We start from the raw sequence: 144,179 nt of genomic DNA on the forward strand, positions 1-144,179 counted from the left end.
ATGTGCTACTGATCAATTTTTAAGCTAGAAATGCTGGTCCAAGCCCTGTCCCATGCATCCATGCTGCACAATTATACTATTTGTACTTTAAGTCAGTTGGGCAATTGGAGAGTTGTGATGTGGGTGGAAGCAAGAGTAATTTGGGTGCCACCTTTCAGGACTGTACTGTGTGTAATATTAATGTGAAGAAAGAGGAGGGGGGCACATGATAGAGCATTTGCTATCTACTCAAGCACATGCTCTTTCTGGTTTCATCTACAAGGTGTACCACTGTGTAGCTGCCAAAGAAATGAAAACAGGACCACCAAGGGCCAAATATATAATAAGGTGCCAAAAAGACTAGTCCCCATATGGATATCTAAAAGTAGATACACCTAATCGGACACTCCCAATAAATGCTGCAAACCAAATAGAACAAATAGGAGTGACAGCGCCCAATAGAGTAGAAAAAAGGTAAATTTTATTATTTATAAACACAATAGGACGGACTGGGATCAGGTAGTGAAGGCTACCAATGTCCAGACAATCAGATATGGGCAAAATGGGCAAATACATAAAGTGCTTAGTGCATATTATATCAAGGGGAACCAAACAGTACTGGGCAAAAACAGTGTAACACCACAGCAGCAGTGGTAAAAATGCGCGCACAGTAAATAAAGCCCCCGTTCCCCCATCTTTAACCTTGCTTACCCATAGTGTAACACTGAGTCTGGACACGCGCCACGCCAACACCGACGCACGTTTCGCTCAGCTTTCTCAAGGCGCACCTTGAGAAATCTGAGCGAAACGGGCGTCGGTGTTGGCGTGGCGCGTGTGCAGACTCAGTTACACTATGGGTAAGCAAGGTTAAAGATGGGGGAACGAGGGCTTTATTTACTGTGCGCGCATTTTTACCACTGCTGCTGTGGTGTTACACTGTTTTTGCCCAGTACTGTTTGGTTCCCCTTGATATAATATGCACTAAGCACTTTATGTATTTGCCCATTTGTGTATCTGATTGTCTGGACATTGGTAGCCTTCACTACCTGATCCCAGTCCGTCCTATTGTGTTTATAAATAATAAAATTTACCATTTTTCTACTCTATTGGGCGCTGTTACTCCTATTTGTTCTATTTGGTTTGCAGCTGCCAAAGAAAGCATATGGTGCAAATCATGCTTCCAGAGTGAGCACAGATGAAGGACCTCTGCACCCTTCTGCACAGTTTAGAAATGGCTGCTAAGATTGTTAGCACTGACGATGCCGTCATCAGCATCACTATTCCGGTCATCTACATGCTGGATCACACTTTGAATAGTCTGTCGGAGTAGGTGTTGGTCCCACAGGATGAAGTGGAAGCAGAGGAGGATGCAGCAGGGAAAAAAATATCTAGAATATTTATCAAATCTCATAGGACAAGATTTCACATAGCTGTACACCATGAGTATACTGTAGATATAAGATAGAGAGAAAAAAGGGGAATGTGTAATTAAAATCTAACTTATATTTCATACTAGCTCAAGAGCCTGGCGTTGCCTGGGCATAGTAAATATCTGTGGTTAGTTATATCACCTCACTTCTCTTATTTTCCCATCACGCCTCTCATTTTCCCCCTCACATCTCTCATTTTCTCCCTTACACCTCTCATTTTCCCCCTCACTCCTCTTATTTTCCCCCTCACTCCTCTCATTCCCCCCTAACACTTTTCATTTCGACCTCACATCTGTCATTTTCCCTCACTCCTCTCATTTTGCACTCACACCTTTTCATTTTCACCTCACACCCCTCATTTTCACCTCACACCTCTCATTTTCCCCTCAGTATATACATGTTTGTCATCTCCCTTATATGTAGTATACACCTGTATGTCATCTCCTGTATAAAGTATATACAGTTAGGGCCAGAAATATTTGGACAGTGACACAATTTTCACGAGTTGGGCTCTGCATGCCACCACATTGGATTTGAAATGAAACCTCTACAACAGAATTCAAGTGCAGATTGTAACGTTTAATTTGAAGGGTTGAACAAAAATATCTGATAGAAAATGTAGGAATTGTACACATTTCTTTACAAACACTCCACATTTTAGGAGGTCAAAAGTAATTGGACAAATAAACATAACCCAAACAAAATATTTTTATTTTCAATATTTTGTTGCAAATCCTTTGGAGGCAATCACTGCCTTAAGTCTGGAACCCATGGACATCACCAAACGCTGGGTTTCCTCCTTCTTAATGCTTTGCCAGGCCTTTACAGCCGCAGCCTTCAGGTCTTGCTTGTTTGTGGGTCTTTCCGTCTTAAGTCTGGATTTGAGCAAGTGAAATGCATGCTCAATTGGGTTTAGATCTGGAGATTGACTTGGCCATTGCAGAATGTTCCACTTTTTGGCACTCATGAACTCCTGGGTAGCTTTGGATGTATGCTTGGGGTCATTGTCCATTTGTACTATGAAGCGCCGTCCAATCAACTTTGCAGCATTTGGCTGAATCTGGGCTGAAAGTATATCCCGGTACACTTCAGAATTCATCCGGCTACTCTTGTCTGCTCTTATGTCATCAATAAACACAAGTGACCCAGTGCCATTGAAAGCCATGCATGCCCATGCCATCACGTTGCCTCCACCATGTTTTACAGAGGATGTGGTGTGCCTTGGATCATGTGCCGTTCCCTTTCTTCTCCAAACTTTTTTCTTCCCATCATTCTGGTACAGGTTGATCTTTGTCTCATCTGTCCATAGAATACTTTTCCAGAACTGAGCTGGCTTCTTGAGGTGTTTTTCTGCAAATTTAACTCTGGCCTGTCTATTTTTGGTATTGATGAATGGTTTGCATCTAGATGTGAACCCTTTGTATTTACTGTCATGGAGTCTTCTCTTTACTGTTGACTTAGAGACAGATACACCTACTTCACTGAGAGTGTTCTGGACTTCAGTTGATGTTGTGAACGGGTTCTTCTTCACCAAATTAAGTATGCGGCGATCATCCACCACTGTTGTCATCCGTGGACGCCCAGGCCTTTTTGAGTTCCCAAGCTCACCAGTCAATTCCTTTTTTCTCAGAATGTACCCAACTGTTGATTTTGCTACTCCAAGCATGTCTGCTATCTCTCTGATGGATGTTTTCTTTTTTTTCAGCCTCAGGATGTTCTGCTTCACCTCAATTGAGAGTTCCTTTGACCGCATGTTGTCTGCTCACAGCAACAGCTTCCAAATGCAAAACCACACACCTGGAATCCACCCCTGACCTTTTAACTACTTCATTGATTACAGGTTAACGAGGGAGACGCCTTCAGAGTTAATTGCAGCCCTTAGAGTCCATTGTCCAATTACTTTTGGTCCCTTGAAAAAGAGGACGCTATGCATTACAGAGCTATGATTCCTAAACCCTTTCTCCGATTTGGATGTGGAAACTATCATATTGCAGCTGGGAGTGTGCACTTTCAGCCCATATTATATATATAATTGTATTTCTGAACATGTTTTTGTAAACAGCTAAAATAACAAAACTTGTGTCACTGTCCAAATATTTCTGGCCCTAACTGAACCTGTATGTCATCTCCCCTGTAAATAGTATATACATGCTGTGTAATCTCCTCCTGTATATTGTATATATACCTATGTGTCATCTCCTGTATATATATATACCTGTATGTCATCTCTTCTGTATATAGTATATACCTGTATGTAATCTCCTCCTATATATAGTATATACCTGTATGTCATCTGCTGTATATAGTATATACCTGTATGTCATCTCCCCTGTATATAGTATATACCTGCTGTATATCATCTCCTCCTCTATATTCCTGTATGTCATCTCCTCCTGTATATAGTATATACGTGTGTCATCTCCTCCTGTATATAGTATATACCTGTGTGTCATCTGCTCCTGTATATAGTATATACCAGTGTGTCATCTCCTCCTGTATATAGTATGTACCTTTATGTCATCTCCTCCTGTATATAGTATATACCTGTGTGTCATCTCCTCCTGTATATAGTATATACATGTGTGTCATTTGCTCCTGTATGTAGTATATATCTGTGTGTCATCTCCTCCTGTATATAGTATATACGTGTGTCATCTCCCCTGTATGTAGTATACAGTATACTTGTGTGTCATCTCCTCCTGTATATAAGAAAACCAAAAAAGATGGACACAGGAGCTAAAAATAAACAATTTTATTGAAGACAAAATTCTAAAAAAGTATATAAATACATTAATACAAACAACAATAAAAACGATGCAAAAGATAGAAGAAAGGCAACACTAGTGCCACGCACAAGAAGACTAAGCAGGTGAGCCGAGGAAGCAACGTGTGCGAAACGCGCGTCGGGGCCTTCCTTTTCCACGCACGAGCAGCAGGTTGGTTCACTGCCTTTACTTTTACTCCTAATTTTCATCCTTATTCTCTACTACCCTGTAAGAAAAAATTCAGGCCTTACTTACTATACACTTATATATGGGACTTCCCGAAAAATATCGGTAGATATACGGTTGTATATAAGGTATACAGGGTTCCTCATGGTATTCGTAGCGCAGTATACTTTGCATATGTACGCTTAGGCTTTGAACCTCCTTATGAATATATGATGCCTTGGAGCCGTACATTGGTGGTGTGGCTATTTCTATGCTCTATTAACTATTGATATTATCATCTGATTGTATATAGTGTTATCAGGTCACCAACTTGGATTTCCTATTTAGCATTTATCAACATATTTATTTATATATATACAGGTATATGTTGTTCGGCTCACCTGCTTAGTCTTCTTGTGCTTGGCACTAGTGCTGCCTTTCTTCTATTTTTTGTATCGTTTTTATTGTTGTTTGTATTAATGTATTTATATACTTTTTAGAATTTTGTCTTCAATAAAATTGTTTATTTTTAGCTCCTGTGTCCATCTTTTTTGGTTTTCTTATATATACATTATGGCGGAGTATTTATATTTACTGCCCCACTTGTAGGTTTATATATCCTCCTGTATATAGTATGTACCTGTATGTCATCTCCTCCTGTATATAGTATATACCTTTGTGTCATCTCCTCCTGTATATAGTATATACCTGTGTGTCATCTCCCCTGTATATAGTAAGTGTGTGTCATCTCCTCCTGTATATAGTATATAACTGTATGTCATCTCCTCCTTTATATAGTATATACCAGAGTGTCATCTCCTCCTGTATATAGTAAATACCTGTATGTCATCTCTTCATGTATATAGTATATACCTGTGTGTCATCTCCTCCTGTATATAGTATATACCTGTGTGTCATCTCCCCTGTATGTAGTATATACCTGTGTGTCATCTCCCCTGTATATAGTATATACCTGTGTGTCATCTCCCCTGTATAAAGTATGTACCTGTATGTCATCTCCCCTGTATATAGTATATACCAGTGTGTCATCTCCTCCTGTATATAGTATATACCTGTATGTCATCTCCTCCTGTATATAGTATATACCTGTGGGTCATCTCCTCCTGTATATAGTATATACCTGTGTGTCATCTCCTCCTGTATATAGTATATACCTGTGTGTCATCTCTCCTGTATATAGTATATATCTGTGTGTCATCTCCCCTGTATATAGTATATATCTGTATGTCATCTCCTCCTGTATTAGACCGCGTTCACATGTTATTTGGTCAGTATTTTTACCTCAGTATTTGTAAGCTAAATTGGCAGCCTGATAAATCTCCAGCCAACAGGAAGCCCTCCCCCCTGGCAGTATATATTAGCTCACACATACACATAACAGACATGTCATGTGACTGACAGCTGCCATATTTCCTATATGGTACATTTGTTGCTCTTGTAGTTTGTCTGCTTATTAATCAGATTTTTATTTTTGAAGGATAATACTAGACTTGTGTGTGTTTTAGGGCGAGTTTCATGTGTCAAGTTGTATGTGTTGAGTTGCATGTGGCGACATGCATGTAGCGACTTTTGTGAGATGAGTTTTGTGTGGCAACATACGTGTAGAAACTTTTTGTGTGTCGAGTTTCATGTGACAGGTTAGTGTAGCAAGTTGTGTGCAGCAAGTTTTGTGCATGGCGAGTTTTGCGCCTGGCGAGTTTTATGTGTGGTGCGTTTTGAGTATGTGCAAGTTTTGTGTGGGGCAACTTTTGCATGTGTTGCAACTTTTGTGCATGTGGCAATTTTTCCGCGTGTGCAAGTTTTGCGTGTGGCGAGTTTTCCATGAGGTGAGTTTTGCACGTGTGGCGAGTATTGCGTGAGCCTAGTTTTGCATGTGGTTTTGCGCCTGGCGAGTTTTGAGCGGCGACTTTTGAGTTTCGACTTTTATGTGGTGAGGTTGGTGTATGTGTGGTGAAATGTGTGCTGAGGGTGGTATATGTGTTCAAGCACGTGGTAGTGTGTGGCGCATTTTGGGTGTGTGTTCATATCCCCGTGTGTGGTGAGTATCCCATGTCGGGGCCCCACCTTAGCAACTGTATGGTATATACTCTTTGGCGCCATCACTCTCATTCTTTAAGTCCCCCTTGTTCACATCTGGCAGCTGTCAATTTGCCTCCAACACTTTTCCTTTCACTTTTTCCCCATTATGTAGATAGGGGCAAAATTGTTTGGTGAATTGGAGCGCGCGGGGTTAAAATTTCACCTCACAACCTAGCCTATGACACTCTCGGGGTCCAGACGTGTGACTGTGCAAAATTTTGTGGCTGTAGCTGCGACGGTGCAGGTGCCAATCACGGACATACACACATACACACATACACACACACATTCAGCTTTATATATTAGGTAAACTTAAAATAATTTTAAATTATTTTCATGCATCCATTACGGATGAACAGTTGGTACAGAAAGTATTCATACCCCTTTAAATTTTTCACTCTGTTTCATTGCAGCCATTTGGTAAATACAAAAAAGATCATTTTTTTCACATTAATGTATACTTTGCACCCCATATTAACTGAAAAAAAAACAGAAATGTAGAAATATTTGCAAATTTAATAAAAAAGAAATACTGAAATATCAGATGTTCATAAGTATTCAGACTCTTTGCTCAGACACTCATATTTAAGTCACATGCTGTCCATTTCCCTGTGATCCTCCTTGAGATGGTTCTACTCCTTCATTGAAGTCCAGCTGTGTTTAATTAAATTGATAGAACTTGATTTGGAAAGGCACACACTTGTCTATATAAGACCTCTCAGCTCACAGTGCATGTCAGACCAGAGACAGAATTGTGGCAAGGCACATATCTGGCCAAGGTTACAACAGAATTTCTGGAGTATTCAAGGTTCCTAAGAGCACAGTGGCCTCCATAATCCTTAAAAGTAAGAAGTTTGGGACCACCAGAAGTCTTCCTACACCTGGCCGTCCAGCCAAACTGAGCAATCATGGGAAAAGAACCTTGGCGAGAGAGGTAAAGAAGAACACCAAGATATCTATGGCTAAGCTCCAGAGATGTAGTAAAGAGATGGGAGAAAGTTCCACAAAGTCAACTGTCACTGCAGCCCTCCACCAGTTGGGCCTTTATGGCAGAGTGGCAAATGATATATTTTTTTTAATGTCAGAACTCTGTTTAAAAAAAGTCCCAGATGGAGGAACACATCACTCTTTGATGAAGAAATTCACAAGTGCCTTTGATCTGGGGAACAGTTGCCCGCCTTCTCCCTGTGGTCACTCCACTTCCTCTTTCTGCCTGTTTCAGTGCTGCTGATCCCTCCCCCTGAGCCTTGCTTTGCATACCAGTTTCAAATGTTAGGTCGGTGACTTTGTCATCCACCATCTCGTCTTTCACCGCTGCACACTGGTCCCCTTGGCTTGGTGACTGAACAACAACTTGACTTCTTGGCAACTGTCTCATCTTCATCTTCCTCCTTTGACAAAATTTGCTGTTCCCCACCATTATCTTCTTGTGGCCTTGGCTGTTTTAAGTTTTGTGCATCAATTAACAGCATGTCCTCCTGTCCTTCATGGTGCATGCAGGTTGAGAGGCCACATTCAAGAAATTATGTTGTAAAGAGCTCCTCAGAGTGTCCTAGTGTAGGATCACTAGTCTTCTGGGACTCAATATGATGGGAGGAAGTAGGATCAGGTTGAGGATTGTAATGTATAATGATTAGATCTGTCTCTTTAAGAAAATGAGAGCGGGAGTTTAGGTTCAGTTTCAGTTTCATTTCTAGCCTGAGGAGAAAATGTTATGCTAATGTTATGCTGTGTGCTGGAGGAAAAGATTAGGATAAACTTCATTTAAAGCTTACTCTCTTAAATTCCTTGCACCATGTAGATGTTACAACTGGCGACGAGGATGGGATTCAATCACCTGCTGCTGTGAGTACTGACCCCTGCTTTAACGCTTCACACGCCAGCGCCACTGAGAGACTCCATCATGGCTGAATACTTGCACACGTGCACACGTTCCCCCAGTTTGATATGACTGATGTTACTAATCTCTCTCATAACTGGAGAAAATGGCTAAACCGATTTGAGAACTTCCTGGAAGCAATGGACATAAAAGAGGAGAAAAGAAAGAGAGCCGTATTCCTGCATTGCGCGGGCACAGGAGTCTATGACATATACAGCACATTGCCGGCAGCAGACAGACACGTAGCGCAACTGCTCCAAAGCTCTCACTGACTACTTCAACCCTAAACAAAACATCAGATATGAAAGATACAAGTTCAGGATTGCTAAGCAGCTTCCAGAAGAATCCATAGACACCTATGCCACCTGGCTAAAAGAGCTAGCACATGGGTGTGCATATACTGACGTAGATGATGAAATCCTAACTCAAGTAATTGTCACCTGCTCGTCTGATAACTTAAGGCGTAAAGCTCTGCAGCAGGTTCTCGCTCTGCAGGATTTACTCAAGATGGCCCGTGCTATAGAGATAGCAGATCATCAGGCAACTGCAATGGAGAATGGGGATAATTTACATGTGCATAATGTCAAACATAAAGTGCAGAAGGCAAGCAAGCCCCGAAACAGAAGAAATGTTATAGATGTGGACAAGGTTTCCCTCACCACATGAACAAATGTCCAGTTATAGGACAAACTTGCAGTAAATGTGGAAAAGGGAACCATTTTGAAGTTGTCTGCAAATCAGCACCCAACAAGTCTCTTCTGCCAATGACAAAGCCTGCAAATATAAAAATGGTAAATCAAGATATAGAAGAAATGTCAGTGGCTGAGAACTATGTGTTCACGACTTCTGTCACTGGCTCAGTGCAGTCTCCATGTATTACACTCACCATCTGCAACACGGATATCACCTTTACAATAGATACAGGAACGTCGGTGGATATCATAGACAGCAATGCTTATGAACAATTGAAAACAAAGCCAGTCTTACAGCAAGTGCATACTAAAATCTTTCCATATAGATCTAAAACACCTCTAGTTAAAATGGGACAATTTGATGCTGAACTTAGCTATAAAGAAAATAGGCAGAGAACCACTTTTCACACATTACAAGGATCAGGAGGCCGTCTTCTCAGATATCACACTGCCTTGAAGCTAGGACTCATCCAGATTATTCATACCATAACCGACCCTGCGAACCTGGATGTACAGGCCATGGTGAACAGATTTCCCTCCCTATTTGGTGGATTGGGAAAATTAAAGGACTCTCAAGTGCATCTTCATGTGGATGACAGTGTTCGTCCAGTAGCCCAGGCTCACAGGTGTATTCTATTTCACCTGAGAAAGAAGGTTGAAAAGGAACTCCAATTACTCATGGATGATGATGTCATTGAAACTGTTTCTGGTCCCACTCCATGGGTCTCTCCACTTGTGGTAGTTCCAAAACCAAAGACTCCAGAGCAGGTGAGACTGTGTGTTGACATGCGCCTGCCCAACACTGCTATTCAGAGGGAAAGACATATCTCACCCACAATTGATGACATTATTCATTTATTAAATGGAGCAACCGTTTTTTCAAAGCTCGACCTCAATAAGGGCTATCATCAATTAGAATTGAGCCCAGAATCCAGATACCTAACAACATTTTCCATCCATGTGGGTCTCAGAAGATACAAAAGGTTGACTTTTGGGGTCTCCTCAGCAGCGGAAATTTTTCAAGATACGATAAGGAGCCTCATTCAACACATTCCAAATGCCTTTAATTGCAGTGATGACATACTGGTTTTTGGGAAAACTCAAGCTGAACATAATCGTGCTCTATATACTATCTTTGAATGTCTGTTCTCTGCTGGACTCACTCTAAACAAAGAAAAATGCGAATTTGATAAAAATTCATTGGAGTTCTATGGTCACATTTTCTCGGCGGAAGGAGTATGACCTGATCCCAAGAAGGTGGAATCCATCAGAGCAGCTTCAATTCCACAGGATGCCAGTGAAGTGCGCTCTTTTCTTGGAATGGCAAGCTACTGTGCTAGATACATTCCAAATTTTTTGACAATCAGCACGAAACAAAATTGAGTTTTTCAATGGTCTCAAGACTGTCAGGCCTCTTTTGAAACAATTAAAAACGAACTCTGCTCAACAACCACCATGGCCTATTTTGATCCAGCTCTTCGGACCAAACTGCTTGTGTACACCAGTCCCGTGGGACTGGATGCTATTTTAGCACAATACAAGGATGACAATCTAAGTCCCCACATCATTTCTTATGCAAGTAAAAGCTTAAAATGCACTGAAAGAAAGTATTCGCAACCTGAAAAAGAAAGCTTGGCAGTCGTCTGGGGATGTGAACACTTTCACTTACTGTATTTCTCTATGGAGCCCCCTTCACTATTGTCACAGATCATCAAGCCCTCCTTACAATTTTTGGAAATCCCAGAGCTAAAATGCCAGAATGGATTGAATGATGGGGTTTACGTCTACAGGACTATAATTACAAAATTGTTCACAAACCTGGAAAATACAGCAATCCGGCTGATTACCTCTCAAGACATCCTATGAATGATGATTTACCTGTGCATTCCTCCATTAAAGAATACATACACTTTGTTGCAGCTCATGCCGTGCCAAAAGCACTTTCTGTTGATCAGTTTGAGAATACAACAACAAGTGACAAGACACTCTGTGCCTTAATACAAATTATCCAAAATAGAATGTGGCATGAAATTCAAAAGAAAAAACTTCCTGATGATGGGATTGATTTGAAGGAGTTAAAACTGTTTTCAAATGTGCGTGAGGAATTATCAGTCACTCAAGACCAACTCATCCTTTGTGGTACCAAACTGGTTGTACCTAAGGCCTTGCGCAACCTAGCTATACAGATAGCATACAAAGGTCATCCAGGAATTGTTGGCACAAAAAAGTTACTCAGAGTAAAAGTGTGGTTCCCAAATATGGCTAAATTGGTGGAAGAGAAGATTAGACATTGCTCCACTTGTCAATTAATTACTCCATCATCAACTCTAGAGCCATTACAAATGTCTCCGTTACCCACTGCTGTATGGGAGGAAGTGGCAGTCGACATATATGGACCATTACCAAATGGCCAATACATTCTAGTAACAATTGATGAATATTCTAGATACCGTGTCATTTCATTCCTCTCTTCAACGTCTGCTAATAGTGTCATACCAGAACTGGATGACACATTCTCTGCATATGGCATTCCAAGAGTGGTCAAAACAGATAATGGACCTCCATTCAATGGACATGTGTTTGCAGAGTCTTATGAATACTTGGGGTTCAGCCACAGAAAAATCACACCTTGCTGGCCGCAAGCTAATGGAATCGTAGAACGTTTCATGCGCACCATGGGGAAACAAATCAAGGCAGCTAGTCTGAAGCACACCCCACTGAAACAGTCACTATACAAATTCATGCGCAATTACCGCAATATGCCACATTCTACCACTAATGTTACTCCATCTCATCTAATGTTCAGCAGAACTCCTCGTGTACGGATCCCTGATGTGACCAGTCATCCCTTTATATATATATATATATATATATATATATATATATATATATATATATCTATATATATATATATACTGACAACCTAAAACAAATATTGATAATGCATCAACACAAAAATGTCCAAGAGAAACCATATGTCTGTATTGTCTTATTCCTTTTTTTATTATTATATCTCTTCAATAAGTCTCGATGGAGTCCTTCTTTCCCATGTAGGGTAATGTCTGGGTTCATTGGGGGTGCCCATTGCTGTCGGATCAGCCACCTCCTGTTGGTCTTCTCCACCGTCGGGTATCAAATCTTCCACTGGTGGGAGTTCATTACCATCGTTCCTCCGGTATGATTTTAAAATGTGAGAAATTTCGAGTGATGGAGTGTCCGTCTCACTCAGCCGTGATCATATTGCCTTTTCTCTCAGTAACATTATATTTTGCAGGGTTATATACAGCTGAGGTTTTGTTGGTTGATTTTTGATGCACAACAACGATATCACCTCTTTTGATGGCACATGGCTGTGCCCCTCGCCTTCTGTCTGCATAATGTTTCATGGCTTGCTTGTTAAAGAAATCCGTTGGTCGCACTGAGGAGTCATTTGGTAAGTAGGCTGGGGAGACTGGACCATGTGGAAGACTCGGTGGTGCTGCCAAGCATGCTGGAAGCATTATCTGCTATCCAACTGACCACCTGTTTGCACTGCTATGACTTCAGAAGTGTAGTACCATGCCTCCCTGCATTTTCTAGTTGCTAAGTCTCTAGAAACCAAGTTTATTTTTAATACAAAATAAAATTGGTCACCTGCAGCAGTCAAAGCTGTTTTTGGAGTTTAATACCACCGTAATGTAACACAAAGCACACAAAAGTGTATGGATGAAAAAGTAAATCCAGAAACATTTTTCAACACTTTTTTGGAGTGTTACATAACACCATAATCTTCTACAAAGCACGTAAAACTTTTTTAGTGAGTAGTTTAATCCAAAAAAAGTTTCAATACTTTTTTGGACTGTTATATGCCACCGAAATGTACCACAGAGCGCGTAATAGTATATGGATGAGTTATTGAATGCAGAAAAATGTTTCAACACTTTTTGAGAGTGTTATATAACACCACAATTTACCACAGAACAAGTAATAGTATATTAATGAGTAATTGAATACAGAAAAATGTTTAAACGCTTTTTTTGACTGTTATATAACACAGAAATGTACCACAGAGCACATAATAGTGAATGAACGAATAACTGAATGCAGAAAAATAAAATATTTCAGCTCTTTTTTAGAGTGTTATATAACACAGAAATGTAACACAAAGTACGTAATATGGATAACAATATTGTCAATGCCCCCCCAAAAAATGTGGTCAACTGCTGCAGTTATATATTCAGCAACAAACTGCAAAGTCTTAATCCCTGCTTGGAGATTGAATTCAGCCATTCTCCCTACTCCTGCAACTCTCTCATCCATCCTCCGTAGACTAAATGCAGAATGTATCTGAACAAACAGCAAAGCACAAAATGATCACTTACATTACAAAGACAATTAGTATGATGGTTCAGCTTCAGCACCAGTATCAACACTACAGGACTTGGATTCGTTAAACTGTGCTCACCCACACCCACAGTAAGAACTGTCTCAAAGCTGTGCAATGGCGTCAGTGAGCCAAGCGCAGCGGCACCGTTTTTTTTATAACCCCTGATGATTTCATACAGCCAGCGAATCACAGTAACACCATTACCACGCTGGCTGCAGCATTACAGTGACTCACAGACAATCCCTGCATGCTTATTGGCTGTATAATTTGAGTTTGAAATCAAGCACCGTCTAATGCTCATCGACTGCCATCCGAACTCCCAGATAGTTGAAAGACATACAAGTATCACCGAGCACCTTCGCTTATCCCTAACACCTACACATTACAACCACAAGTGGTTTTATGACCCCTCCCTCATTTATAATAGGCATTGATATTGAGCTGGTTCTTCCTCCTTGCAGATATAACATCTTACAATCTTCTGGGAATAATTTCTTCAAGATTGTAAAGGGGTGTCTGTGGGAATTTTTTCCCATTCATCCAGAAGAACATTCGTGAGGTCAGACACTGATTTTGTAGGAGAGGGCTGAGCTCACAATCTCTAATCTAGTTTATCTTAAAGGTATTTAATGAAGTTGAAGTCAGGGTTCTTTCTGGGCTAGTCAAGTTCCACCACACCAAACTCACCCAACCATGTCTTTATTTACCTTGTGCACTGGGGCACTATCATGCTGGAAGAGAAAAAGGCATTCCTTGAAGCATAAAATTGTCAAAAATGTGCTCACTAGAGCTAATGGGTCAAGGCCCACATCTTAAAAACATAGCATTATCCCTTTTTCTCCAAATTTTAAATTAGTTAAGGTTCTCATGGCATTAACCAAATCTAGATTTGCTGATTAGAATGCTAGACAGAAAGGCGTGATTTATCACTCGACAGAGAAGTTTTGACTGCAACAGAGTGAAGTTGTGACCTGTTTTTCACCACTCCATCTAATGTTTGGCATTGTGCTTAGTAGAGTTCAGGAAATTTGATCAGGTCCCTGCTTATTCGGCAAGCTTAGTTACTGAATGAGCTGCAGAGGGAACCCGGATACATAGAGTGCGCCACGTGATTGGCTGTCCGACGCCGCAGCTGCATGTGTCGCAGCTGTGATATTGTCCCAGCACATGCATGGAGAGCCCAACACACAGGCTTTCCATGCATGTGCTCTGACAGTGACACAGCCGCAACACATGCAGCTGCGGCATCGGACAGCTGATCAGCAGGCGCGCTCCATGTATCCGGACCTGATCAAATTTGCTCAACTCTTGTGCTTAGTTGCATGTGCGGCTCAGACATGGAAACCAATTCCATGAATCTTTTGTGCTGAGGTTAATGCCAGAGGAGCTTTTGACTTAGCAGTTATGGAATAAGCACATGGTGACTTTTACGCACTTGGTGACCCCACTCTATTTTTACGTGATCTTTTACTTCGTGACTGAGTTGCTGTGGTGCCTAAACGCTTCCATTAATAAATTCAGAACATAACAGCAAACACAATTATATAATATTTTGGCTGTGCTATAATATTAGGTTTTGACAAAAGCAATTAAAATGATATTAGTCTTTTTATTACTCGTATTATTATTTTATTAATAATAACTATTATTAGCTGCTTCATTTGTACTTTTTCCTTACTTAAAGTTATTATGGGTTCAATAGCGGAAAAAAATAAAAAAGAGAGTGAAAGAAACAGAAGCTCACACATCAAAAGACCACTACGCCCCCTCTATTTGATAATCGAAGGTACGGCTATGAGTTTCTCCACAGCTGCCATCTGCACAGGAGGGAATGAAGTGGAATTATTTCAAGGCAAGTGACACTGATTGATCCCTTCCTAACACAGGAAAATATGATTGCAGGGTAAAACATATTAGTTTTTAAGAGACTAATTTCCTACCCCTGCCAGCCAATCCTAGTGTATTATTGTGGTGTTCTAGAGCAGTCAACAGTCGTGCCGGCAAGAGAATGACATGCGTTGTGTGAGCGCCCACAGCCCAATTGACCTTGAGCAACAATAGCAATATTCTTTTGTAAACCAGAGGATTACAACAGTTCTAGGAAGAGTCTAAACTCAATTAATATTGTTGGCATTATTACGGGAAGATAATGGGAAGATAGTTGTCAGTCTCTAGTGGTTCTTTAAAGCTATAATGATCAGGTTTATTAGAATGTTTTCAGCGCATTGTAATTTCTCTGGGTGAGGAATTATGCTCTTGGCCATGATTTACTTAAAGGAGAACATCAGGCATTAGCAGACTTACATAAATTTGTCAATACTTGATTATTTGGCTGCTGTGTCTTTTTTGTTTTGCAGTTGGAATAGCTATTGATGTCTTTTCATTTCATACTGACAACCCAGGCGGCTGCTGTTGTGGTTCGCTCTCCGCAGCTGGTTGGTCTATGATAATTAGCGATAAACAAATCTCATGTGGTTCACTTGATGGGGTAACTTCAGAGCACTCATTTATAACTTTAGAACTCTCTTTGACAGGGCTACAGATCTTCCTTCTGAGCATCAAAGGAGGTTGTTAATGTGGATTTCAACTGATGTTCAAAACATCTAATTTAAGAGCACATATTCATAAACATCCTGCTGTACCCATAATATATTATCTCTATGGAAGGCCTTTATGTGCAACTTTGTTAGGATGACTTGAAAATATGTCTGATATGACTTTCGTTCCAGCAGTAATGGTGGCTGCCAGCATTCCAAAGCTAACCACCATTATTAGGTTCTTTTCAGCACATTTGGTTTGTTCAGTGCAAAAATATTATGAGTGGCTTACCTTAGTTTTAAGCACCACTCCAGCATTTTTTTTATTGCAGTGCTAGAGTAGTGTCACTAATCTAAGTTCCTGGCCCCTAGTCTTTTATTTACCAGCAGGCCACTATATATTTTATCAGCGCTGCTCTGGTTGTCTGCAGGTGTGGCCCACTGGATCATATCAGTGTTTACTGGGACGATCCAGAAGTTACAACTCAATGTAAGTGTATGAGAGCCAGAACAAGGCCAGAATAAGGGTCTCATAGACTTACACTGAGAGCTTCTGACTCTTACCTCTAACTTCCGGTTAGTCAGGAGTTGCGGTTACATGATGTTGGCGCTTGACCGAAGAGGCGCTGGGAAGAGCTGAAGATGACAGCTGGAAAGTTTAAGACTTGGGTCAGGGAACTCAGATTAGTAGCTGCACTCCAGTGCTGAAATAAAATAAAATTCTAGAGTAGTGCTTTAATATTGTTTTTTGTCTCTCAACCCACCTAAAACAACCCAATTCCTGCAAGACTGATTTTCCCATGCAATACCTCAGTCTCTTAGACTTTGTAGATGCTTCCATTTGTTATCTCTCCATAGAATGAGACCCACAGATGCTCCTAGGTTAGAATGGGTTTCTTGACTGCCTTTAAAGCCACTAAGATCCTGGGATTAATTAACCTTTTACCTATTAGTTAAAACATTCCTGAACTACCATCATCTTTAATCATTCCACATGGCAATGCCTATTTTAACTGAAGAATACATCTTACGGTGCACTGAAATGACCCATGTGAGATGTACAAAACTAAAGCAAATAAGTAATTAAATGGTTATCATCAAATAGGGGATAATTTTCTGATCACTGGAGGTTTGACCACTAGAACAATGAGAATGTGGCTTTGCAACCCTAAGCTAAACAACAGAGGTGCACATGTTCGGTCTCTGCTTCTTTCTTTGTCTATTGAACTGCCAGAGAAAGCTTTGTACAATACTTAGCTATTTCCAGCATTCCCATAGTAAATGAATGTAGAGGATGATGAGGATGTGCTCTTTCTCTCAATTCAAAACTTCTCACTTTAGCCCCCAAAAACCCATAACCTAAAACGAATTCCAACAAAAGGTATGTGAACGTTTTCTTTTAATCTCTACCAAGTGAAGTGATCATCAGAAAAAATGTCTACCAAGATCTACCAGCCAGAAGTTGGTTATTCTCAAGATGGCATTTGAAAATCGTTGAATTTGGTAAATTTCTCTAACAATCCTATTTTTAAGCATCTTCTACTTTCTTATTGTTTTTAACTTTCTTATTCTGTCCGACCAAGCATTTTATGGTGTTTTCTGTATGTTTTCTTTTGTTCCAGGTTTGAAAAAATGAGTACTAATCTTAGTGAGAAGTGTCCCATCTTCAAAGAAAGTTTGCCAGACTGCACCATAATCTAAGTTCTTGAGTAGGGTGCTGATGCATAAATGCAGCAAGTATTCTGTGTTGTTGTCACTGCTGGTTGTATAGTGCATGTGCAATGTCAAAAATGTTTTGTGAATAAAAAAGACATTCATTCAATGAAGCGTGAGTCCAGTAAACCCAAACTGAGGAAAAGTGAAAACCTACCAGCAGAGCCTTTCATGAGTAGGCATGAATGTCCTTTTTGTGGGACACTTGTTTACCTTGGAGATTCTGACTACAGCTATGTAAAGATGTGGTGCCCCTGAAGGTCCAGTAGCCACAGAGGTACTGCATCTCAACCAGAGGTGTGGTATCTCTGGTAAGGAGGGAACATTGTACAGAACTCTAAGGCTATGTGCACACGTTGCAGATTATTTGCGTTTTTTTAGCGTTTTTGCGCTATAAAAACGCTATAAAACCGCAAATAATCTGCATACATTAAGCATCCCGTCATTTATAATGGAATCCGCAATTTCTGTGCACATGATGTGCGTTTTTCCGCATGAAAAACGCATTGCGGAAAAATAATGAACCTGTTCATTAATTTTTCGTTTTTTTCGCGGATTTCCCACTGTCTAATGCATTGGGAAATGTCCGGGAAAAAACGCGCAAAAAACGCCCCAAAAAAAGCATGCGGATTTCATGCGGAAATCTGGCAGAAATGTCCGGATTTCCACTGGAATTTTCTGCATGAATTCCTGTACGTGTGCACATAGCCTTACACTCGCACCCAACAGACACAAGTTTAGACGGGGCATCTGGGTGTACCCCTGGGGAGGATGGCCTCATCCCAGTCTGGATAGGAAAGGGTGTTGGGGAGTGGGTGGAGAAGGTAGGAAAGAAGGGGGAGCTAGATACACAGAGTGAGACAGTGAGAGTAGGCAGACAGAGAGTCTACGGGGAGCAGGAGAACAGGGCAGACATGGAGCTGGGAACTGGTGCTGGTAGAAGCTCGTCCCAGCAAGAAAGTGAAAAGGAAGGAAAGAAGCTCCTAGGAAGAGGGGGTTCCAGGGGCACAGGAAGTGCGAAAGCCACCCGTGGGACCCGTATACAGGCAGACCTGCATCAGTGGAGGAACCAGGCCGCAGTAGGGGAACCGGCCCCTGAACTAGTGGGAAAACTTCAGGCTCCAGCTAGCAATCTGGAGGCTGCTGTGACTGTAGGTGCAGCAGCCACATTTGCACCTACTCGCCAAAAAAGTGAACACAGGGGGTCCAGGAGACAGAGAGTACATCACCAGACAAGACCCACGTTCACCGGCTTGGGACACTGGGTGGCTAGCACAGGGCAGGAAAGGAGAAAGATGCAGAAAGATGGCCAGGAGAGGCATATAAAAGAAGACTTCACACCTGGAGGACACAGCACCATGGCTGGGGAGCCTGAACTGTGAGTAAACCTGTGAGAACTGCAACAGACTGTGTCATTCCATTTCTTTCCGGCATCATCTACTCTGCTCCTCTACCTGTCCCTAGTAACATTGCCTCCCACACCACCAACTGCCATGGGGACCAATTTCTACCTGTGCAGAGCTATAACAACTCAGCTGCATTATCATCTGCCCCCAGAGGACTGTACAGCAGCGTCGGCTAACACCTTTATCGCCAAATACCACAACCATTTTCCCCTTTTTCCCCATAAAATTTATTCGCATTTTCTCATCCCTTTAATTGGATGCCCAGGGCCACAGACCGGGTCCCTGCTTCCTTGACCTTCCCCTTTAAGAACTGTGTCCGGTCCAATACCGAGTATCCCACGGCCCAGTGGGGCTCTCCAAACTCAGATACATGTGCCAGGACCATCAGGAACTGCTGTTCAAGTCGTTCAGATGATTGGTCATTGAAAGTAAAAGGGAGAATTGAGTACTATTTTGGAGATCTTCATGCAGCTGACTGCATCGTGTATGTAGTGTACATTTTCAAACCGGATATTATCTGCCACACCAATTGAGATTCTTCATCTGGCTCTGCTGAAAAGTGTAGGAAATAAGACCATCCTAAATATTCTGCACAAGAACTTGCTTTTTAAAAATGTGTGCTTTTCTTGAAGAAAATAATGTAGAACAGTTAACCATTTCAGACCTTCAAGAAAAAATTTATGAGTTCTTGAAAACTGATAATTTATCTTCTTATGGCAGAATATATCTTAAGAAGAAGCTCGTAAAACATTACAGAGATACAATCTTCATCTCTGAAGGTTAAGGATTAAACAACATTGTCACATTTAAATGAAAGACCTCAGATACATTTCGTTCATTCTACTGAGATTCACAAGTACAATGTAATAAAGAAGCACAAAAGAAAGCCATAATTGATACAGCAGCAAGTCTGATCATGAGCAAAATTAAAGAGAATGTTGTGTCTGCTATTAATTTCTACCCAGAGGTTCAGGACCTGATGCTCCACTCTGCACTCGAATTCATTAAAGAAACATTACAAAACATGTTGAACAAAATTTCCAATGGAAAGGTTCCAGTATAGGGCAAGCAATCGTACAAGCAGCAAGATCAAGAGCTGTAGTTGCACCATTACAGATTGGTTTAGCAATACAGATGCACCACCACTATTAATCTAAGTTCCTCTTGGATATACTTAGTAAAATGTGGTATAGCTCATCGTATAGAGAACTCTTCCAATTTGAAAAGAATATCGCTACCTGGCGCGCACCAGACTAATTTTTCCAAGGAAATTAGCTATTTGACTCTTCTTTGTTGTTTGCTGGTTATAATGTAGATCACAATGCTATGACACTAGATGGCAAAGGAACATTTCTTGGGATGAGCATGATTGCTACATTGACACCAGGAATAAAGTGGACATACGAGGGGCGTTCATTAAAGATCTCCCTTGACCCACTTCTATTTATCACAGGAGGCTGAAACAAAATTTGTATGGCATGGCTGAAAAGTGGTCCAATGAGTTGACCAGCTATGCCCTGTAGCCACGCCCAGGACCTTTCTTGGGGGTTTGAGACGGGTTCCTCAATATTGCACTAAGGACAGTGAGGAGCATATCCGGATAGGGACTTCTCTGTAATTTATTGAAATTGATTGAGAAAGTTTTATTGAGAGTAATGCTCTGTTTTATGTTTTTGTTATTTACATACAATGTTCAAGTGCAAAGTATCTCCCATAAAGAGAAGAAGGAATTACATGTTTAACTGTTTGATTTATTGAAATGCATTTCAGAAAAATTATTTGCATATTTTTAACATCAATTTTACTCTGTGCCAGCCTGTGGACGTGCTGTGTTTAATGGGGGGGGGGGGGGGGGGGTAGATTGGGGCACCACTGAGGGTCCAGTTGCCACAGAGGTACTGCACCTCAGCCAGAGGTGTGGCACGCCGCTCTCGGGTAAGGAAGGGGTACTACCCGAGACCCACACTAGCATCCAACACCACACCACTCCAGGCCAGGGAATCTGGGCGGACCCTATTGAGGGAGGGCCCCATCTCAGGCTAGAGGGGGAACTAGGTAGAGGGTGTGGGTGGAGAGAGTGTCAGTTGTGACGAGTTGTCATGGAAACAAGAGGGATGAGTTAGTGAGTCAGTTAGTGAGTTTATGAGGAGAAGTTGATGAGAATAGACGTGAAGGAAGGAGCTCCTGAAAGAAGGCGTCCTATTGGTCAGGAAAGTGAGGAATCTACCCGTGGTGCCAGAATCCATGCTGACCGCAGTTGGGTGGAAGGACCAGGTTGCAGTGGGGGACCGGCCCCCAGATTAGGGGAGAACTGCAAGACTCAGCTAGCAAACTGGAGGCTGTGGTATCTGTAAGTGCCACAGCCACATCCACACATATTCACTGAAAAGGCATCCACATAGGGTCAAGGGGTCAAAGAGTATTTTGCCGACAGGACCCGAGGCTGCTGACTTGGGACACTGTGTGTGAGACACAGGGCAGGAGGTTGAAGCCAGCGCAGAGAGACTGCCAGGGAGGGTACACAAGAAAAGGACTCACGGAAAAGTACACCCAAATTACCTGAGAGCTGGCTGGGCCACAGACTCAGAGGACACAGCACCTGGCTAGAGACTGTAACCATCTAACTGTGAGTAAAGTGAGAAAACTGCACCCTGCTGTGTCCTCAGAATTATTACTGCTTCACCTGCCCTGCACTACAACAGTCCATCATTGACTTTAACACTTTAACTGTCCTGGGGCCTAGCTCTATCCGTGAAGAGCTGTAACATTTCTGCTGCGTCACCAACTTCCCTGACCTGAAACCGCAGCATCGGCCATTCCCTTATTGCCGAACAACACGGATGGCATCATGAACTAATCCCCTATAAACTTTATTCCACTTCATTTCAATTTTATTGGATGCCCAGGGCCACAGACCGGGTCACTTCTGCCGTGACAAACCCCAGAGACAAACCATCGGACTCGGCCCGAGTACCCCACGGCCTTGGAGGGCACTCCATTATCATGATTGTAACATTACAGCTGATATACATATTTAATGGTAACTTTCATTCTCTTTCAAGGAACCTGTAACAAATTGGTAGGGAATGATGCATGTAATTCACAAGGGAAATACTTATGCTGGCCAGTCCTCCATCCTCTTTGGCCGTGATCAATATGTCACCTGGTAACAAAACGTGCAGTCTATTAACATTAGAATTCATTAGTAACTTAGCCAGCAAACATCATGTTCCTCCTATAATAACTTTTGGTCAACTCCTGTACTGGAAAGCTAGTGAAATCATCAAAGCTGCCCCACCGGATTACCATTTCAAAAAATCGTACTCATAATTGGTTGTTTCCATGCTTTTTCCTTGGAGCCATAGGTAAACTAATGGATTAGACAAATCTGAAAAGCATTTTAGAAGTTTTGTATGTTGAAAATGTCGTAGTGCATATGCTTAGTGGTAAAACAGTTGCAAAGGCCATCTTCTACTGGATAAATGTCTTCATCAACCACTTATGCAATCTACTCTAAATGACAATCCTGAACTCACTTCACTAATAGTTGAAACTGAGAATATGTATTCATGTCTATTAAAGGGAGAAATGACTATTGAAGCTGTTGTCATGTCTACTGCAGTAGCTAACATCATTGAAGTACTTCACAAAAAGAAAATTGAGGTTAATAAAAAATATAAAACTAGTAAGTTGTTTCTAGCATGACAAAGGGGTATCCATGACTCATGTGAGCTCTTAATGAGACCCCATTTACCAACCATTTATCACTTCAGAATTACAGACCCCATTCCCCCCTTCTTATCCCAAGATAATCCCACCTTAATAAAACACGTCAGTCATAGATTGGATTAATTGGCCACAGCAGCCATTTATTAACATTTTAATAAACAACATATTGAAGCAATAAACCCCGGAAGTGGATGGTCTTCGAAGCCCAAAGCATATACCAAAAAATTATCCAGAAAAAACGTCCCACTTTTTTGGCCTTGGGTTAGTCTAACCCCCAGCTGCAAGCACCAGCTCGGAGGGAGATAACAACCAACCTGGCCAAACCACAAGCCTGTTAGTGGGTCCCTTAATAATCCCTTTCTGGGGATTATATATACCTTGACCATTTTGATTCACCCAGGGGAGTCCAGGACCTGTTTAGATCCCCCCCACCAATATGCCATTTTCCAATTCCACCAACTTAGAGGACCTCCACCCCATGCCACACTGCCATGACAATTGTTCTTCAATACTAAAACAGGATTACGATTAAAGTAACAAACCACATTCCCAAACCACAACCATTGACATAATCAAGTTCATAAACCCTAACCCTCAATACAGGGAGGGTGGGTGGGAGTTTCAAGATTTGGCTGGTGAGTACCCAAAATGGTTGCCCCACTAACATGGCCACCCCCATTTATAAGGTCCTCTTAACCCCACCTCTGACCCCACCTACTCCCCCCAGATTCAAACTCCGCTCCTCCTATAACCATAACATTAACCCTAAAGCCCACACCAGATCTATGAGCTCCCTATATTTGCACGTCACCTCGTCATGTCGGCCTGCCCTGATGGCCAGGGGCCCAGTACGGCCTCACTTGACAGCAAATGATAAGCACTGCTCAAGCGCTGACAAAAGTAGATTGTACTGGGTCTTAGATCAATCATTTGCATGCGATTTACAATGCATCCCCAATATATTCAGCAGCTATGTGAAGTCATCATATCTGTACCTTCAAGAAATGAGCGAATTGCAAAACAGTAGCCCTGAGGTCTACAGGATGTTTCAAAATGGGTTGCATGTGTAGTGATGAGCGACTATACTCATTGCTCATGTTTTTCTCAGAGCACGCTCGGGTGATCTCCGAGTATTTGTTAGTAGGGTTGAGCGAAATGGGTCGTTCATTTTCAAAAGTCGCCGACTTTTGGCAAAGTCGGGTTTCATGAAACCCGATCCGACCCCTGTGCGGGGTCGGCCATGCGGTACGCGACTTTCGCGCCAAAGTCGCGTTTCAATGACGCGAAAAGCGCCATTTCTCAGCCAATGAAGGTAAACGCAGAGTGTGGGCAGCGTGATGACATAGGTCCTGGTCCCCACCATCTTAGAGAAGGGCATTGCAGTGATTGGCTTGCTGTCTGCGGCGTCACAGGGGCTATAAAGGGGCGTTCCCGCCGACCGCCATGTTACTGCTGCTGATCTGAGCTTAGGGAGAGGTTGCTGCCGCTTCGTCAGAAGCAGGAATAGCGTTAGGCAGGGTCCATTAACCACCAAACCGGTTGTGCTGTAGCGATTTCCACTGTCCAACACCACCTTCGGTGTGCAGGGACAGTGGAAGCTACATTTTTTTTTCCTCAGCGCTGTAGCTCATTGGGCTGTCTTAGAAGGCTCCCTGATAGCTGCATTGCTGTGTGTACGCCGCTGTGCAAACCAACTGCTTTTTTCAAAGCACAAATCCTCTTGTTCCTTCCTTTCTGCACAGCTATCTTTTTTGTTTGTCCACACTTTTTATTTAATTTGTGCATCAGTCCACTCCTTATTGCTGCCTGCCATACCTGGCTGAGATTACTGCAGGGAGATAGTAATTGAAGGACAGTTCCTTTTTTTTTTTTTTTTTTTTTGTGGGAGATTAAGATTGGCATTTCTGCTAGAGTGCCATCCCTGTCTGTGCCATCTCTCACTCAGTGGGCCATAGAAAGCCTATTTATTTTTTTGCTTGATTTGGGTTCCAAAATCTACCTGAAAAAATCACTACATCAATCATTGGGAGAACAATATTGGCCTCTGGGCTTGTGTGCCACTCCTGACTCCTGTGTGCGTCATCTCTCACTCAATGGGCCATAGAAAGCCTATTTTTTGTTTTATTTGTTTTCTAAATTCTCCCTGAAAAAATAATTTTATTTTATTTGGTTTCTAAATTCTTCCTGAAAAAATCATTTTTTTAATTATTTTTTTTTTCTAAAGTCTCCCTGAAAAAAAACAAAAAAAAAAACAAATCAGTGGGAGATTAATATTGCCCTTTCTGCTTGTGTGCCAGTCTTGACTCCTGGGCGTGCCATCTCTCTCTCTCTCTCCAATTGTGGGCCATAGAAAGCCTATTATTTTTTTTGCTTGATTTGGGTTCCAAAATCTACCTGAAAAAATCACTACATCAATCATTGGGAGAACAATATTGGCCTCTGGGCTTGTGTGCCACTCCTGACTCCTGTGTGCGTCATCTCACTCAGTGGGCCATAGAAAGCCTATTTTTTGTTTTATTTGTTTTCTAAACTCTCCCTGAAGAAATCATTTTATTTTATTTGGTTTCTAAATTCTTCCTTAAAAAATCATTTTATTCTATTATTTTTTTTTCTAAAGTCTCCCTGAAAAAAAAAAAAAAAAAAAAAAATCAGTGGGAGATTAATATTTACATTTTTGCTTCAGTGACAGTCCTGCATGTGTGGCATCTCTCTCATTTGTTGCCACCAAAAACAGAGTGTGTAACATTGTGCCTGATTTTCCTTGCGGTCTCACCCACCTGTAAAGGGGTAGCTAAATCATACTGAAGTTATAGCTCACCGTGTAAGTTGTGTGACAGCAACAAATACCGTTAGTTTGGTTACGTTTTTAAAACAATGAGGAAGTCTGGTGGAAGAGGTCGTGGCCGGGGGCGTTCATTGTCAGCTGGTAATGAGGGTAGTGGTAGTGGTGGAGCATCAGGTGGTCGTGGGAAAAAAAATATTGCACCTAAGTCTGGAGCTTGGGAGCCAGGTTCGTCGTCTGGCTACACAAGGCCTCGAACGCTCCCTTTTCTGGGAGTAGGAAAACCGCTTTTAAAGCCGGAGCAGCAAGAGCAAGTTTTGGCTTATCTTGCTGACTCAGCCTCTAGCTCTTTTGCCTCCTCTCGTGAAACTGGTAAATGTCAAAGCAGCGCGTCGTTAGTGGATGTTCACGGTCAGGGACAAGTCGCTTCCTTGTCCTCTTCAGCAAAAACAACAACAGAGAAGAATGCAGCAGGCGACACAATGGGTTACTCCATGGAGCTCTTTACACATACCTTCCCTGGCTTAGAAAGTGAAGCAGTTAACAGTCCATGCCCATTACAAGTTGAATCTGACATGGAGTGCACTGATGCACAGCCACAGCCAGACTACTATGCTGGTCCTTTGACTCAGACCACAACATTGCCCTCGCAGGGTAATGATCAAGAATCAGACCCTGATGAGACTATGTTGCCCCATCACGAACGCTATACCACCGACCGACACGGTGACACAGACGAAGTTGCACACGAGCTACAAGAAGAGGTAATAGATGACCCAGTTCTTGACCCCGATTGGCAGGCATTGGGGGAACAGGGTGCAGGCGGCAGCAGTTCTGAAGCGGAGGACGAGGGGCCGCAGCAGGCATCAACATCGCAACAGGTTCCATCTGCCGGGCCCATATCTTGCCCAAAACGCGTGGCAAAGCCAAAACCTGTTGGAGGACAGCGTGGCCATCCGGTAAAAGCTCAGTCTGCAATGCCTGAAATGGTATCCGATGCTAGAAAGAGTGCAGTCTGGCATTTTTTTAAACAACATCCAATTGATCAGCGCAAAGTCATCTGTCAAAAATGTTCAACTGCCTTAAGCAGAGGGCAGAATCTGAAAAGTCTCAATACAAGTTGCATGCATAGACATTTAACCACCATGCACTTGCAAGCTTGGACTAACTACCAAACGTCCCTTAAGGTTGTAGCACCCTCGGCCAATGATGCTAGTCATCAACGCAACATCCCTTCCGGCAGTGTAGGGCCACCATTTTCCGCACCACCTGCAGTATCTGTGCAGGTTTCTTTGCCAGGCCAAAGCAGTCAGGGTCAGGGAATCACCAGTTTTGTAGTAGGAAACACTGCATCTAGGGCACCGGCGGCAACAATACCATCTCTCACCATCTCTCAGTCTGCCATGTCCACCGGCACCCCCGCTAGTTCCACGATCTCCAGCTCTCCAGTCCAGCTCACCCTACATGAGACTATGGTTAGAAAAAGGAAGTACTTAGCCTCGCATCCGCGTACACAGGGTTTGAACGCCCACATAGCTAGACTAATCTCGTTAGAGATGATGCCCTACCGGTTAGTTGAAAGCAAAGCTTTCAAAGCCCTGATGGACTACGCTGTACCACGCTACGAGCTACCCAGTCGACACTTTTTTTCCAGAAAAGCCATCCCAGCCCTCCACCAGCATGTTAAAGAGTGCATCGTCCATGCACTCAGGCAATCTGTGAGCACAAAGGTGCACCTGACAACAGATGCATGGACCAGTAGGCATGGCCAGGGACGTTACGTGTCCATCACGGCACACTGGGTGAATGTTGTGGATGCAGGGTCCACAGGGGACAGCAATTTTGGGACAGTTCTGCCTAGCCCACGGTCTAGGAAACAGTTGGCTGTAGCCGTTCGCACCCCCTCCTCCTCCTCCTCGTCCTCCTGCAGAAGCGAGAGCTCGTCCACAGACCGCAGTCGCACAACCACTCCATCCGCAGCTGCCACTGTTGCACACCATTATGGGGCAGCTACTGGCAAACGTCAGCAGGCTGTATTGGCTATGAAGTGTTTGGGCGACAACAGACACACCGCGGAAGTTCTGTCCGAGTTCTTGCAGAAAGAAACGCAGTCGTGGCTGGGCACTGTAGATCTTGAGGCAGGCAAGGTAGTGAGTGATAACGGAAGGAATTTCATGGCTGCCATCTCCCTTTCCCAACTGAAACACATTCCTTGCCTGACTCACACCTTAAACCTGGTGGTGCAGTGCTTCCTGAAAAGTTATCCGGGGTTATCCGACCTGCTCCTCAAAGTGCGTGGACTTTGCTCACATATCCGCCGTTCGCCCGTACACTCCAGCCGTATGCAGACCTATCAGCGTTCTTTGAACCTTCCCCAGCATCGCCTAATCATAGACGTTGCAACAAGGTGGAACTCAACACTGCACATGCTTCAGAGACTGTGCGAACAGAGGCGGGCTGTTATGTTTTTGTGGGAGGATACACATACACGGGCAGGCAGTAGGATGGCAGACATGGAGTTGTCAGGTGTGCAGTGGTCGAAGATTCAAGACATGTGTCAAGTCCTTCAGTGTTTTGAGGAATGCACACGGCTGGTTAGTGCAGACAACGCCATAATAAGCATGAGCATCCCCCTAATGCGTCTGCTGATGCAAAGTTTGACGCACATAAAGGATCAGGCGTCTGCAGCTGAGGAAGAGGAAAGCCTTGATGACAGTCAGCCATTGTCTGGCCAGGGCACTGTACAGGACGAGGTAGCGGGCGAAGAGGAGGAGGAGGACGAGGAGGATGATGGGGATGATTATATTTTTAATGAGGAAGCTTTTCCGGGGCCACTGGAAATTGTTGGCGCGGCAAGGCCGGGTTCTGGTTTTTGGAGGGACACAAGTGACGTGGATTTGCCTGAAACTGCCCCTCAACCAAGCACAACCGCAGATTTGAGAACTGAAACTTTGGCCCACATGGCGGATTATGCCTTACGTATCCTCAAAAGGGACACACGCATTACTAAAATGATGAACGATGACGATTACTGGTTGGCCTGCCTCCTTGATCCTCGCTATAAAGGCAAATTGCAAAATATAATGCCACATGAGAACTTGGAAATAATATTAGCAACCAAACAATCAACTCTTGTTGACCGTTTGCTTCTGGCATTCCCTGCACACAGCGCCCGTGATCGTTCTCACACGAGGTGCAGGGGCCAGCAGACCAGAGGTGTTAGAGGGGCAGAAATCCGAAGTGGCGTTGGCCAGAGGGGTTTTCTGACCAGGTTGTGGAGTGATTTTGCTATGACCGCAGACAGGACAGGTACTGCAGCATCAATTCAAAGTGACAGGAGACAACATTTGTCCAGTATGGTTACAAACTATTTTTCATCCTTTATCGACGTTCTCCCTCAACCGTCATTCCCATTTGATTACTGGGCATCCAAATTAGACACCTGGCCAGAATTGGCAGAATATGCATTGCAGGAGCTTGCTTGCCCGGCAGCTAGTGTCCTATCAGAAAGAGTATTCAGTGCTGCAGGTTCAATACTAACAGAAAAAAGGACTCGTCTGGCTACCCAAAATGTAGATGATCTAACCTTCATTAAAATGAACCACAACTGGATTTCGAAATCTTTTGCCCCACCTTGCCCGGCTGACACCTAGCTTTCCTATGAAAAGGTCTTGCCTGTGGACTATTATGAATGACTTTTCCAATATCGTAATTTGCTGCACCTGATTGTCCAGCATACGACATGTTTGCACCTCCCTAAATGGCCAAACTCCCCACACGGGGCCGTGGTATCGCCACTTGGCGCCAGCACCCGTGAGAGTGCTGTTTTTTTTCTGAAGAGGTGGGTGTGCCCGCTTTTGGTCGACGGCACTGCCACTGGGTCCCTCATAGTACAATAAAGTGTCTCTGGCGGTGGTGGTGCGCACCCAACGTCAGACACACCGTTGTAATATGAGGGGCCCTGTGCCTGTACCGCCGGCCACAAGACAGTTCCACCCCCCCAGCTCAAACAGTGCTCTAACACTTGCAAAATTATCTCTCACAGCTCCACCAATGTTTAGTCTATGCGCTGACATCCTTCAATGCCTGGCACTGACAATACCATTGTATTGACATTTTTGTTATGTTAGGCCTTCGAAGCCTGTCTGCGGTCCCTCCTTCCACTAGGCCTCCACTGACCATTGTACTGCTGCCCGTGTACCCCTGGAACCAATTTAAAATTGCCAACAGCCCAATTTTGTTATGTTAGGCCTTCGAAGCCTGTCTGCAGTCCCTTCTTTCTACTACTACTACACTGACCAGACCACTGCTGCCCGTGTACCCACGGAACCAATTTTAAATTGCCAACAGCCCTATTTTTTTATGTTAGGCCTTCGAAGCCTGTCTGCGCTCCCTCCTTCCACTAGGCCTCCACTGACCACACCACTGCTGCCCGTGTACCCACGGAACCAATCTAAAATTGCCTACAGCCATGTGTTATTATGTTAGGCCTTCGATGCCTGTCTGCGGTCACTCCTTCCACTAGGCCTCCACTGAACATTGTACTGCTGCCCTTGTACCACTGGAACCAATTTTAAATTGCCAACAGCCCTATTTTTTATGTTAGGCCTTCGAAGCCTGTCTGCTGTCCCTCCTTCCACTAGGCCTCCACTGACCACACCACTGCTGCCCGTGTACCCACGGAACCAATTTAAAATTGCCTACAGCCATGTGTTATTATGTTAGGCCTTCGATGCCTTTCTGCGGTCACTCCTTCCACTAGGCCTCCACTGACCACACCACTGCTGCCCGTGTACCCCTGGAACCAATTTAAAATTGCCTACAGCCAGCCCAATTTTTTTATTTTAGGCCTTCGATGCCTGTCTGCGGTCCGTTCTTTCTACTACTACTACACTGACCAGGCCACTGCTGCCCGTGTTCCCCTGGAACCAATTTAAAATTGCCAACAGCAATGTGTTATTATGTTAGGCCTTCGATGCCTGTCTGCGGTCCCTCCTTCTACTAGGCCTCCACTGACCACACCACTGCTGCCCGTGTACCCACGGAACCAATTTAAAATTGCCTACAGCCATGTGTTATTATGTTAGGCCTTCGATGCCTGTCTGCGGTCCCTCCTTCCACTAGGCCTCCACTGACCATTGTACTGCTGCCCTTGTACCACTGGAACCAATTTTAAATTGCCAACAGCCCTATTTTTTTATGTTAGGCCTTCGAAGCCTGTCTGCGGTCCCTCCTTCCACTAGGCCTCCACTGACCACACCACTGCTGCCCGTGTACCCCTGGAACCAATTTAAAATTGCCTACAGCCAGCCCAATTTTTTTATTTTAGGCCTTCGATGCCTGTCTGCGGTCCGTTCTTTCTACTACTACTACACTGACCAGGCCACTGCTGCCCGTGTTCCCCTGGAACCAATTTAAAATTGCCAACAGCAATGTGTTATTATGTTAGGCCTTCGATGCCTGTCTGCGGTCACTCCTTCCACTAGGCCTCCACTGACCACACCACTGCTGCCTGTGTACCCCTGGAACCAATTTAAAATTGCCTACAGCCAGCCCAATTTTTTTTTTTAGGCCTTCGATGCATGTCTGCGGTCCGTTCTTTCTACTACTACTACACTGACCAGGCCACTGCTGCCCGTGTTCCCCTGGAACCAATTTAAAATTGCCAACAGCAATGTGTTATTATGTTAGGCCTTCGATGCCTGTTTGCGGTCACTCCTTCCACTAGGCCTCCACTGACCACACCACTGCTGCCGGTGTACCCACGGAACCAATTTTAAATTGCCTACAGCCATGTGTTATTATGTTAGGCCTTCGATGCCTGTCTGCGGTCACTCCTTCCACTAGGCCTCCACTGACCACACCACTGCTGCCCGTGTACCCACGGAACCAATTTAAAATTGCCTACAGCCATCTGTTATTATGTTAGGCCTTCGAAGCGTGTCTGCGGTCCTTCCTTCCAATAGTTCTCCACTGACCAGACCAATGCTGGCCGTGTACCCCTGGAACCCAGCTGAAAGTGCATGTAGCCTCCTTTTTTTCTTTGTTTTATATTTAGAAAGCCCAGATGAACTACGCTGTGCAACGGTTCAAGCTACCCAGTCGACATTTCTTTTGCGAGAAAAGCCATCCCAGCCCTCCACCGGCATGAAAAAGTCTGTATTGTCATAGCACTCAGGCAATCAAACAGTAGAAAGGTGCACCTGACAAGAGACGCATGGACCAGTAGGCATGTCCACAAAAAGTTACGTGTCCATTACGGCGCACTGGGTTAATGTGTTGGATGCATGGTCCACAGGGGACAGCCTACAAAGTCTGTCTGCAGTCCCTAATTCAAATTTTCCTCCGCTGACCACACCACTGCTGCCCGTGTACCCCTGGAACCATTTTTAAAGTGCCTACAGCCTAATTTTGTTATGTTAGGCCTACTACGCCTGTCTGCGGTCCCTCCTTCCAATACTCGTCCACTGTCCACACCACTGCTGCCCGTGTACCCCTGGAACCAATTTTACAGTGTCTACAGCCTAATTTTGTTATGTTAGGCCTACTACGCCTGCCTGCGGTCCATCCTTCCAATACTCGTCCACTGACCACACCACTGCTGCCCGTGGACCCCTGGAACCTATTTTTAATTGCATAGAGCATCCTTTTTTTAATAGTAGGCGTACAAAGTCTGTCTGCGGTCCACTATTGAAATTGTCCTCCACTGCCCAGAGCACTGCTGCTTGTGTACCCCTGTAACTTCTTTGAGCTGCAGTGAGCCACATTTTTGGGTTAAGTCCTACTACCTGTGTCTGTCTGCGCCACTCAATTCAGCTGTGTTCCTTTGAAAAAACCTGAGCGTCAATAGTCTTGTTTTTAGCCTCTAGGAATTTTAAAACTGCATTGGGTTGGGGGTACAACTTTGGTAGGGCCTACTAACGGTGTCTGCCTCCCCAAGGTGTGCCCCAGGTTTCCTCGGCATTGCTTCGATCTTAATGCTCTCGTTTAGTAGTTGTTGGAAACTACACTGCATTAGGTCTACAAATTGGGTATGGGGTGTAGAGAGATGGTGTGTTCCACTCCAAGGTGTTCCCCAGGTTTCCTCTCCATTGCTTCGATCTTCTGGCTCTCGTTTAGTAGTTACATAGTAACATAGTAACATAGTTAGTAAGGCCGAAAAAAGACATTTGTCCATCCAGTTCAGCCTATATTCCATCATAATAAATCCCCAGATCTACGTCCTTCTACAGAACCTAATAATTGTATGATACAATATTGTTCTGCTCCAGGAAGACATCCAGGCCTCTCTTGAACCCCTCGACTGAGTTCGCCATCACCACCTCCTCAGGCAAGCAATTCCAGATTCTCACTGCCCTAACAGTAAAGAATCCTCTTCTATGTTGGTGGAAAAACCTTCTCTCCTCCAGACGCAAAGAATGCCCCCTTGTGCCCGTCACCTTCCTTGGTATAAACAGATCCTCAGCGAGATATTTGTATTGTCCCCTTATATACTTATACATGGTTATTAGATCGCCCCTCAGTCGTCTTTTTTCTAGACTAAATAATCCTAATTTCGCTAATCTATCTGGGTATTGTAGTTCTCCCATCCCCTTTATTAATTTTGTTGCCCTCCTTTGTACTCTCTCTAGTTCCATTATATCCTTCATGAGCACCGGTGCCCAAAACTGGACACAGTACTCCATGTGCGGTCTAACTAGGGATTTGTACAGAGGCAGTATAATGCTCTCATCATGTGTATCCAGACCTCTTTTAATGCACCCCATGATCCTGTTTGCCTTGGCAGCTGCTGCCTGGCACTGGCTGCTCCAGGTAAGTTTATCATTAACTAGGATCCCCAAGTCCTTCTCCCTGTCAGATTTACCCAGTGGTTTCCCGTTCAGTGTGTAATGGTGATATTGATTCCTTCTTCCCATGTGTATAACCTTACATTTATCATTGTTAAACCTCATCTGCCACCTTTCAGCCCAGGTTTCCAACTTATCCAGATCCATCTGTAGCAGAATACTATCTTCTCTTGTATTAACTGCTTTACATAGTTTTGTATCATCTGCATCATAGTTGTTGGAAACTACGCTGCATTAGACCTACAAATTGGGTATGGGGTGTAGAGAGATGGTGTGTTCCACTCCAAGGTGTTCTCCAGGTTGCCTTTCCTGAGCTTCGATCTTCCGGCTCTCGTTTAGTAGTTCTTGGAAACTACACTGCATTAGGCCTACAAATTGGGTATGGGGTGTAGAGAGATGGTGTGTTCCACTCCAAGGTGTTCCCCAGGTTTCCTCTTCATTGCTTCAATCTTCATGCTCTCGTTTAGTAGTTGTTGGAAACTACACTGCATTAGGCCTACAAATTGGGTATGGGGTGTAGAGAGATGGTGTGTTCCACTTCAAGGTGTTCTCCAGGTTGCCTTTCCTGAGCTTCGATCTTCCGGCTCTCGTTTAGTAGTTCTTGGAAACTACACTGCATTAGGCCTACAAATTGGGTATGGGGTGTAGAGAGATGGTGTGTTCCACTCCAAGGTGTTCTCCAGGTTGCCTTTCCTGAGCTTCGATCTTCCGGCTCTTGTTTAGTAGTTGTTGGAAACTACACTGCATTAGGCCTACAAATTGGGTATGGGGTGTAGAGAGATGGTGTGTTCCACTCCAAGGTGTTCTCCAGGTTGCCTTTCCTGAGCTTCGATCTTCCGGCTCTCGTTTAGTAGTTGTTGGAAACTACGCTGCATTAGGCCTACAAATTGGGTATGGGGTGTAGAGAGATGGTGTGTTACACTCCAAGGTGTTCTCCAGGTTGCCTTTCCTGAACTTCTATCTTCAGGCTCTCATTAAATTGTGGTTAAATGGAACAACTGCATTTGGCGTACTAGTTGGTTTGGGGCCTACTATCGGTGTCTGCCACTCCTTGCTGTTCTCCTGGTTTCCTGTCCTGAAATTCCATTTTCAGGCTCTCGTTAAGTAGTTGTTAATGTTAGACTGCATTTGGCCTACTAGTTGGGTTGGGGCCTACTATCGGTGTCTGCCACTCCTTGCTGTTCTCCTCCACTGAACAAAGCTGTGCCGCCTGTTTACTACGGTTGCCAATTTTGACTTGCATTTCGACTACTTACTGATTTGGGCCTACTCTCTGTGTCAGCCTCTCATTCCAGTTGTCCTCCACTGCAATGCCCCCTGGTTAGTCCTGTGTTACCAATTTTGAACTGCATTTAGCCAACTTTATTCTTTGGGCCTATATCTGTGTTTCCTCCTCATCCTGCCCATTGCCCAGCCAGTGATAGATGAGTCTGCTGGTACATTGACCCATAACGCAAAATTCCCCGTGCACGCTACACAGCAAGATTGTGACCCTGCTGAAAGTCAGGTTCCTCCTCCCGCATACTATACCACCTTACACGGGGACAAAGAGGAAGGTGCAGATGAAAGTGCAGGTTCCTTCATCAGGTGGGGGGAGGAATACTAGTTGGCGACGTCACTGGCACAGGGCCTCTCATAGTACGCAAAAGTGTTGCTGCCGGTGGGAGGCGCCCCCGCCGTGCAAACACACCGCTGTACTTTGAGGGGCCCTGTGCCAGTGCCGATGCCAACGAGTGGGCCCCCCCTGCTTGCTCAGGATCACAGCACTTGCAAAGTTGAAATACTTACCTCTCCCTGCTCCACTGCCGTGATGTGGTCCAGATTTACTGGGCCCACTAATTACTTGAACCAGCCCTACCCCCCACAACTTTAGCCAAATGACCCCCAATTTAAAAGGCCTTCCAATTATTATAAGCTAAATTACGATTGACAAGCTTCTGTAACAAGAATGGATGTTTTTGCCATTAAAATGGGCAGTGTAGCTGTTTTCCTGGCCTCCACTCACTGCCGACTATGCTCCCCCATTGACTTGCATTGGGTTTCGTGTTTCGGGCGATACCCGACTTTTCGCCATAATCGGCCGATTCCACTCGACTCGACTTCTAAGATAGTCGGGTTTCGCGAAACACGACTCGACTCTAAAAAGGTGAAGGTCGCTCAACCCTATTTGTTAGTGTTTGGAGATTTAGTTTTCATCGCTGCAGCTGAAGGATTTACAGCTACTACCCAGCCTGAGTACATGTGGGGGTTGCCTGGTTGCTAGGGAATCCTCACATGTAATCAAGCTCCCTAGTAGCTGTAAATTATTTCAGCTGCCACGATGAAAACTTAATCTCCAAGCAGTTACAAATACTCATAGACCACCGGAGCGTGCTCGGGAAAACCCAAGCAACGAGTACACTCGCTCATCACTAGTTGCAGACGTGTTAAATTGTAGTACTCTGACGTATGGACTATATCAGCCATTCAGATCACACTGGCGTTATAATGCTGGGGATTCTGTTGGGATATTTTTGATGTTATGAATAAGACGTTCTACAGTCCCTGTTTTCTCAGACAATAGATTAATGTGGGTATATGCCCACAAATGGTTCAGCTAAAGAGGCATGGAATCCATGGAGGTAATGTGAGTTGCACCCTCTATACGGTACTTCTCCATGGTATAGAATGTATGTTTCTGATTCTTGTATAACATCAATTATTTCTGAATGGCAATCTACACAGTCATCACCGCTCGTAAATGCAACTGCCTCTTTTTCATCAAATAGCAAGTACAGATCAGTAAACACACAAGTATCATTGAAATCTTGAAATTGGCAGATCATACATGTTAGTTTTCCTGAATCTGATTAATTTGAGTATTATCAGATGGTAAATCACTAAGTGGGGTTGAGAAACATTATACATACACTATAGTGACATAAGTCTGTAATCTACTTCTTACAGAATAATAAGTGGTTTCTCGGAGGCAGACCGTCCCTTGATCTCGATATCTGTCATGTGACTCCTTTGGCATTAGACAACAGATCTAATGGCAACATTACCGATATAATTGGACTTTTATTTATTGGCTAGCTTGAATATGTTTACTGCACAGGTTTTTATCTGCTGGAATACCATGGTAAACTCCTACAAATATACGACATACACAAGAAAATGTAAAATAAAAACCTTAATATAATGCACAGAAAAACATTTTATTAAAAGCAATAGAATATGGAGGACACATTCACATAGAAACATGAGCTCCAAACTAATAGATACGTATTAGTGCACAGTGAATGAATGGCTATTCTGCACCTCTGACACTTGCATACACACTATACAAGGGAAACGTGCAGTAAAGCCCAGCAAGAAGCAGAGAGTGTTAGGGTATGTGCACAAAACTACTTTTCTAGGCGGACGAACCTGACAAACTTTGAAGCGGAATATACTTCAAGAAATGCCTGCATTTTTCTCTTAGGTTACTTTCACACATCAGGTTTTCAGTGTCAGGCTAAATCCGGCAAATGTTGGAAAAACTGGATCCGGCAAAGATTGTGAAAAACTGATGCGACGGATGCGTTTTTTTTACGGATCCAGCTAGCCTATCTAGATTATTGGGTAACAAATTTTTTGGGAGCATGCTCAGTTTAAAAAACCGGATCAGGCCGCCGGATCCGCCTTTTTCCGGATCCGGCACCCATAGGCTTCCATTCTAGCAAACATCTGGAAGCGCCGGAGACAAAAAACGTTGCTATGGACGTTTTTTCAAGAAACCGGAAGCAGCAGATTTGCCGGATCCAACGAAAACCGGACGAAACACAATGTCATCCGGTGCAATGTGGCACTAATACAAGTCTATGGGGAAAAAACCTGATCTGGCGGCAACATTCGCTTGATCCGTTTTTTTTGAAAATTACCCGGATTTTGCCTGACAATGAATACCTGATGTGAGAAAGTAGCCTTAGACTATCTTTTTTAGTTGCTCCCTGAGGACATTTTTGACATTTTTGGCCACCACTGGTTTTTGAGAGCATTTTTCCAATGTTTTTGCAGTGTCTCGAGAAGGAGGTGAATAGGAAATAGTACAGTAGGCTATTAATATGTGCATAATAGAAAAACCAACTCACAAACGTTGTCAGCATGGCAAAGTGTTATAACATACCACAATGGGAAGAAATGAAAGGAACAAATCCTAACCTGCTGCAATCAAATGGACCTAATGAACTTGACAAGTCGTAAATAGTGAATTAACAAAAAGAAGTGGCCAAAGGCCAGAACAAATGACCAAAAGAGTCCGTATATAAATATATACCAAAATTACTTTATTAGAAAATAATACATTGGACAATATAGACACAGGATATAAAAATAGCGCAAGGGAACGACAACCATTGCCAAAGGGTACGACAAAGAGGCTAGTGTGGACGGGCACGTGGAACCCTGAGGAAGGAGAGTATCCGAAACGATCGTTGGGGTGTGTGGACGGCCCCGTTGCACCCTCACATCACAGTGCTGTGGTATGTAATATTTGTGCAAATGTTTGTGCTTACTGGGATTGTTGGGGAATTTTCCTTTCACTTGGAGCTTCACTTAAGGATGACAGGAGTTCCTCAATATTTAGTAATCAGTGTCTGGCCTTCGGTGCTTGACCTGTGAAGTTTGGTCTTCAGTACTTGACCTGAAAAGTCTAGTCTTCGGTGCTTGACCTGCGAAGCCTGGTCTTCGGTACTTCACCTAAGAAGTCTGGCCTTCGGGGCTTGACCTACAAATTCTTATCTGCTCTGGGATCATTTCACTTACAGGTACTTCTACTGCAGTGGCAGTCATGCCGCTGTTGATGCATTCTTTTCCTTTCACATCTTGGTGCCAACTGTATCCCTGCTTCACCATCCTGCCTTTTTACATTTAGCAACTCACCTGATAGGGAGTCCCCTTCTAACTCTTCCTTCCAGGCAACATACGCTACCCCTACCAGCAGATGACAAAATTTACTTCCAAGTGCTGCGGGATGTTGACTAGGTGCATCTTCTGTTCACCTCCCTCTTATACGTATGGTTTCAGTAATTGTAGGTGGTTAGCATAACATATATGTTGCAGACTATACAGTCTATACTGTATATATATATATATATATATATATAAATAGGTTGATGCTATCATGTGACATCTCATTTACTGTACAAATTTGATCTCAATAACAGGGTCATGTCTATGGGATGTGCCAAGGTACTGTAGCAGTCTCATCCGATCTAGTGTTAGAAAAGGCACAATAAAACCAAAATCATATACTGTATTTATTATTGTTGAGGGAGGATCTAAATTGATCCTTCACGGTTGACTCAGTGATTTCCAAATTAATCTACAGGGCGTTGCCGGCAACTGAAAATGACCAGACGGAGACTCATGTCTCTGTATGGGGGATCGAGCAGATCTCTGGGCCCCTGTTTATTGTCTGACTTTTCATAGTCATAGGAATTATACTTCAAAGAATCAGCATAAGAACATGTTCACAGTTCTTAACCTATAAGAATGCAGGAACAGCAGGACGTCAAAGTCTCGTAGAACAATGCACCCTCAGTCTCATGTCCTGGCAGATTGCAACAATTAAGGTCTCATCAAGGTCTCATAACAGCTGTAAACTTTAGACTACTAACAAAATTTATATCAAAACAACAAAATGGAGTCGAAAAGCACAAAATGGGGAATCTTTCTTAATATGTTCCTTCACATTCCCCCCTAGATAAATTTTGTTAACCCCTTCATGACCCAGCCTATTTTGACCTTAAAGACCTTGCCGTTTTATGCAATTCTGACCAGTGTCCCTTTATGAGGTAATAACTCAGGAACGCTTCAACGGATCCTAGCGGTTCTGAGATTGTTTTTTCGTGACATATTGGGCTTCATGTTAGTGGTAAATTTAGGTCAATAAATTCTGCGTTTATTTGTGATAAAAACGGAAATTTGGCGAAAATTTTGAAAATTTCGCAATTTTCACATTTTGAATTTTTATTCTGTTAAACCAGAGAGATATGTGACACAAAATAGTTAATAAATAACATTTCCCACATGTTTACTTTACATCAGCACAATTTTGGAAACAAAATTTTTTTTTGTTAGGAAGTTATAAGGGTTAAAATTTGACCAGCGATTTGTCATTTTTACAACGAAATTTACAAAACCATTTTTTTTAGGGACCACCTCACATTTGAAGTCAGTTTGAGGGGTCTATATGGCTGAAAATACCCAAAAGTGACACCATTCTAAAAACTGCACCCCTCAAGGTACTCAAAACCACATTCAAGAAGTTTATTAACCCTTCAGGTGCTCCACAGCAGCAGAAGCAACATGGAAGGAAAAAATGAACATTTAACTTTTTAGTCACAAAAATTATCTTTTAGCAACAATTTTTTTATTTTCCCAATGGTAAAAGGAGAAACTGAACCACGAAAGTTGTTGTCCAATTAGTCCTGAGTACGCTGATACCTTATATGTGGGGGTAAACCACTGTTTGGGCGCACGGCAGGGCTTGGAAGGGAAGGAGCGCCATTTGACTTTTTGAATCAAAAATTGGCTCCACTCTTTAGCGGACACCATGTCACGTTTGGAGAGCCCCCGTGTGCCTAAAAATTGGAGCTCCCCCACAAGTGACCCCATTTTGGAAACTAGACGCCCCAAGGAACCTATCTAGATGCATAGTGAGCCCTTTAAACCCCCAGGTGCTTCACAAATTGATCCGTAAAAATGAAAAAGTACTTTTTTTTCACAAAAAAATTCTTTTAGCCTCAATTTTTTCATTTTAACATGGGCAACAGGATAAAATGGATCCTAAAATGTGTTGGGCAATTTCTCCTGAGTACACCAATACCTCACATGTGGGGGTAAACCACTGTTTGGGCACATGGTAAGGCTCGGAAGGGAAGGAGCGCCATTTGACTTTTTGAATGAAAAATTATTTCCATCGTTAGCAGACACCATGTCGCGTTTGGATAGCTCCTGTGTTCCTAAAAATTGGCGCTCCCCCACATGTGACCCCATTTTGGAAACTAGACCCCCCAAGGAACTTATTTAGATGCCTAGTGAGCACTTTAAACCCTCAGGTGCTTCACAAATTGATCTGTAAAAATGAAAAAGTACTTTTTTTTCACAAAAAAATTCTTTTCGCCTCAATTTTTTCATTTTCACATGGGCAGTAGGATAAAATGGATCATAAAATTTGTTGGGCAATTTCTCCCGAGTACGTCGATACCTCATATGTGGGGGTAAACCACTGTTTGGGCACTCGGCAGGGCTCAGAAGGGAAGGCGCGCCATTTGACTTTTTGAATGGAAAATTAGCTCCAATTATTAGCGGACACCATGTCGCGTTTGGAGAGCCCCTGTGTGCCTAAACATTGGAGCTCCCCCACAAGTGACCCCATTTTGGAAACTAGACCCCCCAAGGAACTTATCTAGATGCATATTGAGCACTTTAAACCCCCAGGTGCTTCACGGAAGTTTATAACGCAGAGCCATGAAAATAAAAAATAATTTTTCTTTCCTCAAAAATGATTTTTTAGCCTGGAATTTCCTATTTTGCCAAGGATAATAGGAGAAATTGGACCCCAAATATTGTTGTCCAGTTTGTCCTGAGTACGCTGATACCCCATATGTGGGGGTAAACCACTGTTTGGGCGCACGGCAGGGCTCGGAAGGGATGGCACGCTATTTTGCTTTTTAAATGGAAAATTAGCTCCAATCATTAGCGGACACCATGTCACGTTTGGAGAGCCCCTGTGTGCCTAAACATTGGAGATCCCCCAGAAATGACACCATTTTGGAAACTAGACCCCCAAAGGAACTAATCTAGATGTGTGGTGAGGACTTTGAACCCCCAAGTGCTTCACAGAAGTTTATAACGCAGAGCCATGAAAAAAAAAAAATTATTTTCTCAAAAATGATCTTTTAGCCTGCAATTTTTTATTTTCCCAAGGGTAACAGGAGAAATTTGACCCCAATATTTGTTGTCCAGTTTCTCCTGAGTACGGTGATACCCCATATGTGGGGGTAAACTACTGTTTGGGCACATGCCGGGGCTTGGAATTGAAGTAGTGACGTTTTGAAATGCAGACTTTGATGGAATGCTCTGCGGGCGTCACGTTGCGTTTGCAGAGCCCCTGATGTGCCTAAACAGTAGAAACCCCCCACAAGTGACCCCATTTTGGAAACTAGACCCCGAAAGGAACTTATCTAGATGTGTGGTGAGCACTTTGAACCCCCAAGTGCTTCATAGAAGTTTATAATGCAGAGCCGTGAAAATAATAAATACGTTTTCTTTCCTCAAAAATAATTATTTAGCCCAGAATTTTTTATTTTCCCAAGGGTTACAGGAGAAATTGGACCCCAAAAGTTGTTGTCCAGTTTCTCCTGAGTACGCTGATACCCCATGAGTGGGGGTAAACCACTGTTTGGGCACACGTCGGGGCTCAGAAGGGAAGTAGTGACTTTTGAAATGCAGACTTTGATGGAATGGTCTGCGGGTGTCACGTTGCGTTTGCAGAGCCCCTGGGGTGCCTAAACAGTAGAAACCCCCACAAGTGACCCCATTTTAGAAACTAGACCCCCCAAGGAACTTATCTAGATATGTGGTGAGCACTTTGAACCCCCAAGTGCTTCACAGACATTTACAACGCAGAGCCGTGAAAATAAAAAATCATTTTTCTTTCCTCAAAAATTATGTTTTAGCAAGCATTTTTTTAGATTCACAAGGGTAACAGGAGAAATTGGACCCCAGTAATTGTTGCGCAGTTTGTCCTGAGTATGCTGGTACCCCATATGTGGGGGTAAACCACTGTTTGGGCACACGTCAGGGCTCGGAAGTGAGGGAGCACCATTTGACTTTTTGAATACGAGATTGGCTGGAATCAATGGTGGCGCCATGTTGCGTTTGGAGACCCCTGATGTGCCTAAACAGTGGTAACCCCTCAATTCTAACTCCAACACTACCCCCCCCACACCCCTAACCCTAATCCCAACTGTAGCCATAACCCTAATCACAACCCTAACCCCAACACACCCCTAACCCTAATCCCAACTGTAGCCATAACCCTAATCACAACCCTAATTCCAACCCTAACCCTAAGGCTATGTGCCCACGTTGCGCATTCGTGTGAGATATTTCCGCACCATTTTTGAAAAATCCGCGGGTAAAAGGCACTGCGTTTTACCTGCGTATTTTCCGCGGATTTCCAGTGTTTTTTGTGCGGATTTCACCTGCGGATTCCTATTGAGGAACAGGTGTAAAACGCTGCGGAATCCGCACAAAGAATTGACATGCTGCGGAAAATACAACGCAGCGTTTCCGCGCGGTATTTTCCGCACCATGGGCACAGCGGATTTGGTTTTTCACATGTTTACATGGTACTGTAAACCTGATGGAACACTGCTGCGAATCCGCAGCGGCCAATCCGCAGCCAAATCCGCACAGTGTGCACATAGCCTAATTCTAAAGGTATGTGCACACGCTGCGGAAAACGCTGCGGATCCGCAGCAGTTTCCCATGAGTTTACAGTTCAATGTAAACCTACGGGAAACAAAAATCGCTGTACACATGCACGGAAATGCAGCGGTTTACATTCCGCAGCATGTCACTTCTTTGTGCGGATTCCGCAGCGGTTTTACAACTGCTCCAATAGAAAATCGCAGTTGTAAAACCGCAGTGAAATGCGCAGAAAAAAACGCGGTAAATCCGCCATAAATCCGCAGCGGTTTAGCACTGCGGATTTATTAAATCCGCAGCGGAAAAATCCGCAGAGGACCAGAATACGTGTGCACATACCGAAACCCTAACCCTAGCCCTAACCCTACCCCTAACCCTACCCCTAGCCCTAACCCTAGCCCTAACCCTACCCCTAACCCTAACCCTACCCCTAACCCTAACCCTACCCCTACCCCTAACCCTACCCCTAACCCTAACCCTAACCCTAACCCTACCCTTACCCCTAACCCTACCCCTAACCCTAACCCTAACCCTATTCTAACGTTAGTGGAAAAAAAAAATTTCTTTATTTTTTTATTGTCCCTACCTATGGGGGTGACAAAGGGGGGGGTCATTTATTATTTTTTTTATTTTGATCACTGAGATCTAATCTATCTCAGTGATCAAAATGCACTTTGGAACGAATCTGCCGGCCGGCAGATTCGGCGGGCGCACTGCGCATGCGCCCGCCATTTTGGAAGATGGTGGCGCCCAGGGAGAAGACGGACGGGACCCCGGCTGGATCGGTAAGTATGATGGGGTGGGGGGGGGACCACGGGGGGGGGGATCGGAGCACAGGGGGGGGGGAATCGGAGCGCGGGAGGGGTGGAACGGAGCACGGGGGGCGTGGAACGGAGCACGGGGGGCTGGAATGGAGCACGGGGGGTGGAATGGAGCACTGGGGGGGTGGATCGGAGTGCAGGGGGGGTGATTGGAGCACGGGGGGGGGGTGATTGGAGCACGGGGGGAGCGGACAAGAGCACGGGGGGGAGCGGAGCACTGGACGGAGGGGAGCCGGAGCAGTGTACCGGCCAGATCGGGGGGCTGGGGGGGCGATCGGTGGGGTGGGGTGGGGGCACATTAGTATTTCCAGCCATGGCCGATGATATTTCAGCATCGGCCATGGCTGGATTGTAACATTTCACCAGTTATAATAGGTGAAATATTACAAATCGCTCTGATTGGCAGTTTCACTTTCAACAGCCAATCAGAGCGATCGTAGCCACGAGGGGGTGAAGCCACCCCCCCTGGGCTAAACTACCACTCCCCCTGTCCCTGCAGATCGGGTGAAATGGGAGTTAACCCTTTCACCCGATCTGCAGGGACGCGATCTTTCCATGACGCCACATAGGCGTCATGGGTCGGATTGGCACCGACTTTCATGACACCTACGTGGCGTCATGGGTCGGGAAGGGGTTAACTAATGTCCAGCATCAGAGGTACTATCCCAAGCTATAAGCTCGAGGGGTACTGGTCTTCACATGACTGGTGCCATGTTACCAGCCATGGCTGTTGCGGCGTACCCGTCCCCCCTGTATACTAGAATTTACGAATAACAATTATTGATTACAGTGGTGGGGATCTTTTGAAGATAGCCATGCGCTTGGCTTCAACATCTTCATCAGGTAACTTTGTGAAATCGGTGTAGAGAAGAGCAGGGGGGGGCAACGCTTTTGGTTTCATCATTAGTTGTCTTAGTGCAGAATTTACAAATACATACAGAAATACACCAAAGAACAAGTTTAAGTATTACATACATGACAAGGATAAAGGCAGCGATATGTAACAAACTTTGCAAGATTCCAGCTATCCAGCCCCCAAGTTTCTCAAACCAATTGGCTAGATTAAAAAGGAGAAGGTGTCTGCCCACCAACTGTCCCTATTACGGTCATTGTCTTTATCATATTGATCTCTGAGTCTTTGAATATCTTCTAACTTTAACTTTAGAGTACTATTGGGTTCTATATAATAACAGCATGTGGGTCCAATAACCTGACACATACCACCCTGTGCTGCTGTTAAGTAGTCCAGCACTACAGTGTGTTGATTAGTGACTATGATAAGTTGGTTTTGGACAGCAACAGTAGTATTAAGTATAGTATATCCAATATATCCCAAATTTGATCTTCTAGATATCTGTGGCCCTAACCAATTTATCCAACATTTGTGTAATCATAGTGTAAATGAAAATAGAACTGACAGTTTTATTGGCTATACCCATCTGTACTACTAATCTTTCATGATATGGCACAAACTTATTATTCAAGGATGTTGGAGAATTTAGGCTGTCCCATGCGGTTACCAATATTATTAAATGGAAATACGAAAAACTAAAACATTATGTTCCCTTATTTGCTACTAGTCTGTTTGACCAGCTTGTAGTGCAATACGTGGATCTACGTCGGCCTTCCTTCCAGCTTTACTGACATAGGATTAATGAGGAGGACTTGGTAGGGACTGTCATACAAGGGTTCTAGTCCATGTTTTCTGATATAGCTTTTCACGACCATAAAACCACAAGGCTTCAAATTGTGACAAGTGTCGGTTTCTGCTGAATCTGGAAGGGAAGAAAAAACTAAAACATGGGTGTTAGCAACATTTTTACTAAGCTGAATAACATATTGAACAGCACGGTCAGTTTCTTCAGACAACTACTGAGACTGGAAATTTGCAACTGAGGGCCTAGCACCAAACAATATCTCATATGGAGACAGGCCATGTTTTGCAATAGGGGTAGTACAAATGTGGTACAGTACAATGGGTAGGAGCTCTGGCCATGGAGCCGTAGTCTCCTGCATCATTTTGGTCAATTGTCCCTTCAGTGTGCCATTCAGCCTCTTAACTTTCCCACTAGATTGTGGATGGTACGGAGTATGGAGGGCTACAGTGGATCCAAGCATTGTCAGAACCTCCTGATACACATGAGAAGAGAAAGCCAGACCTTGGTCACTTTCAACAACTTCTGGAACCCCATATCTGCATATAACTTCCATCACCAGTTTCTTTGCTGTGGTCTTTGCAGTCATGTTGGTAACGGGGAATGCTTCTGGCCAACTGGAGAACATGTTGACAACCACCAGACAATATTCATACCTTTAAGACTTAGGCAACGTGATGTGGTCCACTTGGTGCCTTTGGAAAGGATAGTCAGGCTTAGCAAGGTGCTTCGGGGGTACACGTTGAAGTTGACCGGGATTGCAGGTCTGACAGATGTTACATGCACGGTTGAGTGCTGTCAGGACTGTAGAAACACCTGGAGTCCAGTAGAATTTTTGTACCAGGGCTAGGGCCTGTTTTTTCCTCGATGTGTGGGCCCATGTGCCAACGTGGCAATAGCAGGGTACATCCGCTTAGGGAAACACACAAGTTGGTCCTTTTTCCAGAGACCATGTCCATACGTGCTCCATCAGCCATCCACCGCTTCACTTCTTCCTTTGGGGACATTCTCTGCATCGTCATTAAATGGTCTCGCGGGGTCCGACAGAAAACCTCAGTCTGGCGTGGATCATCAGGTTCCTGTAGAGTCAGTGTTTCTTGTAACTGTTTACGCTGAGAGCGTGTGGTCACCATATCTGGTATGGTCTGTTCAATGGGTAGGAGAGCAGCAGCTTTTGCTTGCATGTCCGTGAAGGCGTTACGAACAGTCTGTGGACTGTTCCTAGGACCGTGCTCCTTAACTTTGATAATGGCCACCTGGGTAGGTAATTTGATTGAGTCCATGAGGGTTTTAACAGCTTCAACATTCTTCACTGGAGTCCCGGCGGTAGTAATAAACCCTCGATTGGCCCATAGGGCTCTGAAATCATGAGCAATACCAAATGCATACTGTGAGTCCGTGTATATATTAGCCCGCCTGTCTTTGGCCAAAGTACATGCAGTAGACAGAGCCTGAAGTTCTACTCCTTGTGCTGACAGGGAGGGCGGGAGCGCAGCTCCGGGCACTACATTATCTTCCATAGTAACAGCGTATCCGGTGTGGAATCTGCCAAACTCAGCATATCTTGAACCGTCTTTCAGGGCATTGTAGAGAGGTTGCATTATGCGGGATGCGTCCGGTATCCACTGACAAAAATAAGTACATAGTCCAAAAAAAAACGCTGGAGTTCAGTCTCATCTTTTGGGAAAGGAAGGGAGCTGACGGCTATTTTTTTTCTTCTGTGAGGTGTCTGGCACCCTGAAGGAGACAGTGACCCAAAAATATCACTTGACCAAGGCAGAACCGAAGTTTCGAGGCCGAAACCCGACAGTTCAGATCTGCCAGATACTTGAGAAGGCTAACAGTGGCAACAATGGCTTCCTGCTCTGTCTGTGCACACAAGAAAAGATCAGCCACATACTGAAGCAGCGTGACATAGGGATATTCTAACTGCCAGGGTAAAAGACACTCGCTCATATTTTTTACAAACTGATTGGGACTGTTTTGGGCCCCTTGTGGCATAACTGTCCACATCAATTGTCGTCCCTGATAAGTGAATGCAAACAGAAACTGGCAATCTGGGTGTAAAGGAATGCTGAAGAAGGCATTAGCGAGGTCAATGACTGTGAACCAATCAGCATCCTGAAATATCTGGGACAAGAGAGTATATGGATTAGGCACCGGAGTTTCCAGAACAGTAGCTGCATTAACTGCCCGTAGATCTTGTACCAGCTGGTACACAGGGGGTTGGCCCGGTGGGGTCTTTTTCTTAACGGGAAACAAAGGCGTGTTACATGGGGAAACACAGTACCATTATCGAGTAACGTTTGTATTTGACCCTTGAGGCCCTGCTCCTGATCATGTTTCAAAGGGTACTGATGGACTTTGGGAAAAGGGGCACCAGATTTGAAAAACACTTTTACTGGTTCTACAGGCATTATTGGGGGTGGATCTGCGCCTATCAGGTCCATCATAACCGTGTGAAGGGCGTGTAAGATACACATCTCATTATGTTCATTTGCATAGGGGTTATATAACGTAAGTACCATCTGACCATCATCTTGGAATTATATTCTGGAGCAGAACTGTGAATATAAATCTGCCCCCAGTAAATTTACCGGACATGAGGGAGAGATTACGAACTGAGCAGTAACTTCAGGGAAAGGTCCCACATGGATGGGTTTTGTGAGAATATATTTATTGGGTCTGCCATCTACTCTAATTAAAACAAGCTATTGGTCTGAGAATTAACATGGCGAGGGAGATTCCCAGACATAGGGTTAAAAAGGGATATTGGAGTATGGGACTGGATTTGTGTAAGGGAGGAGGGCTGGAGCTGAAGACTGGGCCACTGATAAGGAACCAGCTGCGTCCTTGTAACTGTGGATGGGGGGAGGCTGAGATTGGAGCAGAAATCGCTGTGGCTACTGGTTTAACCCTTGCTTTCCCTGTTGATGCAGAGCGGGTTAAGTTCTGAAAACTTTTTTTTTTTTACTACTTTTAATGCATCATCCGGAGTGAAAGTCTCAATATCGGATCTGACTGACATTATTGCCTCTTTCAATTCAGATTTAAGGCCGGACATCAAAGCTACTACAAAAAGGTGTGTATGGGCTTTATTTGACAATGAGAATCCCAGATCTTTAAATACTACCAAAAGACGCCCATAGAACTTCTCGGCAGTCCAGGATATATTGTAGCCTTGGGGTTAAGGGGCATAGGGCTTACAGTCGGGAGTAGAAGCTTAATTTCCTGGGTAGGGATCATATTATCTAGCAGGGAGCCCCCCTGTCCCAAATTTTTAATTGTTTGCTTTCCCAACACATTAATCTCAGTCACTTTCTCAGTTCCTTCATGCACCACAAACATCCAGTTTTTTGTCATAGTAATAGACAACTTTCCTTTTTCAACGTAACAAAAACAAATCCGAATTCACGTCCTCTGTTAATCCTTAATTTGCTATATATCAACCGCTGAACTTGAAGCAGGTGAATCTTTTACCAATCTTTCAATGACACTGATAACCAAACTATCACTTACAAGTTTCCTTCTAAAACAAGACACCATATTTTACTTTAAACTTACAATATTTCTTTCTAATTCAATACAATATTGTTGTTTTAAACAAAACACGGATCTCCCAGCGCATTCTGCACCATTGACATAAAATTCAGAGAGAATTCAGCGACGTGCCCCCTCCATACCAGAGACACAGAGATAAGAATTTACAGCATTCCTCAACACAGAAAGAAGAAAGGCACAGCGCACCTGTTTGACCTACCCCTCCCATCGGATATCTTGGAAATCTACACACAGAAACAGAATACAGCAGTTCTCAGACTTAATTAATTTCTACAAAACCTTCATCACACAATTCACATGCCAGAACACCTTAGAAAAACCAATGATTCAGAATATTTTCCTGCATTCCTGACAGATTTCTTTTCTTTGGGCTAACAATATCAGAGTCATCACACAACTTCAAAGTCTTCTTTTTCTACCACAGAAACTGATTCTACTTTAGAGCTAAATATCCTTACTTTGTCGTGCACAATACAAGAGCGGCCGTATTAGTTTGCTTCACTGGGTTTACCTGTCCCCCTCTGGGATAATCCAAAAATGCGGTACTCAGCGAAAGGAGGAGGGCGTCTCAAACTAACCCTCCGGATACCTCTAGAAATACACATATATATCTATATATTCCTGAGTTACGCATCCTACCCATCTTCGATCACCTCACCGCGCCTGATTCTAACAGTGATGAGGAATTCAGGATATTTTGACTATAAAGAGAATTACATCACTGGTCAATCCAGGGTGTCCGTCCCTTATGAGGTACGGTTCGAGCACTGGGCTCCCAACGGAACTACACCTCTATATGATTCCACCCAAGAATCACCCCACCATCGGGGACAAACCTCAGATCCTCTTTGCAGCAACAAACACTGGAAAACCACCCCAAATGGTCAGTCTGAACAGTATAACTGCCAACTTACCGTGGTTGTTGTGGGGGATGATCAGTCCCAATTTTCCAGTGCCTGTGTCCGTTCCGAGGGTCCTTTGCCTTGTTGTCCTCCGGGGGGCAGAGGCGGTCCTGATTGGGGCCCCACGTTTCGGGCGCCAACTGTTGAGGGAGGATCTAAATTGATCCTTCACGGTTGACTCAGTGATTTCCAATTTAATCTACAGGGCATTGCCGGCAACTGAAAATGACCAGACGGAGACTCATGTCTCTGTATGGGGGATCGAGCAGATCTCTGGGCCCCCGTTTATTGTCTGACTTTTCATAGTCATAGGAATTATACTTCAACCAATCAGCATAAGAACACGTTCACAGTTCTTAACCTATAAGAATGCAGGAACAGCAGGACGTCAAAGTCTCGTAGAACAATGCACCCTCAGTCTCATGTCCTGGCAGATTGCAACAATCAAGGTCTCATCAAGGTCTCATAACAGCTGTAAACTTTAGCCTACTAACAAAATTTATATCAAAACAACAAAATGGAGTCGAAAAGCACAAAATAGAGAATCTTTCTTAATATGTTCCTTCACATTATTATTATTATTTATTGTTATAGCGCCATTTATTATATGGCGCTTTACATGTAAGGAGGGGTTTTACATAATAAAAACAAGTACAATAATCTTAAACAATACAAGTCATAACTAGTACAGGAGGAGAGAGGACCCTGAGTGCGAAGGCTCACAATCTACAAGGGATGGGTGAGGATACAGTAGGCAAGGGTAGACCTCATCATGCAGCGGTTTGGTCGATCGGTGGTTACTGCAGGTTATAGGCTTGTCGGAAGAGGTGGGTCTTCAGGCTCTTTTTGAAGGTTTCGATGGTAGGCGAGAGTCTGATGTGTTGTGGTAGAGGGTTCCAGAGTAGGGGTGACACGCGAGAGAAATCTTGTATACGATTGTGGAAAGAAGAGATAAGAGGGGAGTAGAGAAGGAGGTCTTGTGAGGATCGGAGGTTGCGTGTAGATAAGCACTGGCAGACGAGGTCACAGATGTATGGAAGAGACAGGTTGTGGATGGCTTTGTACGTCATGGTTATGGTTTTGTACTGGAGTCTCTGGGCAATGGGGAGCCAGTGAAGGGATTGAAAGAGGGGAGAAGCTGGGAAATAGCGAGGGGACAGTTGGATTAGTCGGGCAGCAGAGTTTAGAATAGATTGGAGGGGTGCGAGAGTGTTCCAGGGGAGGCCACAGAGCAGGAGGTTGCAGTAGTCAAGGCGAAAATTCATGAAATATTTTTGAGTTGAAGTTGGCAGGAAGTGGAAAGGGCTTGGATATGTGGTTTGAAGGAGAGATCAGCGTCAAGGATTACCCCAAGGCAGCGAGCTTGTGGGACTGGGGAGAGTGGGCAAACATTAACTGTAAAGGATAGGTTCGTTGGGGGGGTCACGAGAGATGGGGGAAAGATGATGAATTCTGTTTTGTCCATAATAGGTTTCAGAAATCTAGCGGAGTAGAAGGATGAAATAGTGGACAGACATTGAGGGATTCTGGTTAGTAGGGAGGTGATATCTGGTCCAGAGATGTAGATCTGTGTGTCATCAGCATAGAGATAATACTGAAAGCCATGAGATTCTATGAGCTGTCCCAGACCAAGGGTGTAAATGGAGAAGAGCAGGGGCCCTAGGACTGAACCTTGTGGGACTCCAATAGAAAGGGGGCAAGGTGAGGAGGTGGTGTGTGAGTGGGAGATGCTGAATGTTCGGTCTGTTAGGTACGATGAGATCCAGGATAGGGCCAAGTCTGTGATGCCAAAGGATGAGAGGGTCTGTAATAATAGGGAATGGTCCACTGTGTCAAAGGCAGCCGACAGGTCCAGGAGGAGGAGGACAGAGTAGTGTCGCTTGCTCTTGGTGGTTAAGAGATCATGGGTGACCTTAGTTAGGGCAGTTTCAGTGGAGTGGTGTGACCGGAAGCCAGATTGTAAGCGGTCAAAGAGGGAGCAAGAAGAGAGATGAGAGGACAGTTCAAGGTAGACGTGTTGTTCCAGTAGCTTGGAGGCATAGGGGAGAAGTGATATAGGGCGATAGCTAGATACAGAGGATGGGTCAAGAGAGGGCTTTTTGAGGATAGGTGTGATGGAGGCATATTTAAAGCTTGAGGGGAAAACACCAGTTGTTAGTGATAGGTGGAGGAGATGGGTTAGGGTTGGGATGAAGACTGTGGTGAGGTTTGGGATAAAGTGGGATGGGATCGGGTCAAGTGCATAGGTGGTGAGATGCGATCTTAAGAGTAGAGTGGAGAGTCGATCTTCTGTAATGGTGGAGAAGTTGGTTTTGGAGGTGGAGGGCTGGGAAGTCGGGAAGAAGGGCTCTGGGGTTTGTTGACCAAAACTGTCTCTGATTTTATCAATCTTCTGCTTGAAAAATTATGCAAAGTCTTCAGCTGAGATGAGTGGGGAGGCAGGAGGTGCTGGGGGATGGAGGAGAGAATTGAAGGTGTTGAATAACTGTTTAGGGTTGTGAGACAGGGAGGATATGAGAGATGAGAAGTAGGTTTGTTTAGCTGTGGCCAGTGTGGTCTTGAAAGTAGTGAGGGACTGTTTGAATGCGATGAAGTGCTCGTTGGAGTGGGATCTTTTCCATCTGCGCTCAGCAGCCATGGAAGCTCGCCTCAGTTCTTTGGTCAGGCTGGTGTGCCAGGGCTGTCTGTTGATTTTGTGAGCTTTGGTATGTGTAAGTGGGGCGGCAGATTCCAAAGCTACAGCTATTGTGGTGTTATATAGAGCGGCAGTGTCATCCGCATTGTGTAAGGAACTTATATCTGTGAGAGGGAGGAGGGATTCAGAGAATGAGTGTAGGTCAAGGTGTTTAAGATTTCTGCGAGGGTGTGAAAGTTTGTGGGGTGAGGATTGTAGACATAGAGTGGAGAGGGAAGAGAATGTGAGAAGGTTGTGGTCAGAGAGAGAGGAAGAGGTGAGTTAGAGAGGTTAGATAGGGAGCAGAGGCAGGTGAAGATGAGGTCCAGTGTATGGTCATCTTTGGGGGAGGCTGAAGAAGATAATTGAGTGAGGCTGAAGGAGGAAGTGAGAGATAGAAGTTTAGTGGCAGCTGAGAGGGAAGTGTCAATGGGGATGTTGAAGTCGCTATGATGATAGTAGGGATGTCCGTGGAAAGGAAATGAAGTAGCCAGGTGGTGAAGTGGTGAAAGAAGGTGGTGGCTGGCCCTGGGGAGCGGTAGATGATAGCCAGTTGGAGGTTGGAGAGGGAGTAGATGCGCATGGAGTGCACCTCAAAGGAAGGGAGGGTAACAGAGGGTGGCAGTGGGATTGGGGTGAAGGAGCAGGTATCTGACAGGAGAAAATCAACTCCTCCGCCATGTTTGCTGCTGGGGCAGGGGGTGTGAGAAAGGTGGAAGCCACCATAGGAAAGTGGAGCAGGAGAGGCTGTCTCAGAAGGGGTGAGCCAGGTTTCAGTGATGGCGAGGAAGGAAAGTTTGGTAGTAACAAAAAGATCATGGATATAGGAAAGCTTGTTGCAGACAGAGCGAGCGTTCCACAGAGCTCCTGTTAGTGGGACTGGGGAAGTGGGGGCTGGGTGAATGGGTATAAGGTTAGAGAGGTTACGAAATGTTGTCATAGAGTGTGGATGGGAGGTAGAAATGACTGTGGGGATGTGGTGAGGAGGACCAGGATTCGGAGAGATATCACCAGCAGTGAGAAGGAGCAGAGAAAGTGTTAGCAGGTGGGAGCAGGAGAGGGCATGAGGGGGCTGTCTGTGTTTGGAGACAGAGGATTGTATGTTAATGAATAGTTTTGAGGAGGAGGTGAGGTGGATGGGGAGGATTGAAGAAGAGATGAACAGTTCCTTACTTGGTGTAGGGATCAGGGGAGCTAGCAGAAAGTGAAGGATTATAGGAGTGAAAGTGAAAACAAACAGAAACATTGTTTACAGTGACTGGCCAATTACCTTCAGTTCCCTTCTGGTTCAATTCTGGTCTTAATTCTACATAATCTTTACACTTCTAGGACACACTTATAGGAATCACACTGCAGACTTGTGCTATGCAATATATGTACAACTAAGTGCATTCAGGTGTGAAGCAGAGAGGAGTGGTCTCTGTTCATCTTGGTCAGAGAATTAAGAGTGGACCAGATGCATACAATCAAGCATTGAGTAAACAAGGTCATAAATAACACTGGGGTAGGCTGGGGTTAGCTGAAAGGCATACCATGTGAATGCTAGGTGCAGAGGCAAGCCTATGTGCAAAGCTGGGTGATGTACTATGTGCACTTCATAGACAGACAGCAGGAGAGCTGGGTGGATGAACATACCATGTGAATGCTAGGTGCAGAGGCAAGTCTATGTACTTATACAGTATATGTATTTAGAAATGTACTGGCATGGTTCCCTTCAGTGGTGTAGGGTTTTAGGTCAGGAAGAGGGCAAAACTTCTGAGTGGGCCCCTAACCAAGTAACTTTGCTTACAACTTGGTGACACACCCTAGTGGAGGAGAACCTCAGCAGATGATTGAGCTAATGCTAAAAATTATCTCTGTATAAAGACCAACATTGATATTACCACCATATGGTCAGTGGTAGATACTAGGGTTGAGCGAAACGGGTCGTTCATTTTCAAAAGTCGCCGACTTTTGGCAAAGTCGGGTTTCATGAAACCCGATCCGACCCCTGTGCGGGGTCGGCCATGCGGTACGCGACTTTCGCGCCAAAGTCTCGTTTCAATGACGCGAAAAGCGCCATTTCTCAGCCAATGAAGGTAAACGCAGAGTGTGGGCAGCGTGATGACATAGGTCCTGGTCCCCACCATCTTAGAGAAGGGCATTGCAGTGATTGGCTTGCTGTCCGCGGCGTCACAGGGGCTATAAAGGGGCGTTCCCGCCGACCGCCATGTTACTGCTGCTGATCTGAGCTTAGGGAGAGGTTGCTGCCGCTTCGTCAGAAGCAGGGATAGCGTTAGGCAGGGTCCATTAACCACCAAACCGGTTGTGCTGTAGCGATTTCCACAGCCCAACACCACCTTCGGTGTGCAGGGACAGTGGAAGCTACATTTTTTTTTCCCTCAGCGCTGTAGCTCATTGGGCTGCCCTAGAAGGCTCCCTGATAGCTGCATTGCTGTGTGTACGCCGCTGTGCAAACCAACTGCTTTTTTCAAAGCACAAATCCTCTTGTTCCTTCCTTTCTGCACAGCTATCTTGTTTGTTTGTCCACACTTTTTATTTAATTTGTGCATCAGTCCACTCCTTATTGCTGCCTGCCATACCTGGCTGAGATTACTGCAGGGAGATAGTAATTGAAGGACAGTTCCTTTTTTTTTTTTTTTTTGTGGGAGATTAAGATTGGCATTTCTGCTAGAGTGCCATCCCTGTCTGTGTCATCTCTCACTCAGTGGGCCATAGAAAGCCTATTTATTTTTTTGCTTGATTTGGGTTCTAAAATCTACCTGAAAAAATCACTACATCAATCAGTGGGAGAAAAATATTGGCCTCAGGGCTTGTGTGCCACTCTATACTCCTGTGCGTGCCATCTCTCACTCAGTGGGCCATAGAAAGCCTATTTATTTTTTTGCTTGATTTGGGTTCCAAAATCTACCTGAAAAAATCACAACATCAATCAGTGGGAGAAAAATATTGGCCTCAGGGCTTGTGTGCCACTCCTGACTCCTGTGTGTGCCATCTCTCACTCAGTGGGCCATAGAAAGCCTATTAATTTTTTTGCTTGATTTGGGTTCTAAATTCTACCTGAAAAAATCAATAAATCAATCAGTGGGAGATTAATATTGGCCTTTGGGCTTGTGTGCCAGTCCTAAGCGTGCCATCTCTCTCTCTCACATAGTGGGCCATAGAAAGCCTATTTATTATTTTTTTTATTGGGTTTATAAATTTTCCCTGGAAAAAAAAAAAAAAGTGGGAGATTAATATTGGCCTCTGGGCTTGTGTGCCAGTCCTGAGCGTGCCATCTCTCTCACAAATAGTGGGCCATAGAAAGCCTATTTATTTTTTTGGTTGATTTGGGTTCTAAATTCTACCTGAAAAAATCAATAAATCAATCAGTGGGAGATAAATATTGGCCTCTCGGCTTGTGTGCCACTCCTAACTCCTGTGTGCGTCCTCTCTCACTCAGTGGGCCCTACAAAGCCTATTTTTTTTTTATTTGTTTTCTAAATTCTCCCTGAAACAATCATTTTATTTTATTTGGTTTCTAAATTATTCCTGAAAAAAATCATTTTTTTTGTATTTTTTTTTTCTAAAGTCTCCCTGAAAAAAAAAAAAAAATCAAATCAGTGGGAGATTAATATTGCCCTTTCTGCTTGTGTGCCAGTCTTGACTCCTGGGTGTGCCATCTCTCTCTCTCCAATTGTGGGCCATAGAAAGCCTATTAATTTTTTTGCTTGATTTGGGTTCCAAAATCTACCTGAAAAAATCACCAAATCAATCAGTGGGAGATAAATATTGGCCTCTGGGCTTGTGTGCCACTCCTGACTCCTGTGTGCGTCCTCTCTCACTCAGTGGGCCCTACAAAGCCTATTTTTTTTTAATTTGTTTTCTAAATTCTCCCTGAAACAATCATTTTATTTTATTTTGTTTCTAAATTCTTCCTGAAAAATTCATTTTTTTGTATTTTTTTTTTCTAAAGTCTCCCTGAAAAAAAAAAAAAAAATCAAATCAGTGGGAGATTAATATTGCCCTTTCTGCTTGTGTGCCAGTCTTGACTCCTGGGTGTGCCATCTCTCTCTCTCTCTCCAATTGTGGGCCATAGAAAGCCTATTTATTTTTTTGCTTGATTTGGGTTCCAAAATCTACCTGAAAAATCACTAAATCAATCAGTGGGAGATAAATATTGGCTTCTGGGCTTGTGTGCCACTCCTGAGTCCTGTGTGCGTCATCTCTCACTCAGTGGGCCCTAGAAAGCCTATTTTTTGTTTTATTTTTTTTCTAAATTCTCCCTGAAAAAATCATTTTATTTTATTTGGTTTCTAAATTATTCCTGAAAAAATCATTTTTTTTGTATTTTTTTTTTCTAAAGTATCCCTGAAAAAAAAAAAAAATCAAATCAGTGGGATATTAATATTGCCCTTTCTGCTTGTGTGCCAGTCTTGACTCCTGGGTGTGCCATCTCTCTCTCTCCAATTGTGGGCCATAGAAAGCCTATTAATTTTTTTGCTTGATTTGGGTTCCAAAATCTACCTGAAAAAATCACTAAATCGATCAGTGGGAGATAAATATTGGCCTCTGGGCTTGTGTGCCACTCCTGACTCCTGTGTGCGTCCTCTCTCACTCAGTGGGCCATAGAAAGCCTATTTTTTGTTTTATTTTTTTTCTAAATTCTCCCTGAAAAAATCATTTTATTTTATTTGGTTTCTAAATTATTCCTGAAAAAATCATTTTTTTTGTATTTTTTTTTTCTAAAGTATCCCTGAAAAAAAAAAAAAATCAAATCAGTGGGATATTAATATTGCCCTTTCTGCTTGTGTGCCAGTCTTGACTCCTGGGTGTGCCATCTCTCTCTCTCCAATTGTGGGCCATAGAAAGCCTATTAATTTTTTTGCTTGATTTGGGTTCCAAAATCTACCTGAAAAAATCACTAAATCGATCAGTGGGAGATAAATATTGGCCTCTGGGCTTGTGTGCCACTCCTGACTCCTGTGTGCGTCCTCTCTCACTCAGTGGGCCATAGAAAGCCTATTTTTTTTATTTGTTTTCTAAATTCTCCCTGAAACAATCATTTCATTTTATTTGGTTTCTAAATTCTTCCTGAAAAATTCATTTTTTTGTATTTTTTTTTCTAAAGTCTCCCTGAAAAAAAAAAATCAAATCAGTGGGAGATTAATATTGCCCTTTCTGCTTGTGTGCCAGTCTTGACTCCTGGGTGTGCCATCTCTCTCTCTCTCTCCAATTGTGGGCCATAGAAAGCCTATTTATTTTTTTGCTTTATTTGGGTTCCAAAATCTACCTGAAAAAATCACTAAATCAATCAGTGGGAGATAAATATTGGCCTCTGGGCTTGTGTGCCACTCCTGACTCCTGTGTGCGTCATCTCTCACTCAGTGGGCCCTAGAAAGCCTATTTTTTGTTTTATTTGTTTTCTAAATTCTCCCTGAAAAAATCATTTTATTTTATTTGGTTTCTAAATTATTCCTGAAAAAATCATTTTTTTTTGTATTTTTTTTTTCTAAAGTCTCCCTGAAAAAAAAAAAAAAAATCAAATCAGTGGGAGATTAATATTGCCCTTTTTGCTTGTGTGCCAGTCTTGACTCCTGGGTGAGCCATCTCTCTCTCTCCAATTGTGGGCCATAGAAAGCCTATTAATTTTTTTGCTTGATTTGGGTTCCAAAATCTACCTGAAAAAATCACTAAATCAATCAGTGGGAGATAAATATTGGCCTCTGGGCTTGTGTGCCACTCCTGACTCCTGTGTGCGTCCTCTCTCACTCAGTGGGCCATAGAAAGCCTATTTTTTTTTAATTTGTTTTCTAAATTCTCCCTGAAACAATCATTTCATTTTATTTGGTTTCTAAATTCTTCCTGAAAAATTCATTTTTTTGTATTTTTTTTTACTAAAGTCTCCCTGAAAAAAAAAAAAAATCAAATCAGTGGGAGATTAATATTGCCCTTTCTGCTTGTGTGCCAGTCTTGACTCCTGGGTGTGCCATCTCTCTCTCTCCAATTGTGGGCCATAGAAAGCCTATTAATTTTTTTGCTTGATTTGGGTTCCAAAATCTACCTGAAAAAATCACTAAGTCAATCAGTGGGAGATAAATATTGGCCTCTGGGCTTGTGTGCCACTCCTGACTCCTGTGTGCGTCCTCTCTCACTCAGTGGGCCATAGAAAGCCTATTTTTTTTTATCTGTTTTCTAAATTCTCCCTGAAACAATCATTTCATTTTATTTGGTTTCTAAATTCTTCCTGAAAAATTCATTTTTTTGTATTTTTTTTTTCTAAAGTCTCCCTGAAAAAAAAAAAAATCAAATCAGTGGGAGATTAATATTGCCCTTTTTGCTTGTGTGCCAGTCTTGACTCCTGGGTGAGCCATCTCTCTCTCTCCAATTGTGGGCCATAGAAAGCCTATTAATTTTTTTGCTTGATTTGGGTTCCAAAATCTACCTGAAAAAATCACTAAATCAATCAGTGGGAGATAAATATTGGCCTCTGGGCTTGTGTGCCACTCCTGACTCCTGTGTGCGTCCTCTCTCACTCAGTGGGCCATAGAAAGCCTATTTTTTTTTAATTTGTTTTCTAAATTCTCCCTGAAACAATCATTTCATTTTATTTCGTTTCTAAATTCTTCCTGAAAAATTCATTTTTTTGTATTTTTTTTTTCTAAAGTCTCCCTGAAAAAAAAAAAAAAAAATCAAATCAGTGGGAGATTAATATTGCCCTTTCTGCTTGTGTGCCAGTCTTGACTCCTGGGTGTGCCATCTCTCTCTCTCTCTCTCCAATTGTGGGCCATAGAAAGCCTATTTATTTTTTTGCTTTATTTGGGTTCCAAAATCTACCTGAAAAAATCACTAAATCAATCAGTGGGAGATAAATATTGGCCTCTGGGCTTGTGTGCCACTCCTGACTCCTGTGTGCGTCATCTCTCACTCAGTGGGCCCTAGAAAGCCTATTTTTTGTTTTATTTGTTTTCTAAATTCTCCCTGAAAAAATCATTTTATTTTATTTGGTTTCTAAATTATTCCTGAAAAAATCATTTTTTTTTGTATTTTTTTTTTCTAAAGTCTCCCTGAAAAAAAAAAAAAAAATCAAATCAGTGGGAGATTAATATTGCCCTTTTTGCTTGTGTGCCAGTCTTGACTCCTGGGTGAGCCATCTCTCTCTCTCCAATTGTGGGCCATAGAAAGCCTATTAATTTTTTTGCTTGATTTGGGTTCCAAAATCTACCTGAAAAAATCACTAAATCAATCAGTGGGAGATAAATATTGGCCTCTGGGCTTGTGTGCCACTCCTGACTCCTGTGTGCGTCCTCTCTCACTCAGTGGGCCATAGAAAGCCTATTTTTTTTTTATTTGTTTTCTAAATTCTCCCTGAAACAATCATTTCATTTTATTTGGTTTCTAAATTCTTCCTGAAAAATTCATTTTTTTGTATTTTTTTTTCTAAAGTCTCCCTGAAAAAAAAAAAAAATCAAATCAGTGGGAGATTAATATTGCCCTTTCTGCTTGTGTGCCAGTCTTGACTCCTGGGTGTGCCATCTCTCTTTCTCCAATTGTGGGCCATAGAAAGCCTATTAATTTTTTTGCTTGATTTGGGTTCCAAAATCTACCTGAAAAAATCACTAAGTCAATCAGTGGGAGATAAATATTGGCCTCTGGGCTTGTGTGCCACTCCTGACTCCTGTGTGCGTCCTCTCTCACTCAGTGGGCCATAGAAAGCCTATTTTTTTTTTATCTGTTTTCTAAATTCTCCCTGAAACAATCATTTCATTTTATTTGGTTTCTAAATTCTTCCTGAAAAATTCATTTTTTTGTATTTTTTTTTTCTAAAGTCTCCCTGAAAAAAAAAAAAATCAAATCAGTGGGAGATTAATATTGCCCTTTCTGCTTGTGTGCCAGTCTTGACTCCTGGGTGTGCCATCTCTCTCTCTCCAATTGTGGGCCATAGAAAGCCTATTAATTTTTTTGCTTGATTTGGGTTCCAAAATCTACCTGAAAAAATCACTAAGTCAATCAGTGGGAGATAAATATTGGCCTCTGGGCTTGTGTGCCACTCCTGACTCCTGTGTGCGTCCTCTCTCACTCAGTGGGCCATAGAAAGCCTATTTTTTTTTTATCTGTTTTCTAAATTCTCCCTGAAACAATCATTTCATTTTATTTGGTTTCTAAATTCTTCCTGAAAAATTCATTTTTTTGTATTTTTTTTTTCTAAAGTCTCCCTGAAAAAAAAAAAAAAATCAAATCAGTGGGAGATTAATATTGCCCTTTCTGCTTGTGTGCCACTCCTGACTCCTGTGTGCGTCATCTCTCACTCAGTGGGCCCTAGAAAGCCTATTTTTTGTTTTATTTGTTTTCTAAATTCTCCCTGAAAAAATCATTTTATTTTATTTGGTTTCTAAATTATTCCTGAAAAAATCATTTTTTTTTGTATTTTTTTTTTCTAAAGTCTCCCTGAAAAAAAAAAAAAAAAATCAAATCAGTGGGAGATTAATATTGCCCTAATTTGCTTGTGTGCCAGTCTTGACTCCTGGGTGAGCCATCTCTCTCTCTCCAATTGTGGGCCATAGAAAGCCTATTAATTTTTTTGCTTGATTTGGGTTCCAAAATCTACCTGAAAAAATCACTAAATCAATCAGTGGGAGATAAATATTGGCCTCTGGGCTTGTGTGCCACTCCTGACTCCTGTGTGCGTCCTCTCTCACTCAGTGGGCCATAGAAAGCCTATTTTGTTTAATTTGTTTTCTAAATTCTCCCTGAAACAATCATTTCATTTTATTTGGTTTCTAAATTCTTCCTGAAAAATTCATTTTTTTGTATTTTTTTTTCTAAAGTCTCCCTGAAAAAAAAAAAAAATCAAATCAGTGGGAGATTAATATTGCCCTTTCTGCTTGTGTGCCAGTCTTGACTCCTGGGTGTGCCATCTCTCTCTCTCCAATTGTGGGCGATAGAAAGCCTATTAATTTTTTTGCTTGATTTGGGTTCCAAAATCTACCTGAAAAAATCACTAAGTCAATCAGTGGGAGATAAATATTGGCCTCTGGGCTTGTGTGCCACTCCTGACTCCTGTGTGCGTCCTCTCTCACTCAGTGGGCCATAGAAAGCCTATTTTTTTTTATCTGTTTTCTAAATTCTCCCTGAAACAATCATTTCATTTTATTTGGTTTCTAAATTCTTCCTGAAAAATTCATTTTTTTGTATTTTTTTTTTCTAAAGTCTCCCTGAAAAAAAAAAAAATCAAATCAGTGGGAGATTAATATTGCCCTTTCTGCTTGTGTGCCAGTCTTGACTCCTGGGTGTGCCATCTCTCTCTCTCCAATTGTGGGCCATAGAAAGCCTATTAATTTTTTTGCTTGATTTGGGTTCCAAAATCTACCTGAAAAAATCACTAAGTCAATCAGTGGGAGATAAATATTGGCCTCTGGGCTTGTGTGCCACTCCTGACTCCTGTGTGCGTCCTCTCTCACTCAGTGGGCCATAGAAAGCCTATTTTTTTTTTATCTGTTTTCTAAATTCTCCCTGAAACAATCATTTCATTTTATTTGGTTTCTAAATTCTTCCTGAAAAATTCATTTTTTTGTATATTTTTTTTCTAAAGTCTCCCTGAAAAAAAAAAAAAAAATCAAATCAGTGGGAGATTAATATTGCCCTTTCTGCTTGTGTGCCACTCCTGACTCCTGTGTGCATCATCTTTCACTCAGTGGGCCCTAGAAAGCCTATTTTTTGTTTTATTTGTTTTCTAAATTCTCCCTGAAAAAATCATTTTATTTTATTTGGTTTCTAAATTATTCCTGAAAAAATCATTTTTTTTTGTATTTTTTTTTCTAAAGTCTCCCTGAAAAAAAAAAAAAAAATCAAATCAGTGGGAGATTAATATTGCCCTTTTTGCTTGTGTGCCAGTCTTGACTCCTGGGTGAGCCATCTCTCTCTCTCCAATTGTGGGCCATAGAAAGCCTATTAATTTTTTTGCTTGATTTGGGTTCCAAAATCTACCTGAAAAAATCACTAAATCAATCAGTGGGAGATAAATATTGGCCTCTGGGCTTGTGTGCCACTCCTGACTCCTGTGTGCGTCCTCTCTCACTCAGTGGGCCATAGAAAGCCTATTTTGTTTAATTTGTTTTCTAAATTCTCCCTGAAACAATCATTTCATTTTATTTGGTTTCTAAATTCTTCCTGAAAAATTCATTTTTTGGTATTTTTTTTTCTAAAGTCTCCCTGAAAAAAAAAAAAAAATCAAATCAGTGGGAGATTAATATTGCCCTTTCTGCTTGTGTGCCAGTCTTGACTCCTGGGTGTGCCATCTCTCTCTCTCTCTCCAATTGTGGGCCATAGAAAGCCTATTTTTTTTTTGTTTGTTTTCTAAATTCTCCCTGAAACAATCATTTCATTTTATTTGGTTTATAAATTCTTCCTTAAAAAATCATTTTTTTTTTATTATTTTTTTTTTCTAAAGTCTCCCTTTAAAAAAAAAAAAAAAAAATCAGTGGGAGATTAATATTTACATTTGCGCTTCAGTGACAGTCCTGCGTGTGTGGCATCTCTCTCATTTGTTGCCACCAACAACAGAGTGTGTAACATTGTGCCTGATTTTCGTTGTGGTCTCACCCACCTGTAAAGGGGTAGCTAAATCATACTGAAGTTATAGCTCACCGTGTAAGTTGTGTGACAGCAACAAATACCGTTAGTTTGGTAATGTTTTTAAAACAATGAGGAAGTCTGGTGGAAGAGGTCTTGGCCGGGGGCGTTCATTGTCAGCTGGTAATGAGGGTAGTGGTAGTGGTGGAGCATCAGGTGGTCGTGGGAAAAAAAATATTGCACCTAAGTCTGGAGCTGTGGAGCCAGGTTCGTCGTCTGGCTACACAAGGCCTCGAACGCTCCCTTTTCTGGGAGTAGGAAAACCGCTTTTAAAGCCGGAGCAGCAAGAGCAAGTTTTGGCTTATCTTGCTGACTCAGCCTCTAGCTCTTTTGCCTTCTCTTGTGAAACTGGTAAAAGTAAAAGCAGCGCGTCGTTAGTGGATGTTCACGGTCAGGGACAAGTCGCTTCCTTATCCTCTTCAGCAAAAACAACAACAGAGAAGAATGCAGCAGGCGACACAACGGGTTACTCCATGGAGCTCTTTACACATACCGTCCCTGGCTTAGAAAGTGAAGCAGTTAACAGTCCATGCCCATTACAAGTTGAATCTGACATGGAGTGCACTGATGCACAGCCACAGCCAGACTACTATGCTGGTCCTTTGACTCAGACCACAGCATTGCCCTCGCAGGGTGCTGATCAAGAATCAGACCCTGATGAGACCATGTTGCCGCATCACGAACGCTATACCACCGACCGACACGGTGACACAGACGAAGTTGCACACGAGCTACAAGAAGAGGTAATAGATGACCCAGTTCTTGACCCCGATTGGCAGCCATTGGGGGAACAGGGTGCAGGCGGCAGCAGTTCTGAAGCGGAGGAGGAGGGGCCGCAGCAGGCATCAACATCGCAACAGGTTCCATCTGCCGGGCCCGTATCTTGCCCAAAACGCGTGGCAAAGTCAAAACCTGTTGGAGGACAGCGTGGCCATCCGGTTAAAGCTCAGTCTGCAATGCCTGAAAAGGTATCCGATGCTAGAAAGAGTGCAGTCTGGCATTTTTTTTTAAACAACATCCAATTGATCAGCGCAAAGTCATCTGTCAAAAATGTTCAACTACCTTAAGCAGAGGGCAGAATCTGAAAAGTCTCAATACAAGTTGCATGCATAGACATTTAACCACCATGCATTTGCAAGCTTGGACTAACTACCAAACATCCCTTAAGGTTGTAGCACCCTCGGCCAATGAAGCTAGTCATCAACGCAACATCCCTTCCGGCAGTGTAGGGCCACCATTTTCTGCACCACCTGCAGTATCTGTGCAGGTTTCTTTGCCAGGCCAAAGCAGTCAGGGTCAGGGAATCACCAGTTTCGTAGTAGGAAACACTGCATCTAGGGCACCAGCGGCAACAATACCATCTCCCACCGTCTCTCAGTCTGCCATGTCCACCGGCACCCCCGCTAGTTCCACGATCTCCAGCTCTCCAGTCCAGCTCACCCTACATGAGACTATGGTTAGAAAAAGGAAGTACTTAGCCTCGCATCCGCGTACACAGGGTTTGAACGCCCACATAGCTAGACTAATCTCGTTAGAGATGATGCCCTACCGGTTAGTTGAAAGCGAAGCTTTCAAAGCCCTGATGGACTACGCTCTACCACGCTACGAGCTACCCAGTCGACACTTTTTTTCCAGAAAAGCCATCCCAGCCCTCCACCAGCATGTTAAAGAGCGCATCGTCCATGCACTCAGGCAATCTGTGAGCACAAAGGTGCACCTGACAACAGATGCATGGACCAGTAGGCATGGCCAGGGACGTTACGTGTCCATCACGGCACACTGGGTAAATGTGGTGGATGCAGGGTCCACAGGGGACAGCAAGTTTGGGACAGTTCTGCCTAGCCCACGGTCTAGGAAACAGTTGGCTGTAGCCGTTCGCACCCCCTCCTCCTCCTCCTCGTCCTCCTGCAGAAGCGAGACCTCGTCCACAGACCGCAGTCGCACAACCACTCCATCCGCAGCTGCCAATGTTGCACGCCAGGTCTCCCATTATGGGGCAGCTACTGGCAAACGTCAGCAGGCTGTATTGGCTATGAAGTGTTTGGGCGACAACAGACACACCGCTGAAGTTCTGTCCGAGTTCTTGCAGAAAGAAACGCAGTCGTGGCTGGGCACTGTAGATCTTGAGGCAGGCAAGGTAGTGAGTGATAACGGAAGGAATTTCATGGCTGCCATCTCCCTTTCCCAACTGAAACACATTCCTTGCCTGGCTCACACCTTAAACCTGGTGGTGCAGTGTTTCCTGAAAAGTTATCCGGGGTTATCCGACCTGCTCCTCAAAGTGCGTGGACTTTGCTCACATATCCGCCGTTCGCCCGTACACTCCAGCCGTATGCAGACCTATCAGCGTTTTTTGAACCTTCCCCAGCATCGCCTAATCATAGACGTTGCAACAAGGTGGAACTCAACACTGCACATGCTTCAGAGACTGTGTGAACAGAGGCGGGCTGTTATGTTTTTGTGGGAGGATACACATACACGGGCAGGCAGTAGGATGGCAGACATGGAGTTGTCAGGTGTGCAGTGGTCGAAGATTCAAGACATGTGTCAAGTCCTTCAGTGTTTTGAGGAATGCACACGGCTGGTTAGTGCAGACAACGCCATAATAAGCATGAGCATCCCCCTAATGCGTCTGCTGATGCAAAGTTTGACGCACATAAAGGATCAGGCGTCTGCAGCTGAGGAAGAGGAAAGCCTTGATGACAGTCAGCCATTGTCTGGCCAGGGCAGTGTACAGGACGAGGTAGCGGGCGAACAGGAGGAGGAGGATGAGGAGGATGATGGGGATGATTATATTTTTAATGAGGAAGCTTTTCCAGGGCCAGTGGAAATTGTTGGCGCGGCAAGGCCGGGTTCTGGTTTTTGGAGGGACACAAGTGACGTGGATTTGCCTGAAACTGCCCCTCAACCAAGCACAACCACAGATTTGAGAACTGGAACTTTGGGCCACATGGCGGATTATGCCTTACGTATCCTCAAAAGGGACACACGCATAACAAAAATGATGAACGATGATGATTACTGGTTGGCCTGCCTCCTTGATCCTCGCTATAAAGGCAAATTGCAAAATATAATGCCACATGAGAACTTGGAACTAATATTAGCAACCAAACAATCAACTCTTGTTGACCGTTTGCTTCTGGCATTCCCTGCACACAGCGCCCGTGATCGTTCTAACACGAGCTGCAGGGGCCAGCAGACCAGAGGTGTTAGAGGGGCAGAAATCAGAAGTGGCGTTGACCAGAGGGGTTTTCTGACCAGGTTGTGGAGTGATTTTGCTATGACCGCAGACAGGACAGGTACTGCAGCATCAATTCAAAGTGACAGGAGGCAACATTTGTCCAGTATGGTTACTAACTATTTTTCATCCATTAACGACGTTCTCCCTCAACCGTCATTCCCATTTGATTACTGGGCATCAAAATTAGACACCTGGCCAGAATTGGCAGAATATGCATTGCAGGAGCTTGCTTGCCCGGCAGCTAGTGTCCTATCAGAAAGAGTATTCAGTGCTGCAGGTTCAATACTAACAGAAAAAAGGACTCGTCTGGCTACCCAAAATGTAGATGATCTAACCTTCATTAAAATGAACCACAACTGGATTTCGAAATCTTTTGCCCCACCTTGCCTGGCTGACACCTAGCTTTCCTATGTAAAGGTCTTGCCTGTGGACTATTCTGAACGACTTTTCCAATCTCGTAATTTGCAGCAGCTGATTGTCCAGCATCCGACATGTTAACACCTCCCTAAATGGCCAAAGTCCCCACACGGGGCCGTGGTATCGCCACTTGGCGCCAGCACCCGTGAGAGTACTGTTTGTCTGAGGAGGTGGGTGTGCCCGCTTTTGGTCGATGGCACTGCCACTAGGTCCCTCATAGTACAATAAAGTGTCTGGCGGTGGTGGTGCGCACCCAACGTCAGACACACCGTTGTAATATGAGGGGCCCTGGGCCTGTACCGCCGGCCACAAGACAGTCCCCCCCCCAGCTCAAACAGTGCTCTACCACTTGCAAAATTTTCTCTCACAGCTCCACCAATGTTTAGTCTATGCGCTGACATCCTTCAATGCCTGGCACTGTCAATACCATTGTATTGACATTTTTCTTATGTTAGGCCTTCGAAGCCTGACTGCGGTCACTCCTTCCACTAGGCCTCCACTGACCTGTCTACTGCTGCCCGTGTTCCCCTGGAACCAATTTTAAATTGCCTACAGCCCAATTTTTGTTATGTTAGGCCTTCGAAGCCTGTCTGCGGCCCGTTCTTTCCACTACTACTACACAGACCAGGCCACTGCTGCCCGTGTTCCCCTGGAACCAATTTTAAATTGCCTACAGCCAGCCCAATTTATTATGTTAGGCCTTCGAAGCCTGTCTGCGGTCCCTCCTTCCACTAGGCCTCCACTGACCTGTCTACTGCTGCCCGTGTACCCCTTGAACCAACATCAGAAAATATAAAAATAAGTATTTTGCTTATAAAAAAGAAAATACTGGAGAGATATCAAATGCAGACATTTTAACATTAAAAACAAACACATACAACAAAAATCTGGTACAGTACTAAAAATGGCCACCAGCTACAATAATTTTCTCCTGCAAGTAGTTAACTGAAAGTTTTTTTCAATTTAAAACACAGATATGGCATCCACCGAGTGTTGTCCTGTCGCGTCTTCTTTATATTATTGCCAAGAAGATGCAAAACAATGAAAATAATAAAATCATTATTTACCAAAAAAATAGAGTAAGTCAAAACCACATTGCAAATAAACATTCATTACAAATAAAGAAGCAGGGCGCGTCCGAGGGTGAGTATATACCTAATAAGAATATAATCACCCTCGGACGCGCCCTGCTTCTTTCCGACAGCCTTCCATCCTAAGAATCAGCCCTTCCGTGGTGTAGAGAGAGGGTGTGTTACACTCCAAGGTGTTCCCCAGGTTGCCTTTCCTGAGCTTCGATCTTCATGCTCTCGTTTAGTAGTTGTCAGAAAGTAGGCTGCATTAGGCCTACAAATTGGGTATGGGGTGGAGAGAGATGGTGTGTTACACTCCAAGGTGTTCCCCAGGTTTCCTTGCCATTGCTTCGGTCTTCCGACTCTCGTTTAGTAGTTGTACAAAACTACACTGCATTAGGCCTACAAAATGGGTATCGGGTGGAGAGAGATGGTGTGTTACACTCCAAGGTGTTCCCCAGGTTTCCTTGCCATTGCTTCGGTCATCCGACTCTCGTTTAGTAGTTGTAGAAAACTACACTGCATTAGGCCTACAAAATGGGTATCGGGTGGAGAGAGATGGTGTGTTACACTCCAAGGTGTTCCCCAGGTTTCCTTGCCATTGCTTCGGTCTTCCGACTCTCGTTTAGTAGTTGTAGAAAACTACACTGCATTAGACCTACAAAATGGGTATCGGGTGGAGAGAGATGGTGTGTTACACTCCATGGTGTTCCCCAGGTTTCCTTGCCATTGCTTCGGTCTTCCGACTCTCGTTTAGTAGTTGTAGAAAACTACACTTCATTAGGCCTACAAAATGGGTATCGGGTGGAGAGAGATGGTGTGTTACACTCCAAGGTGTTCCCCAGGTTTCCTTGCCATTGCTTCGGTCTTCCGACTCTCGTTCAGTAGTTGTAGAAAACTACACTGCATTAGGCCTACAAAATGGGTATCGGGTGGAGAGAGATGGTGTGTTACACTCCAAGGTGTTCTCCAGGTTGCCTTTCCAGAGCTTCGATCTTAATGCTCTCGTTTAGTAGTTGTTGGAAACTACACTGCATTAGGCCTACAAAATGGGTATCGGGTGGAGAGAGATGGTGTGTTACACTCCAAGGTGTTCCCCAGGTTTCCTTGCCATTGCTTCGGTCTTCCGACTCTCGTTTAGTAGTTGTAGAAAACTACACTGCATTAGGCCTACAAAATAGGTATGGGGTGGAGAGAGATGGTGTGTTCCACTCCAAGGTGTTCTCCAGGTTGCCTTTCCTGAGCTTCTATCTTCAGGCTCTCGTTAAATTGTGGTTAAATGGAACAACTGCATTTGGCGTACTAGTTGGTTTGGGGCCTACTAACAGTGTCTGCCGCTCCTTGCTGTTCTCCTGGTTTCCTGTCCTGAAATTCCGTTTTCAGGCGCTCGTTAAGTAGTTGTTAATGTTAGACTGCATTTGGCCTACTAGTTGGGTTGGGGCCTACTATCGGTGTCTGCCATTCCTTGCTGTTCTCCTCCACTGAACAAAGCTGTGCCGCCTGTTTACTACGGTTGCCAATTTTGAACTGCATTTCGACTACTTACTGATTTGGGCCTACTCTCTGTGTCAGCCTCTCATTCCAGTTGTCCTCCACTGCAATGCCCCCTGGTTATTCCTGTGTTACCAATTTTGAACTGCATTTAGCCAACTTTATTCTTTGGGCCTATATCTGTGTTTCCTCCTCATCCTGCCCATTGCCCAGCCAGTGATAGATGAGTCTGCTGGTACATTGACCCATAACGCAACATTCCCCGTGCACGCTACACAACAACATTGTGACCCTGCTGAAAGTCAGGTTGCTCTTCCCGCATACCATACCACCTTACACGGGGACAAAGAGGAAGGTGCAGATGAAAGTGCAGGTTCCTTCATCAGGTGGGGGGAGGAATACTAGTTGGCTACGTCACTGGCACAGGGCCTCTCATAGTACGCAAAAGTGTTGCTGCCGGTGGGAGGCGCCCCCGCCATGCAAACACACCGCTGTACTTTGAGGGGCCCTGTGCCAGTGCCAATGCCAACGAGTGGGCCCCCCCTGCTTGCTCAGGTTCACAGCACTTGCAAAGTTGAAATACTTACCTCTCCCTGCTCCACTGCCGTGACGTGGTCCAGATTTCCTGGGCCCACTAATTACTTGAACCAGCCCTACCCACCACAACTTTAGCCAAATGACCCCCAATTTCAAATGCCTTCCAATTATTATAAGGTAAATTACGCTTGACAAGCTTCATTAAGAAGAATGGATGGTTTTGACATTAAAATGGGCACTCTAGGTGTTTTCCTGGCCCCCACTCACTGCCGACTATGCTGCCCCATTGACTTGCATTGGGTTTCGTGTTTCGGTCGATCCCGACTTTACGTCATAATCGGCCGATTTCACTCGACCCGACTTTTGAGATAGTCGGGTTTCGCGAAACCCGGCTCGACTCTAAAAAGGTCAAGGTCGCTCAACTCTAGTAGATACCAGCCCTACAGAACATATAAGAGATCACAGCACAGTTACAGATAATGACATAGGCTGGTTTCACATTTGCGGTTGTGTCTGCAGCGTTCCGGATGCATACATCCACATGCGTCTCGATTTCCTATATTTAACATTGTAGACAAAGGTGCATGCGTTTGGCTGCATTAGCCTGTGTTTGCTTACGCATGCATATTTTGGCGGTATGCGGCTGGGCGCGGCTGACCCATCATGTTAGAATTTTTCTGGCAGCAAATTTCCACCGCTATACGCATGTTGACACCTGCGGAAGGAATGCGGCAAATTAACGCACTACAGTCTATGGGAACGCGTACGTGCGCAAGTACTTGTTTGAAGCCACCCTCCAAGCAAAGGTTATAAAAGTAGGTGTGGGCAGTGGAACTCCATTACTCTCAAAACTCTGCAAGTGACACAAGCCTCAACTGTGGAAGACTCCTACAAAATGTAAGTATATAAGCTATATGTCTGCCTGTCTGTTTTAGTCCCTGCAGTCTGTAATCATTTCTATTTTTCTTGCAGTTTTCCTCATCATGTCCTCTGAAGATCAGAACTCTCACAGTGGACAGGAGACTAAAGTGAGTACATTTGCTGCTGATTGGTAAGTATTCACTGTCACTATTATATACATGTGGCAAAATATTTATTTTTATTTTTACAGAACCATTCCAGTGCAGAAGAGCAGGAGCAGCAGGAGCAGCAGACTCTGGCTTAAGCTCCATTGGCAAGACGGCGTGTAAGTATGCATGACTGTTTTTATTTATTCTTGACTGTTGTTGGTACTCTTGCCTTTTTTAATTTATTCTTGGCTGTTTTTGGGACGCTTGACTTTTTTTTGACTGTTTTTGTTTTAAGGGCAGACATTCACTGCCGTATTCCTCCTGTGATAATCGCATCGCACTGCATGGACTGGCCGGCACCTCTCCTGCCCCTAACATGACAGCATGATGGATTACTATTCAGCTGTCAAATTCAAGCCAGGAGAGCCAACAGCCAGTACGAGTTTTACAATGCGCTTCTCGCATGAGAAATTCGGCAGTGTGTCTCTGCCCTAGTATTTTATCTTTCTAACATTTTTTTTTCATTTCTAGGTTCCACAACGTGAAGAGGACATTATTGACAATGACCTCTGTTGTGAATTCTGTTGTCGGGCTCCCTCCTGTGGTCATGAATGGTACTTCAGCTGGTTCTGTCCATGGACCTCCTCTGGTGGGTGTTTCTGAGTTTCACAGGTGACGAGGTTAATTCGTTAGCTGCTGCTCTATTTAACTCCACTTAGATCTTTGCTCCATGCCACCTGTCAATGTTCCAGTATTGGTCTAGTTCACTCCTGGATCGTTCTGGTGACCTGTCTTCCCATCAGAAGCTAAGTTCCAGCTTGTATTTCTTGGGTTTGCTATTTTTCTGTCCAGCTTGCTTTTTAATTTGTTGTCTTGCTTGCTGGAAGCTCTGGGACGCAGAGGGAGCGCCTCCGCACCGTGAGTCGGTGCGGAGGGTCTTTTTGCGCCATCTGCGTGGTCTTTTTGTAGGTTTTTGTGCTGACCACAAAGTAACCTTTCCTATCCTCGGTCTGTTCAGTAAGTCGGGCCTCACTTTGCTAAATCTATTTAATCTCTGTGTTTGTATTTTCATCTTTACTCACAGTCATTATATGTGGGGGGCTGCCTTTTCCTTTGGGGAATTTCTCTGAGGCAAGGTAGGCTTTATTTTTCTATCTTCAGGGCTAGCTAGTTTCTTAGGCTGTGCCGAGTTGCATAGGGAGCGTTAGGCGCAATCCACGGCTATTTCTAGTGTGTTTGATAGGTTTAGGGATTGCGGTCAGCAGAGTTCCCACATCCCAGAGCTCGTCCTTATTATCAGTAACTATCAGGTCATTCCGTGTGCTCTTAACCACCAGGTCCATTATTGTCCTGACCACCAGGTCATAACAGTACAGGTGGCCCAAAGTACTAATGCATCTCAATAGAGGGATAAGAGAAGTTCTGAGACCATTTTTTTTTTCTTTGCAGTGTGTTTTGTCTCTATTTTCCCCTTTACCTCTGGGTGGTTCAGGACACTGGTGTAAACATGGACATTCCAGGTCTGTCCTCTTGGATGGATAATCTCACTACAAGGATACAAAACATTCAAGATTTTGTGGTTCAGAATCCCATGTCAGAGCCTAGGATTCCAATTCCTGATTTGTTTTTTGGTGATAGATCTAAGTTCTTGAATTTCAAAAATAATTGTAAATTGTTTCTTGCCTTGAAACCTCGCTACTCAGGTGACCCTGTTCAACAAGTAAAGATCATTATTTCTTTGTTACGTGGTGACCCTCAAGACTGGGCATTTTCCCTTGCGCCAGGAGATCCGGCATTGCGTGATGTTGATGCGTTTTTCCTGGCGCTTGGATTGCTTTATGACGAACCTAATTCAGTGGATCAGGCAGAGAAAATCTTGCTGGCTCTGTGTCAGGGTCAGGATGAAGCGGAGATATATTGTCAGAAGTTTAGAAAGTGGTCTGTGCTCACTCAGTGGAATGAATGTGCCCTGGCAGCAATCTTCAGAAAAGGTCTCTCTGAAGCCCTTAAGGATGCCATGGTGGGGTTTCCCATGCCTGCTCGTCTGAATGAGTCTATGTCCTTGGCCATTCAGATCGTTCGACGCTTGCGTGAGCGTAAAGCTGTGCACCATTTGGCGGTACTATCTGAGCATGGGCCTGAGCCTATGCAATGTGATAGGACTTTGACCAGAGCTGAACGGCAAGAACACAGACGTCGGAATGGGCTATGTTTTTACTGTGGTGATTCCACTCATGCTATCTCCGATTGTCCTAAGCGCACTAAGCGGTTCGCTAGGTCTGCCACCATTGGTACGGTACAGTCTAAATTTCTATTGTCTGTTACTCTGATTTGCTCTGTGTCATCCTATTCTGTTATGGCATTTGTGGATTCAGGCGCTGCCCTGAATTTGATGGACTTGGAGTATGCTAGGCGCTGTGGTTTTTTCTTGGAGCCCTTGGAGTATCCTATTCCATTGAGAGGAATTGATGCTACGCCTTTGGCCAAGAATAAGCCTCAGTATTGGACCCAATTGACCATGTGCATGGCTCCTGCACATCAGGAGGATATCCGCTTTCTGGTGTTGCATAATCTGCATGATGTGGTCGTTTTGGGGTTGCCATGGCTGCAGGTTCATAATCCAGTATTGGACTGGAAATCTATGTCTGTGTCCAGCTGGGGTTGCCAGGGGGTACATGGTGATGTTCCATTTTTGTCTATTTCGTCTTCCACTCCTTCTGAAGTTCCAGAGTTTTTGTCGGATTATCGGGATGTATTTGATGAGCCCAAAGCCAGTGCCCTACCTCCTCATAGGGATTGCGATTGTGCAATTAATTTGATTCCTGGTAGTAAGTTTCCTAAGGGCCGATTGTTCAATTTATCTGTGCCAGAACACGCCGCTATGCGGAGTTATATAAAGGAATCCTTGGAGAAAGGCCATATTCGCCCGTCGTCATCACTGTTAGGAGCAGGGTTCTTTTTTGTGGCCAAGAAGGATGGTTCTTTGAGACCGTGTATTGATTACCGCCTTCTTAATAAAATTACAGTCAAATTTCAGTATCCTTTGCCGTTGCTGTCTGATTTGTTTGCTCGTATTAAAGGGGCTAGTTGGTTCACCAAGATAGATCTTCGAGGGGCGTATAATCTTCTGCGTATTAAACAAGGCGATGAATGGAAAACAGCATTTAATACGCCCGAGGGCCATTTTGAGTACCTGGCTATGCCATTCGGGCTTTCCAATGCTCCATCAGTATTTCAGTCCTTTATGCATGACATCTTCCGAGAGTACCTGGATACATTCCTGATTGTGTATTTGGATGATATTTTGGTCTTTTCGGATGATTGGGAGTCTCATGTGCAGCAGGTCAGAATGGTGTTCCAGGTCCTTCGTGCGAATTCCTTGTTTGTGAAGGGGTCAAAGTGTCTCTTTGGAGTTCAGAAGGTTTCATTTTTGGGGTTCATTTTTTCCCCTTCTACTATCGAGATGGACCCTGTTAAAGTCCAGGCCATTTACGATTGGACTCAGCCGACATCTGTGAAGAGCCTGCAAAAGTTCCTGGGCTTTGCTATTTTTTATCGGCGCTTCATCGCTAATTTTTCTACTGTTGCTAAACCGTTGACTGATTTGACCAAGAAGGGTGCTGATGTGGTCAATTGGTCTTCTGCGGCAGTAGAGGCTTTTCAGGAGTTGAAGCGTCGTTTTTCTTCTGCCCCTGTGTTGTGCCAGCCAGATGTTTCGCTTCCGTTTCAGGTTGAGGTTGATGCTTCTGAGATTGGAGCAGGGGCTGTTTTGTCGCAGAGAAGTTCTGATGGCTCGGTGATGAAGCCATGTGCTTTCTTTTCTAGAAAGTTTTCGCCTGCTGAGCGTAACTATGATGTTGGTAATCGTGAATTGTTGGCCATGAAGTGGGCATTCGAGGAGTGGCGTCATTGGCTGGAAGGAGCCAAGCATCGCGTGGTGGTCTTGACAGATCACAAGAATTTGACTTATCTTGAGTCTGCCAAACGGTTGAATCCGAGACAGGCTCGATGGTCATTATTTTTCTCCCGTTTTGATTTTGTTTTTTCGTACCTTCCGGGCTCTAAGAATGTGAAGGCTGATGCCCTGTCAAGGAGTTTTGTGCCTGACTCTCCGGGTGTTCCTGAGCCGGCCGATATTCTCAAAGAGGGGGTAATTTTGTCTGCCATCTCCCCTGATTTGCGGCGGGTGCTGCAAAAATTTCAGGCTGATAGACCTGACCGTTGCCCAGCGGAGAAACTGTTTGTCCTTGTTAATGGACTAGTAGAGTTATCTCTGAGATTCATTGTTCAGTGTTGGCTGGGCATCCTGGAATCTTTGGTACCAGAGATTTGGTGGCTAGATCCTTCTGGTGGCCGTCTTTGTCGCGGGATGTGCATTCTTTTGTGCAGTCCTGTGGGACTTGTGCTCGGGCTAAGCCCTGCTGTTCTCATGCCAGTGGCTTGCTTTTGCCCTTGCCGGTCCCGAAGAGGCCCTGGACGCATATTTCTATGGATTTTATTTTGGATTTCCCCGTCTCTCAAAAGATGTCGGTCATTTGGGTGGTTTGTGATCGCTTTTCTAAGATGGTCCATTTGGTACCTTTGTCTAAATTGCCTTCCTCCTCTGATTTGGTGCCATTTTTTTTTCATCATGTGGTTCATTTACATGGTATCCCGGAGAACATCGTTTCTGACAGAGGTTCCCAGTTTGTTTCAAGGTTTTGGCGATCCTTTTGTGCTAGGATGGGCATTGATTTGTCTTTTTCCTCGGCTTTCCATCCTCAGACAAATGGCCAAACCGAACGAACTAATCAAACTTTGGAAACATATCTGAGATGCTTTGTTTCTGCTGATCAGGATGATTGGGTGTCCTTTTTGCCGTTGGCTGAGTTCGCCCTTAATAATCGGGCCAGCTCGGTCACTTTGGTTTCGCCGTTTTTCTGCAATTCTGGTTTCCATCTCGTTTCTCTTCAGGGCAGGTTGAGTCTTCAGACTGTCCTGGTGTAGATACTGTGGTGGATAGGTTGCAGCAGATTTGGACTCATGTGGTGGACAATTTGACATTGTCCCAGGAGAAGGCTCAACGTTTCGCTAACTGCCGGCGCTGTCTGGGTCCCCGACTTCGTGTTGGGGATTTGGTTTGGTTGTCGTCTCGTTATGTTCCTATGAAGGTTTCCTCTCCTAAGTTTAAGCCTCGTTTCATTGGTCCGTATAAGATTTCTGAGGTTATCAATCCTGTGTCATTTCGTTTGGCCCTTCCTGCTTCTTTTGCCATCCATAATGTGTTCCATAGGTCGTTATTGCGGAGATACGTGGCGCCTGTGGTTCCATCCGTTGATCCTCCTGCCCCGGTGTTAGTTGAGGGGGAGTTGGAGTATGTGGTGGAGAAGATTTTGGATTCTCGTGTTTCGAGACGGAAACTCCAGTACCTGGTCAAGTGGAAGGGTTATGGTCAGGAAGATAATTCCTGGGTTTTTGCCTCTGATGTTCATGCTGCCGATCTGGTTCGTGCCTTTCATTTGGCTCATCCTGGTCGGCCTGGGGGCTCTGGTGAGGGTTCGGTGACCCCTCCTCAAGGGGGGGGTACTGTTGTGAATTCTGTTGTCGGGCTCCCTCCTGTGGTCATGAATGGTACTTCAGCTGGTTCTGTCCATGGACTTCCTCTGGTGGATGTTCCTGAGTTTCAGAGGTGACGAGGTTAATTCGTTAGCTGCTGCTCTATTTAACTCCACTTAGATCTTTGCTCCATGCCACCTGTCAATGTTCCAGTATTGGTCTAGTTCACTCCTGGATCGTTCTGGTGACCTGTCTTCCCATCAGAAGCTAAGTTCCAGCTTGTATTTTTTGGGTTTGCTATTTTTCTGTCCAGCTTGCTATTTAATTTGTTGTCTTGCTTGCTGGAAGCTCTGGGACGCAGAGGGAGCGCCTCCGCACCGTGAGTCGGTGCGGAGGGTCTTTTTGCACCATCTGTGTGGTCTTTTTGTAGGTTTTTGTGCTGACCGCAAAGTAACCTTTCCTATCCTCGGTCTATTCAGTAAGTCGGGCCTCACTTTGCTAAATCTATTTCATCTCTGTGTTTGTATTTTCATCTTTACTCACAGTCATTACATGTGGGGAGCTGCCTTTTCCTTTGGGGAATTTCTCTGAGGCAAGGTAGGCTTTATTTTTCTATCTTCAGGGCTAGCTAGTTTCTTAGGCTGTGCCGAGTTGCATAGGGAGCGTTAGGCGCAATCCACGGCTATTTCTAGTGTGTTTGATAGGTTTAGGGATTGCGGTCAGCAGAGTTCCCACGTCCCAGAGCTCGTCCTTATTATCAGTAACTATCAGGTCATTCCGTGTGCTCTTAACCACCAGGTCCATTATTGCCCTGACCACCAGGTCATAACAGACCTCCTCATCACATTGGTGCAGGTGCGAATTGCGTTGTGGGACACCTGGAGCAGCAACACTCAGACGCTGTGGTGATTCGGCGGCTGTGGAATGAGGTGGCCCAAGAGCTGATGGATGACTGGGACAATGCCATGTCACGAATCAGAAAGGCTTTTTGTAAGTATTGCAGTGTGGTCTGATGCAGCAGTTTTCCTGACGGATGGAATCCCACAACTGTGTGTGATGCGATAAACTTCTGCAAGTTTGTCGCATCACACACGGTTGTGTCATCCCGGCCTAAAGTGCATTGTTTAACAATTTTTTTCCCCATATTCACAGTGATCAAACTCAAAACCCCTTGGTGTTCAATGAAGGATCACTTTAACAAGGACCTGAGACAGGAGATCCAAATTCGCTGTGGTGCTGCAGCAAGGCTCGGGAAATATAAATACCACTGGGTGCTGTCTTCCCTGAGGCCTGTCCTTGCTCAGAGAACGTAAGTATTTTTCTGTTGTATTCCACTGTGCTGTGTTCCTTAATCAGAATTTTTCTATTCCCTTGGAGTTGGCGCTTTTACAATCGTTATTTTTTGGTAGTAATGTTTTTCTTTTGTTTTCACAGAACCTGTAGCAGCAACCTCGAACCTGGATCTTCCTCTGGAGCGGTCCCTCATTGAACTGCCACAGACCAGTGCCAGCCATCCACCAGTGAAGCAGCAAGTGGGTCGGCATCACAGGCTGGAGAACAGGCAGCTGGTCCTTCAGGCTTTCCCCTGTCCCAGTCCTCTGCCTCTTTTTTTGGGGCTCTTCCCACCAGCGGCAGAAGGCCTCGGACATGTCATTCATGCCCGAGTTTATTCACTTGAGCTCAATGTTCCAGAATGGCCTTAAGGCACTGGAAAGTGGTTTGACCCATATTAACACACTTTTCCAGGATGTCAACCAACCCCTTAACGTCTGGAAGCCGACCTCCAGAGACCAGCACACCATTTTTTAATCAGATAGAGCGGGGCATGTTGGAACACCTTACGCCTGATCTTCAGCTGAATATGATGCAGGCCTGCAATGCTGCTTACGTTCAGGCTATGCAGCAGACACAGGTGTCATTTCCGCCTGTGCCACCACTAACCCGCTTCAGTTTGCCGAGTTCTGCTGCATCTCACTGTACAGCCACCACCATGCCCAGCCATGCCTCACACCACTACACCGCCAACACCATGCCAGGTGCTGCTGCAAGCCACTCCACCTCCACCACCATGCTGAGTCCTGCTCCTACACGGCAGAACACTGCCACCATGATTAGGCAGAGAATCCTACATGGCTGTCAACTGCCACCACCACTAGGCCACCAGAAGAACCTGCACAGATGTCCACCACCACCAGCAGGCCGGGTAGAGGAGATACATGCCCCGCTGACCTCACCACTCCCACCCTCCCAAAGAAAAACAAAAAAGGAGGATGTCACAGAAAAGTGGACATAAATTAAAAAGGACTGGCAGAAGTGTCATGCTACCTCCACCCTCACCTCCCAATGTGTCTGTGTTGTCAATTTTTTCTCTCCCTTCCAATGTGTCTCTCCCGTCCCATACTTCCACTCCTAATGTGTCTACTTCCATCCTTGACCTCCCAGACCCCACAAGTTTAGTTACCCCTTCCCCTAGAACCCCTTCATCGTCCACCCGTAGTCGATCCTCCCAGCTCCACACCCCCCAGGTCGATAATATTTGCCCCTCAGTTCATAAAAGTTAATTTTTTTTTCAAATAAATTTTTGTTATATTTTTTTATTTTTTTTAATAAAATTATGTTTTTTTTCTTCAATCACTGCTTGATCTTTGTCTCTATCATCACCGGCAACACACACTATTCGCCATCAACACACGTCGCCGTATACACGCACTGTGTTTTGCCACCTCATATCTTCCTGACACACAATGTACAGCTCCTCTTTTTCATTTGCTTTACACAGCAGCATTGCTTATTGTATGTGTAATGGAGCTATGAGGAAGCAAAAACACAAAGAGGAATGAAAATCCTCAAAAAAAATATATTAATACGGCAAAAAAGGTCAGGGGTCAATAATGCTCACCTGCCCAGGTGTCAGCGCTAGTGCACTCAGGATGCAGTGTTTTCTGCATCCTGAGTGCAATAGTTCTGACACACGGGCAGGTGAGTAAAGATATTGAGGTGGATTAGCTCCATCATCTCTTTAATCTGCAATAATATATAAAAATAGAGCAAAGCAGACTGAAGAGATGATGGAGCTAATCCAATGTCACCTCTCATAGCATTAACCTCAGAGAGAAATGGTGTAGTGTAAAGCATGGGTTACATAACCCAATTTGGTTATAATCCAATCCCTGTCTCATGTAATCTGCATGATACAGCGAGTGAACTATATAAAACTGTAGTTGTGAACCAGTGATCACCTTATTAACCCCTAAAAATTATTATTCTAATATAGAGTACGCTTAGAACTTAACTTAAAACTTAACTTTAACTATAATTGTTTTATTGTCAGCAAACATTAAAAGAAAATTAAGAATTACAGGTATATAACATTGCACTACATTGCAAGAACACTAAACCTTGTCATCTTGCCAGGACAGACGTCTGCTCTCAGAAACAAAGTAGGATGCAAATGTATCCCTCATTTGGGCAACTTCAACTGTTGTCCTGAAAGGGGGATGATGGTAATCTGGCAATGGGTTGCAAACAAGTTCATCAAGTTCAATGTTGGGTTGCTCTTTAGCCATTATGCAGTTGGGCAGCACCACACACGCCTTGACCACCTCATAGACTGTCTCAATTTTGAGATTAATGGCTATCCCTAAAATGCGTCATTTTGAGACAAGGATACCAAAGGCACACTCAACAGTTCTTCTTGCCCTGTTCAGTCTGTAATTAAAAATCCGTTTTGTGTGGTTAAAGTCCTGACTAGTGTTGAGCATTCCGATACCGCATGTATCGGGTATTGGCCGATTCTTGCGGTATCGGAATTCCGATACCGAATTCCGATACTTCCCGCGTATCGGATACCGGAATCGGAAGTTCCCAGAATTCAAACTGAACGCAGCAGCCAATGAGGAATGAATGGAAGTGTGGGCACATCCTGTTTAGCATGGTGGGCATGTAAGTACTGGCAAGGCTGTGATTGGCTGCTGAAATGATGTCACTCTGCACTATAAAAAGCGCTGCCGCCATTTTGCGCTCACTCTGCTGTGATTTCAGTTAGGGACAGGACGCTGTGTTCTAACTGAGGGCCAGTTGAGATAGCTAATTGCTTTATTTTGCTTTTCCAAGGCTAATTTAGCAAACGCTGTGTTCACTGTTCAGTTCACCTTGCTCTTGCCTTGCAGCGCTGTTTTAACAGCGTTCTGCAAGGTCTCAGTGTGTGTGTGTGTGTGTGCAGCTCACTCTGTAGTCTGTGTGCAGCCATATACCAGGTTGTATTCAGCTCAGGGGGGGTTCACACTGCCTCACACAGTTCTATCCATTGTCCTTTTTTGCTCATAGTGCAGCCTGCTGCACATTTTTTCTAAAATTTCCTATTAGTGTCTTTCCACCCGTCTCCAGCCAAATAGTGGAAAAACACTAGATAGGATAACCTAGAGGGGGTTTTTTGGGCCTTGCAGCGCCGTTTACGGCTGTCTGCACGGTCTCAGTGTGAGCGCAGCTCGCCCTGTAGTCTGTGTGCAGCCACAGCCGGTTGTATTCAGCTCAGGGTTTTGTCACTGCCTCATACTGTAAAATAACTTGTCCTTTTTTCAAATAGCGCAGCCTGTTGAAAAATTTTTTAAAAATTTCCTATTAGTGTCTTTCCACCCGTCTCCAGCTAAATAGTGGAAAAACACTAGATAGGATAACCTAGAGGAGGGTTTTTGGGCCTTGCAGCGCCGTTTACGGCTGTCTGCACGGTCTCCGTGTGAGCGCAGCTCGCCCTGTAGTCTGTGTGCAGCGACAGCCCGTTGTATTCAGCTCAGGGTTTGTCACTGCCTCATACCGTTCAATAACTTTTCATTTTTTTCAACTAGTGCAGCCTGTTTAAAAATTATTTAAAAAATTCCTATTAGTGTCTTTCCACCCGTCTCCAGCTAAATAGTGGAAAAACACTAGATAGGATAACCTAGAGGAGGGTTTTTGGGCCTTGCAGCGCCGTTTACAGCTGTCTGCACGGTCTCCGTGTGAGCGCAGCTCGCCCTGTAGTCTGTGTGCAGCCACAGCCCGTTGTATTCAGCTCAGGGTTTGTCACTGCCTCATACCATTAAATAACTTTTCATTTTTTTTCAACTAGTGCAGCCTGTTGAAAATTTTGTAAACAATTTCCTATTAGTGTCTTTCCACCCGTCTCCAGCTAAATAGTGGAAAAACACTAGATAGGATAACCTAGAGGAGGGTTTTTGGGCCTTGCAGCGCCGTTTACGGCTGTCTGCACGGTCTCCGTGTGAGTTAAACTCGCTCTGCAGCCCGATCTTCCCCCCCAAAAAAAGTAAAGTTCACCAAACACCACTTAACACTTGTGTAGGCCACATTTTATCAATAATAAAGTCTAGTCCACACTTTACAACATTAGTGTTTCTTACACCTGTTAGGAGGAGCATTTCAGGAATAAGCACACTAAGGCCTTAGTACTTTTCTGCTTATCTTTATCTGTCAACCAAGATGAAGAGGGCAGGGAGTAAGGGTCGTGGGCGTGGGCGTGGAGCAGGGAGAGGAGCAGGGAGAGGACGTGGTGATTCTGTGCCTGCTGCGGGCACCGGTGACTGACCATCACCCAGTTTCAGCAGGGAACAGTCCTTCATGCGCAGCTTTGCCGTAGAGCGCTGTGCACCGCTGCTGCGTGAACATCAAATTGAAGCCGATGTCGGATGGATGGCAGCTAACGCATCGACTTCAATTAGTGCCACATCCTCTCAGGCACAGACCACTGGAGAGCAGCCATCTGTCTCTTCACCACCTGCCAAATTGGCCAGGCAGTCAGAGAGCCCAGGACAGGAGCCGTCTCTACTTCTGTTCTCTGAATCTCTTGGCTTGGAAACAGGGGGCCAGCCAAGCAGTATTGGAGAAATGGAAGAAGAGGCAGTGTGCAGTGATGCCCAACAGCTTTGTCTCTCAGACTCTGAAGAGGCGGGTGGGTCAGTGCCTGTGGTGACCACAGCGCAGTATGCATCTGATGATAAAACTCAGGTGCCGCTTTCTGGTGCGTACTGTGCTGCCGAGAGTACCCAGGAGGAGCAGTTGGTGGCAGAGGGTAGTGGAGATGATGAGGTCCTTGACCCATCGTGGCGTGAGGAACAGGAAGGTGGTGGGAGCAGCTCAGAGGAAGAAAATCCCCTAACGGGCCAAAGAGGGAGAGGGAGGGGGAAGACTGCGGAGCCTGTAGCCTCCACTTTGGCACCAGTTAGGAGCCTGTCTCTTTCCAAAGCCAAAAAGGGCGCTCCCAAGACTTGCAGTGCCTGGTCCTTTTTTGACACAGTTGCAGATGACATTTGTTTTGTCAAATGCAAGCTGTGTCATCAGAAAGTAAAAAGAGGTAAAAGTGTCAGCAACCTCAATACCACAAATATGTGGAAACATGTGCGGACCAGGCACGCGGTGGAGTTCCAAAAACACACTGAAGAGCTAGGCCAACCAACAGCGGCAGCTACCACCTCTTCAGCTCGTGTTGCTTCTTCCTCCAGCTCACGCACAGCTGGTTCGGCTTCCTCCTTGGATCGCCATGGAAGAACCTCTGGCACTGTTGTCCAGAGACCTAGTGTAATTCCACCCACAGCACCACATTCCCAGTCATCCTCACACTCCCAGCCTAGTCTACAGCCATCGGTAGTACAGGCATGGGAGAAAAGGCGGGCATTCTCGGCAAACCACCCCCGAGCACAGGCTCTGAATGCAGGCATTGCCAAACTTCTGTCGCTGGAAATGCTCTCATTCAGGCTGGTGGAGACTGACAGCTTCTGTGACTTGATGGCATTGGCAGTCCCACAGTACAAGGTGCCCAGCCGCTTTTACTTCAGCAGGCAAGCTGTCCCTGCCCTGCACAAGCATGTGGAGGGACAAATAAAACACGCGCTACTGAACGCCGTCAGTAGCAAGGTCCACCTCACCACCGATGCGTGGACCAGTCAACATGGACAGGGGCGATACCTTTCCGTCACTGCCCATTGAGTTAATGTTGTTGAGCCGGGTACAGACCGTGCGAGTGGCACAGGACGTGTCCTGCCCACTCCAAGGATAGCAGGAATCCAGTCTGTACGCATTGACTCCTCCTGTTACACCAGTTCCTCAGATTCATCGCTGCAGGATCCGTCACAGTCCACCTCCACATGGACCCGTGAACGTTTACCTATGACCGACATGAGTACAGCCATGGCCAAACGTCAGCAGGCCGTCTTGAAACTAGTTTCTTTGGGGAATCGAAGCCACACAGCGCAGGAGCTCTGGAATGCCCTAAAGCAGGAGAGCGATGTGTGGTTTGTGCCAGCAAATCTCCAGCCAGGCATGGTAGTGTGTGACAATGGCCGAAATCTGGTGGCAGCTTTAGGCCTTGGCAACCTCACTCACATCCAAGTCTGGCACATGTGCTCAATTTGGTTGTGTAGAGTTTTCTGAGGGACTATCCGGATCTTGATGCACTTCTGCACAAGGCCCGCCTAGAGTGTGCTCACTTGCGGCGTTCCAGCTTGGCAAGATCCCGCATTGCTGCTCTGCAGCGTCGGTTACGTCTTCCTGAACATCGCATCATATGTGACCTACCTACCAGGTGGAATTCCACGTTACATATGTTGGAGCGGTTGTGTGAGCAGCAGCAAGCAGTAATGGAGTACAACAGCTGCAAAAAAGTCGCAGTCAGCGCCGCTCAGACTTCACAACCACAGAGTGGGCCACTATGAAGGACGTCTGCCAGGTTTTGCGTCCTTTTGATTATTCCACGCGGATGGCAAGTGCAGATGATGCACTAGTCAGCATGACTGTCCCCCTTATCTGCTTGCTTCAAGAAACCCTGCAAGGGATAAGGGATGATGTGGAAGAGGTGGAGGATGAGGAGTCACCTTTTCCATCAGGTTCTGGACAGTCAGCGCCACGTGGTTCCTCACAAAGGGGTCGGCAGGGGACCCTTTCTGAGGAGGATGAGGAGGAGTCAATGGACGAGGAAGAGCTACGTCCAGAGGAGGGAGTTGCACCATTGTCCAGTGGTCAGTGTGTACAGCAAGGGTGGGGTGATGAAGAGCGGGCAGAGATCATGTCTCAAGCAGGGGACAGCGTTTCTGGGCCAGTTGGCAGTCTGCAGCACATGGTTGAGTTCATGTTGCAGTGCCTGAGAGACGACCGCCGCATCGACCACATTCTCAACGTCCCTGATTATTGGGTGTACGCCCTCCTCGATCCTCGCTACCGTGACAATGTCCAAAACCTCATCCCGGCGTTGACACGGGAGCGTAAAATGCGGGAGTACCACGACACACTGGTGAATTCCATCATCTTCTCCAGTCCAACTGAGAGGAGTGCTGCTAGTGCTTTACAAAGCAGCTCAGTGCGTCGAGGCAGTGGAGGATGAGGCTCTGCACAAAGAGGGAGCAGAAGCAGTGCCTCTGCCCAAGGCAAGCCAAGTATGGCACAACTGTGGCAAACTTTTGTGTACCCGCCCCAAATGTCTACACCATCACCGGCGGCTCCAGTCAGCAGGAGGCAACGGTTCCGTCAGATGGTGACAGACTACATGGCTTGCCCTCTTACTGTACTCCCAGACGGCTCTTCCCCGTTCAAGTTTTGGGTCTCTAAGCTGGATACATGGCCAGAGCTAAGCCAGTATGCATTGGAGGTGCTGGCTTGCCCTGCGGCTAGTGTCTTATCGGAACGTGTCTTTAGTGCCACAGGTGGTGTACTAACAGACCGTCGCATGCGACTATCCTCCGATAACGTTGACCGGCTTACTTTCCTGAAAATGAACCAGGCCTGGATCTCGCAGGAATTTGCCACTCCTCTGCCTGATTAAGTAATTGGGTGTCATCCAGGTCTCCTGATGTGTTCATCTTTCTACCACCTGAACTGCTATTCCTGGGCTCCAACACCGCCAGATGCGGCTCAGAAGTGCAGGCTGCACAGTCTAAACATACGACCCAGTGTTATTGGGTTTCAGTAACGTCAGCTGATCCCCAGCTGTGTAGCCGGCAATGTGTCCTGCGACCGCCACGCTGGCACAACAACCTAAATGTAAGGGAACCTGTCCCCCCCCCTCGGCGTTTGTTACTGAAAGAGCCATCTTGTGCAGCAGTAATGTTGCACAAGGAAAAGGTAGCTCTTTTATTTTAGCTCCTTGCACACGCAGAACTTAACACTTATAAAATGTGTTCACTGATACTGTTACACCGTCCCGGAGCTGGGACTTTCCTTCATAATGTGACGCAGCACAGCCGTTATTCCTACCCCCTTGGTGCCATGCGCTGCCTCCTCAGCGTTGTTTTAAGCTGTCACGGAGCCTGCACTGTTCTGTTATCCCTTGGCCATGGCCAGTTTGCGCTGCCTGTCTTCTGACATAATTTGGTGTCAGGATGGCTGCGCCTGTGCGCCCGCGCTGCACGAGAACCCGCCTCGCAGTGTCTTCTGATTGAATCACACTGCGAGCCTGGGATCCATGGGCATGCGCAGTGCATATCTTCACCTCGGGCTCTCGCCCATCTCCCTCCGCCTTCTTTAGACTGTGCGCCGTCAGCTGATCCCTAACAGCATGCCACGGCCGTGACGCCGCACAGTCTGAAGAAGAGGGAAGGAGGGGAGTGAGAGTCGAGGATATGCACTGTGCCTGTCCATGGATCCAAGGCCCGCAGTGGGATTACAATAGACGACACTGCGAGGTGAAATCTGGAGCAGCGTGGACGCACAGGCACTGACAGCCTGACACCAAATTATGTCAGAAGACAGGCAGCGCAAATTGGGCATGGCCAAGGGATAATAGAACAGCGCAGGCTCCGTGACAGCTTAAAACAATGCTGAGGAGGCAGCGCACGGCACCAAGGGGATAGGAATGACAGCTGTGCTGCGTCCCATTACGAAGGAAATGCGTCCCATTACGAAGGGGACACATTTTTAGTGTTTACTTCTGTGTTTGCAAGGAGCATAATTAAAAGAGCAACCTTTTCCTTTTGCATCCTTAGTGCTGCACAAGATGGCTCTTTCAGCTACAAACGTCTTGGGGGGGGTTAAAGGTTCCCTTTCAACTTGCTCCAATCAGGCTTCGGCCTACACTCTGTTCCTCTGCTCCTCCTGCTGTCCCTGGGCTCTAACACCACCAGTTGGTGCCTGGAAGTGCTGTCTGCACAGTCAACAGTCGCTCCTCTGTTATTGGGGTTCAGTAACGTCAGCTGATCCCCAGCTGTGTGTGCGGCATTACCTCCAATCTGTTCCTCCTGCTGTCCCTGGGCTCTAACACTGCCAGTTGGTGCCTGGAAGTGCTGTCTGCACAGTCAACAGTCGCTCCTCTGTTATTGGGGTTCAGTAACGTCAGCTGATCCCCAGCTGTGTGTGCGGCAATACCTCCAATCTGCTCCTCCTGCTGTCCCTGGGCTCTAACACCGCCAGTTGGTGCCTGGAAGTGCTGTCTGCACAGTCAACAGTCGCTCCTCTGTTATTGGGGTTCAGTAACGTCAGCTGATCGCCAGCTGTGTATCCGGCAACGTGTCATGCGACCGCCACGCTGGCACAACTAAAATGTAAGGGGACCTGTCCCCCCCCCTAGGCGTTTGTTACTGAAAGAGCCACCTTGTGCAGCACTAATACTGCACAAGGAAAAGGTTGCTCTTGAAATTATGCTCCTTGCAAACGCTGAACTACACACTCATGTAATTTGTCCCCTCACACCGTCCAACCATCCCGGAGGTGGGACTTTCCTTTGTAATGTGATGCAGCACAGCCGTCATTGCTACCCCCTTGGCACTGTGCGCTGCCTCCTTAGCGTTGTTTGATTCCGTCATGGACCCTGCGCTGTTATGTTATCCCTTGGCCATGCACAGTTTGCGCTGCCCGTCCTCTGACATCATTTGTTGTCGTCCTGGCTGCGCCTGTGCGTCCACGCTGCCCGAAATCCCACCTCGCAGTGTCGTCTAATGTGATCCCACAGTGGGCCTGGTATCCATGGCCATGCGCAGTGCATATACTAGCCTCTCACTCCCCTTCTTCACGCTTCTTCAGACTAGGCGGCGTCAGCTGATCCCTAATAGCATGCCACGGCCGTGACGCCGCACAGTCTGAAGAAGCAGGAAGGAGGTGAGTGAGAGGCGATGATATGCACTGCGCATGCCCATGGATCCCTGGCCCGCAGTGGGATTACATTAGATGACACTGCGAGGTTGGATCTCGGGCAGCTTGGACGCACAGGCACTGCCAGCCTGACACCTAAATGATGTCAGAAGACGGGCACCGCTAACTGTGCATGGCCAAGGGATAACATTACAGCGCGGGCTCCGTGACAGAACCAAACAACGTTGAGGAGGTGGCGCACGGCACCAAGGGGGTTGGAATGACGGCTGTGCTGTATCACATTACAAAGGAAAGTCCCACTTCCAGGACGGTTTGACGGTGTGAGGGGACACATTATATGAGTGTGTACTTCAGCGTTTGCAAGGAGCATAATTTTAGGAGCCACCATTTTCCATGTGCAGTATTACTGCTGTACAAGATGGCTCTTTCAGCAACAAATGCCTGGGGGGGGGGATTAAAGGTTCCCTTTCAACTTGCTCCACTGCAGGCTTCGGCCTACACTCTGCTCCTCTTTGATTCCCTGGGTTTCAACACTGTCAGTTGCCACCTGGAAGTGTTGTCTACACAGAAAAAACACTAGCTGATGTGTCAGTGGGGTTCAGCACCGCCAGCTGTTCCCCTGCTGTGTAGTCGGCAACGTTTTTCCAGCACAAGCCACGCTGGCACAACAGAACAAAAGCTGCCACCAGTGCAGGCTTCGGCCTACACTCTGCTCCTCTCCTCCTCCTGCTGCCCCTGGGCTCAAACACCGCTAGTTTTTGCCCGGAAGTGCTAGCTGCACAGAAACAAACACCAGCCAATGTGTTAGTGGGGTTCAGCACCGCCAGCTGTTCCCCTGCTGTGTAGCCGGCAACGTGACCTGCAAACGCCACGCAAGCACATGAACTGAAATTAAAGGGACCCTGCCACCCACCCCAAGGTGTTTCTATGTATAACAGCTACCTTGTACAGCAGTAATGCTGCATTTGTACAAGGTGGCTGACTTTTTCTCCTTGCCAACGTGGAACTCAACACGTACAAAATTTGTCTCATTGAGACCATTCCACTGTCCCTGAGGTGTGACTTTCCTTTCTAATGGTATGCAGCACCACCCTTGGTAGCGCTGCCCGTCTTCTGACATCATTGGTTGGCTGCCTGTGCCTGTGCGACCGCCCTGCCCGACACAACCCCCCTCGTTGTCTCATATATTTTGGCTGCGAGGGTGTGACTGATGGGCATGTGCAGTCCATATGTTCGCCTGTCTTAACTCATCTCCTTCCGCCTTCTTCAGACTGTGCGGCCTCATGGCCGTGGTAGGCGATAAGGTATCAGCTGAGGCCGCCCAGTCTGAAGCAGGTGTAAGGACATGTGTGAGCGGCAAACATATTTACTGCACAAGGCCATGAATCCCAGCCACGCAGTGTGATTTTTTGAAAACACACTGCGGGCCTGGGATTCATGGCCATTGCTAACCGCACCGGCCAACATGAAATGAGGTGAGAAGACACGCAGCGCTCACAGCGCATGGCCAAGGGATCACAATAGCGCAGACTCTTGTACAGCAAATAACAACGCTCAGGAATCTGCGCCCAGCACCTAGGTGTAAATTTTGACACCTGTGCTGCGTCTCCTTAAAAAGACAAGTCACGCCTCCACTACTGTTTGACAGTATAATGGGCTAAATAGTGTACGTGTTTTATTCAGCGTGTGCAAGGAGCAAAATTAATAGAGCAACCTTTTACTTGTGCAGCATTAATGCTGCACAAGGTGTGGCTCTTGTACCTTGCAACACCTGAGGGGGGGTTAAAGGTAACTTTTGAAATTGGTTCAACTAGGCTTCGGCCTACACTCTGCTCCTCTCCTCCTCCTGCTGACCCTGGGCTCTAACACCGCTAGTTTTTGCCCGAAAGTGCTAGCTGCACAGAGAAAAACACCAGCCAATGTGTTAGTGGGGTTCAGCACCGCCAGCTGTTCCCCTGCTGTGTAGCCGGCATCGTGTCCAGCACAAGCCACGCTGGCACAACTGACCTAAAGCTGCCACCAGTGCAGGCTTCGGCCTACACTCTGCTCCTCTCCTCCTCCTGCTGACCCTGGGCTCAAACACCGCCAGTTTTTGCCCGGACATGCTAGCTGCACAGAGAAGAACACCAGCCAATGTGTTAGTGGGGTTCAGCACCGCCAGCTGTTCCCCTGCTATGTAGCCGTCATCGTGTCCAGCACAAGCCACGCTGGCACAACTGACCAAAAGCTGCCACCAGTGCAGGCTTCGGCCTACACTCTGCTCCTCTCCTCCTCCTGCTGACCCTGGGCTCTAACACCGCTAGTTTTTGCCCGGAAGTGCTAGCTGCACAGAGAAAAACACCAGCCAATGTGTTAGTGGGGTTCAGCACCGCCAGCTGTTCCCCTGCTGTGTAGCCGGCATCGTGTCCAGCACAAGCCACGCTGGCACAACAGACCTAAAGCTGCCACCAGTGCAGGCTTCGGCCTACACTCTGCTCCTCTCCTCCTCCTGCTGACCCTGGGCTCAAACACCGCCAGTTTTTGCCCGGACATGCTAGCTGCACAGAGAAGAACACCAGCCAATGTGTTAGTGGGGTTCAGCACCGCCAGCTGTTCCCCTGCTGTGTAGCCGGCATCGTGTCCAGCACAAGCCACGCTGGCACAACTGACCAAAAGCTGCCACCAGTGCAGGCTTCGGCCTACACTCTGCTCCTCTCCTCCTCCTGCTGACCCTGGGCTCAAACACCGCTAGTTTTTGCCCGGAAGTGCTAGCTGCACAGAAACAAACACCAGCCAATGTGTTAGTGGGGTTCAGCACCGCCAGCTGTTCCCCTGCTGTGTAGCCGGCAACGTGACCTGCAAATGCCACGCAGGCACATGAACTGAAATTGAAGGGAGCCTGCCCCCCACCCCCAGGTGTTTCTATGTATAACAGCCACCTTGTACAGCAGTAATGCTGCATTTGTACAAGGTGGCTGGCTATTTCTACTTGCCCACGTGGAACTCAACACGTACAAAATGTGTCTCATTGAGACCATTCCACTGTCCCTGAGGTGTGACTTTACTTTCTAATGATACGCAGCACCCCCCTTGGTAGCGCTTCCCGTCTTCTGACATCATTGGTTGGCTGGCTGCGCCTGTGCGTACGCCCTGCCTGAAACAATGCTCCTCGTTGTCTTACTTATTTTGACTGCGAGGGTGTGATTGATGGGCACGAGTAGTTCATATCTTCGCCTGTCTTAACTCATCTCCTTCCGCCTTCTTCAGACTGTGCGGCCTCATGGCCGCGGCATGCGAGAAAGGATCAGCTGAGGCCGCCCAGTCTGATGCAGGTGTAAGGACATGAGTGACAGGTGAAAAAATTTACTGCGCAAGGTCACGAATCCCAGCCCCGTAGTGTGACTTAAAGAAAAGACACTGCGGGTCTGGGTTTCATGGCCATCGCTAACCGCACCGGCCAACATGAAATGAGGTCAGAAGACAGGCAGCGCTCACAGTGCATGGCCAAGGGATAACGAGCGCAGACTCCTGTACAGCAAATAACAACGCTCAGGAAGCTGCGCCCATGCACCAAGGTGTTATTTTGGACACCTGTGCTGCGTCTCCTTAAAAAGACAAGTCACGCCTCCACTACTGTTTGACAGTATAATGGGCTAAATAGTGTACGTGTTTTATTCAGCGTGTGCAAGGAGCAAAATTAAGAGAGCAACCTTTGACTTGTGCAGCATTAATGCTGCACAAGGTGTGGCTCTTGTACCTTGCAACACCTGAGGGGGGGTTAAAGGTTACCTTTGAAATTGGTTCAACTAGGCTTCGGCCTACACTCTGCTCCTCTCCTCCACCTGCTGCCCCTGGGCTCAAACACCGCTAGTTTTTGCCCGGAAGTGCGAGCTGCACAGAGAAAAACACCAGCCAATGTGTTAGTGGGGTTCAGCACTGCCAGCTGTTCCCCTGCTGTGTAGCCGGCATCGTGTCCAGCACAAGCCACGGTGGCACAACCGACCAAAAGCTGCCACCAGTGCAGGCTTCGGCCTACACTCTGCTCCTCTCCTCCTCCTGCTGACCCTGGGCTCAAACACCGCTAGTTTTTGCCCGGAAGTGCTAGCTGCACAGAAAAAAACACCAGCCAATGTGTTAGTGGGGTTGAGCACCGCCAGCTGTTCCCCTGCTGTGTAGCCTGTCAACGTGACCTGCAAACGCCACGCAGGCACATGAACTGAAATTGAAGGAAGCCTGCCCCCCACCCCCAGGTGTTTCTATGTATAACAGCCACCTTGTACAGCAGTACTGCTGCATTTGTACAAGGTGGCTGACTTTTTATACTTGCCCACGTTGAACTCAACACGTACAAAATGTGTCTCATTGAGACCATTCCACTGTCCCTGAGGTGTGACTTTCCTTTCTAATGATACGCAGCACCACCCTTGGTAGCGCTTCATGTCTTTTGACATCATTGGATAGCTGACTGCACCTGTGCGTCCGCCCTGCTCGAAACAACGCCCCTCAGTTTGTTATTTATTTTGTCAGCGAGGGTGTGGTTTATGGGCACGAGCAGTGCATATGTTCGTCTGTCGTCACTCATCTCCTTCCGCCTTTTTCAGACTGTGCAGACTCATGGCCGCGGCATGCGAGAAGGGATCAGCAGAGGCCGCCCAGTCTGAAGCAGGTGAAAGGACGTGTGTGAGCGGCGAAAATATTTACTGCTCAAGGCCACGAATCCCAGCACCGCAGTGTGACTTTATGAAAAGGCACTGTGGGTCTGGGATTTATGGCCATCATTAACCGCACCGGCCAACATGAAATTAGGTCATAAGACGGGCAGCGCTAACAGGGCATTGCCAAGGGATAACACAAGAGCGCAGACTCCTGTACAGCAAATAACAACGCTCAGGAAGCTGCGCCAAGCACCAAGGCGTTATTCGGGACACCTGTGCTGCGTCTTCTTAAAAAGAAAAGTCACGCCTCCACTACAGTTTGACTGTAGAATGGGCTAAATTGTGTACGTCTTTCATTCAGTGTGTGCAAGTAGACAAATTAATAGAGCAACCTTTGACTTGTGCAGCATTAACACTGCACAAGGTGTGTCTCTTGTACTTTGTAACACCTGAGGGGGGGTTAAAGGTTTCCTTTGAAATTGCTTCAACTAGGCTTCGGCCTACACTCTGCTCCTCTCCTCCTCTGCTGCCCCTGGGCTCTAACACCGCTAGTTTTTGCCCAGAAGTGCTAGATGCACAGAGAAAAACACCCGCCATTGTGTCAGTGGGGTTCAGCAACGCCAGCTGTTCCCCCACTGTGTAGCCGGCAAAGTGTCCTGCAAACGCAACGCAGACACAAAGCTGCCTCCATTGCAGGCTTCGGCCTACACTCTCCTCCCCCTGCTTACCCTTTGCTCCAACACCGCTAGTTGGGGATCTAGGAAGACAATCTTTAATAGGCAACGCATCCAGGTTCCAGCACCGCCATCTGGTTCTCGGCAGTGTTTTTGTCACGGGTACTCCCTCGTGCCCAGCCCGTTTCTAGCACCGTCAGCTGTTTCCGGGTTGTGTCAAGCTCACTGAGACGCCTATGCTTGCCCCGTCGCGTTGCGGTCGGGTTAGCCAACTCCACGGTGCCTCCAGTTTAGGAGCTTCCTATGTGGGCTGCGTGAATTGGTAGTCAAGGCTGGTTCTGTAGTGCCAGTAGGCCAAGCTCCCCCTGTAGGACAGTTGGGGTTCGGTAACTGCGGCTGCCTCGCGGCCTAGCTGTTCTCTCCTCTCCTGTGGACCTTCGGGTCCACCACCTGGTTCCAGCACCGTCAGCTGGTTCCGGGCCGAGCCTTTGGATTTGGTGCCTCCTCCTGGGTATCCGAGTTCCGCCAATGCCAGGCGGTCCTTGGTAGTGCTTTTAAGCGCAGGCACCTACAGCTTAGTAACCGGGTTCCAGCACCGTCAGCTGGTCCTCGGTCGTGCAATTGGCTCTTGCACACTGGGGCAACGCATCCGGGTTCCAGCACCGCCAGCTGGTTCTCGGCAGTGTTTTTGTCACAGGTACTCCCTCGTGCCAAGCCTGGTTTCAGCACCGTCAGCTGTTTCCGGGTTGTGTCAAGCTCACTGAGACGCCTATGCTTGCCCCGTCGCGTTGCGGTCGGGTTAGCCAACTCCAGGGTGCCTCCAGTTTAGGAGCTTCCTATGTGGGCTGCGTGAATTGGTAGTCAAGGCTGGTTCTGTAGTGCCAGTAGGCCAAGCTCCCCCTGTAGGACTGTTGGGGTTCGGTAACTGCGGCTGCCTCGCGGCCTAGCTGTTCTCTCCTCTCCTGTGGACCTTCGGGTCCACCACCTGGTTCCAGCACCGTCAGCTGGTTCCGGGCCGAGCCTTTGGATTAGGTGCCTCCTCCTGGGTATCCGAGTTCCGCCAACGCCAGGCGGTCCTTGGTAGTGCTTTTAAGCGCAGGCACCTACAGCTTAGTAACCGGGTTCCAGTAACATCAGCTGGTCCTCGGTAGTTCCATTGGCTCTTGGACCTTCGGGTAGCCATCCGAGTTCCAGTTCCATCAGCTGGTTCTCGGCAGTGTCTTTTGCTCTTGTACCTTCTGCTCCCCATCCTGGTTACAGTAACGTCAGCTGGTTCCGGGCAGAGCCTTTGACTTAGGTGCCTCCTTCTGGGTATCCGAGCTCCCCCAACATCAGGCGGTCCTTGGTAGTGCTTTTTAGCACGGGTACCTCCTGCTTAGTAACCGGGTTCCAGTAACGTCAGCTGGTCCTCGGTAGTTCCATAGGCTCTTGAACCTTCGGGTAGCCATCCGAGTTCCAGTTCCATCAGCTGGTTCTTGGCATTTTCTCAGCCTTCTTGTACCTTCTGCTACATTTCCAAGTTGAAGACCCTAAAGTCGACGACCCGGAAGACTACACCGATGACGACGACGACGGCGGAGACGACGACGGCGTAGACGATGACGGCGTAGACGACGACCCTGGAGACGACGACCCTGGAGACGACGACATGGAAGACCGAGAAGCAGAAGAACAAGAGGCTGCAGAACAAACAGCAGAAGAACATTAAGCATAACACTTAATATCAGAGCAAAAGATATTATCTAAATTATATGCAGAAGAAGACTAAGCAGTGTATGGGGGTGAGTCCGTTCCTCCTCGTGGTGCCCCTGGATAAAGCCTGATGCTGCAGGCCAAACTGAACGCGGACAAATGTAACTTTTGTGACTGGCAGAACAGAAGGTGTAATCTTCAAACTTTTATAGATAACAACTACGGGAATGCCTGTCACAAATGAGAATATGATGAAGAAGTAGAATAGGAAGAATAATAATAGTTGAATAAAATGAAGAAGTAGAATAGGAAGAATAATAATAGTTGAATAAAATGAATATGAAGAATGTAATAAAAAAAAAAATAGCCGGTTTAGTAATCCTGATATATTTTCCGTCCACTACTTCCTAACAGTTGGGGAAATCACAAATTTCCCAAAATTGGTCTGCAATTTGCTGACACATTTCCGTGGTGGGTAGGGTGATAAATTCCCCATGTAGACTGGGGGGTTAGAAAGAAAGAAAGAAAGAAAGAAAGAAAGAAAGAAAGAAAGAAAGAAAGAAAGAAAGAAAGAAAGAAAGAAAGAAAAGGGAAGAACATGGCTTTTAGAACAATAATATTTAGGACCGCTAAACAAGAAAAGGGGAAAATATTAAGTACATTGCAGAACAATAATAATTATGCGAGCCGTTGATGTTTAAATATTACATACCTTAGTGTCACCAGCAGACGTTTCTCAGCTAGAATTGCTCTACGGAGCTGGGAGTCCTACCTCCTGATGGCTCCTTGTACACGGTCCAGCAATTCCATAAAGCTGTCTTGAGACATCCTCGTGTACTTAAAATATTTTTGTGGGTTTTTACAGAGCTCACTGAATAAGGAGTGGTAGGCTCCATGGCTCTGTCGTAGTTCAAGAATCGGGTGCTGCCAAAAGCGCCGACGCCGTCTTTTCTGCTGTTCTCTTTTGCGTTCCTGCTCACAAGCAAATGCAAAGGAAAGAAACAAGTTGACATCCAAATCCAGATTCCGATAGAAACTCTCCATGCGAAGATCCATCTTGACACAGGATATAGGAGCAAAATATGAGGATTTCATCCGTATGGCATTGCTTGTTTCAAGGAAATTCTTCTTGAAACAATGTTTCCTTTCAAACGCATGTGCATAAAAAACGCGAACGCATGCAAAAACGCATGTAAACGCATGCAAACGTTGCGCTTTTTATCCGTAATGCTAAGTTATTGCGGAAAAAAATGCAGCGTTTGTATGTGTTTTGTATTGAGTTTGCAGTTGCGTCCGAAACGTGGACACAACTGCAAATGTGAACCTAGCCTTACAGCTGACGTCCTTTCTGATGGAATCGTTCACTTTTCCCATCTGGCCCAGGCCGACATGACAACTTCTTCCAGTCAGGACTCGGCTGCCCAATGCTGAGCCGCTGCTGCCATATGTGTCCCTATTACTGCACCTACTGCGTGTTAATGTGTGCCTCTAAATGGTAAAAGAAACCTCTAGAATATAGAAATGCCATGTGCAAGTGCCCTAGAAAACTTCCCACATTTTGCCCGCTAGAAAGTAATAATGCCCTCTGTGTGCCCCTTTGACTGTCACAGTAACCTGAGCTCCCCGATAATAATAAGTGCCCACTTTACATTTAATAATGTCCTGGGTCTCCCCCCTGTACATCTATACACAGTATGGTGCTCTCTTACACACAGTATAATGCCCCTTCATTGTATAGTACCACCCACACAGTATACTGACCCCTTAGTAGCCCCCAAACTGTTTGATGGCTCCAACACTGTAAGATGACCCCCTCACTGTAACCTCCACACCGTATGATGGCCCCCTAGATAGCCTCCATATATGTCTAATACACTGTGTATCGAAGTCCCTCTGTCCACACAGGCTTTGTGAGTTTCAGAGTCCCTCCTTGATAAATACAACATGATGTTTCTGACCATGTCACGCACACCACATGCCCAAATATGGTAGTGAAATGTTAAAATTACATTTAGGGTATGTGCACACCTTCAGGATTTTCACGTTTTTTCGTGTTATTTCACGTTTTTTCACGATAAAAACGCTTTACAAACTGCAGACATATGCATCCTATCACTTAGAATGCATTCTGCAATTTTTGTGCACATGATGCGTTTTTTTCCGCAAAAAAAACGCATTGCGGTAAAAAAAGCAGCATGTTCATTAATTTTGTGGATTTTTCGCGTTTTTCCCGCTATTCTATGCATTGGGAAAAAACGCAAAAAAAGAACAAAAAAAGCACAAAAAAAGCATCAAAAACGTGTCAAAAATGCCAAAAAAACGCATGCGGATTTCTGGCAGAAATATCTGGTATTTGGAAATTGGAAATTTCTGCTAGAAAATCCTGACGTGTGCACATACCCTTACTGGTGACTTCCAGTGGGTGTAGATTTATTTCCAAAGCAAAGAAAAAATGAACGGCGCTGGGGAACTAAATCACCACCTCTCAGACACGGATCCGCATCAATCTGAACTACACAGCAAAATAACCGCTGGTAATGGTGCTTACACGAATTCAGGACAGCTCTGAATGAACAATATAGGGTGGACCCATAGAAGCGAGTAATCGCCAAACGGCTATCGTCCCCTTCTTCCCTCGCATGTCTCACATGTCCTGCACGTCTAACCTTTGTCCATGGCATGTATGTGAATAAAGGACTTTTGGATTTATCTTCATGCTGGTGAATGCTACACTTTTTTTCGCCGATACTGTTCATTCGTGGATTTATTTCCCCCTCTGCTATATCATCTACTGTAGTTATAGACAATGGAGAAATATGGTTAGAGGTGGCCCAGCAATTAACAGATGGAGGAGGCTTTTTTTTCTCTTTTTAATGTTGAGTCATATACAAGTCACTATACAAAATAATGTCTCCTGATATATTTTCCTTTAACCTCTTCTCGACCTTGGGTTTTTCCATTTTTGAGTTTCCATTTTTTGCTCCCCTTCTTCCCAAAGCTATAAGATTTTTATTTTTACATCAATATGGCCATGTGAGGGCTTGTTTTTTGCAGGACGAGTTGTACTTTTGAACGACACCATTGGTTTTGCCATATAGTGTACGGGAAAGCAGGACAAAAAAATCAAAGTGTCTGATGAAATTGCAAATAAAGTGCAATTCCACAATTGTGTTTTATTTGGCTTTTATTCCATGATCACTAAATGCTAAAGCTGACCTGCCATTATGATTCTCCAGGTCGTTATGAGTTTGTAGATACCAAACATGTGTAGGTTTTTTTTGTTTTATGTGGTGAAAAAAATCCACACTTTCTTGAAAAAAAAAATCAAACAAACTCACCATTTTCCACGACCTGTAGCTCCATTTTTCTTGACCTGGGGCTGAGTGAGGGCTTATTTTTTATTGATACCATTTTGATATATATATGATCTTTTGATCTCCTGTTATTACTAGTGTTGAGCATTCCGATACCGCAAGTATCGGGTATCGGCCGATACTTGCGGTATCGGAATTCCGATACCGAGATCCGATACTTTTGTGGTATCGGGTATCGGTATCGGATACATAGAGATGTGTAAAATAAAGAATTAAAATAAAAAATATTGATATATTTACCTCTCCGGCGGCCCCTGGACTCAGCGCGGGTAACCGGCAGGCTTTGTTGTTCAAAATCAGCGCTTTTAGGACCTGAGAATCACGTCCCGGCTTCTGATTGGTCGCGGGCCGCCCATGTGACCGCCACGCGACCAATCACAAGCCGCGACGTCACCGCAAGCTATTAACGCGCTCATTTTTAAAAATGAGCGCGTTAATGGCTTTCAAAGACGTAGCGGCTTGTGATTGGTCGCGTGGCCGCGACCAATCACAAGCCGCGACGTCACCGCAAGCTATTAACGCGCTCATTTTTAAAAATGAGCGCGTTAATGGCTTTCAAAGACGTAGCGGCTTGTGATTGGTCGCGTGGCCGCGACCAATCACAAGCCGCGACGTCACCGCAAGCTATTAACGCGCTCATTTTTAAAAATGAGTGCGTTAATGGCTTTCAAAGACGTAGCGGCTTGTGATTGGTCGCGTGGCCGCGACCAATCACAAGCCGCGACGTCACCGCAAGCTATTAACGCGCTCATTTTTAAAAATGAGCGCGTTAATGACTTTCAAAGACGTAGCGGCTTGTGATTGGTCGCGGCCAATCACAAGCCGCTACGTCTTTGAAAGTCATTAACGCGCTCATTTTTCAAAAATGAGCGCGCTAATAGCTTGCGGTGACGTCGCGGCTTGTGATTGGTCGCGTGGCGGTCACATGGGCGGCCCGCGACCAATCAGAAGCCGGGACGTGATTCTCAGGTCCTAAAAGCGCTGATTTTGAACAAAGAAGCCTGCCGGTTACCCGCGCTGAGTTCAGGGGCCGCCGGAGAGGTAAATATATCAATATTTTTTATTTTAATTCTTTATTTTACACATCCCTATGGATCCCAGGGCCTGAAGGAGAGTTTCCTCTCCTTCAGACCCTGGGAACCATGAGAATACCTTCCGATACTTGATGTCCCATTGACTTGTATTGGTATCGGATATCGGTATCGGCGATATCCGATATTTTTCGGGTATCGGCCGATACTATCCGATACCGATACTTTCAAGTATCGGACGGTATCGCTCAACACTAGTTATTACATTTTATTGCAATGTTGCAAGACCAAAAAAATGCAATTCTGGCGTTTTGATTTATTTTCTTGTTATTCCATTTAGTGATCGGACTAATTCTTTTTACACATTGATAGATCGGGCGATTATGAACTCGGTGATACCAAATATGTGTATTTCTTTTTTTTATTGTTTTATTTTAACATAGTAACATAGTAACATAGTTAGTAAGGCCGAAAAAAGACATTTGTCCATCCAGTTCAGCCTATATTCCATCATAATAAATACCCAGATCTACGTCCTTCTACAGAACCTTTTTTGAATGGGGTGAATGGAGGGGGATTTGAACTTTTATATTTTTTATTTTTTTTTAAACATTTTATTTTTTATTTTTACTTGCTTGACTAGTCTTCATGGGAGACTAGAGGCTGTGATCATCTGATCGCCTGTGCTACACAGAGCAGGGCTTCAGCTCTATGTTGTTAAAGTGAGCACTTGCTATGAGCACAGACCGCTGGGTGGCACTCATAGCAAAATGGCAACGACAACCACAGGGGTCTCTTGTAGACCCCGAGTTGTCATGCCAGCCCATTGTTGACCAGAGGTCATGCGACACATGCACCGATGGGCGAGATGGGCGGGATTAGTGATGCACTTCCCACGCAATCGTTTTAAAAGCCACTGTCAGAGATTGACAGCGGCATTTAACATGGTAACAGCCGTGGGTGGATTCAAATTCCACCAGCAAAGTTGCAGGGTCACAGCAAACAGGGGGAGCCTACTTAAGACGTAACTATTCGTAAAAGGTAGGAAAGGCATTCAAATAAATTTTCTCTCTGGTTTTCTATGTTTCATTGTCTGATCGTACAAGTGGAGTAATAATCTCGCAACATTGTTCCCAGCAGCGACCTGCAAGTCAGAAATGCATCCAGGAGTCATTCTCGCACTGTTCCCATTACATTTTAGCACTGTTTCCTTCCATTTTGGCAATTTTTCTGACCCTCCCCAGCCTTCCTGTTAGGGTTTTCTGGAAAAATGCTCGAGTTTCCCATTGACTGCCATTATACTCTTTAGTCAAGGTGAGCCCTTCGATCATCTGACCTGTTCGATTCAAGTACCGAGCTCTTGATCATTTTAGGGCTCGCTCATTACCAGTCAGGAAATCTATATGGACCTTGTAGTGGAGAGATGTCCCAATATAATTTCATCCAGTTTGATCATGGGACAATGTTGTTTTTCTCTTTTTTTAATGATCTCATTCAGTAATACATTTTCTTATACAATTTTTTCCTTATACGTCTGTCATAGTTTTCGATATCGCTGCTCACATCTTAGTTTTCATGATCTCATATCTTAGATGATATTTAGCTATCAGTATATTATAGTGTGGTATGTCATATTCTTTGCTTGTTATGACTTGTCTGCAGGACTCATTGTGACAGTCCCCAGTCTCAACAACAATTCATTTACCAGGTGTCACCTACTCTCCTTGACCTTTATTCCTTTGCATGGTGTGAAAAATGAATAGTTTCCATATGCAACCAATAAACAGTGACAGAGCCTGACAGCTCCTTGTGTTTGCAGCCGCTATCCTCTGTCTTTCAATTTAATTTCTGGTCGCCTGCAGCTCGTCGCACCACACAGGTAGCAGATTGCAGCGTTGTGTTCAGTATGGGAACTCAATTGTTAAGGACATAGGGGAATGTGAGAAAATGTGCCGCTAATTCCCATTTTTTTCTATCCATGCTTCGATTCTGTTGGATACTAACCTAATCATTGTAATTATAGGAGCATGTGGAGTTTGTAGACTGTCATGGTCAGAGACACAAGACGTGCTCTTGAGTATAACGCCTATGAACCTGGTTAGAGTAACTTCTTAATGACCTTGTAAACATTTCATGATAAAGTTATTTTTTTTAAGAATAATTCAATTTTTAACAAAGCATCATCATTTTATTTTCATGATTCATCGGTGAAGCCGCCAAATATCATGGGAACAGGGAATGTGTCAACCCATGGGAATGTGTCAGTAATGTATAAGTGTGACGACTAATCCATTCACTGTTCATGGGATTACAACTGCTCCTATGTGAGCAGGTATCAGGATACAGTAATCGTCGGAGGCATGACCGCGTATGCCGAGTACGGTCTTTTCCTTCGTGCGTAAACCTAAACCACCAAACCCTGACCCACCGTCCCAACCCTCTCCTTAAATAAAAACATAACCAATTAGATTCTTTTGGATATTTTGGCCACAGCGGCCAACTTTTATTAACAAAATAACATAAACATTAATACAACAATATATAAATTCGAGGAGAGGGTTCTTGGAGCAAAAAGATCTGGCAAAATCCCACAAAAGAAGATCGACCACCATATTAACCTCAGCCGTACATCACCAGCTCGAGGGCACCGTACATCCCGTTCCGGGAAGAGAAATACCACCAACACCTCCCAGGGTAAAACCCCGTCCAGAGCCCATACCAAAATGCCAGATCAAACCCCCACAACATTTTAAAGGGAACCTGTCACCTGAATTTGGCGGGACTGGTTTTGGGTCATATGGGCGGAGTTTTCGGGTGTTTGATTCACCCTTTCCTTACCCGCTGGCTGCATGCTGGCCGCAATATTGGATTGAAGTTCATTCTCTGTCCTCTGTAGTACACGCCTGCGGAAAGCAATCTTGCCCTGCGCAGGTGTGTACTACGGAGGACAGAGAATGAACTTCAATCCAATATTTCGGCCAGCATGCAGCCAGCGGGTAAGGAAAGGGTGAATCAAACACCCGAAAACTCCGCCCATATGACCCAAAACCGGTCCCGCCAAATTCAGGTGACAGGTTCCCTTTAAATTGCCTGTAATTATGTTCCAATTCCTTCCCCCAACCAATCAACGTCAACTCCAAGAACCCCCACCCCCCCACCACACACGAACAGCCCTGACCACCTCAGGCTCGTGAGTGCCCCAACGCCACCAATGCCCTTTCAACCCCTTCTTGTAATGTCAAAGTCCACAAATCAATTCCAATCGCATTTAAGTGAACTCCGTCCTCCAACCAGTAGTTACCAACCCCCGACTCCAATTCAAAATGCCTAACGCTAATACCCCCATTTCTGGAAACAAAACCCGATACTGCCCTGTTTAACTTGACCCTAGCTCTGTTAATACCCTTCAAAGATCTAGCCACCCTCCACCGCTTCCTAGGCACAATATCCGACCACACGATCAACACACCAGGAATCGATACCTGCAACCTCAAAAAGTCAAACCGTATGTCCCTGATCAACTCTCTGACAGGCCATACTCCCAAATCGTTCCCCCCAAATGCACAATCAAAATGTCAGGCTGTCTATCCAAATGAACAGCATTGGAAAATTCAGAAAGGGCCCTTCTCCAAACCATCCCCCTATATCCCAACCAACGAATGACCACTTGCTGCCTACTAAAACCCAGTTGCCTACCGTCCGGCCTGACCTCGGCCCGCAGCGTCCCCTAATGAACGAACGAATGTCCAAAGATCCAGGCTAGGTAGGAGCAACCACCTGCAACAAGATACACGAAGAAAAAACACTGGAATCAAATACAAAATCGTAACACACCACCTAAAATTAATGACGAACGTAACTTAAGTAACGATCCGATGTCCACCTGCCAATTCTACGTATGTCCTCCGCGCCCAAACCCAAACTATCAGCTTCCGATGCCGCCCCGATCCAAAAGGAATGCGACTCGAACAAATCCGGAGAAAGGCCCTACTCCCGCAAACCCCATTTCAACACCGCAATAAACTGAAAACGTGACAAAAATGACCCCTCTGCGTGACACAACAAAGGGCCTGCTCTGCCTGACCACAATCGCCAGTATGCTTCCAGGCATCCCCTAGGGCACATCAAAGATCCGTTAACCCTCCCCAACACCACGCGTTGTCCTCTCCCAAACTGGTCAGTCTTCGAATGCTGAATCCAAAAAACAATACCCCCCGTCCAAACTTCTACATCCTCAGCCAACAAACCCCCTGCCCTGACCCTGGAGCTTGACACAAGCTCCCCAACACGCATTGCCCCAAAAATGCTAAAGAAAAAGCAAGTCGAAACAACGCCAACTCAAAATTAGAACCACAAATAGTCTCCAATACTCCGCCCAACTGTTCCAAAAGGCTAAACGAAATGGGGCGACGCCGGTCAATCTTCTGATTACCTCTCCTAAAACCCCTAAGTGCCTGTCTAACCAAAAAATGTTTCGTAGCGTCCGCCAACCCCTGCAACTTAAAAGCAAAAGCCAGTCCAGCAACGAATTTATTTACTTTAGAAATCGACCAACCTACCTCGGCCGCCTTGCCGATTAAAAATAAAACCGCCAACATCCTATCTTCTTCGGACACCAACTGGTCCCAAACAGACACCCAACTTTGCCATACCTGCCACGAGGCTTCGTATGATGACCAGGTTTGGCTTGTAACAGACCCTTGAATCAACCGGCCAACTCGTCCATAATCACGTTCCATAGATGCAAAGGGCATTCCTCTCCCGAGATCTCCACGTCCGGCGCCAATTCCCGAAAACGCTCCCACTGGAAACGAGACAATGCATCCGCTATTGAGTTCTGGATACCTGGCACATGCACCGCTGAAATACAAGCGTTCAGCTCCAAGCACCTGAAAACCAAGTCCCTCACCAACTTAATCACAGGGGGAGACGAGGCCGATAGACTGTTAATCACAGAAACGACGCTCATATTGTCGCAATGAAAACAAACCCTCCTGTTAGCGAACATTCCCCCCAAATGGAAACCGCCACAACGATAGGAAACAATTCTAACAAAGCCAGGTTTTATGTAAGGCCCAACTCCCTCCAATGGTCCGGCCAACGTCCCGCACACCACCGACCCCTGCAATAGGCCCCATAACCGGCCGAACCGGCTGCGTCCGTGTATATCTCGCAGTCAAAATTGGTTAAGACCTCCTGTTGAATCAATGACCGCCCATTGTAATTGTTCAAAAAACGTTGCCACACTAGCAAGTCGTCCTTGTGTTCCTTGTTCAAATTAATAAAATGGTGCGGCTCCTTCACCCCTGCCGGCACGACCGACAACCTGCGACAAAATATCCTACCCATGGGTATGATCCTGCATGCGAAATTCAATCTACCCAACAGAGACTGCAACTCCTTCAAAGTCAGCTTCCACATCTTCCTAGCTCTATCCACCTCTTGTTGCAGGAGGGCCAGCTTGTCCTCCGGCAACCGACACTTCATTCTCTCGGAGTCAATTAAAATGCCCAAAAAACTCAAAACTGTACTGGGACCTTCCGTCTTTTCCGCCACTAACAGAACCCCAAAATGCTCCGCAACCCAAAACATAGCCGTTAACGCATTACGGCATACCGTGGAATCAGGCTGACCAATAAGCAAAAAATCATCCAAATAATGGATAACTGACTACACTCCCGCAACCTCCCTAACTGCCCACTCCAAGAAAGAACTGAATGTCTCGAACAAGGAACAAGAAATGGCGCAGCCCATTGGTAAACATCTATCCAAATAGTAACCACCATTCCAAAAACAACCTAACAACGGAACGCTGTCCGGGTGCACCGGAAGCAAACGGAAGGCCGATTCAATATCCGTCTTTGCCAATAAAGCCCCAGGGCCGTGCCTCCTCATCCACTGCACCGCTGCATCAAATGATGTATATTCAACAGAGCACAGCTCTTGGGCGATGCCATCATTTACTGACCGGCCTTTTGGATATGACAAATGCTGAATCAACCGAAATTTATTTGGCTCTTTTTTAGGCACTACCCCAAAAGGGGAAACAACCATCCCTTCCGTCGGCAGGTGCAAAAACGGCCCCGACATCCTTCCCAACTCCACTTCTTTTTTGAGCTTAGCATCAACAACCTCAGCATGCAACATTGCCGACCGCAAATTCTTAATCAAGAAAGAAACCTCGTGACCCGGGGGAGGAATCCTAAAACCATCCGCAAAACCATTAAAAATAATACCTGCCTTCTCTTCATCAGGGTACCTATTTAGAAAGGGGGCCATCTCGTGAAGCCTCACTGGGCTCTCCCCCTTGATCGGCACCCAATGCTGGCTTTCCTTTCCCCTTCTTGAAACATTTTGAAGCCCCGTGGGAGCTTCCGTTACAGTGGGAACACACATGCCTAAATTTACAGGTATTCCCGTATTTACACTGACCGTCATTAAACTGCCAGCAGGTTCCGGACTTCTCTTTTGTTTCCTGTGTTCCCTGACTACTGCTTCCATGTCCCGCCTGCTGGTTGCCACCACCTCCAGCCCCGTGAAAGGACTGCCCATGTCTAGCTGGGGCCATAACCTTCAGCCAAAGGCCTATATCCTTCTGGTCCCACCTAATTTCCAGCCTCACCGCCTTTCTCTGCCTAAACTGCTCATCATACCACAGCCACGTCTGACCGCAATATGTACGATGCGCCTCCCCAATCGAGTCTAAATAGCAAAACAATCCCGAGCAATTCTCGGGCGCCTTCTCCCCCACCACACTCGCCAATATTGCAAATGCCTGCAACCAATTCACAAATGTCTGTGGAATTAACCGCCACCTCCGCTTTTCTTCCTCCTCCTTCTTGCTATCGTCTTTTTTCCCTTTATCTAAGTTAAACTTCTCCAAAGGAAGCAGGGAAAAAATTTCCACGTACTCATCCCGCCAAATCTTCTCTTTTACCTCCTTCTTCAAATGCGCTCCCAGCGGCCCTTCAAAGCACACATAAACTTCCCCTTTCGCTCTGTCGTCTAATTTAATCGTATCGCCTTTTTCCTTCTCTGTCTGAACCGAAACCGATACACCTGATGATGCTACCTACAACACCCAACCAGGGCTTAACAACTCACTCCCCGACGGGGTTTCCACCTCCCGCCCAGACATCCACGCCTCAACTGGTGATGTAGCGACCCCAGTCGCTGCCCCGACATCTAGTCTACGCAAAATTTGTGACATACTTTGCAATAAATCTTGCAGGACTGGCACCTCCTCCACAATCGGCCCACACCTCTGCCGGTCCTCACTCCCTACCACCCGGCCTCCCTGGCTTCCTGCAACCCGGCCCCTGTGGGCGACAAACCAGACATAGAATCATACTCACACCGCTGCACGAGTGCTGTGTCCCCGCCAGCTGGACCTCCGGATTCCTGTCATTCCGTCCCTCCATGACGATCGCTGCCGCTCGCCGATACCTCCTTGCTGCGTCGCTGTCCCAGGCCCGCGCCCCTGGCCTCCTACTGGACCGACCCACTCCTCCGTCCGTGGCCAGTATCCCCGGCTACCTCGCCATTGTTTGGGTTCCGGGTAAGCGCTGATCTTTGCTCGGGAGACCTCATAGGTGACCTCGACCGATCCTGGTATGCAAACCCGGGCGAGCCAGCCCGGTCATACAACCTTCCTCGCTCCTGGGCAGGCAGCTCGACACTGCTGCCTGCCTCTCTATCCTCACTGTGCCGTGCCCTGGTTCCAGGTAGCTGAGAGGCTCCCAGCTGCTGCCTGCCTGCAGCTTGTGCCCTTCTGGTAGCAATCCCAGCAGGCACCCTGGGAGGAGATGCGCTGGGGGTGCCTGCCGCAGGTGGAGGGTCCGCATTCCTCACTGCCACCTCTGCTCGCCCCTGCTGTGCGCCTCTTCTTCCTGCTGCTGTGCGACCCCCTGGGCGCCGGGGACCTGCTGGAAACAGGGGGAGTGGCGGCTGCGCGCTGCCTGGATCGCACAGGCCACACTTCCGGTCCGGCGCTTACAGCAGCAGCGATATTCTGGGCCTGACGCCGGGCGCCTGCAGGCCGGGTGGGTGGATTCCTGCCAGAGCGGGAGCGCTGAGAGGGGGTAGCGCTGCTGGACTCACTCCCCGCAGGGTCCCTGGAGGGGCTCCGGAGCCTGCGCCTGCCACGCGCCACCACTTCAGGGAAAAGTTTCTCTGGGGGCCTGGTCCTCTTGCCCCGTGCGCTCACTCTGGATCTTTCTGCCACTCCCAGGATAGAGGACAGCTGGGCTTCAAGCCAACCTCCCCTCCTGGACCGGGCCATCTCCTGCAGCCGGGACATCATTGCTTGGCAGACTCCATCTTCCTCAGCCTGGATTAAGGTATGGAATGGCGGTTTTCCCGCAATTTCCCTACCGACTCCCCCCCCTTATTGCTCCTCCCCCCTGACATCCTCCTATCCCAAACCATGGCATTATTTAAAAGACCGCCCAGCTCAAAGCAGTCGTGGGGGGCCTCCGTCCAGCTGTGCCCTACTCCTGCCCCCATCTGGACTGCGTATGCCGAGTACGGTCTTTTCCTTCGTGCGTAAACCTAAACCACCAAACCCTACTCCTGCCCTCATCTGAACAAGGGTTAACAGGGGAATTTAATGAAACAGCATTACTCCACGCAGGGAGAGAGTAAATGAGGGGGAAAATGTTAATAAAACAGTGTCTGGTGGATGTAGGTATAGCAGGGGCAATGAAAGATTGAGGAAAGTTCAAAGGTATCAAACTTATCAATCCGGTGTGGATGAGGATCAGTCTCGGTGAAGATAGCGGTGGCGTTCCTGCCCGAATGCTTGAAGAATCCGGCAGCGTCCTGGTCTGAGATGGGTCCTGGGTTCCGGTGTCATCGGGGGTCCTTAAATGTCCATTTGCGGATCCTTGTTCCAAGTTGGGTCACGCTGGAGAAAGGACAGTCCTTTCTTTTTAAGTGTTGGCACAACACTAATGCAGGCGGGAGCGCATACATTCAATGGCCGCCTTACTTGGTTCACAGCCGGGATGTAGAGATTCAAACTGCGACCCCTGAGGTCTGGTTGTGGGGAGGGCTCACTTATGCTCAGTGACACTGCGGGAGTGCATATCAGGGATCTCAGGAGATGTCTTTTCCTACAGTCCCTGGTAAATCTCTCTGGCTTGAGCCTACTCTGTCCTGAATGAACAACGCGAGAGGGCTTTCACTCTGCCTCTGCACACTACAGCTTCCTGCCAAATGAGCTCTCATTCCCGTGCGCTGTCCCCCTTTTATACCTTTCATGCCCCCTGGTCTTAAGTTCAAAGGTCTGTCTGGGTTACTAAATAATCCCTGCAACTTGGGTGACAGCACCGATGGTTCCGGACTCGTCCAGGACAAGGCACTCTGAAGCTGGCTCTCGTCCTTACACCCATAGGCCAATAGGAGTGGAGTTGTGGTCACTGCTGTTTCTCTTCTACAGGAGGTGGATTCTCAAAGCCTATTACTTGGATAAGTATTTGTTGTGCCACAAACAAAGATGACATTAGGGTGCAGGGTAGTCTGATTGAAACAAAGGAATGTGAAGAAACTTCACTGCAATTGGAGTAGTGGTCCACTAAAAAGTCACGTTCTCAGGTCAGGGAGGATGATGAGGTAGTATTGAGAATGCTGCACAGCAGAGTAGACTGGCAATGTTGCAGAGGCTCAATGGAGAGAAGATTAGTAGAGCTGAACAATGTAGCCGAAACAAGATATGAAGCAGTGCAAGACAGTTCACGTGTCTCAATGTAAATGAGTTCAGCAAAGTCAGAGTTGAGAACTAAACCAGATCCCAATGATGTGACAGAGTTGAGTTAGTCAACAGATACACTATGCTAATAAAACAAAGCCCACTGTTGCAACAGACTTGAATTGGAGGCAACTAGACAATATAGCTAAATTCAGCATTGCAGCAGAGTTGCGTTGGTTAGGAGATTCACTATAGTGATGCAGCAGAGTCCAAGAAAGCTGTAGAGTTGTGTTAATCAAGTGAGGATGTAGTATGTGCAGTAATATGTACAGTAGAGCAAGGTTAGTCGGGAGATATACAGTACAATGATGATATAGTGTGTAAAGTAGTAGCATGTATCCCAACTACCTGACTACTCAAGAGATAGTCACTTGCGTAAAAGGACAAGGAACATGATGTTAGCTATCATTGTAAATCAACATGCAGAAGAGCAAAGGGACCTGAATAGAAAGAAGACCTGGAACCTGGTGCTGGAGCCAGGAAAGGTGAGCAGCAGTCACACATTCACACTACAGCTTCATTCACACAGAGATCTAGCAATAATATATAAATATTTTTTTTACAGTCTTCTGCTCGATCTCGAGCTATGGCAATTGATGGATGAAAGATCTGTATGACGATTGATCTTGTCCAAGCGTAGATAGATCCAACAGGGTCTTCTTTGCCGTTATCTTGATTGCAACAAGCCATCAGGTTACTGGTCTTCCTCTTCATCTTTTTCCATCTATTCTTCCAACCATGATGTTCTTCTCCAGTGATTGCTCTTCGTTTGATGTGCTCGAAGTAGGCAAATTGTAGCTTGTTGATCCTTGCTTCAAGTGACATGTCAGGCTTGATTTGTTACAAACTTGATTAATTTGCTCTTTTTGCCATCCATAGTATTGATAACATCCTCCTCCAGCACCACATTTCAAAGACCTTGATTCTTCTTCCACTTTTGTTTTTTTATCGTCCACATTTTGCATCCTTCTGTGACCATAGAAAAGACCAAACTATGTACGATCCATGTCATTGATCGCCGCAGTGATATGTTCCTTAATGTGAAGACCTTGAACAGTGACTTGATTGCTTATTTGCTCATAGCTATTCTGCAATTGACTTCCGATGTTGTTGCTTCATCTTGAGATATCATTGTTGGTCGAAGTCCTTACGGAGTTGTAAGTTCCTCGCCGTTCATCTATTATATTAATTAATCTACCATAATATTTATCTAATATATTACTTAATTCATTACTCTATCTAATCTATCAATTCCTTCTCCTACAACACTTTTATTTCTTGTGAGATAAGCCGCAGACGAGGAGCATACGCACTTATAAAAGAGCTTTATTGGCCGAGTAATCCAAGGAAAAAATCCATTTCTGTAAAGACAATCAGACCTTTATCCAAGAACATTTGAAATAAAAAACACTATCAAAACAATTTAAAATGACAATGAAATGACTGATACTTTTTAATGGTTTAGGACTAACTCGGAAATCAACAGGTAGTTATCTTGTGCCAACCATATAAATGCTGCCACCAGCACTTCATGCAGTAGAGAGAAATACAGGGATATCGGAGCGCCTTCACGGTCAGTTTATAGTGCCCTTAAACTAGAACAATAAAAGTAGGTAATAAAATTGAGCAGCATGTATATAAAATGACTGGAACGCAGCTCCCCCTCTATGTTCCCACCCCCTAGAGATAGATAAATCATTCATTTCTCTGCGTGAGTGACCGCTTGACTTGCTTGTGGCTTTAATTCACTCAGCAAGCTGTTAAGGATAAATCATGCCTAATACTCCTGGGAGATATATTGTCTGTATACATATCTATATCTGTCAGGGGAAGGTGTCGTGAAGGCTGTATATGGGGGGTGGGAGATGAGTTATACGTGTTGGCTTCGATTATTGTGGCCCAGAGCAAGTCAGCTTGTTTCTTTCAATGCCAGCTTGCGATCATTATGCTTTACATTTGGAGAATGTGATTTTCTCAGACTTATTTCATAGCTACCATGGAGACATTAAAAGTAACTGGGACTGACAATAAGAATCGCAGGATTATATCATACTGCGTACCTGATTAAATTCCTTCCATAACTTTTCTTTTCTTTGCTGCGTCATTCACTCTCTGTACTGTGATGGGAAAATTGGTGCATTTTTGCAGAGAATAAGTAATTTTTATTCTAATTTTACATAGCTTTTTTAAGCATTTTTGTTTAAAATTCTACACTATCCGACTGGCGAACACAGACTAAAGTCAGCCTCTGTGCAAAAACAATATATGGACCCTTTGCAGTCCAATAGCTCATAATACTACACATTTCCACCTGTTTTCAAGGAAGAATTAGGCTATGTGCAGACGTTGCAGAATGGTGTGCAGAATTTTTTCACACTGTTTTTGCCGCATTTTTTGTGCGGATTCCACCTGCAGTTTTACACCTGCAAATTCCTATTGAGGAGCAAGTGTACACCGTTGCGGAATCCGCACAAAGAATTGACATGCTGCGGAAAAACACCGCTGTGTTTCCGTGCGTTTTTTCTGCAGCATGTGCACTGCGGATTTTGTTTTCCATACGTTTACATGGAAAACAGTTGCAGATCCGCAGCGTCAAATCTGCTGCGGATCTGCAGCAAAATCCACAATGTGTGCACATAGCCGTAGGCTTCCTTCCCTCTTGGACTCCTGTGAGGTTGCAGCAATGGAAAGCCCGCCCCTGCATTATCCTACTAGATTAAATATAATTGTTGTCTGTGTAGAATTCGTTGCAATATAAAAAGATGGTTGCTTCAGTATGGTGAGATAGGGTTTAAAGTAGCTTGGTTACACATTTTCACAATACATACCGTATTTTCTGGTGTATAAGACGACTGGGCGTATAAGACGACCCCCAACTTTTCCATATAAAATATGGAATTTGGGATATGCCCGCCGTATAAGACGGGGTCATCTTATACACCCAGTCATCTTATACGGCATGTGGTTCCCAGGGTCTGGAGGAGAGGAGACTCTCCTTCAGGCCCTGGGATCCATATTCATGTAAAAAATAAAGAATAAAAATAAAAAACATGGATATACTCACCCTCGGACGGCCCCTGGCTCACAGTGCTGCCAGCGTCTGCCTCCGTTCCTGAGAATGCAGTGAGTGAAGGACCTTCGATGACGTCGAGGTCACATGAGCGGTCAAGTGACCGGTCACCTGACCGCGACGTCATTGAAGGTCCTTTACTCACTGCATTCTCAGGAACGGAGGCAGACGCTAGCAGCGCTGTGAGCCAGGGGCCGTCCGAGGGTGAGTATATCCATGTTTTTTATTTTTATTCTATATTTTTTACATGAATATGGATCCCAGTGCATGAAGGAGAGTCTCCTCTCCTCCAGACCCTGGGAACCACACGCCGACATCCAGGATCGCTCCCTGCACACGCCATACCCGGCGTATAAGACGACCCCCGAATTTTGGGACAATTTTTAGGGGTCAAAAAGTCGTCTTATACGCCGGAAAATACGGTACTTCATATATTAACATAAAGATTGCTTGCAGACTTGAGGAGGCTGGTGTACTTATGGTGAAAAGTCCATGTCAGAATGGCTGTATAAACCTAATGTAGGCTCATTAACACCACCGCATTTTCTTATTTTTTATTGGACAGCATTCGGTCCAATATTATTCAAAGGGGCAGTGCTAATGACCTTTTTTTTCACTGAGAGAATCTGTCGGTGAAAAATATTGCAGTATGCTGCGATTTCACTTCGAAGTCAGATGGGTGCAAGAAATAAGACAGATGACATATGGAGCCACATTAAAGAATCTAATTTTTATAGATGCATTAAAATTCGGTAGCATAGAAAACTGAACATGGTCCTGTAAATAATTAATAGCTGCTGAGTAAAAAAAGCAATTGTATATGGATGACAAATGAGAGAAAACTATCCCACTTTTCTAGATGAAAATCTGAACTTTTTTTAATATGCGTGTGTTACCCTAGCCTGTGAGTAAACATTTTATGAGTCCTGCTAGAGCTTAATTAATAAAATGCACATTTTAATATTGGACAATGTAAGATGGCTGCTGGACAGGTCCTCAAGAAGAGATATGTGTCATCAAGGTTGACAGCTTCAGTGATGTAAGCCAGGGAGAACAGGTTCCCGCACGTATAGTGCTGAGAGAATTAATAGTACCTGTCAAGGGTTGGGTTTACGAGCAGTCAGAGAGATGATTGGGGATGGCTGCTCAAGTGTCCTCACCCCAGGGCGTGTTATGGCAGATAAAAAGCAGAAGTTGTCTCATTCAATAATAATAATAATCTTTATTTTTATATAGCGCTAACATATTCCGCAGCGCTTTACAGTTTTGCACACATTATCATCACTGTCCCCGATTGGGCTCACAATCTAGAATTCCTATCAGTATGTCTTTGGAATGTGGGAGGAAACCGGAGTGCCCGGAGGAAACCCACGCAAACACGGAGAGAACATACAAACTCTTTGCAGATGTTGTCCTGGGTGGGATTAGAACCCAGGACCCCAGCGCTGCAAGGCTGTAGTGCTAACCACTGCGCCACCGTGCTGCCCAGCTCAATGACTGAGAGTGGAGGTGAGAAGTAGGGTTGAGCGAAACGGATCGGTCATTTTCATAAGTCGCCGACTTTTGGCAAAGTCGGGTTTCATGAAACCCGATCCGATCCCTGTGTGGGGTCGGCCACGCTGTCGGCGACCTTTGCGCCAAAGTTGCGTTGTCTATGACGCGTTCAGCGCCATTTCTCAGCCAATGAAGGTGGACGCAGAGTGTGGGCAGCGTGATGACATAGGTCCTGGTCCACACCATCTTAGAGAAGGGCATGGCAGTGATTGGCTTGCTTTCTGCGGCGTCACAGGGGCTATAAAGGGGCGTGCACGCCAACCGCCATCTTACTGCTGCCGATCTGAGTATAGGGAGAGGGTGCTGCCACTTCATCAGAAGCAGGGATAGCGTTAGGCAGGGTACATTAACCCCCAAACCGCTTGTGCTGTAGCGATTTCCACTGTCCAACACCACTTTTTGTTTGCAGGGACAGTGGAGGGTAGATTTTTGTTCCTCAGCTCTGTAGCTCATTGGGCTGCCCTAGAAGGCTCCCTGATAGCTGCATTGCTGTTTGTATGCCGCTGTGCAAACCAACTGCTTTTTTCAAAGCACAAATCCTGTTGCTCCTTCCTTTCTGCACAGCTATCTTGTTTGTTTGTCCACACTTTTGACTTTTGTGTGCAGCAGTCCTTTTTATTGCTGCCTGCCATACTTTTCTGAGATTACTGTAGGGAGATAGTAATTATAGTACAGCCCCCTTTTTTTTGTTATATATCTTCAAGCCACTTTCTGCCACAGGAAATATACTCTAATACAGTGGCCCAGATTAGGGTTGAGCGAAACGGATCGTTCATTTTCAAAAGTCGCCGACTTTTGGCACAGTCGGGTTTCATGAAACCCAACCCGATCCCTGGGTGGGGTCGGCCATGCGGTACGCGACTTTCGCGCCTGAGTCGCGTTTCAGTGACGCGAAAAGTGCCATTTCTCAGCCAATGAAGGTGGACGCAGAGTGTGGGCAGCGTGATGACATAGGTCCTGGTCCCCACCATCTTACAGAAGGGCATTGCAGTGATTGGCTTGCTGTCTGCGGTGTCACAGGGGCTATAAAGGGGCGTTCCCGCCGACCGCCATGTTACTGCTGCTGATCTGAGCATAGGGAGAGGTTGCTGCCGCTTCGTCAGAAGCAGGGATAGCGTTAGGCAGGGTCCATTAACCCCCAAACCGCTTGTGCTGTAGCGATTTCCACTGTCCAACACCACCTTTTGTTTGCAGGGACAGTGGAAGCTACATTTTTTTTCCTCAGCGCTGTAGCTCATTGGGCTGCCCTAGAAGGCTCCCTGATAGCTGCATTGCTGTGTGTACGCCGCTGTGCAAACCAACTGCTTTTTTCAAAGCACAAATCCTGTTGTTCCTTCCTTTCTGCACAGCTATCTTGTTTGTTTGTGCACACTTTTGATTTAATTTGTGCAGCAGTCCACTCCTTGTTATTGCTGCCTGCCATACCTTGCTGAGATTACTGCAGGGAGATAGTAGTTGTAGGACAGTCCCTGTTTTTTTTGTTTTTTGTTTTTTTTTAATTCTCCCTGAAAAAAAATAAATAGTGGGAGATTAATCTTGGCATTTGTGCTTGAGTGCCAGTCGTGTGTGCCATCTCTCTCCAATTGTGGGGCACAGAAAGCCTAGTGTCTATAATGCTTTTTTTTTTTTTTTTTTTTTAATTCTCCCTAAAAAAAAATAGTGGGAGATTAAGATTGGCATTTCTGCTAGAGTGCCAGTCCTGTGTGTGCCATCTCTCTCCAATTTTGGGGCACAGAAAGCCTAGTGTGTAATACTGGCCCTGATTTATTGGCAATTCTCCCTAACAAAAAAAGTAGTGGGAGATTAAGATTGGCATTTCTGCTAGAGTGCCAGTCCTGTGTGTGCCATCGCTCTCCAATTTTGGGGCACAGAAAGCCAAGTGTGTAATACTGGCCCTGATTTCTTGGCAATTCTCCCTAACAAAAAAAAGTAGTGGGAGATTAAGATTGGCATTTCTGCTAGAGTGCCAGTCCTGTGTGTGCCATCTCTCTCCAATTTTGGGGCACAGAAAGCCTAGTGTGTAATACTGGGCCTGATTTCTTGACAATTCTCCCTAACAAAAAAAAGTAGTGGGAGATTAAGATTGGCATTTCTGCTAGAGTGCCAGTCCTGTGCGTGCCATCTCTCTCCAATTTTGGGGCACAGAAAGCCTAGTATGTAATACTGGCCCTGATTTCTTGGCAATTCTCCCTAACAAAAAAAGTAGTGGGAGATTAAGATTGGCATTTCTGCTAGAGTGCCAGTCCTGTGTGTGCCATCTCTCTCCAATTTTGGGGCACAGAAAGCCTAGTGTGTAATACTGGCCCTGATTTCTTGACAATTCTCCCAGAAACAAAAAAAAGTGGGAGATTAAGATTGGCATTTGTGCTTGAGTGACAGTCCTGCGTGTGTGGCATCTCTCTCAAATTGTGGGCCACAGAAAGCCTAGTGTCTGCAATACTGTTTTTTTTTTGTTTTTAATTCTCCCTTTAAAAAAAAAATGGGAGATTAATATTGGCATTTGTGCTTGAGTGCCAGTCGTGTGTGCCATCTCTCTCAAATTGTGGGCCACAGAAAGTCTAGTGTCTGTTTTTTTATTTTATTTTGGTTTTTAAATTCTCCCTGAAAAAAAAAATAGTGGGAGATTAATATTGGCATTTGTGCTTCAGTGCCAGTCGTGTGTGCCATCTCTCTAAAATTGTTGGCCACAGAAAGCCTAGTGTCTGTTTTTTTTATTTTGGTTTTTAAATTCTCCCTGAAAAAAAAAAAATTGTGGGAGATTAATATTGGCATTTGTGCTTCAGTGCAAGTCGTGTGTGCCATCTCTCTCAAATTGTGAGCCACAGAAAGCCTAGTGTTTTTTTTTGGGGGGGGGGGTTTAAATTCTCCCTGAAAAAAATAAATAGTGGGAGATTAATATTGGCATTTGTGCTTCTGTGCCAGTCGTGTGTGCCATCTCTCTCAAATTGTGGGCCACAGAAAGCCTAGTGTCTTTTTTTTTTTTTTTTGGTTTTTAAATTCTCCCTGAAAAAAAAAATAGTGGGAGATTAATATTGGCATTTGTGCTTCTGTGCCAGTCGTGTGTGCCATCTCTCTCAAATTGTGGGCCACAGAAAGCCTAGTGTCTGTTTTTTTTTGGGGGGGGTTTAAATTCTCCCTGAAAAAAATAAATAGTGGGAGATTAATATTGGCATTTGTGCTTCTGTGCCAGTCGTGTGTGCCATTTCTCTCAAATTGTGGGCCACAGAAAGCCTAGTGTCTGGTGTTTTTGGGGGGGTTTTTAAATTCTCCCTGAAAAAAAATAAATAGTGGGAGATTAATATTGGCATTTGTGCTTGAGTGCCAGTCGTGTGTGCCATCTCTCTCAAATTGTGGGCCACAGAAAGCCTAGTGTCTGTTTTTTTGTTTTTTGGCTTTTAAATTCTCCCTGAAAAAAAAAATAGTGGGAGATTAATATTGGCATTTGTGCTTCAGCGCCAGTCCTGCGTGTGTGGCATCTGTCTCATTTTGTGCCACAGAAAACCGAGTGTGTAACATTGTGCCTGATTTTCCTTGCAGTCTCACCCACCTATAAAGGGATATCTAAATCCTGGAAAAACAAAATCCAGCTCACCATACCGACATTCCCAGGAGCTCGGAGCACGGAACCGCTGTGTCAGGGCGTGGACGAACAGGAAAGAGAAGGAGATCCAGCTCAACGAAATAGTGAAAAATCCATAATTTATTTCACTCAAAATACAGTGAAAGGACAAAACATCAGCATACCTTAATCATGATTAAGGGTGCTTAGTCACCGGAAACGCGTTGACCTTGTTTTTATAATTTTTTCTGTATGCTGATGTTTTGTCCTTTCACTGTATTTTGAGTGAAATAAATTATGGATTTTTCACTATTTCGTTGAGCTGGATCGCCTTCTCTTTCCATATCTAAATCCTACAGAAGTTTGAGTTCACCTTGTAAAATGTTTTACAGTAACAAATACCGTTACTTTGGTTACGTTTTTAAAACAATGAAGAAGTCTGGTGGAAGAGGTCGTGGCCGTGGGCGTTCATTGCCAGCTGGTAATGATGGTAGTGGTGGTGGAGCATCAGGTGGTCGTGGGAAAAACAATATAGCACCTAAGTCTCGAGCTGTGGAGCCAAGTTCATCGTCTGGCTACACAAGGCCTCAAACGCTCCCTTTTCTGGGAGTAGGAAAACCGCTTTTAAAGCCGGAGCAGCAAGAGCAAGTTTTGGCTTTCCTTGCTGACTCAGCCTCTAGCTCTTTTGCCTCCTCTTCTGAAACTGGTAAATGTAAAAGCAGCGGGTCGTTAGTGGATGTTTACGCTCAGGGACATGTCGCTCCATTGTCCTGTTCAGCAAAAACAACAACAGAGAAGGATGCGTCAGGCGACACAAAGGGTTACTCCATGGAGCTCTTTACACATACCGTTCCTGGGTTAGAAAGTGAAACAGTTAACAGGCCATGCCCATTACAAGTTGAATTGGACATGGAGTGCACAGATGCACAGCCACAGCCAGATTACTATGCTGTTCCTTTGACTCAGACCACCACATTGCCCTCGCAGGGTACTGATCCAGGATCAGACCCTGATGAGACTATGGTGCCCCGTCACAAACGCTATACCACTGGATTACACGGTAACACAGACGAAGTTGCACATGAGATAGAAGAGGAGGTCATAGATGACCCAGTTGTTGACCCCGATTGGCAGCCATTGGGGGAACAGGGTGCAGGCGGCAGTAGTTCTGAAGTGGAGGAGGAGGGGCCGCAGCAGGCATCAACATCGCAACAGGTTCCATCTGCCGGGCCCGTATCTGGCCCAAAACGCGTGGCAATGCCAAAACCAGTTGGAGGACAGCGTGACCATCCGGTTAAAGAAGCTCAGTCTGCAATGCCTGAAAAGGTATACGATGCTAGAAAGAGTGCAGTCTGGCATTTTTTTAAACAACATCCAATTGATCAGCGCAAAGTCATCTGTCAAAAATGTTCAACTACCTTAAGCAGAGGTCAGAATCTGAAAAATCTAAATACAAGTTGCATGCATAGACATTTAACCACCATGCATTTGCAAGCCTGGACTAACTACCAAACGTCCCTTAAGGTTGTAGCACCCTCGGCCAATGAAGCTAGTCAGCAACGCTACATCCCTTCCGTCACTGTAAGGCCACCATTTTCCGCACCACCTGCAGTATCTGTGCAGGTTTCGTTGCCAGGCCAAAGCAGTCAGGGTCAGGGAATCGCCAGTTTCGTAGTAGGAAACACTGCATGTAGGGCACCGGCAAGAATACCGTCTTCAACCGTCTCTCAGTCTGCCATGTCCACCGGCACCCCTGCTAGTTCCACGATCTCCAGCTCTCCAGTCCAGCTCACCCTACATGAGACTATGGTTAGAAAAAGGAAGTACTCATCCTCGCATCCGCGTACACAGGGTTTTAACGCCCACATAGCTAGACTAATCTCGTTAAAGATGATGCCCTACCGGTTAGTTGAAAGCGACGCTTTCAAAGCCCTGATGGACTACGCTGAACCACGCTACAAGCTACCCAGTCGACACGTCTTTTCGAGAAAAGCCATCCCAGCCCTCCACCAGCATGTTAAAGAGCGCATCGTCCATGCACTCAGGCAATCTGTGAGTACAAAGGTGCACCTGACAACAGATGCATGGACCAGTAGGCATGGCCAGGGACGCTACGTGTCCATCACGGCACACTGGGTGAATGTGGTGGATGCAGGGTCCACAGGGGACAGCAATATTGGGACAGTTCTGCCTAGCCCACGGTCTAGGAAACAGTTGGCTGTAGCCGTTCGCACCCCCTCCTCCTCATCCTCGTCCTCCTGCAGAAGCGAGAGCTCGTCCACTGTTGTGAATTCTGTTTTCGAGCTCCCTCCTGTGGTCATGAATGGTACTTCGGCGAGTTCTGTCCATGGACTCCCTCTGGTGGCTGTGAGTGGAGCTGCTGCTTCTGAGGTTCCTTCCACAGGTGACGTAGTTTATTCTTTGGCTGGCTGTTCTATTTAACTCCACTCAGATCATTACTCCATGCCAGCTGTCAATGTTCTTGTACAGGTTCAGTTCGCTCTTGGATCTTTCTGGTGACCTGTCTACTCCAGCAGAAGCTAAGTCCCTGCTAGTTAGTTATTTGTTCATTGTTTCCTTGTCCAGTTGGCTATCATGATTTTGTCTTGCTAGCTGGAAGCTCTGGGATGTAGAGTGGCACCTCCACACAGTGAGTCGGTGCGGAGGTCTTTTTGCACACTCTGTGTGGTCTTTTGTAGTTTTTTGTGCTGACCGCAAAGATACGTTTCCTATCCTCAGTCTGTTTAGTAAGTCTGGCCTCCCTTTGCTGAAACATGTTTCATTTCTGTGTTTGTGACTTTCATCTTAACTCACAGTCAATATATGTGGGGGGCTGCCTTTTCCTTTGGGGAATTTCTCTGAGGCAAGGTAGGCTTTATTTTCTATCTTTAGGGCTAGTTTGCTCTTAGGCTGTGAAGAGGCGTCTAGGTCGTGTTAGGTACGCTCCACGGCTATTTCTAGTTGTGTGATAGGATTAGGGGTTGCGGTCAGCAGAGCTTCCACTTCCCAGAGCTTGTCCTGTGTGAGTTTAACCATCAGGTCGTTCCGGGTGCTCCTAACCACCATGTCCATAACAGTACAGCTGGCCCAAAGTATTAATGCATCTCAATAGAGGGATAAGAGAAGTTCTGAGACCATTTTTTTTTCTCTGCAGTGTTTTTTGTCTTTCTTTTCCCCTTAACCTCTGGGTGGTTCAGGACACAGGTGTAGATATGGACATTCAAGGTCTGTCCTCTTGTGTGGATCATCTCACTGCAAGGGTACAAAACATTCAAGATTTTGTGATTCAGAATCCGATGTTAGAGCATAGAATTCCAATTCCTGATTTGTTTTCTGGGGATAGATCTAAATTCCTGAATTTCAAAAATAATTGTAAACTGTTTCTAGCTTTGAAACCCCGCTCCTCTGGTGACCCCGTTCAACAAGTAAAAATCATTATTTCTTTGTTGCATGGTGACCCTCAAGACTGGGCATTTTCCCTTGCGCCAGGAGATCCTGCATTGCGTGATGTAGATGCATTTTTTCTGGCGCTTGGATTGCTTTATGATGAACCAAATTCAGTGGATCAGGCAGAGAAGATCTTGCTGGCTTTGTGTCAGGGTCAGGATGAAGCGGAGGTGTACTGTCAGAAGTTTAGAAAGTGGTCTGTGCTTACTCAGTGGAATGAGTGTGCCCTGGCGGCAATTTTCAGAAAGGGTCGTTCTGAAGCCCTTAAGGATGTCATGGTGGGATTTCCCACGCCTGCTGGTCTGAATGAGTCTATGTCTTTGGCCATTCAGATCGATCGGCGCTTGCGTGAGCGCAAAGCTGTGCACCATTTGGCGGTATTCTCTGAGCATAGGCCTGAGCCTATGCAATGTGATAGGACTTTGACCAGAGCTGAACGGCAACAACACAGACGTCGGAATGGGCTGTGTTTTTACTGTGGTGATTCCACTCATGCTATCTCCGATTGTCCTAAGCGCACTAAGCGGTTCGCTAGGTCTGCCACCATTGGTACGGTACAGTCTAAATTTCTTTTGGCCGTTACTTTGATTTGCTCTCTGTCGTCCTATTCTGTTATGGCATTTGTGGATTCAGGCGCTGCCCTGAATTTGATGGACTTGGAGTTTGCCAGGCGCTGTGGTTTTTTCTTGGAGCCCTTGCAGTATCCTATTCCATTGAGAGGAATTGATGCTACGCCTTTGGCCAAGAATAAGCCTCAGTACTGGACTCAGTTGACCATGTGCATGGCTCCTGCACATCAGGAGGATATTCGCTTTTTGGTGTTGCATAATCTGCATGATGTGGTCGTTTTGGGGTTGCCATGGCTACAGGTCCATAATTCAGTATTGGATTGGAAATCTATGTCTGTGTCCGGCTGGGGTTGTCAGGGGGTACATGGTGATGTTCCATTGCTGTCAATTTCGCCTTCCACTCCTTCTGAAGTCCCTGAGTTTTTGTCAGATTACCGGGATGTATTTGAAGAGCCCAAATCTGGTGCCTTACCTGTTGTGAATTCTGTTGTCGAACTCCCTCCTGTGGTCGTCAGTGGTACTTTGGCGAGTTCTGTCTATGGGCTTCCTCTGGTGGCTGTGAGTGAAGCTGCTGCTTCTGAGGTTCCTTACACAGGTGACGTGGGTTGTCCTTTGGTTGGCTGCTCTATTTAACTCCTCTCAGATCGTTTCTCCATGCCAGCTGTCAATGTTTTTGCATTTGTTCAGTTCGCTCCTGGATCCCTCTGGTGACCTGCCTTCTCCTGCAGAAGCTAGTTCCTGATAGTCATTATTTGTTCACTGTTTTCTTGTCCAGCTGGTTTTCATGATTTTGTCTTGCTAGCTGGAAGCTCTGGGATGCAGAGTGGCCCCTCCGCACCGTGAGTCGGTGCAGAGGTCTTTTTTGCACACTCTGGTGGTCTTTTGTAGGTTTTTGTGCTGATCGCAAAGTTACCTTTCCCATCCTCTGTCCATTTAGTAAGTCTGGCCTCCCTTTGCTGAAACCTGTTTCATTTCTGCGTTTGTGACTTTCATCTTTACTCACAGTCAATATATGTGGGGGGCTTCCTTTACCTTTGGGGAAATTCTCTGAGGCAAGGTAGGCTTTATTTTCTATCTCTAGGGCTAGATAGTTCTTAGGCTGTGACGAGGCGCCTAGGTCTGGTCAGGAGCGCTCCACGGCTATTTCTAGTGTGTGTGATAGGATTAGGGCTTGCGGTCAGCAGAGCTCCCACATCCCAGAGCTCGTCCTGTATGAGGTTTAACTATCAGGTCATTCCAGGTGCTCCTAACCACCAGGTCATAACAGTACAGCTGGCCCAAAGTATTAATGCATCTCAATAGAGGGATAAGAGAACTTCTGAGACCATTTTTTTTCTTTGCACTGTATTTTGTCTTTCTTTTCCCCTAGACCTTTGGGTGGTTCAGGACACAGGTGTAGATATGGACATTCAAGGTCTGTCCTCTTGTGTGGATCATCTCACTGAAAGGGTACAAAACATTCAAGATTTTGTGGTTCAGAATCCTATGTTAGAGCATAGAATTCCTATTCCTGACTTATTTCCTGGGGATAGATCTAGGTTCTTGAATTTCAAAAATAATTGTAAACTGTTTCTAGCTTTGAAACCCCGCTCCTCTGGTGACCCCGTTCAACAGGTAAAAATCATTATTTCTTTGTTGCGTGGTGACCCTCAAGACTGGGCATTTTCCCTTGCGCCAGGAGATCCTGCATTGCGTGATGTTGATGCGTTTTTTCTGGCGCTTGGATTGCTTTATGATGAACCAAATTTAGTGGATCAGGCAGAGAAAATCTTGCTGGCTTTGTGTCAGGGTCAGGATGAAGCGGAGGTGTACTGTCAAAAGTTTAGAAAGTGGTCTGTGCTTACTCAGTGGAATGAATGTGCCCTGGCGGCAATTTTCAGAAAGGGTCTTTCTGAAGCCCTTAAGGATGTCATGGTGGGATTTCCCACGCCTGCTGGTCTGAATGAGTCTATGTCTTTGGCCATTCAGATTGATCGGCGCATGCGTGAGCGCAAAGCTGTGCACCATCTGGCGGTATTCTCTGAGCATAGGCCTGAGCCTATGCAGTGTGATAGGACTTTGACCAGAGCTGAACGTCAAGAACACAGACGTCGGAATGGGCTGTGTTTTTACTGTGGTGAATCCACTCATGCTATCTCCGATTGTCCTAAGCGTACTAAGCGGTTCGCTAGGTCTGCCACCATTGGTACGGTACAGTCTAAATTTATTTTGTCCGTTACTCTGATTTGCTCTCTGTCGTCCTATTCTGTAATGTCATTTGTGGATTCAGGCGCTGCCCTGAATTTGATGGACTTGGAGTTTGCCAGGCGCTGTGGTTTTTTCTTGGAGACCTTGCAGTATCCTATTCCATTGAGAGGAATTGATGCTACACCTTTGGCCAAGAATAAGCCTCAGTACTGGACTCAATTGACCATGTGCATGGCTCCTGCACATCAGGAGGATATTCGCTTTTTGGTGTTGCATAATGTGCATGATGTGGTCGTTTTGGGGTTGCCATGGCTACAGGTCCATAATCCAGTGTTGGATTGGAAATCTATGTCTGTGTCCAGCTGGGGTTGTCAGGGGGTACATGGTGATGTTCCATTGCTCTCAATTTCACCTTCCACTCCTTCTGAAGTCCCTGAGTTTTTATCAGATTACCGGGATGTATTTGAAGAGCCCAAATCTGGTGCCCTACCTCCTCATAGGGATTGCGACTGTGCTATTGATTTGATTCCTGGTAATAAGTTTCCTAAGGGCCATCTGTTTAATTTATCTGTGCCAGAGCACGCCGCTATGCGGAGTTATATAAAGGAATCCTTGGAGAAGGGTCATATTCGTCCGTCGTCGTCACCATTGGGAGCAGGGTTCTTTTTTGTGGCCAAGAAGGATGGTTCTTTGAGACCTTGTATTGATTACCGCCTTCTTAATAAGATCACAGTCAAATTTCAGTATCCTTTGCCGCTGCTGTCTGATTTATTTGTTCGGATTAAGGGGGCTAGTTGGTCCACCAAGATAGATCTTCATGGTGCGTATAATCTTGTGCGAATTAAACAGGGTGATGAATGGAAGACGGCATTTAATACGCCCGAGGGCTATTTTGAGTACCTGGTTATGCCATTCGGGCTTTCTAATGCTCCATCTGTGTTTCAGTCCTTTATGCATGACATCGTCCGAGAGTACCTGAATAGATTCATGATTGTATATTTGGATGACATTTTGGTCTTTTCGGATGATTGGGATTCTCATGTGAAGCAGGTCAGAATAGTGTTCCAGGTCCTTCGTGCGAATTCCTTGTTTGTGAAGGGGTCAAAGTGTCTCTTTGGAGTTCAGAAGGTTTCATTTTTGGGTTTCATTTTTTCCCCTTCTACTATCGAGATGGACCCTGTTAAAGTTCAGGCCATTTACGATTGGACTCAGCCGACATCTGTGAAGAGCTTGCAGAAGTTCCTGGGCTTTGCTAATTTTTATCGTCGCTTCATCACTAACATTTCCAGTGTTGCTAAGCCGTTGACTGATTTGACCAAGAAAGGTGCTGATGTGGTCAATTGGTCCTCTGCAGCTGTAGAGGCTTTTCAGGAGTTGAAGCGTCGTTTTGCTTCTGCCCCTGTGTTGTGCCAGCTAGATGTTTCGCTCCCTTTTCAGGTGGAGGTTGATGCTTCTGAAATTGGAGCAGGGGCTATTTTGTCGCAAAGAAGTTCTGATGGCTCGGTGATGAAACCCTGTGCCTTCTTTTCTAGAAGATTCTCGCCTGCTGAGCGCAATTATGATGTGGGAAATCGGGAGTTGTTGACCATGAAGTGGGCATTCGAGGAGTGGCGACATTGGCTTGAAGGAGCTAAACATCGCGTGGTGGTCTTGACGGATCACAAGAATTTAACTTATCTCAAGTCTGCCAAACGGTTGAACCCTAGACAGGCTCGATGATCGCTCTTTTTCTCCCGTTTTGATTTTGTGGTTTCATACCTTCCGGGATCTAAGAATGTGAAGGCTGACGCCCTGTCAAGGAGTTTTGTGCCTGACTCTCCGGGTGTTCCGGAGCCGGCGGGTATTCTTAAAGAAGGGGTAATTTTGTCTGCCATTTCCCCTGATTTGCGGCATGTGCTGCAAAAGTTTCAGGCTGATAGACCTGACCGTTGTCCTACGGAGAAACTGTTTGTCCCTGATAGATGGACTAGTAGAGTTATCTCGGAGATTCATTCTTCAGTATCGGCTGGTCATCCTGGAATCTTTGGTACCAGAGATTTGGTGGCTAGATCCTTTTGGTGGCCTTCTTTGTCACGGGATGTGCGTTCTTTTGTGCAGTCCTGTGGGATTTGTGCTCGGGCTAATCCCTGCTGTTCTCGTGCCAGTGGGTTGCTTTTGCCCTTGCCGATCCCGAAGAGGCCCTGGATGCATATTTCCATGGATTTTATTTCTGATCTCCCTGTTTCTCAAAAGATGTCGGTCATTTGGGTGGTTTGTGATCGCTTCTCTAAGATGGTCCATTTGGTACCCTTATCTAAACTGCCTTTCCTCCTCTGATTTGGTGCCATTGTTTTTCCAGCATGTGGTTCGTTTGCATGGCATTCCAGAGAACATCGCCTTGGACAGAGGTTCCCAGTTTGTTTCGAGGTTTTGGCGGTCCTTTTGCGCTAAGATGGGCATTGATTTGTCTTTTTCTTCGGCTTTCCATCATCAGACTAATGGCCAAACCGAACGAACTAATCAGATTTTGGAGACATATCTGAGATGCTTTGTTTCTGCTGATCAGGATGATTGGGTGTCTTTCTTGCCTTTGGCTGAGTTCGCCCTTAATAATCGGGCCAGCTCGGCTACTTTAGTTTCTCCTTTTTTCTGTAATTCTGGTTTCCATCCTCGTTTCTCTTCAGGGCAGGTTGAGCCTTCGGACTGTCCTGGTATGGATGCGGTGGTGGACAGGTTGCAGCAGATTTGGACTCATGTGGTGGACAATTTGACATTGTCCCAGGAGAAGGCTCAACATTTCGCTAACCGCCGGCGTTGTGTTGGTCCCCGAATTCGTGTTGGGGATTTGGTTTGGTTGTCATCTCGTCACGTTCCTATGAAGGTTTCCTCTCCTAAGTTTAAGCCTCGTTTCATTGGACCATATAAGATTTCTGAAGTTCTTAATCCTGTGTCATTTCATTTGGATCTTCCAGCTTCTTTTGCCATTCATAATGTGTTCCATAGGTCGTTGTTGCGGAGATACGTGGCGCCTATGGTTCCCTCCGTTGATCCTCCTGCCCTGGTGTTGGTCGAGGGGGAGTTGGAGTATGTGGTGGAGAAGATTTTGGAATGTCGTGTTTTGAGACGGAAATTCCAGTACCTGATCAAGTGGAAGGGTTATGGTCAGGAAGATAATTCCTGGGTTTTTGCCTCTGATGTTCATGCTGCCGATCTTGTTCGTGCCTTTCATTTGGCTCATCCTGATCAGCCTGGGGACTCTGGTGAGGGTTCGGTGACCCCTCCTCAAGGGGGGGTACTGTTGTGAATTCTGTTGTCGAACTCCCTCCTGTGGTCGTGAGTGGTACTTCGGCGAGTTCTGTCTATGGGCTCCCTCTGGTGGCTGTGAGTGAAGCTGCTGCTTCTGAGGTTCCTTACACAGGTGACGTGGGTTGTCCTTTGGTTGGCTGCTCTATTTAATTCCTCTCAGATCGTTTCTCCATTCCAGCTGTCAATGTTTTTGCATTTGTTCAGTTCGCTCCTGGATCCCTCTGGTGACCTGCCTTCTCCTGCAGAAGCTAGTTCCTGATAGTCATTATTTGTTCACTGTTTTCTTGTCCAGCTGGTTTTCATGATTTTGTCTTGCTAGCTGGAAGCTCTGGGATGCAGAGTGGCCCCTCCGCACCGTGAGTCGGTGCAGAGGTCTTTTTTGCACACTCTGGTGGTCTTTTGTAGGTTTTTGTGCTGATCGCAAAGTTACCTTTCCTATCCTCTGTCTATTTAGTAAGTCTGGCCTCCCTTTGCTGAAACCTGTTTCATTTCTGCGTTTGGGACTTTCATCTTTACTCACAGTCAATATATGTAGGGGGCTTCCTTTACCTTTGGGGAAATTCTCTGAGGCAAGGTAGGCTTTATTTTCTATCTCTAGGGCTAGATAGTTCTTAGGCTGTGACGAGGCGCCTAGGTCTGGTCAGGAGCGCTCCACGGCTATTTCTAGTGTGTGTGATAGGATTAGGGCTTGCGGTCAGCAGAGCTCCCACATCCCAGAGCTCGTCCTGTATGAGGTTTAACTATCAGGTCATTCCGGGTGCTCCTAACCATCAGGTCATAACACTTACCTCCTCATAGGGATTGCGATTGTGCTATTAATTTGATTCCTGGTAGTACGTTTCCTAAGGGCCGACTGTTTAATTTATCTGTGCCAGAGCACGCCGCTATGCGAAGTTATATAAAGGAATCCTTGGAGAAAGGTCATATTCGCCCGTCGTCATCACCGTTGGGAGCAGGGTTCTTTTTTGTGGCCAAGAAGGATGGCTCTTTGAGACCTTGTATTGATTACCGCCTTCTTAATAAGATCACAGTCAAATTTTAGTACCCTTTGCCGCTGCTGTCTGATTTGTTTGCTCGGATTAATGGGGCTAGTTGGTTCACCAAGATAGATCTTCGAGGGGCGTATAATCTTGTGCGAATTAAACAGGGCGATGAATGGAAAACAGCATTTAATACGCCCGAGGGCCATTTTGAGTACCTGGTTATGCCATTCGGGCTTTCTAATGCTCCATCTGTGTTTCAGTCCTTTATGCATGACATCTTCCGAGAGTACCTGGATAGATTCATGATAGTATATTTGGATGATATTTTGGTCTTTTCGGATGATTGGGAGTCTCATGTGAAGCAGGTCAGAATGGTGTTCCAGGTCCTTCGTGCGAATTCCTTGTTTGTGAAGGGGTCGAAATGTCTCTTTGGGGTTCAGAAGGTTTCATTTTTGGGTTTCATTTTTTCCCCTTCTACTATCGAGATGGACCCTGTTAAAGTTCAGGCCATTTATGATTGGACTCAGCCGACATCTGTGAAGAGCTTGCAGAAGTTCCTGGGCTTTGCTAATTTTTACCATCGCTTCATCGCTAATTTTTCTAGTGTTGCTAAACCGTTGACTGATTTGACCAAGAAAGGTGCTGATGTGGTCAATTGGTCCTCGGCGGCTGTAGAGACTTTTCAGGAGTTGAAGCGTCGTTTTTCTTCTGCCCCTGTGTTGTGCCAGCCAGATGTTTCGCTCCCGTTTCAGGTTGAGGTTGATGCTTCTGAGATTGGAGCAGGGGCTGTTTTGTCGCAAAGAAGTTCTGATGGCTCGGTGATGAAACCATGTGCCTTCTTTTCTAGAAAATTCTCGCCTGCTGAGCGCAATTATGATGTTGGCAATCGAGAGTTGTTGGCCATGAAGTGGGCATTCGAGGAGTGGCGACATTGGCTTGAAGGAGCCAAGCATCGCGTGGTGTCTTGACGGATCACAAGAATTTGACTTATCTCGAGCCTGCCAAACGGTTGAATCCTAGACAGGCTCGATGGTCGCTGTTTTTCTCCCGTTTTGATTTTGTGGTTTCGTACCTTCCGGGCTCTAAGAATGTGAAGGCTGATGCCCTGTCAAGGAGTTTTGTGCCTGACTCTCCGGATGTTCCTGAGCCGGCGGGTATTCTCAAAGAGGGGGTAATTTTGTCTGCCATCTCCCCTGATTTGCGGCGCGTGCTGCAGAAGTTTCAGGCTGATAGACCTGACCATTGTCCAGCGGAGAAACTGTTTGTCCCTGATAGATGGACTAGTAGAGTTATCTCTGAGGTTCATTGTTCGGTGTTGGCGGGTCATCCTGGAATTTGTGGTACCAGAGATTTGGTGGCTAGATCCTTTTGGTGGTCTTCTTTGTCACGGGATGTGCATTCTTTTGTGCAGTCCTGTGGGACTTGTGCTCGGGCTAAGCCCTGCTGTTCTCGTGCCAGTGGGTTGCTTTTGCCCTTGCTGGTCCCGAAGAGGCCCTGGACGCATATTTCCATGGATTTTATTTCAGATCTCTCTGTCTCTCAAAGGATGTCGGTCATTTGGGTGGTTTGTGATCGCTTCTCTAAGATGGTCCATTTGGTACCCTTGTCTAAATTGCCTTCCTCCTCTGATTTGGTGCCAATGTTTTTCCAGCATGTGGTTCGTTTGCATGGCATTCCGGAGAACATCGTCTCGGACAGAGGTTCTCAGTTTGTTTCGAGGTTTTGGCGGTCCTTTTGTGCTAAGATGGGCATTGTTTTGTCTTTTTCTTCGGCTTTCCATCCTCAGACAAATGGCCAAACCGAACGAACTAATCAGACTTTGGAGACATATCTGAGATGCTTTGTTTCTGCTGATCAGGATGATTGGGTGTCCTTCTTGCCTTTGGCTGAGTTCGCCCTTAATAATCGGGCCAGCTCGGCTACTTTGGTTTCGCCTTTTTTCTGTAATTCTGGTTTCCATCCTCGTTTCTCTTCAGGGCAGGTTGAGACTTCGGACTGTCCTGGTGAGGATACGGTGGTGGACAGGTTGCAGCAGATTTGGACTCATGTGGTGGACAATTTGACATTGTCCCAGGAGAAGGCTCAACGTTTCGCTAACCGCCGGCGCTGTGTTGGTCCCCAACTTCGTGTTGGGGATTTGGTTTGGTTGTCATCTCGTCATGTTCCTATGAAGGTTTCCTCTCCTAAGTTTAAGCCTCGTTTCATTGGCCTGTATAAGATTTCTGAAGTTCTTAATCCTGTGTCATTTCGTTTGGACCTTCCAGCTTCTTTTGCCATCCATAATGTGTTCCATAGGTCGTTATTGCGGAGATACGTGGCGCCTATGGTTCCCTCCGTTGATCCTCCTGCCCCGGTGTTGGTCGAGGGGGAGTTGGAGTATGTGGTGGAGAAGATTTTGGATTCTCGTATTTCGAGATGGAAACTCCAGTAACTGGTAAAGTGGAAGGGTTATGGTCAGGAAGATAATTCCTGGGTTTTTGCCTCTGATGTTCATGCTGCCGATCTAATTCGTGCCTTTCATTTGGCTCGTCCTGATCAGCCTGGGGGCTCTGGTTAGGGTTCGGTGACCCCTCTTCAAGGGGGGGTACTGTTGTGAATTCTGTTTTCGAGCTCCCTCCTGTGGTCATGAATGGTACTTCGGCGAGTTCTGTCCATGGACTCCCTCTGGTGGCTGTGAGTGGAGCTGCTGCTTCTGAGGTTCCTTCCACAGGTGATGTAGTTTATTCTTTGGCTGGCTGTTCTATTTAACTCCACTCAGATCATTACTCCATGCCAGCTGTCAATGTTCTTGTACTGGTTCAGTTCGCTCTTGGATCTTTCTGGTGACCTGTCTACTCCAGCAGAAGCTAAGTCCCTGCTAGTTAGTTATTTGTTCATTGTTTCCTTGTCCAGTTGGCTATCATGATTTTGTCTTGCTAGCTGGAAGCTCTGGGATGCAGAGTGGCACCTCCGCACCGTGAGTCGGTGCGGAGGTCTTTTTGCACACTCTGCGTGGTCTTTTGTAGTTTTTTGTGCTGACCGCAAAGATACCTTTCCTATCCTCAGTCTGTTTAGTAAGTCTGGCCTCCCTTTGCTGAAACATGTTTCATTTCTGTGTTTGTGACTTTCATCTTAATTCACAGTCAATATATGTGGGGGGCTGCCTTTTCCTTTGGGGAATTTCTCTGAGGCAAGGTAGGCTTTATTTTCTATCTTTGGGGCTAGTTAGCTCTTAGGCTGTGAAGAGGCATCTAGGTCGTGTTAGGTACGCTCCACGGCTATTTCTAGTTGTGTGATAGGATTAGGGGTTGCGGTCAGCAGAGCTTCCACTTCCCAGAGCTTGGCCTGTGTGAGTTTAACCATCAGGTCGTTCCGGGTGCTCCTAACCACCAGGTCCATAACAGTCCACAGATCGCAGTTGCACAACCACTCCATCCGCAGCTGCCACTGTTGCACACCAGGTGTCCCATTATGGGGCAGCTACTGGCAAGCGTCAGCAGGCTGTATTGGCTATGAAGTGTTTGGGCGACAACAGACACACCGCGGAAGTTCTGTCCGAGTTCTTGCAGAAAGAAACGCAGTCGTGGCTGGGCACTGTAGATCTTGAGGCAGGCAAGGTAGTGAGTGATAACGGAAGGAATTTCATGGCTGCCATCAGGGGCTGACTGGCAAATTTTGGCCTGGGGGGCAAGCACACAGCAGTGGCCCATGAGAAGCGGCTCATCCTTAAAGGGGTTGTCAGATCTTATGCTACATGTCTACAGACACTATGTGTGAATCCTCATATCATGCGCTATGAAGATTCTCTGGTGCCGGCAACAGGTGGTCTTGTGACTGCAAACATGCGATATATATATATTCCCAGCCACATTTCGACTAGACTGTTTTGGGCCTTGTTCAATACAGTTGCATTAGGCCATGCAAGTCTAGTCGGCATGTGACCGCATGTATGCAAATCACAAACTTACAGCCACTCACCCGCCGAATAACCACAGCACTGCCAGCAATGTGAGAAGCACAAGTCTGCAGTCCAAAGAATGATAGAGTGAATGCACCAATGACACACACACACGCACAGCCCCACTGTATAATGACAGACACAAGCACAGCCCCACTGTATAATGACACACACACACAGCTACACTGTATAATGACACACAGCCCCACTGTATAATGGCACACATGCACAGCCCCACTGTATAATGGCACACATGCACAGCCCCACTGTATAATGACACACACACACACAGCCATACTGTATAATGACACACAGCCCCACTGTATAATGACACACACAGCCCCACTGTATAATGGCACCCACACAGCTCCACTGTATGACACACGCACACCCCCACTGTATAATGACACACACACACATACATACACAGCCCCACTGTATAATGACAGGCACACGCACAGCCCCACTGTATAATGACACACACACGCATGACCCCACTGTATAATGACAGGCACATGCACGGCCCCACTGTTTAATGACACACGCATGCAGCTCACACATGCACGCAGCTCACACGCACGCAGCTCACACGCACGCAGATCACACCACACACACGCAGCTCACACACGCAGCTCACACACGCAGCTCACACACACGCAGCTCACACACACACGCACAGCCCCACTGTATAATGACATACCCACACAGCCCGACTGTATGACGCACATGTACAGCCCCACTGTATGATACACACACGCACAGCCCCACTGTATAATGACACACACACGCACAGCCTCACTGTATAATGACACGCACACAGCCCCACTGTATAATGACACGCCCACAGCCCCACTGTATAATGACAGGCACACGCACAGCCCCACTGTATAATGACAGGCACACGCACAACCCCACTGTATAATGACACGCACACGCACAACCCCACTGTATAATGACACGCTCACGCACGGCCCCACTGTATAATGACAGGCACACGCAGCTCACACGCACGCAGCTCACACACACACGCAGCTCACACACACACGCAGCTCACACACACACGCAGCTCACACACACACGCAGCTCTCACACACACGCAGCTCACACACACACGCAGCTCACACATACACGCAGCTCACACACACACGCAGCTCACACACACACAGCTCACACACGCAGCTCACACATGCAGCTAACACACACACGCACAGCCCCACTGTATAATGACATACCCACACAGCCCGACTGTATGACGCACATGTACAGCCCCACTGTATAATGACACACACACAGCCCCACTGTATAATGACACGCACAGCCCCACTGTATAATGACACGCACAGCCCCACTGTATAATGACACGCACATACGCACAGCCCCACTGTATAATGACACGCACACGCACAACCCCACTGTATAATGACACACACACGCACAACCCCACTGTATAATGACAGGCACATGCAGCTCACATGCACGCAGCTCACACGCACGCACGCAGCTCACATGCACGCAGCTCACACACACACGCACGCAGCTCACATGCACACACACGCACGCAGCTCACATGCACACACGCACGCAGCTCACACACGCACACACGCACGCAGCTCACACGCACACACACACACACGCACGCAGCTCACACACACGCACGCACGCAGCTCACACACACGCAAGCAGCTCACACACACTCTCCTCACACACACACACTCTCCTCATACACACACTCACACACACACACTCACTCTCCTCATATACACACACACTCTCCTCATATATACACACACACTCTCCTCATACACACACACACACACACACTCTCCTCATACACACACATACACACACACACTCTCCTCATATACACACACACACACACTCTCCTCATATATACACACACGCACACACACACTCTCCTCACACACATCACACACTCTCCTCTGCGGTGCAGGGGCGGCTGATGTCCATGTGCAGCTCTTCAGTTTCTCCTGCTCACAGCTCTGCACTGTCCGGGCACCTCCCCCGTCTCTCCTTCTCTGCCGGGATAGTAGATAAGAGCAGGAGAAGCCGGAGCTCCGTGCACACACAGGAGATATGCCGGTATGCTGACCTTTCATCTTGGCTGCTGGCTCTCTCCCTCAGAGTGGCAGTGGTGCATAGGAGCCTGCTCATCACATACCCCTGCAGCCTGCATGTCAGGGCTGCTGGCGGGATGACACCACCACGCACTACAGGTGCGCTATGTATTAGTCACTGCCAGTCCTCCAGCGGCCCTGTGCAGCTGCTTAGACACCAGCCCGGGGGGCATATGCATTTCTGCAACCCGGCCCAGCCCGCGCCTGGCTGCCATCACCCTTTCCCAACTGAAACACATTCCTTGCCTGGCTCACACCTTAAACCTGGTGGTGCAGTGCTTCCTGAAAAGTTATCCAGGGTTATCTGACCTGCTCCTCAAAGTGCGCGGACTTTGCTCGCATATCCGCCGTTCGCCCGTACACTCCAGCCGTATGCAGACCTATCAGCGGTCTTTGAACCTTCCCCAGCATCGCCTAATCATCGACGTTGCAACAAGGTGGAAATCAACACTGCACATGCTTCAGAGACTGTGCGAACAGAGGCGGGCTGTTATGTATTTGTGGGAGGATACACATACACGGGCAGGCAGTTGGATGGCAGACATGGAGTTGTCAGGTTGTCAAAGGTACAAGACATGTGTAAAGTTCTTCAGTGTTTTGAGGAATGCACACAGCTGGTTAGTGCAGACAATGCCATAATAAGCATGAGCATTCCCCTAATGCATCTGCTGATGCAAAGTTTGACGCACATAAAGGAGCAGGCGTCTGCAGCCGAGGACGAGGGAAGCCTTGATGACAGTCAGCCATTGTCTGGTCAGAGAAGTCTACTGGATGAGGTGGCGGGCGAAAAGGAGGAGGACGAGGAGGATGATGGGGATGAGTATTTTTTGGATGAGGAAGCTTCTCAGGGGGCAATAGAAACTGGTGGCATTGCAAGGCCGGGTTCAGGGTTTTTGAGGGAGACAAGTGATGTTGATTTGCCAGAAAGTGCTCCTCAACCCAGCACAAGCACAGATTTGACAACTGGAACATTGGCCCACATGGCGGATTATGCCTTGCGTATCCTCAAAAGGGACCCACGCATTATAAAAATGATGACCGATGACGATTACTGGTTGGTAGTGTTGAGCATTCCGATACCGCAAGTATCGGGTATCGGCCGATATTTGCGGTATCGGAATTCCGATACTGAGTTCCGATATTTTTGTGATATCGGGAATCGGTATCGGGATTTAGATTAATGTGTAAAATAAAGAATAAAAATAAAAAATATTGATATACTTACCCTCGGACGGGCCCTGGTTGTCACCGCTGCAATCGCCATGTTTTCCTTCCTATGAATGAGCTTGTTAAATACCTTCGATGACGTCGCGGCTTGTGATTGGTCGCTGAGCGGTCATGTGACCGCTCACGCGACCAATCACAAGCCGCGACGTCATCGAAGGTTATTAACGCGCTCATTCTTAAGAACAAAAGCATGGCGATTGCAGCGGTGACAACCAGGGCCCGTCCGAGGGTAAGTATATTAATATTTTTTTTTTTTATTCTTTATTTTACACATTAATATGGATCCCAGGGCCTGAAGGAGAGTTTCCTCTCCTTCAGACCCTGGGAACCATTATGGATACCTTCCGATATTTGTGTCCCATTGACTTGTATTGGTATCGGATATCAGTATCGGCGATATCCGATATTTTTTGGATATCGGCCGATACCATCCGATACCGATACTTTCAAATATCGGACGGTATCGCTCAACACTACTGGTTGGCCTGCCTCCTTGATCCTTGCTATAAAGGCAAATTGCAAAATATCATGCCACATGAGAACCTTGAACAAATATTGGCAACCAAACAAGCAACTCTTGTAGACCGTTTTATTCAGGCATTCCCAGCACACAGCGCCGGTGATGGTTCTCACACGAGCTGCAGGGGGCAACAGGGCAGAGGTGTTAGAGGTGCACAAATCAGAAGCGGTGTTGGACAGAGGGGTTTTCTGACCAGGTTGTGGAGTGATTTCGCAATGACCGCAGACAGGACAGGTACTGCAGCATCAATTCAAAGTGACAGGAGACAACATTTGTCCAGTATGGTTGCTAACTATTTTTCATCCCTTATCGATGTTCTCCCTCAACCGTCATTCCCATTTGATTACTGGGCATCCAAAATAGACACCTGGCTTGAATTGGCCGAATATGCATTGCAGGAGCTTGCTTGCCCAGCAGCTAGTGTGCTATCAGAAAGAGTATTCAGTGCTGTTGGTTCAATACTGATCGAAAAAAGGACTCGTCTGGCTACCCAAAATGTTGATGATCTAACCTTCATTAAAATGAACCACTCATGGATTTCTAACTATTTTGCCCCACCTTTCCTGGCTGACACCTAGCTTTCCTGTAAAAAGGTCTTGCTTTTGGACTGGTCTTACTGACTGGTCCAATCTCTTAATTTGCAGCTGCTGTTTGTCCAGCATACGACATGTTTACACCTCCCTAAAATGGCTAACTCCCCCCACAGGACCGTGGTCTCGCCACTTGGCGCAAGCACCCGTGAGAGTGCCGTTTGTCTGAAGAGGTGGGTGTGCCCACTTTTGGTCGACGGCACCGCTACTGGGTCCCTCATAGTTCAATGAAGTGTCTCTGGCGGTGGTGGCGCGCACCCAATGTCAGACACACCGTTGTAGCATGAGGGGCCCTGGGCCTGTACCGCCGTCCACGAGAGAGTGTCCCCCCAGCTCAAACAGTGCTCTACCACTTGCAAAATTATCTCTCACAGCTCCACCACTGTTTAGTCTATGCGCTGAAATCCTTCAATGCCTGGCACTGACAATACCAATTTGTTGACATGTATGATGCTAGTTAAAATATTCAGGGGCCCTGTCCTACATTTACACCAGTAAATACTTTGCACCAAATTACTATGTCTGAAAGTCAGCAGAGGAGCCCACCCCTGTAACTAAGTATGCCACCCTTTTTTTGTTTTGTTTTGTTGTTTTGCGAGACATTAACATCTATTTATTTTTTGGGAGTACTAACTGTGTCAGACACTCCTTCCAATTGTCCTCTGCTGACCACACCAATGTTGCTTGTGTACCCCTGCAACATAATTCTAACTGCATTGAGCCTAATTTTTTTATTTTCGGCCTACTAATTCTATCTGCGGTCCCTCCTCCCTATTGTCCTCCGCTGACCACACCAATGCGCCTACTAAGTCTGTCTGCGGTCCCTCCTTCCAATTGTCCTCTGCTGACCACACCAATGCTGCCTGTGTACCCCTGCAACCTAATTCTACCTGCATTGAGCCTAATTTTTTTTTATTTTAGGCTTACTAAGTCTGTCTGTGGTCCCTCCTTCCAATTGTCCTCCGCTGACCACAACAATGCTGCCTGTGTACCCCTGCAACATAATTCTAACTGCATTGAGCCTATTTTTTTTATTTTAGGCCTACTAATTCTGTCTGCGGTCCTTCCTTCCTATTGTCCTCCGCTGACCACACCAATGCTGCCTGTGTACCCCTACCACATTATCAAAGCTGCATTGAGCCTAATTTTTTTATTTTAGGCCTACTAAGTCTGTCTGCGGTCCCTCCTTCCAATTGTCCTCCGCTGACCACACCAATGCTGCCTGTGTACCCCTGCAGCCTAATTCTAACTGCATTGAGCCTAATTTTTTTATTTTAGGCCTACTAAGTCTGTCTGCGGTCCCTCCTTCCAATTGTCCTCCGCTTACCACACCAATGCTGCCCGTGTACCCATGTAACCTTTTTTAAACCTGCAGCCAGCCAACTTTGTGGTGTGAGGCCTACTAGCAGTGTCTGTCTGCGCCACTCAATGCAGCTGTCCTCCTCTAAAAAAAAAAAAGAGCTGCAATTGTCTGGTTTTCAGCCTGTCAGAAATTTAAAACTGCATTGGGGACACTAGTTTGGTTGGGGTCTTCAAACTGTGTCTTCCACTCCAAGGTGATCTCCATGTTGCCTATCCATAGCTTCTATCTTGAAGCTCTCGTTAAGTAGTTGTTAATACAACACTGCATTAGGCCTACAAGTTGGGTCTGGGTTGTAGAGACGGTGTCTGCTGCTCCAAGGTGTTCTCCAGGTTGCCTCTGCCTAGCTTCTGTCTTCAAGCTCTAGTTAAGTAGTTGTTGATGCAACACTGCATTAGGCCTACAAGTTGGGTCTGGGTTGTAGAGACGGTGTCTGCCCCTCAAAGATGTTCTCCAGGTTGCCTCTCCCTAGTTTCTATCTTGAAGCTCTTGTTAAGTAGTTGTTGATACAACACTGCATTAGGCCTACAAGTTGGGTCTGGGTTGTAGAGACGGTGTCTGCCGCTCTAAGGTGTTCTCCATGTTGCCTCTCCCTAGCTTCTATCTTGAAGCTCTCGTTAAGTAGTTGTTGATGCAACACTGCATTAGGCTTACAAGTTGGGTCTGGGTTGTAGAGACGGTGTCTGCCGCTCCAAGGTGTTCTCCAGGTTGCCTCTCCCTAGCTTCTATCTTGAAGCTCTCGTTAAGTAGTTATTGATACAACACTGCATTAGGCCTACAAGTTGGGTCTGGTTTGTAGAGACGGTGTCTGCCGCTCCAAGGTGTTCTCCAGGTTGCCTCTGCCTATCTTCTATCTTCAAGCTCTCGTTAAGTAGTTGTTGATGCAACACTGCATTAGGCCTACAAGTTGGGTCTGGGTTGTGGAGACGGGGTCTTCCGCTCCAAGGTGTTCCCCAGGTTGCCTCTCCCTAGCTTCTATCTTGAAGTTCTCGTTAAGTAATTGTTGATACAACACTGCATTAGGCCTACAAGTTGGGTCTGGGTTGTAGAGACAGTGTCTGCCGCTCCAAGGTGTTCTCCAGGTTGCCTTTCCCTAGCTTCTATCTTCAGGCTCTCATTAAATTGTTTTTAATATTACACTGCATTTGTCCTACTTGTTTTGTTGGCCCTACTAACGGTGTCTGCCGCTCCTTGCTGTTCTCCTCCACTGTACAAACCAGTGCCGCCTGTTTGCTTCTGTTACCAATTTTGAACTGCATTTAGCCTACTTACTGATTTGGGCCTACTCACTGTGTCCGCCTCTCATTACAGTTGTCCTCCACTGAACAAAGCAATGCCACCTGGTTAGTCCTGTTACCAATTTTGAACTGCATTTAGCCCACTCTATTATTTGGGCCTATATCTGTGTTTCCTCCTCATCCTGCCCATTGCCCAGCCAGTGATAGATGAGTCTGCTGGTACATTGACCCATAACACAACATTCCCCGTGCACGCTACACAGCCAGAATGTGACCCTGCTGAAAGTCAGGTTCCCCTTCCCGCATACCATACCACCTTACACGGGACAAAGAGGAAGGTGCAGATGAAAGTGCAGGTTCCTTCATCAGGTGGGGGGGTTTACTCGTTGGCAACGTCACTGGCACAGGGCCCCTCATAGTACGCAAAAGTGTCGCTGCCGGTAGAAGGCGCCCCCGCCGTGCAAACACACCGCCATACTTTGAGGGGCCCTGTGCCAGTGCCAATGCCAACGAGTTGGCTTTCCCTGCTTGGTCAGGATCACAGCACTTGCAAAGTTGAAATACTTACCTCTCCCTGCTCCACCGCCGTGACGTGGTCCACATTTCCTGGGCCCACTAAATACTTGAACCAGCCCTACCCCCCACAACTTTAGCCAAATGACCCCCAATTTTCAATGCCTAACTATTATTAGAAGGTAAATTAAGATTGACAAGCTTCAGTAACAAGAATGGATGTTTTTGCCATTAAAATGGGCACTGTAGGTGTTTTCCTGGCCCCCACTCAATGCCGACTATGCTTCCCCATTGACTTGCATTGGGTTTCGTGTTTCGGTCGATCACCGACTTTTCCAGATAATCGGCCGATTTCACTCGACTCGACTTTTGAGATAGTCGGGTTTTGCGAAACCCGACTCGACCCAAAAAAAGGAAAAGTCGCTCAACCCTAGTGAGAAGTCCTCCTGTGTTAAGTCTCCTGCCAGATTCTTTTGTGCTAGATGCTAGACTGTCCAGGTGAGCCGGACCAACACTTATGTGCAACTGTACATAGATTATTTTTTTTCCTTATGCCCAAGGGCAGTTATGATTTATTTACTGCACGGTTTTGAGAAATTTGAATAGACCTGCCTGTATATTATTTAGCAAATTGCTTCCTGTGTAAGGGCTCATACCCACTTGCGATGAAATCAGACTAATTCAATCCGATAAAAAATCGGACTGAATTAGAACCAATGTTAATCTATGATAGTGTGCTCATCTGTGGTTTATTTTTCAGCTCGGATCGGATCACGATCGGGCTGGAAAAAAAAGTCGCAGCATACTGTGATTGTAATCGCAAAACGGATTGCATCTGATCGCATCCTCCAATAGAAGTCAATAGGTGTGATAAAAAAAATCGCACAGCACTCTTTTTTTTTACGCACCAATGTCCCTTGAAAAGCCAACAATTCATATGTGGCTATGCAGTAAAATCACACTGACAGGTTAAAATAGAAAAGCTAGAATACGTGTATAAACATAGAATAGGTGTATATATACATATATATATATATATATATATATATACACACACGTCAGTGACACATGTATATATTTATATTTGATAGAGATAGTAGATAGTAGAATAGCCAATAATTCATTTGTCGGCTTCTGTAAAATTATTGCAAAGCTGACAGGATATGAGACATGGTTTACATACAGTAAACCATTGCATATCATTTCGATTTATATATGTCCCTAACTAATAATGTTATTAGTATGTGTGTGAAATTTTGGAGATGTAGGTGTTAAATTAAATAATTAAATCATGGGAAAAAATTGTGTGGGTTCCTGTGCAATTTTCATCACCAGAGAGGAAAAGCCAGTGACTGAGGGCAGATGTTAATAGCCTAGAGAAGGACCTTGGTTATTACCCCCTGGCTAAAACATCTGCCTCCAGCCACCCCAGAAAAGGCGCATCTGTAAGATGCGCCAATTCCGGCACGTAGCCTCTCTCTTTCCACTGCCCTGTAGAGGTGGCATAGGGGGTAAAAATGGGTTAATGTCACCTTGCTATTGTATGGTGACATTAAGCCTGGTTAATAATGGAGAGGAGTCAATATGACACCTATTCATTATAAATCCAATAGTATCAAAGGTTTAAAAATACACACAGACATTAAGAATAAAGACTTTTAATGAAATAATTAAACACACAGGTTTTCCATATTTACTACACTCCCAATCCAATTGAAGCCCTTGTTCTCCTGTAAAAAAAAATCCAAAATAAAAAAGCAACAATATCCCATACCTGTCCGCCATACAGTCAAGTCCCACTATGTAATCCATCTCAAGGGGTCAAATAGTTTACATTCGGGAGCTGTGCTAATGTTACCGCCCCAACTCTGATAAGAGCTTGATAAGATTTTGATCACAGTGTGATCAGATTTTCTCAGATATGAAGAGGATGAAGAAAAAAATATTTTCCATTCTGTCAGTCCATGAAAATTGGACTTCACACGGATGTCATCCAAGCGCAGTCTGATTTTTCTTTATGGACGTACTTGCATGGCAGAGTGCGATCTGATAATGAGATGCAACTCATGTACACTGTGATTTTTTCCTTGGACAGACTCAGTTCAGACATATGAACAGCCATAAAAAAATATTGGTCAAAGTGTGATCCAATGTTTTGCCGGATCATACTCAGACTGAAAATATGGTTATCTGCACAAGCCCATTTAATATGAACAGCCCCATAAAAAAATATTGGTCAAAGTGTGATCCAATGTTTTGCCGGATCATACTCAGACTGAAAATATGGTTATCTGCACAAGCCCATTTAATATGAACAGCCCCATAAAAAAATATTGGTCAAAGTGTGATCCAATGTTTTGCCGGATCATACTCAGACTGAAAATATGGTTATCTGCACAAGCCCTTTTAATCCATTTTAATGGGAACATTGTGTGACTGAAAGCAGCAATTTTGCAATTTTTTTTTATTTTTACCCTGTTCACCACATATATAAAAATATTTTTTTTACCTACAAGAATTTTTAATTTACGGAATTGGAAAAGGCATCAATTCAAACCTTGAGTGTTTTTTTTATTATTTAGTAAAATTTTGCATCAACTACTATTTACTGCTGTTTAATAGTGCATTATTTTCTGTCACCAGCAATATTATTTTGCTGTCACCACAATAGTTTATTTTGCCAATAAGATGTTGTTAAAAAATAACACAACAGGAAGTTCCTGTTCACTGTGTGTGTAGAGTGAGCACATTTTACTTTCACTTTGCAAGCTGACAGACATGATACTAAGATTCTAAGCTATAACAAATATCAGTTATAAGCTGTATTACCTTAGTAAATATATATTCACTGTGGAACAGCTGGACAGTATAGTATAATCCGCTTCCAACAGGTTATTGGCCCATAAGCTCAGAAATCCAAAGATCCAATGAACAGCCCATAGGCAAGTGAATAACAGTGTACTAAGAAGAAGAAGCAAAGATGGCTGCCAACAGATACTCTGTGAAATTCACAGTGCCAAATCTGACTAACCAGAAATACCAATCCTGGAAATTCAAGGTAAATATGCGGCTGATAAGAGAAGGTACATGGAAATAAACTCAGGAGTCTAGACCTGACCCACTACCAGAAGACTGGGTAGAGAAGGATCAAAAAGCACAAAGCACTATCTCCCTCAGTATAGATGATGATTAGATTGTGCATGTTTTTAAATAAGAAATAGCACAAAAAGAGTGGAAAAAGCTGCAAAAAAGCTTGAATAGATAAATCTCAACAATAAGCTCTATTTCATGAAGAAGCTCTATCAGTCTAAGCTAAATAAGAGCCAAGATGTTCAGGATTACTCTATAAAATGTGGAGCACCTGCAAGGTATAGTAGAATATCTAAAGAATTTCCATATTGCTGCACTACTACTAAGTAGGGTTGAGCGAAACGGGTCGAACATTTTCAAAAGCCGCCGACTTTTGGCGAAGTCGAGTTTCATGAAACCCGATCCGACCCCTGTGCGTGGTCGGCCATGCGGTATGCGACTTTCGCGCCAAAGTCGCGTTTCAATGACGCGAAAAGCGCCATTTCTCAGCCAATGAAGGTAAACGCAGAGTGTGGGCAGCGTGATGACATAGGTCCTGGTCCCCACCATCTTAGAGAAGGGCATTGCAGTGATTGGCTTGCTGTCCGCGGCGTCACAGGGGCTATAAAGGGGAGTTCCCGCCGACCGCCATGTTACTGCTGCTGATCTGAGCTTAGGGAGAGGTTGCTGCCGCTTCGTCAGAAGCAGGGATAGCGTTAGGCAGGGTCCATTAACCACCAAACCGCTTGTGCTGTAGCGATTTCCACTGCCCAACACCACCTTCGGTGTGCAGGGACAGTGGAAGCTCCTTTTTTTTTTTTTTTCCTCAGCGCTGTAGCTCATTGGGCTGCCCTAGAAGGCTCCCTGATAGCTGCATTGCTGTGTGTACGCCGCTGTGCAAACCAACTGCTTTTTTCAAAGCACAAATCCTCTTGTTCCTTCCTTTCTGCACAGCTATCTTGTTTGTTTGTCCACACTTTTTATTTAATTTGTGCATCAGTCCACTCCTTATTGCTGCCTGCCATACCTGGCTGAGATTACTGCAGGGAGATAGTAATTGAAGGACAGTTCCTTTTTTTTTTTTTTTTTTTTTTGTGGGAGATTAAGATTGACATTTCTGCTAGAGTGCCATCTCTGTCTGTGTCATCTCTCACTCAGTGGGCCATAGAAAGCCTATTTATTTTTTTGCTTGATTTGGGTTCCAAAATCTACCAGAAAAAATCACAACATCAATCAGTGGGAGAAAAATATTGGCCTCAGGGCTTGTGTGCCACTCCTTACTCCTGTGTGTGCCATCTCTCACTCAGTGGGCCATAGAAAGCCTATTAATTTTTTTGCTTGATTTGGGTTCTAAATTCTACCTGAAAAAATCAATAAATCAATCAGTGGGAGATTAATATTGGCCTTTGGGCTTGTGTGCCAGTCCTAAGCGTGCCATCTCTCTCTCTCTCAGATAGTGGGCCATAGAAAGCCTATTTTTTTATTATTTTATTGGGTTTATAAATTTTCCCTGGAAAAAAAAAAAGTGGGAGATTAATATTGGCCTCTGGGCTTGTGTGCCAGTCCTGAGCGTGCCATCTCTCTCACAAATAGTGGGCCATAGAAAGCCTATTTATTTTTTTGGTTGATTTGGGTTCATAATTCTACCTGAAAAAATCAATCAATCAATCAGTGGGAGATTAATATTGGCCTTTGGGCTTGTGTGCCAGTCCTAAGCGTGCCATCTCTCTCTCTCAGATAGTGGGCCATAGAAAGCCTATTTATTATTATTTTTTTTATTGGGTTTATAAATTTTCCCTGGAAAAAAAAAAAAATGGGAGATTAATATTGGCCTCTGGGCTTGTGTGCCAGTCCTGAGCGTGCCATCTCTCTCACAAATAGTGGGCCATAGAAAGCCTATTAATTTTTTTGCTTGATTTGGGTTCCAAAATCTACCAATCAGTGGGAGATTAATATTGGCCTCTGGGCTTGTGTGCCACTCCTGATTCCTGTGAGCGTCATCTGTCACTCAGTGGGCCCTAGAAAGCCTATTTTTTGTTTTATTTGTTTTCTAAATTCTCCCTGAAAAAATCATTTTATTTTCTTTGGTTTCTAAATTATTCCTGAAAAAAATCATTTTTTTTGTATTTTTTTTTCTCTAAAGTCTCCCTGAAAAAAAAAAAAAAAAAAATCTGTGGGAGATTCATATTGCCCCTTCTGCTTGTGTGCCAGTCTTGACTCCTGGGTGTGCCATCTCTCTCTCTCTCTCCCCAATTGTGGGCCATAGAAAGCCTATAAATTTTTTTGCTTGATTTGGGTTCCAAAATCTACCAAAAATAATCACTAAATCAATCAGTGGGAGATTA

The sequence above is a fragment of the Ranitomeya imitator genome, chromosome 4 (genome assembly GCF_032444005.1).
Source record: "Ranitomeya imitator isolate aRanImi1 chromosome 4, aRanImi1.pri, whole genome shotgun sequence".
Classification (NCBI taxonomy): domain Eukaryota; kingdom Metazoa; phylum Chordata; class Amphibia; order Anura; family Dendrobatidae; genus Ranitomeya; species Ranitomeya imitator.